At 45.0% G+C, this 131,316-nt stretch overlaps 11 protein-coding genes and 1 long non-coding RNA gene across 19 annotated transcripts; 5 read left to right on the plus strand and 7 right to left on the minus strand.

Annotated features, from left to right (window-relative positions):
- The first annotated feature begins 7,115 nt into the window (after positions 1-7,115).
- On the plus strand, positions 7,116-35,262 carry LOC111857548 (zinc finger MIZ domain-containing protein 2-like). Of its 2 annotated transcripts, none has more exons than XM_023838526.2 (19): positions 7,116-7,756; positions 20,376-20,481; positions 22,241-22,355; positions 23,167-23,321; positions 23,629-23,812; positions 24,346-24,567; positions 25,214-25,408; positions 25,502-25,597; positions 25,919-26,090; positions 28,407-28,551; positions 28,744-28,954; positions 29,201-29,306; positions 30,316-30,473; positions 31,180-31,247; positions 31,343-31,411; positions 31,550-31,794; positions 32,009-32,169; positions 33,187-33,390; positions 33,934-35,262. In XM_023838526.2, exons 2-19 carry the CDS (start codon positions 20,432-20,434, stop codon positions 34,039-34,041), a joined length of 2,664 nt encoding a protein of 887 aa, XP_023694294.2. In that variant the 5' UTR covers positions 7,116-7,756; positions 20,376-20,431; the 3' UTR covers positions 34,042-35,262. The 2 variants fall into 2 exon arrangements, with proteins under 2 accessions (XP_023694294.2, XP_023694295.2); XM_023838527.2 differs by having other exon boundaries at positions 7,117-7,756; positions 28,410-28,551.
- Positions 35,263-39,789: 4,527 nt separating this feature from the next.
- On the plus strand, positions 39,790-44,111 carry LOC111857563 (peptidyl-prolyl cis-trans isomerase). The gene is made up of 5 exons (XM_072703991.1): positions 39,790-39,966; positions 41,953-41,983; positions 43,086-43,174; positions 43,327-43,499; positions 43,792-44,111. Exons 1-5 carry the CDS (start codon positions 39,898-39,900, stop codon positions 43,922-43,924), a joined length of 495 nt encoding a protein of 164 aa, XP_072560092.1. The 5' UTR covers positions 39,790-39,897; the 3' UTR covers positions 43,925-44,111.
- An 808-nt stretch (positions 44,112-44,919) lies between these two features.
- Positions 44,920-50,345, minus strand: LOC111857562 (dickkopf-related protein 4). Its single transcript, XM_023838552.2, has 7 exons — positions 50,328-50,345; positions 50,037-50,111; positions 49,800-49,904; positions 47,310-47,453; positions 46,900-47,047; positions 46,194-46,283; positions 44,920-45,962 (listed from the first exon to the last, which is right to left on the minus strand). The coding sequence occupies exons 1-7, from the start codon at positions 50,343-50,345 to the stop codon at positions 45,718-45,720; spliced, it is 825 nt and encodes a 274-aa protein (XP_023694320.2). The 3' UTR covers positions 44,920-45,717.
- A 4,943-nt stretch (positions 50,346-55,288) lies between these two features.
- Positions 55,289-64,908, plus strand: LOC111857492 (chromaffin granule amine transporter). 2 transcript variants are annotated; one of them, XM_023838420.2, is made up of 16 exons: positions 55,289-56,355; positions 57,522-57,653; positions 58,266-58,590; positions 58,758-58,816; positions 59,210-59,293; positions 59,608-59,700; positions 60,541-60,630; positions 61,218-61,261; positions 61,488-61,548; positions 61,752-61,847; positions 62,026-62,104; positions 62,305-62,356; positions 62,449-62,512; positions 62,684-62,803; positions 63,081-63,214; positions 63,878-64,908. In XM_023838420.2, exons 2-16 carry the CDS (start codon positions 57,539-57,541, stop codon positions 63,983-63,985), a joined length of 1,524 nt encoding a protein of 507 aa, XP_023694188.2. In that variant the 5' UTR covers positions 55,289-56,355; positions 57,522-57,538; the 3' UTR covers positions 63,986-64,908. The 2 variants fall into 2 exon arrangements, with proteins under 2 accessions (XP_023694188.2, XP_023694189.2); XM_023838421.2 differs by lacking the exon at positions 55,289-56,355 and having other exon boundaries at positions 56,624-57,653.
- A 934-nt stretch (positions 64,909-65,842) lies between these two features.
- Positions 65,843-67,100, minus strand: LOC111857523 (uncharacterized). The gene is made up of 3 exons (XR_002841373.2): positions 66,760-67,100; positions 66,213-66,261; positions 65,843-66,081 (listed from the first exon to the last, which is right to left on the minus strand). It is a non-coding gene; the product is annotated as an uncharacterized lncRNA (long non-coding RNA).
- A 286-nt stretch (positions 67,101-67,386) lies between these two features.
- tti2 (TELO2 interacting protein 2) lies at positions 67,387-73,241 on the plus strand. Its single transcript, XM_023838465.2, has 8 exons — positions 67,387-67,871; positions 68,386-69,086; positions 69,462-69,648; positions 69,765-69,857; positions 70,044-70,228; positions 70,829-70,972; positions 71,070-71,232; positions 72,910-73,241. Exons 2-8 carry the CDS (start codon positions 68,398-68,400, stop codon positions 72,988-72,990), a joined length of 1,542 nt encoding a protein of 513 aa, XP_023694233.1. The 5' UTR covers positions 67,387-67,871; positions 68,386-68,397; the 3' UTR covers positions 72,991-73,241.
- Positions 73,242-73,472: 231 nt separating this feature from the next.
- On the minus strand, positions 73,473-77,097 carry mak16 (MAK16 homolog (S. cerevisiae)). Its single transcript, XM_023838467.2, has 10 exons — positions 76,893-77,097; positions 76,576-76,625; positions 76,199-76,308; positions 76,003-76,067; positions 75,730-75,881; positions 75,587-75,641; positions 75,055-75,129; positions 74,775-74,882; positions 74,574-74,639; positions 73,473-74,086 (listed from the first exon to the last, which is right to left on the minus strand). The coding sequence occupies exons 1-10, from the start codon at positions 76,905-76,907 to the stop codon at positions 73,859-73,861; spliced, it is 924 nt and encodes a 307-aa protein (XP_023694235.1). The 5' UTR covers positions 76,908-77,097; the 3' UTR covers positions 73,473-73,858.
- A 2,410-nt stretch (positions 77,098-79,507) lies between these two features.
- Positions 79,508-102,053, minus strand: LOC111857522 (RING finger protein 122). Of its 6 annotated transcripts, none has more exons than XM_023838470.2 (7): positions 101,399-102,053; positions 101,121-101,180; positions 93,656-93,812; positions 84,355-84,400; positions 83,766-83,807; positions 82,223-82,302; positions 79,508-81,190 (listed from the first exon to the last, which is right to left on the minus strand). In XM_023838470.2, the coding sequence occupies exons 1-7, from the start codon at positions 101,418-101,420 to the stop codon at positions 81,076-81,078; spliced, it is 522 nt and encodes a 173-aa protein (XP_023694238.1). In that variant the 5' UTR covers positions 101,421-102,053; the 3' UTR covers positions 79,508-81,075. The 6 variants fall into 6 exon arrangements, with proteins under 6 accessions (XP_023694238.1, XP_023694237.1, XP_023694239.1 ...); XM_023838469.2 differs by having other exon boundaries at positions 82,223-82,305; XM_023838471.2 differs by having other exon boundaries at positions 82,223-82,305; positions 101,263-102,053.
- Positions 102,054-102,204: 151 nt separating this feature from the next.
- Positions 102,205-108,819, minus strand: LOC111857520 (gamma-glutamyl hydrolase). The gene is made up of 9 exons (XM_023838466.2): positions 108,257-108,819; positions 108,033-108,147; positions 107,622-107,672; positions 107,146-107,230; positions 105,740-105,878; positions 104,992-105,098; positions 103,258-103,351; positions 102,959-103,096; positions 102,205-102,515 (listed from the first exon to the last, which is right to left on the minus strand). The coding sequence occupies exons 1-9, from the start codon at positions 108,351-108,353 to the stop codon at positions 102,397-102,399; spliced, it is 945 nt and encodes a 314-aa protein (XP_023694234.1). The 5' UTR covers positions 108,354-108,819; the 3' UTR covers positions 102,205-102,396.
- Positions 108,820-110,700: 1,881 nt separating this feature from the next.
- LOC111857477 (dual specificity protein phosphatase 26-like) lies at positions 110,701-115,010 on the minus strand. The gene is made up of 4 exons (XM_023838388.2): positions 114,674-115,010; positions 113,514-113,678; positions 112,326-112,537; positions 110,701-111,697 (listed from the first exon to the last, which is right to left on the minus strand). Exons 1-4 carry the CDS (start codon positions 114,685-114,687, stop codon positions 111,498-111,500), a joined length of 591 nt encoding a protein of 196 aa, XP_023694156.2. The 5' UTR covers positions 114,688-115,010; the 3' UTR covers positions 110,701-111,497.
- Positions 115,011-122,348: 7,338 nt separating this feature from the next.
- Positions 122,349-126,329, minus strand: bag4 (BCL2 associated athanogene 4). Its single transcript, XM_023838576.2, has 5 exons — positions 125,965-126,329; positions 125,200-125,325; positions 124,909-125,115; positions 124,293-124,556; positions 122,349-123,819 (listed from the first exon to the last, which is right to left on the minus strand). The coding sequence occupies exons 1-5, from the start codon at positions 126,115-126,117 to the stop codon at positions 123,388-123,390; spliced, it is 1,182 nt and encodes a 393-aa protein (XP_023694344.1). The 5' UTR covers positions 126,118-126,329; the 3' UTR covers positions 122,349-123,387.
- A 1,019-nt stretch (positions 126,330-127,348) lies between these two features.
- On the plus strand, positions 127,349-130,346 carry LOC111857573 (U6 snRNA-associated Sm-like protein LSm1). The gene is made up of 4 exons (XM_023838577.2): positions 127,349-127,522; positions 127,882-127,950; positions 128,187-128,302; positions 129,413-130,346. The coding sequence occupies exons 1-4, from the start codon at positions 127,477-127,479 to the stop codon at positions 129,581-129,583; spliced, it is 402 nt and encodes a 133-aa protein (XP_023694345.1). The 5' UTR covers positions 127,349-127,476; the 3' UTR covers positions 129,584-130,346.
- The last annotated feature ends 970 nt before the right edge of the window (positions 130,347-131,316 follow it).

Raw genomic sequence — 131,316 nt, forward strand, 5'->3', positions numbered from 1 at the left:
AGAATGAGGCAGCTTTGCTTTCATCAGAACTGCTTAGGCGGCGATTTCCAAAGCTTCAGTTATCCCGTTATATTTTAACGGGCTGAAATAATTTCCAGATAGTGCATTACGTATTATTTAGCTTGTCTCAAATATTTGGGACTGGAAATGTGGTCTTTCATGTTAAATATTCGCTAGTTTTTCTAATCTACTTTGGAAAGCTTTGTAGTAGGCTAATACCAATACATAGAAGTCGCGATATCGGAAACATTTGAAACTACTGACAAGAAATACTGGTTTAAGCTATACTGGTTTAATCTATTTCTTACCTTGTGGTGAAATAGTTTTGGCAGTCGACACTTATATGAAGTTTAAACACGTTAAAAAGGAGGAGACATCCAAGTTTGTTGAAAGGACACAGTTTACCTAATGTATGCTTTCGCCGCTAAGTGGCAGTCATGTGTCGAAATTGACAGTGAAATTCGCTATGACTCCTCCCGATGATATTTTTGTTTGCTTTGTTTTGCCGAAATGGTTATCAAATAATTTAATTTTAGCACGGTTATTATTTATTTTTTTTTACAGCTGAAGTATTCGCATGGTGTTCGTTTTCAGGCAGCACTTAATTACAACATTGTGCATAAATTAGGCGTTTCATGACGCTTAATTAACGAATCCAAAGCATAAACCGAGTTGACGGCAACATTTTAAAAATATATACAATATATTACATTTCTATGCACCCATATTAGTCATTCAAATTTAACTATATGTGTGAAAATCCTTAGCAGTTGTTTTATATTACTAATTTTGTTTTATTATTATTGGATGCCTTGCCATATGGAAGTGTGTCCTAATAACTTGTCCTGGTTACTCCTTTGCCTGGATCGTCGTGATTTTTTTTTTTGTCCTCGCTGCAATCTGCTGCAATTACGTCATCGGAATGTCGTGCATGCTCAAGCAAAGACCATGCACTCAGATACAGTCCGCGCAAATCCTCCAAAACAAAATTAAAGCGCGTACATTCCTCATTTTAAGGAATTATTATTGGCGTGAGCGTGTTTTATTTTATGCTATTTTTGCATGTTTTATCGAAATAACATCATTGCCAGTTTTACCGCTGTTTTCCCCCTGAAGTCTTTCAGGTACCTGGAGGACAGCTTTGCAGGATGCGTGAAACTGCAATCCCGAGTTACTGCATTATGTGTGGATAGTTTGTATCGATATACTGACATTCCGCGAATTAGTACTTTTCGGCATATGTAGAAATCGAATGCTTAGTTTTATATGTATACGATTTGTAAAAATTAAAACGTACTTATTCTAATAAATGCTTGTTAAAATCACACTGGTGAATTTATAACGATGTGGACGAATTTGACAAATCGAGAATGCATTTTAGGATGAAACGTCGTGTAACTTCTTTCTCTATAAAAGTTATTTGAGGGCTGTTTGTCGAAATATGCGAGCAGTTTTCACTCCTCTCTGTCATCGATCAAAGCTCCGCATGGGAAAAGCATTATGGCTGTATTCGAAGTGACTTCCTTAAGCAGTGGACACTCGCATAAGGCGGGTTGGAGGGGAGAAAGGGACACTGAACCATGAAATTACTTATTTAAAATTATATATATATAGTCGACGAGTGAGTAGCAGAGGTGCACGATGTGGCCAATATTATATTTGTTACAGGATGACACATTTGTTATAGCTGTTCTTATGGAATATTAATTCTTTAAAAATTCTACAAATGTGAGAGTCTGTAGGTCAGCTTCATCTGAAGCTGAGAGTGAGACATGTTTTGTCTGCAGAAGACATAATGAATTTCTTAATGGATATCGTTCATGTGCTTATTAGACGTGACGTTAATGACAGCCTTTTCCTGCCCGGCCTGGCTGCGTGTCTATTTAGTTCCTTACATTTGATGGCACATGACCCATCCCCATTGGCAGAGATCACTCCAGGCAAGAGAAACAACAGCTTGTTCTGAATTAGACAGGCCCAGTACGTGTGTGTGTCAGATGGCTCCCCCGAAGGGTTCTTTACTGGCCGATGTCCTCCGCTTCATGCTACATCACACGAGCCGCACTCCGGCCTCGCTTTCATTTCACTGGGCGTGCAGTGCAGGGCTGCAGCTGGTCCCTCACAGTGACACCCCTGTGCGCGCTGCCGCTGTTACCGTGGCACTCCTGCCAGCGCGGCCGGAGCTGGTTCACCTGCATCACATGATGCCACTGCAGATCCTGCCTCTCTGTTTACTATGGGACTGTTTCTGCTGTGGAATCATTTTCTTAACTCCTTGAAGCCCTTGATAATCTCTTTCACCTGAACTGACTTTATTCTGTAATTACACCCGTCACTATGTGAATACATCACGGTAAAGACAGTTGCATATGTTTATACAATGCTGCTCCATTAATGGACAAATTAACAAAGCTTCAAGGTAATCGGTAGTCAGAATGGATAAAACTGCTAATTTTGACCACCAATTACAGGTGTCCATTTTCATTCGGATTCTTGAACAATGTTTGGTTGTTTTCAGATTACGATTGTGTCTTCTGTTCATTTTTCATTATATTTATCTCTCTCTATTTTGGCATTTGCGGCATTGTCGTTCATGCCTGAATCCGGCTGACCTTCAAACAGCAGTGCACAGGAGCCTGTCCGCGGGCATCCCTGGAAGGGCGCATGCAGTCCGTCACGCGGAGGCATGTCCGTTAGGGCGGGGCCGCCTCGCTGCTCAGGTGAAGCCACGCCCACAGCTGGCGAGGTCCCAGCGGTGTGACAGGGAACGGCGGGTCAAAAGCAGGGCGACATTGTATGCATCTGTTGGGTGGGGGCACAGGCAGGAGGAAGCCACCCCCCCCCCCCCCGCCCCAAATCAGTTCCGCCCTGAGGTACTAATCTGTTACCACCGGTCAGCGACTTCCCAGGAATGTCTCTGTTCTGGCCAGAATTGAAGAAGTCAGTGAATCGGAATGTCAAGAGAGCTGGCTAACAATGAAAAAATGTATAAATTATTGACTTAAAAAGGCTCGAAAGGGGAGCAGCTCTGCCTGCCGTGCCTGCGCTGGTGCACGCCTGGATCCCTGCGGACGCTCCCACTGGCCGCGCTATCCGGGAGAAGGCCGGCGGGCAGGAGGCGCCGCCACCGAACCTTCGTTGTTCTTCGCATGAAAAGAAGATGCCGTGTCATGTGCGCGACACCCCGCGCCCCGCGGGTGCTTCTCTGTGGTTCTGTATACAACGTATTTAGCTCCCAGTCAGGTTGCACAATAGTTAACTGCCAGTTAGCTCTGCAGCGGTTAACAGACATGCCCAGATCGCTCAGTATCGGAGAGGCTTTTGACCCTGATACAGAAAGTGCTGTGTGTGCGTGCCTGTATGTCTTGGGGGTGGAGGGGGGAGGTTGGTCGTGCTAGTCTATGACAGTGTTTAATGATTGCAGCAGCTTGAAGTCGTGGCTGTGCGGCAGGTTAGGCTTGGCCGCCGGCGGAGAGGAGGTCGGGGGATGGGAGGCGCGGGAAGCGCTGCTCCTGTGTCAATGGACTGGGGAAAATGAGGGAAGGGCAAAGAATGCGAGCAGGGCATCTGTTTCCAGGGCAACAAGGAGCTGCAGATTACAAGGGTGACCGAGAAAACTCTGACTTGCATGGAGGCGCATTGCCAAGCACACACTTACCCGCCCCCCCCCCCCCCCCCCCCCCCTTCCCTCCTCCAGTGGAACGATGAAATGTACGCACTTTGGAATTACGCCTTTTTCTGCAAATATGACGCGTCACGTACAGTCGAACCGGCATACTTAGAATCCCAAGGGACATTTAATGGACTAAGTGCCTTTTTAATTTTTTTTACACCTAGGTGCCAATCTAGTTAGATGCTCTTCATGGCAATCCGTAGTCTTTTTTTAAGCAAAGCGGTCAGCTGACTGTTTTCTCAGTAGTATGCAAGGGGCAGAACAGGGCTGGAATAAAGCCCTCGAGAACCTGGAGTGAGAACCGCTGCCTTTGCCAGGACTCTGTGCTCATTGGAAATGCAGATCCATTGTTCATCTTGCTGCAGCTTCAGTCTAGCCGTACACCAGCATTCCGTCTCTCTGCTGGCGAATTCCCATGTTTGGCTACAGCGGTTGCAGGCAGATCTGACCACTTACAACAATGTAAAAAGGGGGGTTAAAACGGCATTCTATTTCTGTAAGTTTAACCGCAATGCTGGTATGTTTGTCCTGCTTCTCCCTAAATTGAATGAAGAAATCATATAACATTATTTCAACGTTGTATCTTTAGCTCTCATCATTCTAGTATGTCCTTTGCCACATTCCTTTTCGTACCCCCTTTTATCAAATGGTTCAGTCCGATCCGTTTTTTAAACTTTAGCTGGTCCCTTTATTGAGTCAATGTCTATGAAACTTGTTTTCTTGTTTCGTCATACATAACTATTTCAGACGCGAGCTCTTTAGATGGCTACCTCATAATCTAAGAATTGCAATTAGGTGTCACACGTGGTGCAAGAAGTGTTGAAAGTCTTATGTTGAGTTTAACATTTATTTTTTTTACATTCTCTTAGACACCTAAGATAGATCTCAACCGACTGCTGAGATGTGGTTGATGACTCACTCAGATGTGGCAGTCTGCAGGAAGAGAGCACAGCAAGGGATGAACTCTTGCTACTGTTTTTTAGCTTTTGGTCAATGGTTTTACTTAAGTGAAATGTAAAAAGAAGTTATGTAGCAGGAAATTCCTTGCAGCAACAATTTCATGAAAATTCAATTTAATTATAGCGTGTACTAAAGAACATATGACGTTTGTGTGTAAATATATTAGTTGTATTCATGTAATCATTATTTTTCAGCATTTCGTACAACAAAAACTTCCTTTAACAATGTTATGAGAAAAATCTAAAAACTGCATTCAACAGGATATTTTCCATTAGTGATTTCAGCATGTAACCAGTTTCTGACAATGTCCTGTAACTGTGTGGGGTCCTTTAACATCTATTTAAAACACTGTTTAGTGGCCTTGGGTCATGTGCAAACTGAAGGTTAAACATGCTGCTATTGTTTTGAATTTGAAATCAGTTTGGAAATTGTTATTTGTCACATGCATCATCATACATAGAACAACCTGCAGTGAAATGCTTATTGCAGCTGCTCCAATTAAATATTGCTAGGAAAAAAACTGTATAGAAAGAGATTAGATATAGTACTAGTATTTCACCTTTTTCCTTAGTGAAAATGCCAGTAGCCTTTAGCCTGACTCAGTAAATTTAATTGTATGGGGTGGCTGTTACAATGTGTGAATGTTGTGTGTCCCCTGCGATGGGTTAGGGCCCCATCCCGCGTTATTCCCTGCCGTGCTCTGGACAGGACAAGTGGGTATATCAATTACTTTTATTGACAGACTCAGGTCTGTTGATACACACACAAAAAAGGACAGATAAAAACGTGAAGAAGATCAACTGACATACAGACATCTCAGCCAATGCACGCTCAGATTGGATGCATAACGGGAACAACTCACGCCAGAATTTGATAGCGCTAAAATGATACTGTTAGTAGATTTATCCAAACGCTACATAAACGTGAACATCAAATTTCTCAATAGTGCCTTAAAGGTCCTGACTCCTGCAGTTACATACATCTGACTGGCACTTCCTCCTCTGAGACTCTTATGGAGCATTCTCATCGCATCATTATATGCAACTTGTAACTTCTGCATGCTAGATTTTTTGTAAGATGACCACAATTGGGCAGTATAGAGTGGTGTGCAGTGTGCTTTAAACAATGCCACTTTAACATTAGTAGAACAAAAGCCAGACTTACGTGCAAGGGTGTTTGCCTGTGCATATAACTTACAACATTGTCTGTATATGTCATCATCATCACTCATGTTGTCTGTAATGAAGTGACCAAGATATTTAATCTTTTTACAGACCTCAAGCCTATTATTAGATAATTTAAACTCAGGAAAATGGAGCCACTTGCCCTGCTTGGTTCTACATATTCAAACAGCACTCTTGCCAGCATTATATTTTATATCATATTGCACCATATTCCGTACAAACAGTAAGAAGCTGCTCTGCCCAGCATACTCGGACTAAAAAGGTCGTCTGCATGCATATAGAAAATTAATAGATATAATTCCTATTCCAAAACGGGTTCAACTGTCAAAAAATTGATAGGAAATATTTTAAAATGACACTGAAATATTTCATGAGTACAGGGCATTCTTTTTAAGGATGACCAATTGTGTTATAACAAAAATTCCAGTGTCCAGTGTGAATGTTTGATAAAGGACGGCGAAGTAAGAGGTTTACTGTCGTTTTAAGGGAGCTGTAATTAGTCTTGACCCTATATATTTTCTGCTGGAAAGATCAGATCATGAAAAACTGGAATAGTTTTTCAGGAATAGTTAGCAAAGACTGGAATAATATCTTGCGTTTAAATTTCATTTTTATTTATCCTAAAACGTTTGCACAGAATTACAATTTAATTGTCCCAATTTGTTTAACATTAGACATTATTAGCCTACTTAAACAACAATTAAACAAAGTCTGGTTTTCCTTTAATGTTCCCACGTTATTTTCACAGTTTTTCTGTAATAGTTTTTTTCCTGTGAAAATACGTAAACAGGAAAAATATTATAATTTTTACAGTAGACCTAATGCAACAAATATCACTTGTCACCGAATGCCTTTGGGCAGCAAGTAGGTCAGAAACTGAACTTGTGATTGACAGTCCGAACAGTCCCAAATGAGCGGCTCGCTGCAGTACTGTTATGGACCAAAACACTTCCGAAAGCCCACTGAATACACCGCTAGGGCGTCAGATTATCAACAATTTTCGGATAAAAGTGTCCTCTAAGCGCACTTGTAAAGCATGTATTGACGTTTATATTTTTGAAGACAAGCTTATCCTCGTTCGGTCTCACCAGTGATTCGTAAATAACAGGATTTTTAAAAATGTCCTGTATGGTTAGCCATTTTTATTGGAAACTGAAAATTCGTCTTTTGTTGCCGATTTTCAGAAACTTCCGGTAGTATTTAAATAATCTTAAAACAACCAATGAAGTCAAAGCGGGTGTTACTATTGCGGTGATGGGGCTTCTTGACGACAAAGAAAATACATATTTGTTAAATACGACGTCAAACTAATATAAACTATATGCAAGGTGTTTTATCCATTACTTTTGTCTGCGATGAGAAGAACTGGAGAAAATAAAAAAGTGAGAATGCAGAAAGCTCATCGTCTCCATGGTCTCATGAATAAATTATGGTTGGGCATTGTGCAACAGAAGGCGGTATCTTCAGAGGCTGGGCGAGCCGTGCAGGGAGTGCGGGGGAGTGCGCGGAGCCCGCGATCCGCTCCGGCAGCGCAGTGCTGACTGCGCCCTACACGTCCGGGGAGCTCCAGTGCGCACCAGCCGGACCAGTCCGGATTTGCCATCTCTTTTTTTTTTTAACGCTCAAAGCTAGACGTGGTCCCGTACGCTGCTCATCTTAAACCGTATTATCTGGTACCTTCACGATGGAAAGCAAAACTTTGCTGGTCTGGGTAAACGGCGGTGACAGATAGCTGATAGAAAGTGAGCGCACTAACTTGTAGGCGAGCGGCGGTAAATATATAAAGCTCCATCTGATATAGATGTGCAAGAAAAAGTTTTTGTCTTTATAAGACTGGTGCACCATTTTTCGAAATATTTGCACGTGACTGGTGTGTTTCGTCGCGGACTAAAGCGACAGTAGGATCGGCGGACCGACCTCGGGCAGTTCCGAGCCGAAGGTAAGATCGCCGCTGTCGCCCCGGAGCCCTCGCCCTCCCCTGCTGTCTCTCCCGTGGTCGCTTATGCCTTCACCCTTCCCGTGTCGTGGCGGCGATCGCTCACAGGAAAGGGGCCGCCATAACCCTCTCTACCCACGGCACCTGGCCGGGAGGTCGGCGGCCACGGGAGTCTCGCGTCGCTCGGCCGGTGGGGTGGGCACCGGTCCGGTGCAGCTCGGTTAGGAAGCACGCAGGCATTCCGTTTGCTGAGCACCATGTGTGTGACACAGTCTCCATCCGATTTCGTTTGGTTAAAAGGCAGAAACCCTATTCTTGTTAAAATGCGTCCGTGTTACCGCGAAAGGGAGACAAAATGTCTTCCTTTGTTATTTGGTTGCGGGGACGCGGTATGGAGCGGCGATGCTGCGTTCTGCAGCTCGGCATTACGGCCGTAGCTCGCACCTCGTCACCTCCCCGTCCGCAGCCCTTTATTCCCTTGTTTATGCGAGGCTCCCCCGGTTCAAGATCGATCTGGTTGTTCGGGGTGAGTCGTCGTGTTTCCTGGAAAGTGTCGTCGCTGTCTTGCGTTGCACTTGTGTTCTTTTCAAAGCCCTGATCACCACGGAGGTGTGCACGCAGCCGCGCGCGTCTGGCCATTGTGTGTCCAGGTACCGGTGCCCCTGTCTGCTGTGGCCGGTATGATCCGTGTGTTTTATTGTAATCTGTGATGTTATATCCCATAGAAAGCACAATGACGTGCATCCTTAAGTTTGCATGAAGTCCCCTGTGCTTTTATTATACTTCTAATCATTTCCATTGTTGTAAGTGTGTAACTATATAATAGGAAGTCGCCCCCGAGACAAATAAATACATACATATTTTGCTTGTTTTGATTTCATTGCATATGAATTGTCATTATGTTGCACTGCCAGCGTACAATCATAGATGCAATTTATAAGGCTACATGAGTAAAATGACATGTAGCAGACCCTGTGTTTAACTAACCCGGCCCTTAAGAGGAATTAGGTATGTCGACATCCTTGACTGCCCATTCTCCTGGCCCCTAGCTATGCTCCGACCCACGGTCCTCCTTCTGGCCTCAGCTACAGCCACACTTGCCTGCTGTGATGTTCGCTCATCTAACCCTGAACCGATGCGGAAAAGCACCGATCCCTGGTGCCCCCCAGTGCCCCCCATGTGCCTCAGGCTGCGTGAAGAGGCAGCTTGATAGGCAAACAGTACCTGACTTTTATTGAAAGCTTCTCTTCGGAAGGGGTTTCGGTGAATTATTAATGGTGAAATATTGCTCCCAGCGGGAGCTCATTTGGTGTGTAGGGTTAAATGGTCCTGTCTTAACCCACTCCATTCGTCTGCTGATCTCTTTGGATCAGATTAAGAATAAAGGATAAACCTTTATTGAATGTGTATCTTTGACCTTGACATTTTGATGAAGAGTTCTACGAATGTATATGTACAGCAGAGCGATCTCCCCGTGATTAATTGCGTGGATTGCCAGTGGAATGGCTGAAATCAGTTCCGTTCAGCCTGCCCGTCCGCAGTGGTTCATAGGAAGTAACTTCTCCTGCCGGTTACTTTGCATCTCTGTGTGCATTCTGGGGTCTTGGCTGTTGCGTTGCACTGCATTGTTTTTGCTTCCTTGGTCTCTCTCTTATGAAATTGCTGAGTGCATTTAAGGAAAGTAACCTTAAGCCCTTTGCTTTACAGCCTAAAATCTTTGATCGGCGCTTTTCCTGAATATGAAAATGAAAGTGTGTCTAAGGGAGCTGTTGAATTGTCCTCCAGCTCGCACTGTTGTGCAGCTGATGCAGATCTCTGATTTAATTTGCTTTTTATTCCCCCCACAAAAAAAATGCCAACTTCTGATCCCGGTAATGATTGGGGAAGAAGTTTAGTGACCCATGGTTATCAGAACATGTCAAGTCTGAACTTTAGATACCCACATATGGCCCCCCCCCAGAAGAATGCGCATGAACCTCAGATGATTATATTGGTTTTTGATGTGATTTTATTATGATGCCTGTTGTTTGTAAGCCTCAGCACAGGAGAGATGCTCACAATAAACCCTCCAGTACTGCAGGCCATATCAGTGGAAGGCTGCTCTTCAGAGCTGCTGCTGTTGGCACTAATGTAGCTAAATGAGCAGTCGGTGTAAACACTAGGGTTTCTATGGTGTCCGTGAGCAGTTTTTAATCTGTGTGCTTGGCTGTGGTGTGTTGTTTTTTTTTTTTGGTGGTATTTTCTCGTGCCATTTTCAAGTTTCGAATTTAAATTTGCCACACACCCAGTTATACTCGGTACAGTGTGCTGTGAAGTGCGTTACTGCGTAGCTCCAGACTGTCAATAGGGGACATACGTCTGAAGGATATAAGTGTGAAGAAACATAGATATTAACTATAATCATACATTTTTGTAGTGTGCAGTTGGCAGTAAAGTGGCAGGTTGTGCAAGAGTCTATGAATAAATAAGCATTTACGTATGTGCATGTGTAAATCTCGTATCCTGGAATGCTGGTTGTGCAGGTGCTAAACATTGTCCTCATTAAGGACCCGAATTGCCTGAGGAAAGAAGCTCTTCCTCAGCCTTTCTGTGCTGACCTTCAGGCTGCGGGAGCGTTTGCCCGACCTCAGCACAGAGATGGGGCCTGTGTTGGGGTGGCTGGGATCCCTAATGCTCTCCATGGTCCTGGGCATGGATCATGTGATGTAAATGTTCTAGAGGTTCAGGAGATATAGTGTTCCCTGTGTACTTTTATACAGCTGGTCTCAAGATACCAGACATTTCTCCATAGCATGTGCAGAAGGTTGCTTGAATTGTTTCTTGAAGGAGCTTAGAGCCCTGCTGTATGAGAGCCCCTCATTGAAGGGTAGAAGGAAGACCTGCAGGGACAGACATATAAGGGTCCAACCCAAAAAATGCTCTGGGCTCTTGTCACACAGACTTAACGCTCAGCAGTATAGCTCCTCGTCACTTCTGTGACTCAAAGTGCTTGTTCAGGGTTGTCGTTCTGGTTTAGTGTTTATGTATTTTTATGAATGAGTCTTCAAAGTTGTCTTTGGGTTCCCATGCGTTTGATGCATGGATAGATCTGCGATGTTTCTCGTGCTCTGGAACACCTGGCATGTTTCAGCAGTTAATATCTCCCTCTGAAGTGCGGCTGAAGTTATGGGTCAGGTCAGTGGATCGTGAGAATAATCCATGGATCCCTCATGGTCTTGCAAGAGCAGCTAAGGGTTGTTAGTTGTTAGAAGGCTGGCATGCTGTATGGATGGGGACTGCTAAGCTTGTCTCTTGCAGGCAGGGGCAGTGTGTCTCTGGCTCTGTTTACGCGGTGGGACGGTCTGGAAGCTGACGGTAGCACTGAGGACACTGTTCAGGAGTTGTCCTCATGGGCTGATTTGTCCCTCCCATGAAATGTCCCCCCTTAGACACTCGTCTGCCTAAATGCCCCCATTCTGCAGCGCGATGGCAGAATCCGCCTTTTCGGTTTCCAAACACAGCCCTGCAGTTGATGTAGTGCCCCGTCAAGCGAGCTGCCGCGTCTGCATTGTGCCCCCCCATCTCACTTAGGCTACCTCTGCTCCTGTCGCGCAGAAGTGAAAGGAAGATGGATTACGGGGGGGGGGGGCTCTCATTCACTACCTGCAGAAGTGAGGGATTTGTCTATTAGACAGGCTCGTTTAAACTTCCATTGCGTTTCCTAGACTAAACGTAGAGCGTAGCCCCTTCTGCTGAACCTCGGCCTGGACGTCACTGTCTGTGCAGTGTGGCAGCAATCCATCTCTCTTGTGCATTGGTGGCCCTGTGCTGTCAGCGCTGGCTGCTGCTGTGATGCCGTCAGGATACCAGGGAGCAGGCCTTGTCTGGGAGCAGGCCTTGTCTGGGAGCAGGCCTTGTCTGGGAGCAGGCCTTGTCTGGGAGCTGGCCTTGTCTGGGAGCTGGCCTTGTCTGGGAGCTGGCCTTGTCTGGGAGCTGGCCTTGTCTGGGAGCTGGCCTTGTCTGGGATCTGGCCTTGTCTGGGAGCTGGCCTTGCTACAGAGTCATATCTAACACCCTTCAGCAGCTGGGGCTGGCTTCCGCAGCGATACCCAGGCGAGTTACGACTTTCTCGCTCACCTGTGTCGTGACCCTGAGTCGTAACACAAGAGGATTCCTCTGCTCTAAAGCCAGTAGAGCATCACTATGTTGAGTGCGATAGGTCATTGCGGGCAAGAAGGCAGAATATTTATTCTTTTTCAGGTAACTGCCGAGTGCTCATTGAGATCTGAATTAAATTTCCAAGGTACTTGAGGTGTTCCACAAGAATCTACTTCTTGTAGTAATTAAACACTCCCTGGTCCTTTTATTTTAATTCCATAAGTGTCTTATACAAATATATGAGTAGCCTTATCTTGCAGTAACCAATGCAATATGTACCTTTTTTTAATCAGTGCTGTTGGGGGAACTGATCTATCCTGATATCATAAGCACTGTTAAAATTAACACATGCAGCAGTGAGCTTGATCCCTGTCGCATGATCAGTGTAACATGCTCTGGTTTTAATTAAAATCTGAATTTTAAAGAGCGTCTGAACGAATGTTTTGTATGTTGTCTTTGCCGGACACATAGATCCAGCAGTCATGTTCAGAAACATACCCGACCACGTAGGCTTACTGATCGTGGATTTATCTGGTTGTGTGTCTTGTGCAATTAGGTCTGGTATCTAATTCACTGATGTTTGATTGTACTTGGCAGAAATGATATGATTCAAATATATGAGCATGTGATGTGCCCTTCAAGCAGGATTGTTATTTGAACTGATTTAGCTGAAATTCTCATTTACAAGCAGGTGTACGAGAAGGCCTGCTCATGAGTACGAGAAGGCCTGCTCATGAGTACGAGAAGGCCTGCTCATGAGTACGAGAAGGCCTGCTCATGAGTACGAGAAGGCCTGCTCATGAGTACGAGAAGGCCTGCTCATGAGTACGAGAAGGCCTGCTCATGAGTACGAGAAGGCCTGCTCATGAGTACGAGAAGGCCTGCTCATGAGCGTGTATCACAAACGGACTGAGGGGCCCTGAGCAGTCAGGAGAGATCAGAAGGTTTTTCTTTTTTCTTTGGACTAGATGACTTTGACTTTAGCGCTCGCTTACAGAGAGCGTGCTGGACTGCGTGCTGGACTGCGTGCTGGACGCATGCACCGTAGGCCGGAGACAGGAATTGGGTGCTGGGTCTCACAGCAGGTCAATGCCAGTGTAATACAGATTTCCAGGTTAATACAAGTCATTTAAGGAAGCTTGGAGTGCTTCGTTGAAAAACAACTTTAAAAGCCTTTTCCGTTTGTTGATGTATATACCGATGCACAATGGGCTAATATAGTTGCCATTCCGTGCATTTCACCATCAACTCATGTCATTAATTGTTAATTAGTCAGTTAAGTTCATAAGATGCCAAACATGGAACGTTACTGGTTGAGTTTAATGAATACGTGAGTTTATTGTTGGTTGCTGCAAACACTGGGGTGACTTGAGGAGATGTTTTGGGAAGCCTAAGCTAACACACGTTGACAGCCATAAAATCTTAGTTTTACACCAATATAAACAGAATTTAAACGTGATTTTCCTTGGCGGCCTCTGACTTCTGGGGGCTGTACTTGCGTGGGGGTGTGTCTCTGAACTGAACCGGCGTATCCGCTCAGCACCGCGCTATGCCGATGCTCCGACCGTGAGCCCCGCCTCTTGAGCACGGCCGCCGGCCGTCACTGAAAGCCAGTGGGAGAGGATGACCTTTTAAGGTGATGGAGGCATTTCTCTGCATTCCTGGAGAGAGGCGTGCATGGCGGGGTGCGTGTGCTGGGGGCGCTGTGAGTATGCCAGGGCTGGCGTTGAAACCAATCCCTCCCCAGGGCTGCCAGCTGGGGCCTTAAGTGGGGGCACGATGATGGAAGGCCGGCTAGATGGATGGAAAGGGGGGGGAGAGATTAGGGAGCAGGTATGGGGACACTAAGGGCCTTTTTATTGACTTGCTGTTATGGGACTACGGGGGAAGGGGGCGGGTCCAGAGTGACCAAAATAACTGGTGTTCACTTTCCTGTGGTCTTGGCAGTGCTGTGCGTCCTCACACTTCCCATTTCGAGGCGACTGTCAGAGGCGCCGCCCTAGTGGGCGCCGTGTCAGGGGCTCTGAAGTACCGCTGCCCCTTAATCCTGACAGTAATGGGTCTGTATCAAACACGCTTCGTCTCGTCAGCGCTGCAGCAGCCCCGGAAACGCACCTGCCACTTCTTAAGCCCGTCATCGATTTCCGGGGGGTGTGATACATGCCCCGTCTGGTAGGAGGCAGGCTCGCGTCCCAGAGAGGCTGTCACACACCCTGGCTTTTGATCGCCTTTGATCTTCGCCACCCGCCCCCCCGTGCAGCCTCTGGATCAGCTTTCTGCCCCCTTGCAGGCCCCCCCTATATACTCCGCCAATTGCACGGATCCTGGTTTCCTATCTGTATCGCTGTGGGTTATTTAGCGCTTTCTAAGATGACGGCTGACGGCTGCACTTACACTGTCATTCACAGGCTTCCCTGCAGACTCTCACGCAGGTTCTGCTCACAGTGTAAGTCGTGCTGTTCTGTGGATTTTCTGGGTGTGTGCGTGTGTTTGTTGGCGCGCGTGCCTCACCGGACAGGTGTGTCTGTGTGTCTGTGTGTCTGTGTGTGTGTGTGTGTGTGTGTGTTTAAAGGTAAAGCATTTCCCTGAAGTGAGCTGGGGCGTCCTAAGTGTTCCATTTCCAGGCCGTCGGAGCCTTTTCCTGGGGTGTAATCCGCCCCCTGATGCCAGCACACTCCCCCCCCCACCACACGCACACACACACACACACACACACACACACACACACACACACACACACACACACACATTTTAACACCCTCTCTCTGACGCAACCCTGGGTCCGCCCCCCAACCACCAGAAATGCATGTGTACGGCTGCATTAAGACACTGGGGGGAGGAGTCCCTGAGTAGCGCCCCTCCCCCCATGGGCCAGAAGAGCAGCTCCGCCCAGTGGGGTGTCATGTGGCCATGTGGCTGCCTGTTACATGCATCCCCCGCAGTAACTGCAGCCGGCAGGCCAGTGGCTGTTGGGTGGTGGGGGTGTTGGGTGGTGGGGCTGTTGGGTGGTGAGCATTTCTCCCGAGTACTGTGAGGACTTCCAGGTGGGTGGCAGGACGAACCGGCTCCCCTCGCATGGGGTGTTTTAATTACGCACTGGGGGTGAGGGGAAGAGCCTCGGACACCTGACGACCCTCCCCCTGCTGAGTCTCATCTGCTAGTGGCTTGTCTTGTGCCCCCCCCCCGTTACCATACCACTGCCTGGCCTCTTATCACACTTCTCCCGCTGTAGCCCCTGATAATTACGCTAATGTGACCCAGTCTGAGTATTGCGGTATAATGGAGAGCATTGATACTCGTCCTCCGCTCATCCTGCCTCATTTGCGCAGGGCTGCTTTCACATCATGTCTGGCTCCCATTCTTAACTTTCCGGCAGGCGGGGGAAGGGCGTGTGCGTTTTAAATATAATTTGAAGACTTTAAAATTCCCAAGGCTGGCAGGGAGATCCAGAAAGGGCACTGGCCCGTTCCTCTGAGTCAGGCAGGCGGGGTAACCCAACTGCATGTGCGGAAAGCCCAACTTCTGGGATGGGCTCCCCTTAAGGTGGGAGTGTGCACTCAGGAAGCCGGTGACCCGCCCTTACGGGGAAGTCCGACGTGACGAAGCAGAGTGGGGGGTTGCAGAACACGCTGACCCCCCCCCCCCCCCCCCCCCCCCAGTGCTCACTCACACGCAGCTTTTAGCAGACGCTATGGGCCACCGCAGCCCCGGGATCGACTCCATTAGCCCATGGATGCTGGTGGTTTGCTGTGTCTCCTGAGTGTGGGGCCTACAGCGCCGCCCTTCAGGAGAGACATGCCCCATCTTTAAGCAGAAAGAGAGGGTGTATCCCTGATGCTTCTGTTAAGGCCCGGCTGCCGCGTAGCCGACGGTGGCAGTGCAGTAATGGGGGGGTGGAACCAAACATCTGGACCGGTGTGGTGGAACCAAACATCTGGACCGGTGTGGTCACAGCACCGAAAGCTGGCATTCTAATTAATAACAGATACAGGGCTGCTGTCTTTGAAAGGCACCCAGGGCATGAAACCCAAACTGATGGGACATGGGATCGTGAAGGAGGAGATCAAAGGCGAACCAGAATGCCACATCCAGCGGGGGTGGGGGGGGGGGGGCTGTTGTCCTCTGGGGTCTCCCACCCATCCCTTCGTTCGGCTGGCGAAAGCCGTCGCTAATCAGCTGTAAATCCAAACCAGCTGGGCCCCCCCGATTCGCTCGGCTCTGCTGCTCCGTTGTCACAGGGATGCGGGCCGGTGAATGTCAGACCCCCAGTCTCCCACGGCGCCCCCCGCTGGCTCGCTGCGCCATTCCAAGCGAAGACGGCAAAAATAAGGGATTTCTGCATGCAGAGGCCATTCGCGGATTTGGAAATGATGACCGACGGAGAGGCTTGGCTGCGCTCTGAGGTGTTCTTACGCCGAGTGAAGGGTGTCCAAGGTTTTTGGGCGGCTGAAATTCTGCCAGCGGGGGGGGGCCGTGTTTCGACACGTTTTCCGACGTGAGAGAACAGACTTTGGGTGTGGTCATGGTGGAGCTCATTCCGTAAAGGACTCTGTAGCTGTTTTGTGCTTTAAACAACCTCAACAAAACACACAGTCGTTTTTCACTTGACCTCACCCTCGTGGACCTGTGGCATCACGTCCTGGGAGCTGGACGTTCATTTGTGGATGCGTCCATGTGGAAATATTCATGGCCGCGTCCTTCGGGCTCCGCTGGCGTGTTTATCTGCGGTGAGACGTGCTTTGCCACACTGGAACGGAAGGATCCCTGCAGGAGAATAAGGAGCAGCTCTGCCGGTCCAGCAGGGGCAGCGGAGGGCAGCCTGAGTCCGGCCGACTCCAGCCATCACGCTGACCACATTTAGCTCCAGTTCGTCTGGCAGGGATGCCCCTGCCTGTTTTGCTCAGTGGCTTCACAAAAGGTTTTGGGGATTAGCAGCAGTTCAGGTCCAGAAAATAAAAATCCAAACCAAGATTTTGTTTCATCCAACCAGTTGAGTTACCCTGTGACTGACTCTTCATACTCAACTATGAAGAGTCAGTCACAGGGTAACTCAACTGGTTGGATGAAAGAAAATCTTGGTCTGGATTTTTATTTTCTGGACCTGAACTCCACCTCTTTTTTTGTTGTTTTTTTGCAGCAAAGCTCGGTACCGCTGGTCTCCACGGCGACCCTTACCCCAGTTGATTCCCAGAAGTTTCCGGCGAGGTACTCTGCTGAAAGCTGCTGGCCCTGTTGCGATGTTCCGGGTTCCGGCTCGGTGCCGCCGGTCCAGTCTGGGCCCGTAACGTATTGCTGAGCAGCAATGCTCCAGCAGGTTCGCTGGGGAACCTGTGCCCAGTTTAAATAAAGGAGCTTTGTCACATAGGATGATGTCACGCAGGGGTGATTCTTCTGCACCTTTGAATTATTCATTCCTGGCCCGTGACACATGTGACCAGCTGTGCTACTGGGTTCTCCTGTCAGTCGGGGAACAGTGCGGGGGGGGGAGGGGGGTTTGGGGGCAGTGCGGTTTTGGTCAAGGTTTATGGCCTGACATCTTGGGACATAACTCTATCTGCTTTTTGAGACCTTACCCAGGAAGTGTTTCTCAAACAACCCCCCCCTCCCCCACCAAATGACCTAAGTGGGATGTGAGGGGTGGGGGTTGCTGCGGGGGGGGGAGGGGTGTGATGCTGTTTCGTAAAGCTCCTATTTGGTGGCAGGTTGTCGGAAGCAGAGGCTCTCACTGCCTCTCTGGACCTTTGAGATCTCACTGCTTAAGGCTCCCAGCACCAGTAGGATGTTGGCTCCAAGGGTGAGTCCCCAGTCTGCTCCATGCCACTGCATTTACCTTTGAGTGCTCCAACTGCCTGTACCACCTGCCGGTTGGAATCACAGTGGTCGGGGGCTGTTTCTCATCGATATCGCCTATCGAGTAGTCAAGTGGGAGGGACTTTGAGGGGGGGGGGGAAACTGAAACATCTGGATGGATTCAAACAGCCAATAGGCTGCAGCCAAACCCAAAAGCTGGGAGCCTGGCATGGGCACCCCTCCCCCCCGACCCATAAATGAGTCGGCTTTGGCTTTCAGCTGAGGCTCTGTTCGCTGGACAGTTAGAGCTGCGAGGAACCAGGGGCTACGGAAATGTTTCACATCCCCCCCCCACTCACTATACACGCCCACCAAAGAGGCTCCTGCCTTCATTTAAGGCCCAAGGGGGGGAGGGGGATGTTCAATCAACATAAAAGCTGCACACTGCTCATAATGAAACGCATGTCCCAGTTTGAACTTTTATCTCAAGTTTGTCTGTGGTCCAAGAGGATGGGTGGGGTGGGGGCATGGCAAATGCTGGGGGGGGGGGGGGGGGGGCAGGGGAACGGAGGAAATGAGACGGAGCACTCTAGCAGGGGGGGAACGTGGACGGGGGTTGCGGAAGGGGTGTGCACGACATCAGAGCTGCAGCGCTCACTAATAAAAACCTCTCAGGGCTCTGTCGGGGGGGCGGTGCTCTGTTGGGGGGGCGGTGCTCTGTCGGGGGGGCGGTGCTCTGTCGGGGGGGGGGGTGGCCTATATGGCAGTCTGCGTGCTGACGCGTTGCCCGGCGCTGTGTGGGCGCATGCGGGCGCATGCGTACATGCATCTGCAATGTTCATCTGCCCTCCCCCACTGGCTGTATGTCGCCACCCCCCCCCCCCACCACCCTTCCATGGCGTCACTCCTGTGAAGTGCGTTACTGCCAGTGATGAGTGTAATGAGTGTAATTAGCAAAGGCGGCTGTAAGTGGGTGTCATGGTGACCACATCACTTTGTTAGTAACTGCTGCGCTCACTGTACTGTCTCATCACTGCCTCACATTTAATGATCTATCACTAAACAACCCCCCCACCCATCCTGAGGATTTTACCGTTTTATTTTTCGCTGGTTATGTAGCTGTGCTTTACTTTGCCGACGATATTCCAGGTACTTTCCCTGATGCTCAGGCACACTTACACTTGAGATTCAAACGTATAACCTACTGGGAGGAGAGGCTCACCCTGCATTTGAGCTCAGCTGCCCCGCGGTGGGTCACATCCTCTTTCCCTTGTCTGCTTCCTTTTGTTTTTAGGTGTGTTTGAGTGCGTAATGGGGCACTAACCCCCCCCCCCCACACACACACACACCTCACAGCCCACACTCTGCCTGCTGTAGTGCAGTCGCCCACCTCAGATTCATTACCCTTGTGAATGTCCTCCTTCACTGCCCCCCCCCCACCCCTTACAGCTGTAGGCTGTCTGACCTACATCTAGGGAGATGTTGATACAGGAGTCAGTGGGGGAGGGACACTGAGGGAGGGGGGAATGGCGATGATTTGAGGGACAAATTAGCCCATCAGTTAAAGGTTTCACCGCATGGTGCATAAGCTCCAGGCCATATCCACCAGAGACCGCACCCTGGCCCGGTCTCCGCCCCCTGGCCCGGTCTCCGCCCCCTGGCCCGGTCGCCGCCCCCACCTCCCAAGGTGAACCTGCCATCACTCTCTTCAGCTGGTCCCAGCTGCTGTCTCATCTCACCTGAACAGACGTTCTCTTCCGTTTTGGGGTGGGTGGGGTTAGCAGGCAAAATCAGGTGACCAAAGTGAGGAAGACCGATGCACATTTGACACTTGCAGCTGTGTAACGTCGATGCGTTCATCGGCATCCTCTTTGTTCCTGTCGTCTGTCCATAGGGGACATCCGGAGCTCTGAGCTGCCCCGGAAGGGCGGTACGATAAGGTCACCAAGATGGAAATTGTCGTTGGGTGTGATAGATTGGACGCCTCACATAAAGGAGGTGCCAGAATTGTTATTAAACACCCAGCAGTGTGAACGTAATGTGTCTGGACATTAAGAGGCAATAGACACCTTATATGAGTTTATTTTAAAATGGGAGGTTTTATTTACCTTTATAGCAGTGTTATGTTCGTTGTCTCTGCTCTGCAGTGTAGCCCAGTAGCGTTTCTCCATGACCTTGTATGTTCCAGCTCCCAGTTGTCAGGATGAGGTGTCATCACTGCAGACTGGATCAGTCCGGCTCACATGCCCTCTGCTTTCCTTGTCTCACATTCTCTCCCTTCTGCGGAGCCAGTGAAAATCATTCCAGAAAATCAGAGACGGTCTCGCAGATTCCTGCAGATTGCAGTTTATTCTGTTAGCCGTTCTTGCGAATGGAAACCTAGCTGGTGTGTTCGTTTCGAGGGTCCTTGTCACTCTGTTCTTGTGTAAGTGGTACTCAACTCAGGTGTGGCTGGGTGTCTGTGACGCCAGCAGCTTTGTGGATGTGGTCTCCTTGTCCAAGTGGGCCTCGCATCTGGCAGACGCAGTAGTCGCCATGTAGTGTCATGTGACATGTCGCTTTTCTGTATCGTCTATTTTAACTGCTAGCAACTGGGAGTCTTAAAGGTGGAGTCCTTCATAAGATTCGAGGACAGCCTTCTGCTCTTGGTCTCTCTACCCCTTCCCTTGGATAACAGGAGGCGGCTCTCTTTCAGGCTCCCAGCTGGCTTGAGGAGTTCCGGGGTTTTCCACTGACCCCCAGACCCCTCCAATGAACCCCGCCAACTCCATGAAACCTGGCCTGCCTCTGACGCCACACAGGTCAGTGTCCGTCCCTCTCTCTTCTCTGCCCCCTGCCCTGACACTGTTTCCATATCTGAATTTGGGGGGGGGGGAAGCCTCCAGATGCTCCTGGAACATTCCGCGGGGTTCCGAACGGCTCCCATCCCGGTCCAGTTCAGTTTAGCATCGGTCGAGAGTTTTGTACACCGAGGCTGGGCTGAGTCTCTCTGTTCTGTTCTTGTAGACCCCTTAAGAGAAATGGTCTGTATTGAGAAACAAATAAAGGAAACAAACGAAAGTTTTCCTTGCCGCTTAAAGTGAAGCCTGAGCAAGATGTGAATGATGAGGGGATTTTGTACGCTGAGCGGGGGAGTGTCGTGGGCATAACAGCAAGACGCTGAGAACGCGCCGGAAACAGACGTGGGGGAGCGAGATAAACACACATGATGCTCATCTTGGCAGCGTGTGGTCAGCGGTAGCCACACGCCGACTCCTATTGGTCCCCCATGCAGCCCTGCATCCCTGTGTCCTTTGTGATTGGGCGCCTGAAAGCTTGGCTCAGGAGCACCGGCTTCCTGTTTGCAGGAGGGGGTGCGGACATCCGGTGGTTTAGGGAGAGGAACCTGACAGAAACCTCAGCCTGAGAGTCTTGTGAGAGCCAGGGGGGTGTTAGGGGGGGGGCAGGGGTTCTGTCTGCAAGGTACCTTACTGCAGCAGCAATTCAGTTAGCAGTAAGACTGCGGTTTTGTTATGGACGGCAGCACGTGCTGTGTGGAGACTGCGTCCACCGCTGGGGCACAGAGGCATCGCGAACGGCTCGCCTCCGTCCGTGTCTGTCTGCCTGAGGGAGCGGGAGGGAGCGGGAGTGAGCGGGAGTGAGCCGCCCAGCCTCTTGCCTTACTGACCTCACCGTCTCCTTTGTTTCACTGTTCGTCACAAGTGCAGTGAATGAACACAGACAAATTTAGCATATAATAATGTCTGTAAGTCTTTATTATTATACTCATAGTGTCTGTGTGTGTATAATGTACCTATATCTATGTATGTGTATGTGTGGCTTACGCAGGAAAGCGAATTACAGTGCACCATTGTCCCCCCCCCCCCACCCAGCACAGGAAATGGTCTTTGGGCACACGATTCGGCGTCTTCCTGCGTCCCCTGGAGCTGCACGCGGCAGGCTAATTATGGAAAGTGAGGGGGGGGGGGGCGCGGGGGATAACTAGAGCAGTCCTGTTTAATCCAGTGTGAGTTACAAAGAAACACCCGCACACACACAGACACACAGGCAGAGTCACACGCCTGCGCACGCGCTGCTCTCAGCCGTAGCTAAGTGACGGCACTGTCTCCATGGAAACAGGGAGCGCAGAGTACTCCGTGAGCATGTGACCGAGACGCACGAGTCAAATTTAGACGCACAGACAGTCGCACACGAGTGCCCCTGTGCCGCGCTCTGCCGGCGTGTGCATGTATGTGGCGTGTGCATGTATGTGGCGTGTGTGATGTGTGTGCGTGTGTTTGAGCTGCCAGATGAAGGGAGACGCCTTGAGCACTGCTGGCCGCTGCGGGGCGCCTGAGGAGGGCCTGTGCCGGGTATGTGTGGTGAAGCACTTCCCCAAAGCCATCTGTCTGCTTCACCCCCAGCCATGAAATCCATAGAGTCTGTTTGCGCGTTTTCTTCCCCCAGAGAGCTGGAAAGCAGCCGACTTCACCAGTTTCTAATTCTGATATATCACTTGTCGATGACTGTGTTGCCTCTGCTCTGGCCCTCGATAACCACACACCCCCACCCCCCCCACAGTGACAGCTCCTACCCGTATGAACCCGTCTCTTGGCAGCAAGGCACCAATCAGCCCGCAGGCTCCCTCTCCGTGGTAACCACCGTGTGGGGGGTGACCAATCCATCGCCCAGCCAGGTAGGCGCCGCCTCTCAGCTGAGACGGGGAGTAAGGGAGCTGTGGAAGGGGGTGCTCCTCTCAACATAACTCCGGCACAGAGTGACACTGCTTTAATCACATAGTAGCTTAGTACCAGTTCCTCTGTCATCTGTTGCTCTGTGTCCGTGTATCATTTGTCTTGCCCGTGTGTTCTTAACTGCTTATACCCCTGTCTCCTGTCCCCTTGTCTCTGTCCCCTCATCCCTGTCTCCTGTCCCCTTGTCTCTGTCCCCTCATCCCTGTCTCCTGTCCCCTTGTCCCTGTCTCCTGTCCCCTCATTCCTGTCTCCTGTCCCCTTGTCTCTGTCCCCTCGTCCCTGTCTCCTGTCCCTTCGTCCCTGTCTCCTGTCCTTTCGTCCCTGTCTCCTGTCCTTTCGTCCCTGTCTCCTGTCCTTTCGTCCCTGTCTCCTGTCCCTTCGTCCCTGTCTCCTGTCCCCTCGTCCCTGTCTCTGTCCCTGTCCCCTCATCCCTGTCTCTGTCCCCTCATCCCTGTCCCCTCATCCCTGTCTCCTGTCCCCTCGTCCCTGTCTCCTGTCCCCTCGTCCCTGTCTCCTGTCCCCTCGTCTCTGTCCCCTCGTCCCTGTCTCCTGTCCCTTCGTCCCTGTCTCCTGTCCCCTCGTCCCTGTCTCCTGTCCCCTCGTCTTTGTCCCTTCGTCCCTCTCTCCTGTCCCCTCGCCCCTGTCTCCTGTCCCCTCGCCCCTGTCTCCTGTCCCTTCGTCCCTGTCTCCTTGTCCCTGTTTCCTGTCCCCCCCCCATCTCCTGTGCCCTGTCTCCTACCCCCCCTGTTGCAGGTCCTCGGGGGAAGCTCTGTGGGAGGCCCCATGATGCCCGGCGGCAGCCCCGGGATGAGCTCCCCGCAGTTCCTGGGCCAGCAGGGCTACATGCAGCAGGGGTTGTATGGCCGCCCCCCCGCGGGGTATCCAGTGGGCCCCAGCTATGGGGGCAGGTAAGACCCCACCCCGGGGAACACGGTTAACGAGGCTCAGCCTTGCGCCTCACAATGACATAGCTAAAAACCTGGACCCTATGACGACGCTCATGTGTCTCTCCTCCCTAAACTGTCAGCCTGTTTAAGTGAATATAGTTCGTTAATCATTAGCGCAGCACAAGCTGACGCCCATAATTATACAAAATGCGAACTTGCCAAGCATATATGTGTGGAATGTCGTTATGCATCTGTTGTCAGTCCAGTCACGTTCCATCATCTATTTTTAGCCACCAATAAAAGAGGTGCCTTATCGCTATGCCCCCAGCTACCCCCACGGTGGAGGGGCATCCCTCGGCATGCCCTCTCATGGTGCCCGGCCCTCCACCGACTTCACCCAGGCCGCCGCTGCCGCCGCAGTGGCTGCCGCCGCTGCCACGGCAACCGCCACCGCCACGGCAACAGTCGCTGCCATCCAGGAGAAGCAGAACCAGGAAATGGGTTATGGCCAGGTACACTGACTGGGGGGGGTTACCTGTGGGGGCCGGTGCTGGCTCTTCATGTGGCAGGCTTTGCATTATCTACCATGTATGTAATATCACTGTGGAGGGAGACAGCTGGCATTACAGGCAGAGTGGGGGGGGGGCGGCAGAGGCTGATCCTCTCTCCCTCTGACGAGCATTCAGGCTCACAAAAAGTCACAAGTGATTTTTGCACCCCCCCTTGACCAGAGGAGGGAATTATTCTTCTGCCAATCTCTTATGCAGTAACAAATTTATGGTGAGATTTATGACAGGAAATGGCTGATTATTTTGCACAGTGCATGGTCTGGCGTGTGTGTCGTGCTCAACCTCTGTGGAGATGGACACGTCCTGCTGCTCTCACCGCAAGCTCAGCTGTGTCTCCAGTCAGTCTCAGTCAGTCTCAGTCAGTCTCAGTCAGTCTCAGTCAGTCTCAGTCAGTCTCAGTCAGTCAGCTCTTCCAGAATTCCAGCTGTCATTCATGCTTTTATTTTTTGTTGTTATTATACTGCCCCCTCCCGCAGATGGGCGCTACGTCTCCTTACAACAGCCAGTTCCTTCCTCATGCTGGCCCCAGAGGCCCCCCCGGCATGGCTGCCTCGGGAATGGGCCCGGCCCGGCCCTCGTCTATGGGACCCATGTATGTGGCGCAGGGCCAGCGGCTGCCGCAGCACCCGGGCTACCATGGGGGACAGCAGGGCCCTCCCCGGCCACAGCAGGGGCTGAAGCGTCCCTACGGTTCCGAGGTAAGCTGCTGGGGGTGTGTGACACACTGCACAGAAGCACCACTCGGCTGAGTACTGAGGCTAAATGAGGTCAGACCTTCACTCATCAGATCCCATATAAATAAATCTGAGCCGTATAACCACTGCTCTGCTTCGCCGATCACCCAGAGCTCTGCTATCTCCTTATAAAGGTAGAGCCTTATAAGGTAGTGCCCGGGCTCTACCTGAATAAAGTACCCTACCTATAGGCATTCAGGGTGCGCTCACGCAGAGCGTGAATCGCCAGGTCAGAGTGCAAAAGCTCATTTAACTGCCAAACATAGCATAGTGTGCTTTTCCCACCGAGCTCTTCGTAAGGGTATAACTGCTTCTGGTTGAACACTTTCATTTACATTTTTGGCAGACATTTTTACACAAAGCAAATGTATAAGTGAGGCAAACGGCATTACAGGCGTACGTGCTGTCGAGGACTCGACCAGGCAGAAGTGCGGCCGGGCCGAGCTCCCGATGACTGCCTAGTAAGCGTAAGCTGTATAGGAGCAAGAGCTGCACAACAATTCTTGAGGAACGGCTTGAGATGCAGATGGAGAGGCAGGGCGACTCATATACCCCATGCTGTGGGATTAGCCCAGTCTGTGCTTCTGAAGCTGGCAATTCTGCCCCTCAGGGCTTTCCGGGACAGCAGTACAGCCCCGGACTGGCCAGCACCGGCCCGTACCCTGGGCATCCCATGCAGTACCACAGCCCCGGCCCCCAGCGCTCTGCCCCTTCTCCTTCCTATCCCAGCCACAGGATGTCCCTCCAGCAGGCGAACGTGGGCCAGTTACCGGCCGTGTCTGCCAGCCTGGGCCAGTACTACAAGGTCAGGCATTTACCGCCTCGCGTTATTCTAGAGTGTGCGCCTCCTGGTGGCGCTGTGCCGGGCTGCGCACTGATGCACATGTTCGTCCACCAGGGGGAGCAGTTCAATGGACAGACTATAGCTGCAATGCCAGCAGGGGGCCCTGGGGGACCGGGGTACAGCACCTTCAACCAGGCCTCCGTCAATGGGGTGAGAGGAGCCGTCCACTGTGTTTGCCCGTTTAAAATTCAAAAGATTTTGGAAGGTCTAAAAGTCCCAGCGAGACGGAAACCATGGAGACCTTCCCAGTACTTATCTTTGTAATTGGACCTTGAGGAGGGTCCATTCTGTCACACCCCTCTCAGGATGTTAACCTGAAACGCTCCTGTTTCCCGGATCGCCCAGCTGAGTGAGGGCCTCTTCGCTGACGTCCTGTCGCCCAGTCATACAGCGGCAGTCCCAGCTGACCTTTGACCTTTCTCTGTGGGCCTGCCTAACTGTGCTCTTGTTTTCTCTCGCCCTCTGGTCCAGCCGGGACGCACCATGCCGGGGTACCCTAGCTCTCCTCTCCCCGGGAACCCAACCCCCCCCATGACCCCAGGAAGCTCCGTGCCCCCCTATATGTCCCCAAGCCACGACGTCAAATCGCCCTTCCTGCCCGACGTCAAGCCCAACATGAATTCGCTTCCGCCGCCCCCTCCAGGTATGGGCCACCAGTCCTGGCCAAGGCTTCCAGTCGATTTTTTTATTTTTCTGTGGTCTTGCTCTTCAGCCTGATGTAAAGGGATTTGACTCCTGTCTGGTTTTCAGAAAGCAATTACCAGGAGTCGGAGTAAAGTAATAGCACCCGTTTTGTTATGTGGTAAAGACAGGCAGCTGAGCCATGTGAGGAGAAAAGCGATTCCCTGTCACACCTCTGTAGAAGAGCGTTTCATCTCATTGACCTTGTGACCCTGAACGGCTGCGACATCCTCACAGGCTGTAGGTGTGGGTATACTGGGGCCACGGCAGCTAGTTTCAGTCGTTTTGATGCAGACGCGTTAATGTGCATCAGAGCCTCGTCTCATCTAACGTTCTCCAGAGCGGAGTTCATACTTTCTTCTATGATGGAATATGGTTTTGTGCCCTCAAACCAAGACCCCCCCTCACTACCCGGCCTGTCCCCTGGGTTGAGGTCATGTGCTGTGTGTGTTTGCTTTTTACCTGACTATCTGCTCAGATAGGTAGCATTGGACTGGCCTATCCATAAAACATTTATCTAGAAGCAATAGGAAGCAACTTCAACCCCCACCACTGTGTAGCCCCCACCTGGATGATGCGACAGCAGCCATTCTGCACCAGTACGCTCACCACACAGTGGCTAAGGTGGTGAAGGGGCAGTAGGGAATTACAAACTTGATATAGAACAGTGGTTCCCAAACGTTCTCTGCAGGGCCCCCCTTTTCTAGATAGGAACATTATTGAGCCCCCCCCCATTCAAACGACACAGGTTCAGATTCAAACTTTATTTGAAATACAACTCCCTTTTCTAATTGAGTGAAACAAATGTAATTACAAAATACAAATGGTGCAATTTCACCACTGTGGGAGAGAAAAGAGCAATCAATTAAAAATAAAAGTCCAGCATAAGTTTGAAATTATGCAAATGCAGATTTTACGTTCCTGTTAATATTCATTGGCGTACTGAAATTAAAGTTTGTCTTACAATTACCGCATTTTGTTTTTAATGATAACTGCAGGTTTCAGCCTATACTATAGCACAAAACAACACTAAATCATACCCATTAATTGATAGTCTCCCTGCACTTCATGTAGAACATTTTAAACCTCGTTTTAGATTTTTTTGTCCGGCGCTGCAAAACGTCCTCACACGTCACCATGTCACATGGTACAAAAACCTTGCAAGAGCAAGACGACTTAAGACAGATCGTATAGCACATCTCAGCCGGCTGCACAAACTGGAACTGCCTCCGTGACGACACAACTTTGCCCTTATTGGCTGAAGAACGTGACGTTTATATCCCAGGCAGTTCCGATGCGTTATCTGCTATTTCTCCCGAATATCACGTAAAGCAGTGAGAACTGGTTTTCAGTTAATTTACCTGGTAAAATAAAGTTTAAATAAATTACAGAAATGCTGTAATAGTACACGTAAGTTAGTGGTTTATCTATTGTTAGTTACTGTAATGTTGCGCTGCTTTATTTGTTTAATCGTCCAGTCTGTGAAGAGATTATTTTAGGGTGGCACATGCCCCTGAGGCTATCCCATTGGTGCGCCCCCCCGCAATACTTCTGCGCCCCCCAGTTTGGGAACCACTGATATAGAGGATGATTAGGAGGTCAGATCTGATAGGGCCATAGTGGGCTATTTTAGCCAGGACATGGGGGCACCACCCCTACTCTTTTGAAAGATGCCCAGGGTTCTTGTATGACCTGTTGGCCTCATCAACACCTCTTGCAGATGGTTTTTGGTAAACACAAGACAAATTTTCAGGTGCTGTTTAGTAAGTGGTGGGTTTTGCATGTCTGCTCTGATCCGGACTCTGATCGCCTGGTGGATCCCTGGTGGATCCCTGGGTGCAAATTCCTGCTTTGCTCTGAGAAGAATCACTATGATAATTTTTCTTACTCAGACAATATGGCTCCGATAATGTGGGGCTTCAGATACTTTTGAGCATTTTTCCTGGATGCCTGGAGATCATGACAGGGTATAGTTCTCCTGGGCAGCGCTGCTCCAGATCAGGCCTGATTTGTTTAACCAATAAACCAGTCGGGCTTTTCCATTGCTCTTCATACTACTGCAGCCTATAGAAAGTACTGATTAATTTGTGATGAAGAAATTGGCAAATATGATCAGACTAATGGGGCAGGGCTGCTCATTGGGCTGTGGCCACAGATAGCCAGTCAGTGACGGAGAGCTCCACGCTGAGGGTCTACAGCACAGTTTGGTGAGTAGCTCAGTGCTGAAGCAGGTCGGCTGTGTTTGAGGTTAACTCCAGGCCCTCCTGGCTCCGTCCAGCAGGGAACCCCAGCGACGAGCTGCGGCTGACCTTCCCGGTGCGGGATGGGGTGGTGCTGGAGCCGTTCCGCCTGGAGCACAACCTGGCCGTCAGCAACCACGTCTTCCAGCTTCGGGACTCTGTGTACAAGACCCTCATGCTTAGGTGGGGGTCCCCCTTTGCCGTGATGACGCCAAGAAATCGGGCATCAGGAGTGGCCCTCGCTGATGACCGTGTGTGTGTGTGTGTGTGTGTGTGTGTGTGTGTGTGTGTGTGTGTGTGTTTGTGTGTGTGTGTGTGTGTGTGTGTGTGTGTGTGTGTGTGTGTGTGTGTGTGTGTGTGTGTGTGTACTCACAGGCCCGACCTGGAGCTGCAGTTCAAATGCTACCACCACGAAGACCGCCAGATGAACACCAACTGGCCAGCCTCGGTGCAGGTCAGCGTCAACGCCACGCCCCTCACCATCGAGCGCGGCGACAACAAGACGTCCCACAAGCCCCTGTACCTGAAGCACGTGTGCCAGCCGGGCCGGAACACCATCCAGATCACGGTCACCGCCTGCTGCTGCGTTAGTCTCCCCTTCCTTATTCTTTCATTGTGGCAGGAGGGAGTGAATGAACGTGTGTCTCTCTCCTCAGGAATATATGACATAGAAATTTGACCTTAACGTTACCATTTTAGTTAAACTGATATATCATTAAATGAGTACTGCGGGTTGGGGCATCACTGGCCCCCGTTTTGTAGCCTAACACATGACAGGTTTCCTTGGTGATCTTTGGATTATAACACCAACCCCCCCCCCGTCCTTCCCCAGTCTCACCTCTTCGTGCTGCAGCTGGTGCACAGACCCACTGTCCGCTCTGTGCTGCAGGGCCTCATGAAGAAGCGCCTACTGCCCGCAGAGCACTGCGTCACCAAGAGTGAGTCCCACCCCCCACCCCGGGCCATTTGGTCCCCACAATGTAATATATATATGAGCGCACACACACACGCGGTTCGGCCTCGCTGGGTATAGACACACCTAATGCACCTGAGGAGAGAGATCCTGCCTCAAATGCTGAGGAGCCTAACTAGGGATTATTATTAATATTAATATTTTTATTTGTTCTTTGTTCAGTTGTCTCAAACTTTTATTCCTTTGCTCAGGGGTTCATCAGCAGAGTTTCCTGGGTTTGAACATGTAACTTTTAAGTCAGGGCTACTCAAATCACGATCCTCAAGGTCCGAGCCCTGCTGGTTTTCCAGCCTTCCTTTACCTGTGAGCCAGGTGTAAAGCCTCTGACCAATCAGAATCAGTAATTATTAAACTAACTACCTGGGAGAACTGAAAACAAGGCCTGGATTTGGAATTGAGGTCCAGATTTGCAGAGCCCTGATTTAAGCTATGCTTGCTAACTTGACCAGCCTGAGAGAGGAAGCTACAGAGAGGTATAACGTAGTCATGTGACCCCGGGCTTCTGCTTGCGCCTTGGTGTCAGGTAGTCATGTGACCCCGGGCTTCCGCTTGCGCCTTGGTGTCAGGTAGTCATGTGACCCTGGGCTTCCGCTTGTGCCGGGTGAGGATTTGCTGAAGACCGGCTGCTGTCAAGTCATGTCTGTTTACGAGGCCCTTTCTGTGGGCAAGCAAAACGTCCCCCTCCTCCTGTGTAATGTGCTGCCACCTCACTGTCTTGACACTCTGTGAAAGGTTTTGGTTGGCCGCTAGTCAGTTCTAGCGATGGACAACTAGGCACATGCATACTGGGTTGTGACCTCGTACTTGTTTATAATCTTTCCCAGAGGTTGGATTGTTTAGGTAGTGTTGATGCTGACGGGCTCCTCGCCAATGCGTGGCGTCGGAGTGCTACCTTTGTACCCCTAAGGGCCAAGCCTCCCGGGCCGTCTGACACCCAAGCTCTCCTCTTACACACCCCCTTCCTGAACCTACAGTAAAGAAGAACTTCAGCAGCGGCACCACACCAGGGACCCCTGGGCTCAACGGGGAGGACGGAGTGGAGCAGACTGCCATCAGGGTGTCCCTCAAGTGTCCCATCACATTCCGCCGCATCCAGCTCCCGGCACGGGGTCACGACTGCCGCCACATACAGGTTAGGAGGGGGCACTCTGAGGCACTGTGTGAATACCCAGAGGACATGCAGTGAGACGTTATGGCACTGTGTGAATACCCAGAGGACATGCAGTGAGACGTTATGGCACTGTGTGAATACCCAGAGGACATGCAGTGAGACGTTATGGCACTGTGTGAATACCCAGAGGACATGCAGTGAGACGTTATGGCACTGTGTGAATACCCAGAGGACATGCAGTGAGACGTTATGGCACTGTGTGAATACCCAGAGGACATGCAGTGAGACGTTATGGCACTGTGTGAATACCCAGAGGACATGCAGTGAGACGTTATGGCACTGTGTGAATACCCAGAGGACATGCAGTGAGACGTTATGGCACTGTGTGAATACCCAGAGGACATGCAGTGAGACGTTATGGCACTGTGTGAATACCCAGAGGACATGCAGTGAGACGTTATGGCACTGTGTGAATACCCAGAGGACATGCAGTGAGACGTTATGGCACTGTGTGAATACCCAGAGGACATGCAGTGAGACGTTATGGCAATGTGTGAATACCCAGAGGACATGCAGTGAGACGTTATGGCAATGTGTGAATACCCAGAGGACATGCAGTGAGACGTTATGGCAATGTGTGAATACCCAGAGGACATGCAGTGAGACGTTATTCAGTTTAATCACATCAGTAAGAAGCCTGACAGGCTTGCCCCTTGTCCCCTTGCAGTGCTTCGACCTAGAGTCCTACCTGCAGCTCAACTGCGAGAGGGGGACCTGGCGCTGTCCCGTCTGCAAGTATGTCAGCCCTGTTTCCATTTCACACCCTGCTGCTCCATTTCATGTAGAATTCATTGAACTTGGGCTTGACTGCCTATTTCTGTATTTCACAGTAAAACAGCTCTTCTGGAGGGTCTGGAAGTGGACCAGTACATACTGGGAATCCTTGTCTACATTCAGAAGTAAGTGCTTTTTCATGTGTTCTCTTGATGCTGTTTTTCCCAGCATTAATGCATTGCTGTTCTGATTTCCGGTTAGCTCTCCCTCTCACTGCCCTATTCACCCATTTTGATTGGCCCTTCTCCTTTGCCCTGCTCCAGCTCTGAGTATGAGGAGATCTCCATCGACCCAGTATGCAGCTGGAAGCCGGTACCGATAAAACCCGACCTGCACCTCAAGGAGGAGCCGGATGGTCCGGCGCTGAAGCGCTGCCGCACGCTGAGCCCCAGTCACATGATCCTGCCCAGCGTTATGGAGATGATTGCGTCACTTGGGCCCGCCCCTTCCCCGTACCCATCTTTGCCACCAGGTGGCAGCAGCAGCACACCTGACTACACCAGCCAGGGTTTGCAGAATGTTTTGTAGACACTTCTTGGACAATGTTCTGCGTATTGTAGTCATTCTCAACCCTTTTATGTTAAGTAGGCGTGTTTTAACTGTATACAGTTCTGTATTTTTTAATCTTTTTCACAGCGGCTTTACAGGCTTTATGAGGCTTTTGAAAAAAGGAACAAAAGATGGAGTTAACTTTGAGCGTGTACCTTTTGTCCTCTCTTCAGGACCCAGTTATTCGAGCCAGCCTGAATTCACAGATTTCCCCAATGCCCCCAGCGCCCCCAGCATTGGCGAGTTCGCTTCCGGGCCGCCCCCCGCCCCATACCAGGCTGACCCGCCCAGCGGGCTTCTCACTCCCGACAAGGGGCACCCCATGCCCACACAGGTACTCCCGCTGTAGCTGAACGCTGTGCGTCACTGGTCTGTCGGCATGGCAGCAAATCAAAGGGAGCATGTGCGCCTTGCCTGTGTCAGGAGGATGTGTGCGCCTTGCCTGTGTCAGGAGGATGTGTGCGCCTTGCCTGTGTCAGGAGGATGTGTGCGCCTTGCCTGTCAGGAGGATGTGTGCGCCTTGCCTGTGTCAGGAGGATGTGTGCGCCCTGCCTGTCAGGAGGATGTGTGCGCCTTGCCTGTGTCAGGAGGATGTGTGCGCCCTGCCTATGTCAGGAGGATGTGTGCGCCCTGCCTGTGTCAGGAGGATGTGTGCGCCTTGCCTGTGTCAGGAGGATGTGTGCGCCTTGCCTGTGTCAGGAGGATGTGTGCGCCCTGCCTGTCAGGAGGATGTGTGCGCCTTGCCTGTGTCAGGAGGATGTGTGCGCCTTGCCTGTGTCAGGAGGATGTGTGCGCCCTGCCTGTGTCAGGAGGATGTGTGCGCCCTGCCTGTGTCAGGAGGATGTGTGCGCCTTGCCTGTGTCAGGAGGATGTGTGCGCCCTGCCTGTGTCAGGAGGATGTGTGCGCCCTGCCTGTGTCAGGAGGATGTGTGCGCCTTGCCTGTGTCAGGAGGATGTGTGCGCCTTGCCTGTGTCAGGAGGATGTGTGCGCCTTGCCTGTGTCAGGAGGATGTGTGCGCCTTGCCTGTGTCAGGAGGATGTGTGCGCCCTGCCTGTGTCAGGAGGATGTGTGCGCCTTGCCTGTGTCAGGAGGATGTGTGCGCCTTGCCTGTGTCAGGAGGATGTGTGCGCCTTGCCTGTGTCAGGAGGATGTCAGACGGCAAAATCTCGGAGATCTGAGTTAACATTTTAGCATATAAACAAAGTCTATGCTGACAATGTTTTTGAAAAAACCTTAAATGTATATTTTTCTTATTTTCACTTATGAATTATTATAATCTAAAATGTAAAGCAATCACTCTGTTCTGGATTCAACCATTGATGCCTCGTGTCCTGCCCCCCTGCGCCAAAGGTGTCCCATTCTGGTCGCATGGAGGCTTCCCACAATCCCCTTCCCCAGCAACAGCCACAGCACCACGGTCTCCATGGCAACTCGCACCTTGGAGGTTCAGGAGCCCCGGTGCCGCCTCGTGGTTCTTCCCAGAATTCCCGGCTGCACACAGAAGGCTCATTTGGCCTTGGGGGCCCTACTGACGTTCCTGAATCTTCTCTGGATGTGAGGAAATATATTTGGCTTGATTTTGTTGCTGTCTTGTGTTTTACATTTGCATATATAGATGTCATGTCGTAATTTGGATCCTCACAGATTAATATAGCATTTACATAACTAATTATCTGAGAGTTTGCATTGTCCTCAGACATATGAGGCCTTAGTTTAATGAGGGTGGGTTACCTGACTCATTGCTTGGCTGTCAGCTCCCTCCATGCTCTGCAGATGGCCTTGTCTGTTTATGGCTGGCTAGTGCTCGATTAGCGCTGTATGCTCCAATACTGTGTGCTGTACTTCTATCTACTAATGCATTGTACAGCCTTGGCATGTAATTCTGTATCGAGTTTTTTAACTGTGAAACACACTTTTATCCAAACTGATGTTGTCATGTCAGGGCAGAATCTTAGTATTAAATCCATATGTAGCCGACCCTATGGTACAGTAGCTTGACCCCAGCTAGAATAGGAACTGCCAACCTTCTCTTGTCACAGTATACTCCCATTTCTGACCTTCTGCCACTAACCCAAATGTTCTCGCTGTCTTCCCTAGTTGCTTCCAGAACTGACAAACCCAGATGAGCTCCTTTCTTACCTTGGCCCCCCCGACCTGCCCAGTAACAACAACGACGACTTGCTCTCTCTGTTTGAGAATAACTGAGCTCATCCCCAGCGTGTCCCCCTGAAGTACGGATCACGGCCTCTTTGTGTCCTGAGAGCTCCATGGCCCAATGGACGTGGGGGGGCTTCTTTTAAACCATCATAAACCCCCTCTCCCCATCGCCTTAAACTGGAAATGGCGGCAGGCCTTGGAGTCATTGAAGAATCCATTAAAGTGATGTTTGGCTTTGTTTGATGGCATTTGAACTATGTAACAGATTTTATGGTTTTATATTTCTAAGCTATAAACTCTGTTCCCTCCCTTGTGGCTGCTCACGTGTTTGTGAATTCAGGTTTGGTTCAGGATTACACAGCCCCATATGCAGGTTTGGTTCAGGATTACACAGCCCCATATGCAGTTGGGGGGGAAGAATACATAAACATTCAGAGGGAGTTTTTCTAACCTTTTTTGTTCCTTCAGTGTCAGACTTCTGTCAAGGGTAATTTACAAAGAGATAAAGACCGTTATAATATATGTAATTCAAATTTAATAATATATGGAGAGTTTTAATAAGACGAGAGTGTACTTTTATGTGTTAGCTGATATTTGTCTTCAGCATTCTCTCCAATTTAGTATCTATTTAACTGTGAGAGAGAAATATTTGCTTGGAGTGGGATGGTCTATGTTTGAATAATCTCCCTCCTCCGATCGCTCTCGCAATATGTTGGTGGTAAGATTACTGTAAATCATTCATAAAATCCTGTCACTGTGAATACCATAGATGTGTTGGTCTTACCCACTAGCTTACAACTGGTCCTCGTTTTATTTTAACGACAAAGGCGACAAACGTTTCCAGGGTGCTAGAGGCGGACTGTCCCGGAAGAATAGTATTACTGTGATTCCTCTCGTTTTGCAATAACATCTGAATAAAACGGTCGAATCTCTGCGGTTTCCATCCCACACCATGTAAGTAATACGAATGATGAGGCAGTCTTACTCAAATTCACTATAAAAAGTCACTGCACTTTAAATTGCCTTATTTATTGGCGTACTGCCCATGAATTTTGTAATGCTAAACATCACACTTGGAAGTGTATCATTGGTTGAATAGATAGTGGACATTGTGGGTGATGTGGAGAGGGGAAATGGCTGGAGAAATGGCTGCAGACACAAGTTCAGTTGATGCATGTGCATTACTTTTTTTTTTTTTTTTTATGTGGAACAGCTGCCGTGCTTCTGTAGCGACCCCCAGAATAAATAAAAATCCCTTGTGCTTCCAGAGTAATGTTATATACTAATCATCACTGTAAGTGCAATACATCAATAAGTACTGGCATTTCAAACTACTGTCTTATTACCTTGTATGACATTCATGACGTCATTCGACGTTTTTCCCGGGAGGGTTAAAAATAGTGTGCTGTTTGTTTTAAGGGAGGGGTATTAAGTATGTGAAGGGAAATTCAATCCTGTATTCGTGTATATTATTCGTTTCGCGCTGTTTTACACTTTTCCTTATTGTAACCGTTGAAACCAATGAAATGCGGGATTTCTGGATGCTGAAATTCACTTTTTAAATCCCTTCCTGTCTGTAAATACAGATTCAACGGCTTCAACTATGATTTTTTTGTGGTGGATCAATCTGATTAGTTTACATCTTTTTAATGCACGAACAGTTTCATTTAATCCGACTGACAAATTCCCTTTTATCTCCATCACAAGAATACTAAAGGCGTTTTGTTTAAAAATTAGGTGACGTACTGTGATGGTGAACTCCATTCCGAGAAAAACACGATATACCTTATTACAGACTATGCAGATGGCTGTACACAGAAGACGAAATTTCATTGAGATAACGTGAATCAAATGCTGCCTTTCATGTAAAAGTTCAGGAGGGATGTATTAACGTTCTACCGCGGGCTTTTAAGTGCAGAATGACGGCAACAGCTGAACTCTGCAGAAAGTCTGTTTTTCGGTACGTTTGCATTTCCTGGTATGCCGCAGAGCACGTGCAGCCTCCATTTCACATGTGCTCCTTTGTGTTTCTTTTTAGGGTCACGATTTCTAACGTGCAACATCAACTAGCATTCATATTTGAAATACCATTTTGTCCAGATAAGGATCGAAGGCAACACGTATACGTTAAACGTAAATCTGCAAACATATTCATACGTAAAAAAAGATATATATTTTTAAATCATTTGTCCTAATGTCAAATATTGTGAAGACACGGAAGGGTCGTGCACCTGTGCTATAAAGCTTTCAATGAAGAAACACCGAACGTGTGTAAATGCCGCCTTTGCGCAGACTTTTCTCACCGACTTCGGTGCGTCGGCATAAAAGTTCACGAAGCAACTGGCCCGATTAAAAAGTGCGCCGGATACGATTTGGGAGGAACTCGGGATGCGTCGTTTTTAACATATTTGCATCGGCAAAATCCGATTTATTAAGGTAGAATAACTAGCTAATTAATTTTGCTTCATTTATTTTGTATTATTTATTTAGAGAGCAACCGATGTTTATTAATGGTTTCAGGGTTCATTATGCTTCCACACCCCAAGAGGACGTGTCTTTCATTGCGTACCTGCTTGCATTTGTAAGCTATTGCGTGCAAAAGCAAGCTCTCTTGTGAAAGTAAGATACGGCTCCTGGCTCATCTTTTAGGAGAATACATTCGAGCCATCCGTTTGTTTAAATGCTGAAGCATGTTTGGTAATGAGCCTGATGGAAGTTCATTTGGTTCATTTAAAATATTTTGATAAACTGTAGTATGTTTTGCGGTCTTCCTTATACATATGGGTAAGTTACCTAAGCCAATAACTGGTTAAACATTACTTGTTATAATTTTGTTGTGTCTGCCCATATAATCTATATTGAAAAGTTTAAAGTGTAAACTCTTTTTTATTTATTTATTTTTGTTTTTTCTTTGAGTAAAAACACATTTTAGGAAATAGGCCTACAAGTGAGTCTTTAATTTTATTTTGTTGTTTAAGTCATATTCACCTCCAGACTGTATTCACCGTCACCCACCTTTCCTACCATATTGCACTCCCCACCGGGTCAGAGCACCAGAAATCAGAGTGTCACTGCAGACACTGCTGCTGAACTGCACCTGGGCAACACCTCCCTCACCACGCCACGTGACATCACCAGCTTACCAAAACGCCGTGCAGAGTGCTCGACGGGAGGGTCCCGGGCCTGGCCTGCCCTGTCCACTGGGGTTATCGAGCAGGAAGCAGCACCCGACCAGGGTTATATAAATACTTAAGTATTAGCAGAAGCCCTATGCCTTTATTATTTAGAAATATGACCTATACTTTTTTTACCAAAGATTTTTTATCTAGATTAATTCCCCCTGTCCAAGTTGTGCACTGCTGTTATTGGCCAATTCCCCGCAAAGTCTTTTGGCAAGTCTTGCGTGATTTGGAAGCTCGTCTCACGAGGTACGGCATCGTGTCGAATCGCACTGCATCACAATAGGAGTGAATCGTATAATAGCAATAGTACTTGCTTCAAATGCATCTTTAGTATACTGGATCTTTGGCAATGCATCGGGATCAGTATCGCAACGCCTCAGTAATGGACAGAGGCAATTGTAGGGACACTGGGGGCCCTAGGCAGAAAATTCCATGGGGCCCACCCCCTGAAACTCACACAAACTCCATGTGATTTATTCTGCGACTTGAGTGTCAGCGTCATGGAGTTTGTGTGAGTTTCAGGAGCTAATGTGCCAGATTATCACCATCATTTTTTTGTTAGCGATACAGATTCTATATATTATATCTATTATAAAGATACTCTGTGTATCTGGGTGCCATCCACTGATTTGACCAGAAGTAGTGTTGCAGAGTAACTGTGATCAAATGGCTTCCATATGACATTTGACCTCGTATGCTATTTACTGTAGGTGAGCGACTAATGCGACCTTGCAGACCATTTAGTGTCACACTCAGGATTTCAGCCCTCGTTTTACAGTTTCTCGCTCATATATGAAAAATTATTGACAAAACACTCATGGTTCACTTCCGTGCTTTATGTTACTTTGTGACTTGAATGGCTAGTACAGCCCAGGGCCCTGGGCTACAGCCTTGGGTAACGTTACAGCCTTACTATGCATGAGTCCGGCCTTGGGTAACGTTATCCAATTATGTGAGTTATCTATCAAAACTGCCAATACAGTACAGGGTTGTGGTGACCCTGAAGCCACAGGGTATGAGACAGCAGACACCTCACATGTTAGGGACAATTTAGAAACATTCACCCAACTTCATATATTTGGACAGTAGGAGGTAAGTCCCACACAAGACAGCTGCAGAAAGAAATCAAAGCCATAACCCCAGCGGTGTGAGGCATGAACCCCTATAATGCCCTGTTAGTTATCTATATGGACGGGAAACCTAGATCAATAGATTCCAGGCTGACATTAGTTACTGCCCAAATCAAGTGAGCAGAAATTCTACGTTCTTCAAATTAAGCCACATTTACCCAGTTAGTGCTCAGTCTGCCTTTCTAACGCTATTTCTGGCAATGAGTGAAACACTGTAATATATCCCTGCAACCAAAATGATTCGGTTTGAATTTTCTATGGGTCCCTACCCAAATTTCTGAAGACACACAAACATCCTTATAAGACCTTAGATCTCTACAATTGGTGCAATATCAATGGTAGCCTGTGTTCAACTGGTCTGCAATGCTAATGAACACATACTGCAACAGTCCAAAGTCTCACCCTGGCAATATGGCTAAAGTTGGCAAATGTGTGGCTTCCAAGTGTTTCCCTGTAAATGAGGTCCATTCATCTGACAGCTGTTTAGCCTGGACAGGATCGAACCTATCCCAGGCAGCCAAGCTCACAAGACAGGAGTACCACCTGGACCTGATGCCAGTCCATTGTAGGCCACATACATGCATGCATTCAGATACTACGGGCAATTTAGTGATAGCATTTAGCCTGACTGCTAGCCCTTAGGCTGTAAAAGGGAAACCAGAGGAATGCCGCACAACGCTAGAATATGCAGACTGCACATACAGAGTGAAGGTGAGATTCAAATTCTCAGCACTGAAGGTGTGAACTTACAATGCCACCCTTTAAATGGCATACCTACACAAATGAACAAGTTATGTATTAGATTTAGTAATCTGGGTCAATGTTTTTCAGCGCTCTTATTTACTGCTATGAAGGATCACACCTGCTAAAATATAAAATGTGAATGATTGCTTATTTAGTTGTATTTTTTCATTTCTAGATTGAAATCTTTATCAGTATAAATCATCTGTGTTCCGTTATTTAAGACATTAAAATACGACAGCATTAAAGTAAAATAAAACCTCCATTTTTGTAAGCAACCATGTATGTCACTCCAAAAACGATTCTGTATTTCAGACCGAGCACCGAACTTATAATTTTATAAAAGTTGTCTGGAAATCTGCTTTCAAATAAGCAGACCTTAGTCTGTGGCCTTAACAGAAAAATTCAGAATAGCATTGGCTGACACGTTTAGAAATTTAGTCGAGCCATGACGAACATTTCTTGGACGCAACAGCCCGCATTTACATCCTTAGCAGAATCATTACGTGAACCGACCCACCCTCTGGCTGCACGGACGTTACTCGGTTTACATTGGATGGAAAAGACGGCCCAGATTGAAATCGCCCTTATGATTGGTCAATATGAATGTCAATCTTTGTTTTGACTGCCGCACCATATTTCGGTGCCATATAACAGGCTGGTGTTTAATTTGATGAGCTGTTTGCCACTCAGAAATCTTTGCATTCTTATTGGACGAAGGCAGCCTGGAGGCTTCGGGCCTTGTACCATATATTAATCACGTCCTGAAAAACGTTTCTTTTTCTGCTTTAAGCAAAAAGGAAGTTGAAGTCCAAGCTCTCAAGTGCTACGCCAGTCCTTTAGCCTGAATCATGTCTAAGCCAAGAGTATTCTTTGACATCCAAGCGGGCGGCAAACCCGTTGGTAGGATTATCATGGAGGTAAGGTTTTGCAGCTGTTTTATTTGTGACAAAAAAGCAGAAAGCATTCGATGACTTAGAATTTGAACGCAAACCTGACCATTGCTGAAAATGTAATGCGGATATTTCCCCTGCATTAAAAACGATTCATATTTTTTTTCTTATGGAACCGTGGAGTGTAATATGTGTTTTGGATGTCTGATAAAATATTTGTGTAGGATGCGCAGTGGTGCGTAAAGTTAAATTCGGTGCCGCAGTAAATCGCAGTCTTTGCCTGCTAGTTAGCACTAGCCGCCTACCTATCTGTGCTGCCTTCCGCAGGAGTAACTGTATGGTGTCTTTTGCCGGTAACAGGCTACTTATAGGTGACAGATTTCGTAACGTACTGAGTTATACGATTGTTCTGTGGGTATTCATGCGTTCATTTTAGTCCAGTTTTCCCCGTAAACCCCGATTTGATTTAAGGCTATGCATTTGCACTCAAGCAGGCGCCATTTCCTTCGCACACTTCAACCGATCCACTGGGAGGGGAAGGAAGGGGTCGATCCGCAGTAATTTTCCGCATTCATCGAATTTACCCTATAGCTATTCTACAAGCTTAGAACGAGTGGGAAAAGAGGCGCTTCCGAAAAAAATCTGTTGGTGGCCATTAATGGAGGGAACTTCTGCCTCCTTAAATGCGTAATGTTCACAATGGAGGTTGGGCTGATGGAATCCACCTCTTCACCCAATTTGAATCCAGATAAATTCACCGGACCCCAATTTCTAATGCTTGGTCTGTTTTTTTTTGTTTTTTTTTAGTTAGAACTGACGATATGTGAGAGGTGTGTATGTGTGATTTCTGTCGTTTGTATGCTTCGTTTCAGTTCTGTCGGGTCGCGGCGGCGTTATCGGCCCGCCTTTGCAATAACTGCGGTATTCAGCTTAATCCGGGGCGGCAGCGGGGGCGCGCGCCCAAGTTCCTGCCTTTTGTTGCTCTGCGCTGTAGCTGCACGTGGACGCGCGCGGCGGTCCTGTCGCTATGCTAAGTCCTCATTTAACGTATTAACACATTTATCGAATGTATAATGCACATGATGTGCCGTTTAAATTCAATGCGAACTGTGTACTTCTGCATCAGGGTTGCCTCCCGTTGCCGCGTGTAGACGCCGAGCGGCGGTGCCGGGAAATGTTCTAGAAACTTCTGTGGAAAAAACGGATGCTTCTGAGGCGGAGGAACGGGGTCTCTTAGACGCCTTGGATTATTTTTACGCACTCCTCCGTCTAATGGCTTACAAGTTGGGCAATGCCGTCGAAGTTTATTGCTTTCCGAAATTAATACGTTATAGCAGCACGTGCTGCTGGGGAGGCGTTCTCCACGCCGGAGACTGGGGCTCCTTTCCCAGTCACCGGACATTTTGCTGCCCGGGTCACTGCAATATCTGAGGTTTCCTCCTTTTTGGATAGTGGCGGCAAATGCGTTAAATTGGCTCCTTTTACCCCTTTGGAGTTTGAATAAGAGCCACGCCTAAATCTGTACTCTTGTCGTTGGTATGGAGAGCAGTTGGTTACCCATGTATGACGTTGCGTTTCAGTCTTGCGGATCCACATTCTTGAAAGATACTCTTGACTTGCATAGTCTCCACATATGGTTAGGCCGTGCCTGGTCCCCGTGTGGCTACACGGTTTTGAGGCTGCACATAACGGGGACATATTTTTTTAGCCCGCAGCTGACTGGTTGTCCTTTGTGTTTGTTGGTGCGCTCGCGCAGCCAGCTGCTGCAGGAGCAGCGGGACTCTGCTGCTCTGCCCCGATGCCATTAGGTACCTTTCCTCCACGTGGGGCTTCTCCTTGGTCTGCCCTGCTTGACATGAAGGCCTGCTTGTTTGAGTGTATGGAAGCATCTGACGCATGTCATGTAATCTGATGTCGGAGCTGTGGTGTGGATTTCAGGATGACACGACTATCTTATTAAAAGGGATTTTTTTTTTCTCCTCTATCTCCCCCCCACCCCCCTCCCCCCTACAGCTTAGGGCTGACGTTGTCCCCAGAACTGCAGGTATGTATGTATGTAGCTTCACTGAATCGGTTGCCATGATGCTGGCCTCCCTGAAGCTGCAGTGCGCTTGCTTCTAGTTGCACTGTCTCATGCTCATTTCCTTAATTGACACTCTTCCAGATCAGGTATCCCAGAGTTTTGCAGTGTAACCCAGAGTTTTGCAGTGTAACCCAGAGTTTTGCAGTGTAACCCAGAGTTTTGCAGTGTAACCCAGAGTTTTGCAGTGTAACCCAGAGTTTTGCAGTGTAACCCAGAGTTTTGCAGTGTAACCCAGAGTTTTGCAGTGTAACCCAGAGTTTTGCAGTGTAACCCAGAGTTTTGCAGTGTAACCCAGAGTTTTGCAGTGTAACCCAGAGTTTTGCAGTGTAACCCAGAGTTTTGCAGTGTAACCCAGAGTTTTGCAGTGTAACCCAGAGTTTTGCAGTGTAACCCAGAGTTTTGCAGTGTAACCCAGAGTTTTGCAGTGTAACCCAGAGTTTTGCAGTGTAACCCAGAGTTTTGCAGTGTAACCCAGAGTTTTGCAGTGTAACCCAGAGTTTTGCAGTGTAACCCAGAGTTTTGCAGTGTAACCCAGAGTTTTGCAGTGTAACCCAGAGTTTTGCAGTGTAACCCAGAGTTTTGCAGTGTAACCCAGAGTTTTGCAGTGTAACCCAGAGTTTTGCAGTGTAACCCAGAGTTTTGCAGTGTAACCCAGAGTTTTGCAGTGTAACCCAGAGTTTTGCAGTGTAACCCAGAGTTTTGCAGTGTAACCCAGAGTTTTGCAGTGTAACCCAGAGTTTTGCAGTGTAACCCAGAGTTTTGCAGTGTAACCCAGAGTTTTGCAGTGTAACCCAGAGTTTTGCAGTGTAACCCAGAGTTTTGCAGTGTAACCCAGAGTTTTGCAGTGTAACCCAGAGTTTTGCAGTGTAACCCAGAGTTTTGCAGTGTAACCCAGAGTTTTGCAGTGTAACCCAGAGTTTTGCAGTGTAACCCAGAGTTTTGCAGTGTAACCCAGAGTTTTGCAGTGTAACCCAGAGTTTTGCAGTGTAACCCAGAGTTTTGCAGTGTAACCCAGAGTTTCACAGTTAACCCATATGAGCTTGTGGTGCTGTTTTGTTTATAGAGAACTTCCGTGCCCTGTGCACTGGAGAGAAGGGCTTTGGCTACAAGGGTTCCAGCTTCCACCGTGTCATTCCCGGATTCATGTGTCAGGTAGGTGGGGGGTGGGGAAACACTTTAGTCAGTGGAAGTAGGAATCCATTGGTAGATTTTTGGTACAGGCTATTGAGCTGAATAGGGTCCCCTTGCTGTCACTCAGTCCTGTGGTTGTCCCCTTTGGCACACATCACCTCTCATCTGCTCAGGGTGGCGACTTCACCAACCACAACGGAACTGGCGGCAAGTCGATCTATGGTGAGAAGTTCGCTGACGAGAACTTCACCCTGAAGCACACTGGGCCAGGCATTCTGTCTATGGCCAATGCTGGTCCAAACACTAATGGGTCGCAGTTCTTCATCTGCACAGAGAAGACCACTTGGTGAGCCACTGACTTCTCACTTGTAAAGGTCCATTAAATTACAGTGACTTGCAGGTACTCTGCCCTGTTAAAATGACTTGCAATGAGTGTCCTTTTGGTGAATCGTAGAGGTCCCTGTTCTGACCTTTCTCCTATTCCAGGTTAATGAGATATAATTGGAAACCTTTGTAGTGTACAATCTGTTCTGAATTCCAGAAATTGTCAAATCAGTTTGAATATATAACTGTCTGGTTTTATGACTAGATAATGGCCTTCACCAACCTATGTTTCTCTCTTCTCCCCCCCCCCCCAGGCTGGATGGAAAGCATGTTGTGTTTGGGCAGGTAGTTGAAGGGAGTGATGTGGTAAGGAAGGTTGAGGGTTATGGTTCCCAGAGTGGAAAAACCTCGGCCAAGATCATCATTGCTGATTGTGGGCAGCTCTGAAGTGTCCCAACAACATTCCTAAGCAGCAGAGATTCACTTCCCCGCTATCCCTTTCCTTAAGTTGGTGTCTTGTCTAAACTTGCCGCATTTGTGACTTGCCTTCATTCACATTTTTTCTGCAATTGGTCTGACGGGGCCTAATTTGTTTATGAAAATCTGAAATAAAGGGGAACAGCCTAAAGTGCCATTCCTGTGTGTTTAATTCCAGGCGTCAGCAATTTGAGCGATCTCCTAAAATGGTGTGGTATTATACTGCTGTGTCTGTAGGAGGTGACAGATGGCTGTCATCCTTTTACTTCTAAAGTTAGATGCATATTTAGTGGTGCATTACTCTTTGTGGTGGTATAGCTTAAATTCACTGGGCAGTTCTGGTCTCTTTCCTTTTTCTTTCAAATTATTCATTGAATGAGCACCACTGTGATTGGACTGTCTCTGCCTTATGAACCTCTTCTATGGACTTCTGTAAATTTGTGCAGCAATACAAACTTGGAGTATCTAAATCCTGCACTCCCACTTAGATACCCCTCAACACTAGATATTAGTGGAGGTGATGGACCCAAAGATGTCTGCACTCTGAGTGTTGTCTCCTGGCTGGTGAATGCAGAATTAACTAGAATCAAGTTGAATGATCCCCTTCATCTCCTACCCTTGGTTCTTGATGTCACCACAGGTTAACCATGGATTAAAACCTAGAAATTAAGACTTCAGACACAATGTATACACTCGCTATACTAAATGTAACATCCAGCAATACACTGGAGATTACATGAAACGGCATGAGTGGTGTTAAACCACATATTATCCACTGGAAAATTACCATATCTTACTTGCACTCCTGAGGTAATAGATGTGAATATTATTAGTACTATTATGGTTCTTGAATAAATGTTATTTAAAGATATGCCTTGTCAGGTGAAATGTGCCCTGAGACTGAATCTGGAACCTTGTGTATAAGTTGTGTCGCTTCTTCAAGCACCATTTTAATTGTGCACAAATTACAAGAATAAAACATTTTATTTTTCTTGCATGCAGCAACAGATAATTTCGTCAGTTTGCTACTCTACCGCTAGAACGAAGTTCATTGCTCTACGTTTAATGCTGTTGGAGTTCTCCACTGCGGTCAGCAGAGTGCGCTGTTTCCTTCTCTAACCGGCAGGGAAGATCTGTAACGACTGGCTATATCAATTTAAGTCTGAGTTAAAAAAGATCAAAACAACTATAAGGGCCAAATTCTGGAAATAAGGATGCCATTTCAAAGATTATGGTCTACAACTGATATCCAAATTCAAATACGGAAAAGCAATAATGTCATTTGCATCCAGTGCCAACGGCACAATTATTCTCAGCATATAAACCCAGCACCCACAAGTTTAATTTTACAGTCTGGCTGAAGACAAAAGAACATTTTGTCAATGACAAACAGTTAATAGTATTAGGCTTTAACTTCATAAATATATTAAATGGGAAGGAAAGCGAGCACCATGGAATTCACAACGTGGTCTGTTCCTGGAGAGTCCCAAATTTCAATCTCTAATAAACATATAAATTAGAGAAATAATTTCTACTACATTACAATAACATTTGCAAATGCTGTGACCATACACACACGCGCACACACACACACAAACGTTCTTACAGAAACACAATACAATCTGGATTGGCTTGAGGAATGAAAACACAAAAGTGAATTTTAAATGCGGGCACCAAAACAAAAGATGAAGCTGAAACAAGACATATGCATTCATTAATGACTAATATTTATGTTGTGGAAACTGCCGTTGGTCTTTCTGCATCTAAGTGAACGGGCTGGTGGGTCGGCAGATTCCATTGCCTTTCGTGCTTTGGTCCTGGGCATGGCAGGAGAGACCCTGGGCGCAGTGGCAGTACTCCACAGCCCGGAGGCGCTTGGAGTGCGAGTGTAGGGAGCAGGCCTCGCCCTCGGTACCAATGCGCTGACACTTATTGCCCTTCAGGTAGCGCCTGCAGCACAATCCTTCTCCACAGTCTTCGGAGCGAACGCATTTTGCCATCTCTTGGCCTGGGATTTGGCCAGTCGCCAAAACAGATAGTTATCAAACAGATCTTAGCTTATCTGTTATTGCATGCGGGTCAGTTTTTACCCTCTCACCCTTTCATTTTTCTAACCTGAAATCTTGTGTGATTATTATTAGCGTCGCTTTAATCTATCCGTAAAACCTAAACTCATCTTTTTGTTTCACGGCATTTCCCTCTACTGAACCATTTTATATTACGGATCTGTTTCTTTTACCTTTTTTCTTTTCCTTCCTTTTGTGTTTTGGACGTGATTTTCTTCTGTTTGGATTGTTTGGTTCTTCTTTTCTTGATTTTTTGCATTGTCCTGCATTAACACGGGAAAAGCATAGAATTTAAAAAGAGACTCTGTAAAACTTTTATCAATAATTTCTAGGGCTGTAATTTTTGCAAAATCCCTCGTGACTGTCAGCTGCGGTGTCACCGTTTCATGCGGCTGTGACGCTGATAATGCACAAATTACATACCTGTAGCCTTATAGTGTAAGAAATTCTACACAGCAATTTAAGCAGTTAGATGTTTAAACTTAATGCGTTTCTCCCGGTCAGTGCATATGTATACTTGGTGCATGTCTCAGCGCCCCAGAAGGAGTGCGCCAGTTATACCGATGGCCGGACACTGAACCCACCGCACAGAACATGAAAAACTGAAGAAAAAGGAGGAGATGGGATGCCGGGAGAAGCGCTAAAAAGCCCCCATATAATCTGTAAATACGTGTTTTATTTATGGAACGCGGTTTGGGTGGAGTTTAAAAAACCTTACGATATTTCACAGTGATCGATATCAGGATTCAATTTACAGATTTACGTTTAGCCTAGGTTGCTTAATTTCTCGTAATAATATTAACATCGGGCTTAATCAGTAGTCAGGCAGGTTAGTTTAACAGTAAATATTATTGAGTTCCGCCGGAGAAATATACAGACCGTTAATGCAGTGGAGTCCCTGACAGCACATGCCGATCCCCTGACAGCGGCGTCTCTCCGTCCGGCAGGCAGTGCACACGGGAGCCTTTTGCGACGCTTGTTCGCAATATTCCTGATTGCCACAGTCACGATCAACCTTACAGGTCGTCTGCATAATGCGACACAGGTGGAATTACTAACATTAATTTAATTTCGCGCACACATAGACTTAGAATCATCATATATGCGTACCCTTAAAATCTAATAATAAAGTAGCCCACGTTCGAGCTTGGTTTTTTACCCAAATCATACACACATGTAACGTAGGTTCATGTCTCTAATCCCTGTTTGCCCTTGGCTTCAAAGTTGTTGCAGATACTAAAATGACTACAAGTGAGAATGAAAAAGTAAGGATACAATCGTGTTCTCACCTGGTTTACTGGTCCCAGTGAAGTCGATGGTCGTATTATGTTGTTCCCAGACGCTCTGCTAACGAAAGCCGGCATTAGGCACGCCGACAGTAGCACACACGCCCACATACCTGACCTTAAGCGCGCTGTATCCCCCTTGCTTGTCTAAAGCGGCTATACACACCGATTTTATCAATCGTAATCGATGGGAAACCCTCTTTAAATGTTATTTAATATTTAGTCATTTGTAACATGTTACAATATTCTACCGTTATATTTTGGAAAGTATTGCTAGATCACTTTGGCCAGTACCCTTCCTTGTCCAGATTCAAGTCAGATGCCTTCTGAATAGGAGGATCTAATTTATATCTAATTTTATCAGCGCCCACCCTCCCCCAATAAATATCCTGTAGCTTTAATCGTCTTTACATCCCCCAAACACCCACCCATTCTGAAAACATAGACGGCCTTTTGAAATTTATTTAGAACAAATGCTGCAATAGCTTTGAAAGAATCGCCGCGGTAGATTCGGATACGGGCTGCTTCCTGGACCGGATTACTTGGATAATCTGTATCTCCTGGGGGAAGTGGTGAAAGGGCTTGTCGTTATTAATTACACCTTGAAGGTAAAGAATCACCAAGCCTTTGCTGGCTGGTATCAGTAACGGTAGTGGGTTGTACGCGGTCTGTAATTTGCGGGATAGTGATGACACACCATTACAGTTACATCTGTTCTTGTTCTCTGTCGTCCACTATGCATGAAGATTTAAGAAGTTCTTCCCAACCAAATAAATATAGGTTTTGACAGATATATAGGTGCTGTACAATTATACAAAATGTTTTAATGAACAATGGCGAATAGGGTTTTATCCTTTATAATTCGGGCCGAGCCATCACCAGAATTGACACATGTACTCGCTCACATCTTCGTATTTCCGCAGGCTTGCCTATAGGCTATACGCTTCTTACAATACTGAGACAACCAAACACTGGTGGGAAAGGCCATAGTCCTTAGAGGAATTATCAATGAATAACGACCTACAGAGCGCAAGTTGGGGAGTTGTAAAGAGAATTTTCCCACAGGAATCAATACAGTATGTATCCGCATATATATATATATATATATATATATATATATATATATATATATATATATCTTGTAGTAATGCATTTTGCAAAATTAGTAATTACTTTGATATTAGAACTTTTGAAAATATATGCAATACTTAAATTGGATATTTAATAGCTAATAAATCTTAAATAGCAATTTTTGAGATACAAGATTTGTTTAAACAGGTCTAAATATAAGCCCCAAGACTAACATTTTTCATATATTAAGAAGAGCTTCTTTGTCAATATTTGTTCTATATTGTTATTATTTTTTATTATTGAACTTATGTAGCAGCCAGTTGGCTGGTCACAGTGGTTACTGATCAAAAACACCTAATAAAAAAGATAAGGATATTAAATTGGGTGAAACATTAATTGAAACATCACAGATGTTAAAGGAAATCATACGGCTTTGTATGACATTCAGAATGAGAGGTTTAGGAAGGTGAAGGACAGCCGTCTAAATGGATGGTGTGTCTGTTTCTTATTTGCTTGTCTGCTTATTTATTTGAGAGAATTAATTTTCATGACTGACACAAATGAACTACATATGTACATATATCTATCTTTCAGCCACTTATCTTGGTCTGGGGGAGTAAGGTGATTCCAGGAAGGACAGAGGATGTACAGCCTTAATGGGCTCGACCCGAATTAAACCTTAATGGTCCATCACAAGGCACATTCACAGCAGATACACATTTGGGATCTGAAACCCAGTCTGTGTTTGAGCCCCTGCACCTTCTTGTGTATCTACAGAAGAATCAAAATAACTAGCAACGAACTAGCAATTTATCATGGAAAATATTTTGTCATGTTTTAGGAAATATCCTCTCTAACATTATGAAGAAAGCCTACTGTGCCCCCTGGCAGGAATTCACTGCATACCAGCAAGGGATGATGAGCACCGTGTGGGCCAGTGGCTGTGGTCTCATTACCATTGGCTTCAAGGTGTGCCAACGAGACACAGCTGGCAGGCAGTAACTACCTCGACCCGAGAGCTGGCCTGTCTACCATGCCAGGGATAAAACGAAAGGGCAAGCTAGAAATGTATGCGTGATCTGCGTGCAAACACTGGAGGGTGACTGCCCTGGAGGGTCTGCCACTTCCTAATGGACCACTCACACACACACTTGTTTGTTTAACTTTCCCTTCTCATTAAATATTTGTCTGTATCCTTGTTTTCCATGCCTCCTTACCTGCTACACTGGTGGAGGATGCGGGGAAGAGAACTGTCCTGCAGAACTTCACCCATAATGTGAAAGGTAACCAAATAGTCAATGTGCGGAAGCAACTACTGTGGAAGTCCCTAAGATGGGACCAACAGATCAGTGCCGGTGTGGCTGTGATCTCCCAGCATCTCCAGAACATGCTGGGCCTGAAACTCAGGAGAAATCAGGCGACCAGGCATATCGATCTGCAGCTCCTTACCAAGTTCATTGCTGAGGATGACACTGACGCATACCTCACTGTGTTTGAATGAACGGCTGAGAGGGAACGGCGACCATGCTAGGACTAGGTTTACACTAGGCTTACACCCCAGCCCACGGAGTGCCCACCCTCACCCAGCATTCAACATTCCTGGCATGAGTGGAGGATGGAATCCAAAAATCAGAAGATGATGGAAACCCCAATGCTGACCTGCTCCAGCAAGAGACACAGGTGGGGGTTTTTGTCAACAAGCAACGGGATGACCACCTCAAACACAGACAGGTCCTGATGGGTGAGGAATAGCAGGGCACACAAAGCTCTAGTAAAATCTAGTTACTGTATCACTCAGCCCACTGATGGGGAGATTGAGTACTTGTCCTCCTTGACTCCTACAAGTTTCTGGCATCCTAGCAGTGCAACTGCAAAACCAGAGGGGAAAAGACATTGGATCATGTTTATACAAACATAAAAGATGCTTACAAGATCATACCACACCCCCACCTTGGACAGTCTGATCATCTTACTCTGTTTCTTGTCCTTGTGCACAAAGCCTTTGTTAACAGTGCTAAACCAACTAGCAGGACTGTCAAAGTTTGGCCTGAGGCTGCTGTCTCCCAACTCCTGGACTGCTTCAAACACACAGATTGGAACATATTTTTCCATTAGACCAATTTAGATGCATATACTTCATCTGTACTACCATATATTAATTACTGCATGGACAACGTAACTGTCAACAAAAGAGTGTTCCCAAATGAGAAACCGTGGATGAATAGTGAAGTCAATCAGCTGCTCAGGGTGAAGGATACAGCATTTAAATCAGGAGATATCTCAGTCTATAGAGCCACCAAAGCTATTCTTAAGAGAGGCATCAGATCTGCAAAACTAAAGTACAAACAGCGGATTGAGGAGGACTTCCATCATAGCTTGAACTCACAGCAGATGTGGCTTAGGCGTCTGTTCAGTGATGGATTACAAAAAGAAGAGCGACATACAACGCACGCTAGCCAACAACAATGCCAACCTAGCAGAGGAACTTAACGGCTTCTTCGCAAGGTTCGACAAGGGCAATAACCAACCTCCAGCCAGCTTCAAAGTGACAGGTGGCCCAGAGCCTTTGGTCCTTCACACACACAGGGTGCGGCATGCACTCAGCAACATCAACATAAGGAAAGCAGCAGGTCCTGATACTGTGCAAGGACGTGTGCTCCAGACCTGTGCTCACCAACTAGCGGAGGTATTTACACACATATTCAATCTCTCGCTGTCCTTACGTAGAGTTCCCGCATGCCTGAAATCCACAGCCATAGTGTCTGTTCCAAAAACACCCATGATTACCTGTCTGGCAACCGACCAGTTGTTCTCATCCCTGTCATTGCAAACTGTTTCGAACTACTGTTACTCACCCACATTAAAGCCTCTGTCCCAGCTGGTCTAGATGAACACCAGTCTGCCCATTGGACAAACAGATCGACTGAGGATGCCATCTGTTTGGCTTTGCATGCCCTCTCAGACCTGGAAAAGTCCAACACCTACATTAGGATGCTCTTTGCTGACTACAGCTCAACGTTTAACACCATCGCACCAAGCCACTTGATCAACAAACTCAATGCATTAGGTTTGACTCCCTCCGTATGCAACTGGTTACTGCACTTTCTCATTAACCGCCCCCAGTCTGACAGGTTGAGCAAGTATACATCATCCTGAGCGTCGGTCTGCCACGGGGCTGTGTGCTAAGTCCCCTCCTCTATGCATTTTTCCACCATGACTGTCAACCCAACCATGAATCAAACATTATTGTTAAATTTGCGGGCGATACAACTGTCATTGGACTCATACCACACAATGATGAAGCTGCATATATGGAGGAGGTTTGGAATGTATCAGAGTGGTGTGGCACCAACAACTTGGCCTTAAACACCAAGAAGACCAAAGAAATCATTGTGGACTTTAGGACTATAAAGAGACCAGTCGCAGTCCAATAACCATTAAAGCACAGGCTGTGGAGAGAGTCTCCAGTTTCAAGTTCCTGGGAGTCACCATCACAGAGGATCTCTCCTGGGCTGACAACCCCTCAGTGGTAGTGGGCGAAGCACAACAGCACCTCTGTTTTCTGAGAAGGCTATGGAGAGCTAACTTCCCCCAGAAGCTGCTGGTTAACTTTTACAGATGCACTATAGAGAGCATTTTGATGATTGCATGACAGCGTGGTGGAGCAACTGCACCAAAGCTACTAAAAAAGCCCTGCAGCGAGTGATAAAAACAGCACAGGCCGTCGTCGGCACGGAACTGCTGCTGCTGGACCATCTACGCAAGGCTCGCTGTGTGAGAAGGGCTAAAAGCATCACGAAGGACATCACTCATCCGGGACATACTTTGTTTAAGTTCCTCCCTTCAGGAAGGTGCATTAGATAAATCTGTACACATATAACAGACTAAAAATAGCTTTTTCCCAACAGCCATAAATCTGCTGAACTCTGAATTCCCTCAGCCTGAGATAATCTCTCACTGAATATGAGCAATAAGTTATGCTGGTAATGTGTAATAAACTGCTAATATGTGCAACAGTAAGTGTTGCCGCTGTGCACTGGGCAGTAATAATAATAATTGCCCCTGCCCCACCCTAAGTACCAGACAGGGCCTTCGGCCTGGCTGAGTACTATCATTGATTTATCCTCCCACTTTCAGATCTCATCCGCAAAGGCCGGATCGACTCTGTCCAGTGGAACAAGAATGCCCAGCTCCACTTCTTGCGTGTGAAAGAGGCCCTCACCACTGAACTGGTCCACCACGCCCCCAAATTTGAGCTGCACTTCTGACTGTTCACCAGTGCCTGAAATGTCAGCTGCTGTCCTCTCCCAGGTCTTCAGGGCATGGTACACCCAGTGCTATATATCTTGCAGAAGCTCACTCCTGCTGAACAATGGTACGTTGCTGAAGAATGGAAGGCCTTGGACAAATGAGGCAACCATGAGCAAAGGTGTTACCTCCTCAGGCAGCCATGTACCCTCATCCCTACCCACGCTGCTCTGCGGATGGTGGCCTGGGCTAAGAACACCAATGGCCGAGTGGCTGCTGGTTCCATACCCTCCAAGAAAATTTTTTTTAGCACATCATCAAGGGACACCTCATATGAATGCAAATAGTCTCTTCCTCATGCACTGTCACTGGGCTGCTGTGGGGGATATACTTCCATCCATCCCCCTTGCATGTGAAGTAGCCTTGGGCCCCTATGATTCTGGGGGGGTTGGGGGTGAGGGGAAGGCCTGTTGGGAGTCCAACGAAAAGTAACTGGTGGTCAATAATTGGACAATCTTCCTTTGTATATTTTCCGCATTCCTATAACAAACCTCACCTCTAAATGGGGCGTTTATCTACCTCACGGTCCCCCCCCCCCCACCTCCTCTTCACCTGCCACAGAGCTCAACATCCATCCATCTTCTGATCTGGTTCAGGGTTGCAGGGCCTGGAGTCTATCCTAGTGTTTCCCAACCCGGTTCTTAGGAACCCGCTGACAGTCCACATTTTTGCTCCCTACTGGGAGCTGGAAGGGAACAAAAACGTGGACCGTCTGTAAGTTCTCGAGGACCGGATTGGGAAACAATGGTCTCTCCTCTAGTAGTGCAAGCTACAAGCCTGGAGTACACCCTTAACGGGGTGCTGGTCCCCATAAACATATAATAGGGAAAATTAAGAGACCTCAGTTATCCTAATTAGAAACCCACACAACACAAGCAGAACATGCAAACACCGCAGCGGGATTCAAACCTACCACACGGCGGTATGGAGCACTGAGCCACCATGTGGCACAGCAAGTTTGTGTGCATTCTAGCACAAACTCTCATTCCCCATGCAATCAATTTATAATGAACTGCACATCAGTCCCTCATCCAGAGAACATGGGAGTTATCTTCTTACAGCACCAGTCCCATAAAAAAATTGACTTTCCAAGCTAACTCACACATGAGCAAAGAGTAAATGGAAAATTAGCATACATGTATACAGATAGATGCTTTTCAAATATTAAATTATATTTGGTAACTCTTTACATTAATTGCACCTTCATAAGGCATTCATAGAACATTCATAAGCATCGTGTAAATAATCCTTAACATACCTTACCAGATGTAATGTACATTAATAAAACATTACAAATTTATACGCTTATAATGTTTTGTCAATATCATACAATGTTTGTTATTCATGTATATTAAAGCTGTTAATATATGTTAGGATGTTAAGGTATACTTACATACTTCTTATGAATGTTCTATGAATGCATTGTGAAGGTGCTCTGAATGTTCTATGAATGCATCATAAAGGCATCATAAATCTGCAGTTAATGTAAAGCATTACCCAATATTTCAACAACATAAACAATTACACTGTAACACACAGAGGACATTTGGTACCTGCAACTGGTAGAGACTTGTTTCTTAAAGAAGTCAGGATCCTCCAGTCCAAACACCCCCTATATTATCTCTTCCTCTCAGAAAACCTTGTGATTATATGTGTCTGGAAGCATTACCTGCTTTTGTATCTGTTACCTCTAATCTCCCACAGCCAGTGTGGAAGTGCCGGTAAGGGCCTTATTACAAAGAGAGAGGCTTATCTCTCTGGAAGCTTTGCAGTGAGGTGGGGTGATTGAGCCTGCCATGCACGGGTTTCATAGAGGGAAGCCGGCCTTTGTAGCACAGTGACTGGCTCGACAAAATTTCACAGATGCTGCCCTCGGAGATTTGCTCACCCCTCAACTTTGAGCACTTGGTGAGGTCAATCTACATGACCTTCTCTGTTGGTTGTCTTTCCTTCGCCCTTGAAGTTCACAACTATACGGTTCAAATAGTTTCATTCATTAATAATATCGTCACCTCTTTTAGATAAACATAGATAACCCACTTCATCAGAACTTTGGGTGACATTCATATAGGCAGTCTGTAAGTTATGAATGAGTTCCGTTCCCTAAGTCTGTTTTTAAGTCGAATTTGTAGGTCAGATGAAAAAATAATAATATAGTACAAATAATAATGATAATAATAAATGTATTATTATTATACAGTAATAATAAAAGTAACTACACACTATACTGTACGTCGAACCGAGTGTCACAAAGTACTGCATGAACCATTGTATTTAACCCAAATTTTAAAATATAATAGGCTTCATGACAGTCCGTCTGTTAGTATGAATCGAACTTTCTAAACCCAAGGACCGCCCTGTGTATAAAACGAGAATGGAGTCTGATAGACCTATGCAAAGCTTTACTCGCGAAGAAAGCCTTTGAGTAAAGCTTGTGGTAACACAGAAATGCACACAGGACCTCATAGGGGGGGGGGGGTTGGCAGCCCTGTCTCTGGGGGGGGGGGTGATTTCTGGCTCCATGGGAAATGTGAGCATGTGCAGCTCCCTTCCTTATTCCATTTAGACAGGCTTCCTGAAGGCAGCCTCAGGCTGTGGATGTGCCTTTGGGAAGCGGCACCTACTCTGAGCCCCATTCTGCAAGGACAGGATTCAATAAGGCCTGACTGACCTTCAGGCTTCAACCTTCTATTGCCTCCTACAGTCCGGCAATAATTATTAAGGTTGCCAGATAAAAATCATCAATTATATTATGACTGGTGATTCTAGGGTTCGTAAAAGAATTATCCATCCATGTTAATGGAGGAATCACAGGTTCTCAAAGAATCTTTTGCACATGAAATAATATAAATTTCAGGAAGATTCCAGATTTCTATGAGAAAATTTAATCAGTCAACATGACTACATTGCACTATGGAAAAAGCCTGTGCGTCAAAGAGTTATGGGAAATATGGTTGCTGCGAGCCTTTGACGACAATTCTCTGAGAACTGGGGGGGGGGGTGTGTGGACTGTTGACACAGAGCAGAGGTGCAGTGCAAATACGGCACGTGTTCCATCCGGCGTTCGCAAAGGGCGGCTCGTCACCGAGGCTGAAGGGGTTAATGTGCCTGAGATCACTGATAACCAGGCTTTGTGAATCAGACTCGCTTGCAGGGTTTGCCCCAACCTGATAAAACGCAGCAGATGCACTCAATTACCACCCTCTGTGACGCAGTAAATTTGTGTGCATGTGTTACTGGCTCGGTCTTCGGGGTAGAGGTGTACTTCATATTGAGGGGTGGGATTAGACGTGACTACCTTATTACAAAAGGCTGACCAAACCCCCCCAACCAGACGCCGGAGCTCTTAAATAGCTTGTCTGGTGGGAGACACACAGTGTCTGACTCGCCCCTGGCCTACACCCACAAGACGTGCCTTTGGCCAGGCCGTCCGGGACCTAACTGACCGATGCAAGCCTTGCAAGCTTGTTCTGAGGGACAAAATGAGCCGGATACTTTTCCACTAGGATTCTCTTTTAATGTGACGAGGTTCCTCTGCTTTACTCCATTCTTACTCCAGCTTTACTCCATGGTAAACTGCTTCAGTGGCTTGGACTTCACCTATTCATTGCCAACAAAAAACTGTAAAAAGTGTTGCTGCTGCTGTTGAAGTCCTCAGTCACATACGTTTGTAAGTAGCGCTCATGTATATATGTATATATGTGTGTGTGTGTGTGTTTTTGTGCATATGTGTTATATATGAATGTCCCCACAATGTGATAAAAATCTGCTATTTTGAAGTCTGATTTTTTTTTTTGGTCCCCACAAGGGGAAGCTCAGTTTTATAAAAATATGTGACTGTAGTCAAGAACTAAAAATGCCAGAAGTCTTGTATTTAGTTTGGTTACTTATGGGTTAGGGTTAGGGTTAGGGCTGGGTGGGGGTTAAAGTTGTCTTTGTTGGGGTTAGGGTCCTTCCAATAGAAATGAATGGAGGGTCCCCACAAAGATATGAATACAAAAGTGTGTGTGTGTGTGCAATTAAAAGAAAATGTTTAATCTAATGCCATAATTTATTGACATTTTGTAACTGTTAATAGCAAACCAGATTACAGCTGACTAACAGCTTAATATATCCGAGAATGATTAGAGTGCACTAAGTGTTATCGATGTGGCTATTTGCATGTGAAGCCGTCTTTCTATAGCATTCAGTATTTTGTGTTACTTTTCAAATTTAAATGGACCCTCAGATTGTCTTGATGTTCTGCAAAAAAAAAACCAAACAACACAAATGAGTCATTTGACTTAAATTGGCTTCTAATGACATTCAGTGCAGAGTTATACTGGAAACAGACCATGGGAGAAAGATCCATTGTAAGACCAGAAGCAAATTGTCTCTAAGATCATTTCCCTAATTTCTCTGGCTCCTTTGTAACTAATCTTGACAGCAGATTGATTGAGATCCACATCTGCCATCCACATATATTGGTGTTTACCCAGTAACCATGGGAGATAGGATCAATAATAAAGTATGGAAAAACAATATACTGGCACATCCATATTTTCAGTGTTGGGGCACTGATGACAATTTTTTTGCCATTTATAGATACCAGGTCACAGTGAGCCAGGCAAACTCAAATATTTGCATTCTGTTTGCCATAGAGAACATCTTCATACTGTTATCAAAAGCAGAAGAATTCGGCCAATACAAAATAATAATTGGAAGAATCTATGCTGTTTGCATGCATGCATCCATCCATCTAAACTTTTCAGCCAATCAAAGGTGTTGGTGAGGCTGGAGTCCAGGGCACGAAGCTTGGCCTCAGTACCTCAGAACTCTGTGCCTCGCTACCTGCAGAGCCTGCGTGGGGCCCCATGTTCAGCCGAAGGCCCCCGGAGTGGCTGCGGGAGAGCAGGGGCTCCCGGCGTCTGGTGCTGGTGGTGGTGTGTGTGGCCCTCTTACTGGACAACATGCTGCTAACTGTAGTGGGTGAGTCACACACACACACACACACACACATCGAAACACAACACACACATACTGCTCTCTAACCACTGCATATTATAACCACCATAATACCCCCAGGGGCCAGGTTACTAGGTACACTTGTCGCTGGATAGGACTTTGGCCCCCAGAATCACTTTTACAGTAGAAAAATCATGCATTCTGAGAAGCCTTTCTGCACATCACTGTTATTTTTGCGCGTGTGACCTCTCTGTGAGCTTTAATGAGTCTGACCTTTCTCATTAACAAAAGCATTTCTTTTTGATTCATCACACATTCTCTGTAAACTCTCGGCACTGTAATGTGCGAAAATACCAGGAGGGGGGCTGTGTCTGAGATGCTGGAGCCCCCATGTCTGGCACCGACCATGAGCTGTCTAACACACAGCCTCACAGTAGCTGAGCTTCCTGACTCCGTCACCATGCCGGATATTTCCAGTAGCAGGAGGGGCAGACTGTTTGTGTTAATCAGCAAATGTATCTAAGAAAGTTGCCCCTCACTGTACCTATAGGGTGTGTATTTACAGCAGACTGGCCCGTGAGGTTCCAGCCTTTATGTGTCTCTGAATGGGTCCCTGTCATCTCCTCTGTCTTCCAGTTCCCATCATCCCCACGTTCCTATACGCCACTGAGCACAAACTGCAGAACTCCTCACTGAGCTTCAATAACCAGAAGCCCCCAAAGGAGACACCTTTGTCTTCTGTTCTCTCGCTCTACGATAACACCACCTACGTCCTGGGGCCCCACACAGCCAAGCCGCTCGATCCCACCCCCCGCGGGGGCCATAACCGTTCTAGCCCTGCCAGCTGCCAGGAGGACAGCGACTTCTTGGTGGAGGAGAATGTGCGCGTGGGGTTGCTCTTCGCCTCCAAGGCTCTGGTGCAGCTCCTGGTCAATCCGTTCGTTGGGCCGCTCACCAACAGGTACGTCGACGAGATGGCAGGACACAAAGCAAGCAGAAATCCAAGAGAGACGCTCTCATTTTCACAGAAAGCAGCACATTAACAAGGGATAAACCAAATATGGACAACTAAAATAAAATATATTTGCTTTACCTTCAGTGTTATATAAGGCATGTTTCTGTTTCAAGGATTGGATACCACATTCCCATGTTTGCCGGCTTTGTCATCATGTTTGTTTCCACAATAAGTAAGTGTTTGCATGTGATGTCTTATTGTAAACTGAAGGAACCAGTATATTTAAATAACTTTAAATAACCTTATATGTAATGCTCAATACTACAGTAAGGTACAATATATCTGCAAGCCAGCATTTTGGTTTGTTGCATTTACTAGATACTATGATCTATGATTGTTGGAGCTGTTTGTTATGATGTTATGTGATTCTCTGTAGTGGAGACAGGAAGGGGTGTTAGAGGGATTTAACATAAGTAAATGTAATTAGAAAGTCCTGGGGGTAGAGAGCTCATTACCTGACCTCCCACACAGTGTTGGTAGACTACGCACATCCAAAATATGTATCCCAGTGCAAACATTGAGCATCCGCTAACCCAGCTTCTGTTCGTGCACGGCTGCCCCACAGTGTTCGCCTTCTCAGGCACCTACGCCCTGCTGTTTGTGGCCCGCGCTCTGCAGGGAATCGGCTCCTCCTTCTCCTCCGTCGCAGGTACGGCTCGCGGCGGCTAACTGGCCACTAGCCTTCGACCCGACGACGGGCTAATGGAGGCATATGGTGGAAAATGTGATTCGTTCATTGTCTTCTGTTGCGTAGGTGGTGTTTACCTGCCACTTCCCCATTTAGATTAATGCTCCACTGCCGCAGTTTGGATGGTACTACGGCATTCTGGATTACTGCCTTCTCACATTCTCAGCTTTTAGGAAGGTGACATGGTTTTGGCTGGACAAATTCTAGCTTGCGTGGCAATTATTTAGTGTATGCCACGCTAAATCCGTGCGGCTCGGCTCCCACCCTCACTACAGGTCTGGGCATGCTGGCCAGCGTATACACAGACGACAACGAGAGGGGGGTCGCCATGGGCATTGCGCTGGGGGGTCTGGCCATGGGCGTCCTGAGTAAGTCACTAATCTGCTGTTATATTTACTCCTTCGGTCTTGCCTTGCAGTACCCCGTGTCCCCCCCCCCCCCCCCCAGGCAGTCAGTGGTGTAGAGTTTACAGGCTGCTACGTGCTGCCCCAAGGCGGCCCTGAGGCCTGCTGTCGCAACAGCCTGCTCCCCCCATAACATCAACTTTCATTCAAATTACTGTCATTTTGCCACACAGAAGTGTAAAGTGAAACCAAAGGCTTTTATGTTGGGGGGGGGGGGGGTATGGTGCTGCTTTTAACAAAAGTAACAAAGAAATAACATCTACTCTACAACACAGTGCAAGACAGGTGTAGTGTTTAGTGCAACATAATACAAAATGGGGGGGGGGGGGGTGGGATCACATAAGGCACTATGATGTAATATAATATGTTTGGCAGTACATGCTAAGTGGAGTTTAGATGGTACCTACATCAGTACAGAGACATGAAGTTACCCTACCTAGTACTTAACCTTACTAGCACTACCTAGTACTTAACCTTACTAGCACTACCTAGTACTTAACCTTACTAGCAGTAGGCTCCAGGCCCCCATGACCCTGTCCAGAAGCTGGATGGATGGATGGATGATTGGATGGATGGATGGAGGGATGGATGGACGAAAGCACAGTAGTATATATTGTGGTGGTACAAGAATGTATTAAACAATATGGTACAACATGACAAAACAGTAGGACGGTATTTGTATAAGTTAGCTGGTGGGTTGGTGTAGGCATTCAAATACTAATGCAGGGTCAGACGTCACCTTGGTCATGCTCCTCTGTACCCGACTGTCCCCACCAATCTGAAATGGAAATGTCCTTTTCACAGTCGGGGCCCCGTTTGGCAGCGTCATGTACGAGTTTGTAGGCAAAAGCGCCCCCTTCCTCATTTTGGCCTTCCTTGCATTATTCGATGGAGGTACGTATACAACCCAAGGTAATTCGATATGTTTGTGTTGGGAAGCAGGCAGTCACTACATGCTACATGATATTCAACAATACCATGCACAACTGATATTTTTCATTTAATTACATACAATATTACACTATTTTATTAGATTTTCTGATTGTTTCAGTAAACAAATGAACACAATATGAAATTTTATGCATTATTATTATTATTATTTGAATATACTGCTTATTAGCTTTGCGTGCCTCTAGTCGAGAAGCAGATTATCGTATAAACCTTGCTTTTTAATGGTCTTGAATTACTATGGTAATCATAATAGAGAAATAGTCCATTCTAAAGTCACTGAGAAATGTTCTCCTCTGCAGAATGAGCCAGGCTAACGATGATGTGAATGACCACACACTAGTGCCCATCAGGGTCATCCATCAGCGTAATTGTCATTGTTGCAGCCCTAACCATAATTAGACAGTAAAGGTTACCTCTTGAACTGTGGTTGTGGAGGACTTTCATCACGTCAGGCCCAGACAGACATCGTGGTGTGTTTCTTCTGAGAGATATTACTCTGAAATGCCAGTTAACGCTTTTTTTAAATGCAGCTTTGCAACTCTGTATACTTCAGCCCTCGAAGATCTCTCCTGGGGTGAGTGAGCTGCTTTCAGTCTAACTTTGCAAACGCCCCTGTCCCTGTCGCTGCGTTAGGAGCCTGTGTGCGTATCGCACATAGCCAGCTCACGGGCTGCCCCATACTCCTATAGCTTAGCCACAGTTTGTCTATGGCCGGCTGGGATAGAGACCACAGGAATATGCGTGTCAGATGTCGAAGCCAGGCTGAGTCGGTGAAGCCGGTATTATGATTCTACCTCCAGAGCCTGGAGGGCACGCCTCTGCTGACCCTGCTGAAGGACCCCTACATCCTCATCAGCGCAGGTGAGCTGGGGGTCTCAGGACCCCCTCAAGGAGCTCGCCCTTGTTTTAGCCCATCCCCGGCTGCCAGATCCACCAACATCAATACACACTTGTGCCAAAACCCCGCTCCTTACAAATAGCATAACGAAGACCACAGGGCGAAGCCGCGCTGCAGGAGACGCTGTAAAGGGGGGAGGATTGACGGTGGTGTCGGTATACCTTAGGCTCCCTGTGCTTCGCCAACATGGGGGTGGCCATGTTGGAGCCCAGCCTCCCCATATGGATGATGCAGACCATGTGCTCTCCGAAGTGGCACCTTGGTAGGTTCCTCCTATGTCCAAGAGGCTCTTCTGCAGGCAAACTCAGTATTTCTATGCTTAAACATACAAAACATCTCAAAATGTGCCTCCGGATCGTTCCATCACATGAAGCTTCACTGCTGCTTGTTTCCTAAGTCACTTCAAGTTCACTTACATGATCTGCGTTGGTGCTCTTCAGGGATGGCTTTCCTGCCAGCCAGCATATCTTACCTCATTGGAACCAATCTGTTTGGCTCGCTGGCCAACAAAATGGGAAGGTACATATTTGATTTCTGATCTAGTTCATTTGAACAATTAATGGCATTCCGCTCGCTTCCACGCTCTGTCACATTTTAGTCAGCGTTTCCCCCAGAGTGTCTGAGCACGCTGACCTCTCAAGCTCGACTGGTTAGCGGTGTGTCTGTGGTGGTTCACAGTCCGGGTCTGGTCTGCGGTGACCTGTTGGCTCTTCCTTCAGGTGGCTGTGCTCCATGATCGGGATGCTTGTGGTTGGAATCAGCCTTCTTTGTGTGAGTACTGCTTCTGGTGTCTCGCTTGTTGGCTTACTGCCTTACTCTGCCGGTGCGGTGACAAATTTACTTGTCTTTTCATTGCATGGCAGGTTCCTTTAGCGAAAAACATCTACGGTCTCATTGGGCCAAATGCTGGTCTGGGTTTTGCAATTGGTAAGTGCCGACGACATAATAACTAAAGTAACAACTTATATTACCAATTAAACATGAATGCTTGACTTATTAGGACAAAAAGGTTACAATCCATTGAGTAAGATGACAAAGTATTATATATCAGAAAGGAACCTTAACTGCCTTGTTTACAATGTTTCCACTATGGTTCAGGGATGGTCGATTCCTCCATGATGCCCCTCATGGCCTATCTAGTCGACATTCGTCACATTTCTGTATACGGCAGCGTCTACGCTATTGCTGATGTGGCGTTCTGCATGGGATTCGCTATTGGTAAGGAGGGTTTCATCCTGTCTTCTAAAATATACTTGCTACCTTACAGCACAACACTGAAAGATGCTGAATGTTTGAATTATTTTATAAGCAGCACATACAACTCAATGTATGAGATTGTCACCAAAGATCGAGCAAAAGACAGCAGCCGTGTGTGATAGTGTTTGTATGTAAGGTGTGTTCCGTGTGTGATAGTGTTTGTATGTAAGGTGTGTTCCGTGCGAGGAGAGGAGGTCTTGGTTAACGCTCCGTATCGCCACCCGCTTCTCCGGCACAGGCCCGTCCACAGGGGGTGCCATCGTAAGAGCCATTGGGTTCCCCTACCTCATGGTGATCATCGGCATCGTTAACGTCCTCTACGCACCCCTGTGCTGCTTCCTGAGGAGCCCGGCAGCCAGGGAAGAGAAGATGGTGAGTCTCGGGCCTTGTCCGTCCACCACGGCCCCACGTAAATCCAGGATTCCCTCTGGCATCTGGCCCTTCACACTTCAGTATGCCTCAAGGATCGGCATTCACGCCACTGGGCGACTCGACCCAAGCCGTAGACCTTTAGAGACATTAGTATTACCACATCCCGGGGAAGGAAGTGTGCGGCCTATTGAACACTTTCCTTTGCATTCTTATGAAGCAACGCCCTCCTGGTTCAAAAGCCGAACGCTGTTCTCTGAACATAATGTGGGCAGGTAGTGGGTGGCTATTCTAGCAGAAAGAGACACTTGTCTCTCCCCAACAATAGGGGGATGGGAGGAGCGGACAGGAGCATAGAGCATGACAAAGCAAATGATACACTTACCCTGTTAACAATAATGCCCCTGCTAATGGCAGGCGCTGGGAAACACACAGGGACAAGGATTCAAAGGATATTAAAGGCGGGGCTCAGATCCAACAAGTGGTCCATTTGATACCTGCGACTTCATATGCGCTCAGAGGGATCGGCACACGGCCAGGATCCACAGGCGCTAAACCAACAGCCTGATGTCTCTTACTGCTCAAAACATTATTTAGGCACCTGTTTGAATGTGATGATGCATTCTTTCACATTTTCTGCTGTGCTTGCTTATAATCCCCTAACAGGCCATTATCAGCCAAGAGTGTCCCATGCCTGTGAAGAGGTACAACACTCAGAGACAGCAGCAAGAGTTTCCACTGAGCGACGAGAGTGAGGAGGAAGCTGGGGAGTGACCCTGACCCTCACACACACACACACACACACACACACACACAAACATAAACAATACAGGCTCATGTACCCATAGACACACACACAAAAACATGGAGACACACTGAGAGAAGCATTAAAGAAGGAACTATATTTATTTCAAATAAGAGGCAGCACATATTTACTGCCCTTTGATGTGTTGCTGCTGGTTCTCGTTCTCCGGATCCTTCAGGTGCGCTAAATGTCCTCTGCATCTTAGCCCTGTGTGCCTCGGACTTGTCGTTTAAGGTTATCACACATCCAGGCTGTAGTTTTCATTTTCTTGGCCTTATATAAGTTAACGTGAAAAGACCAGATTGCCAACATGCCTTTATAATGGCACCGAAGACAATAAGCATTAGTGTTTCCCCATCTCCTAATACCGTGTCATGTCTTACATAGTGTATGATGGTGTATTGTCCATTAGAGTACAAAATATTATTTTATGTAATATGTAACAGCCTGAATATTAGAATCAATTGGGTGAAGTTCCCTAATTTATCATTTTACATTAAGTGGTTTTGGTTGGTATAGAGTGACATATGATATCTTGTGAAAATGACAAGAAAGAAATGTAATGTTTCATTATAACCTCTCAATCATGAAGACGAACAACAACACAACGCGCTTCAAAATATGCCACCATATTCACAGACGTTGTCAATCTTGCATGAAATTATTGCTGCAGTTGTTCCTGCGGATCTCACCCTTCCTCCTAACACACAGTGAAAAAATGGATGTTTCTGAGCAAAATGGTTTGTCAGTTATAATATTCAAATTGTTTGTTTAGTTATATCTCTTTTGCCTCTATTTTGCAATACCCATTTTATTTCTTTGAAGAGGAAACCTGGTTTTGCGTGTAGTTGTGCTATCATGAGAAAATGTTTTAATAAAAAATGACACAAAACCATACAAAAGAGTGGTTTTAGTTCTATGGGGTATTTACAAGTGAAAAGAACTGTTATTTGGTTTAAAAGGAGCTAAACATTTTGAGTCTATAAAAAGACTGCTTATATATTTTTGTCCATATTGATCCTTCAAACATACACACAGCTTACTCTGTACAAGGATGTGGTCAGACTGAAGCGAACCTCTGGAAACACAAGGCTAGAGAGTTTTTATTGATTCTCTGTAACATAGGGACGTGCGTCTGTCTGTGCATCAGTGTTATCTGCAGAGGGCCCATCTTAGCGGGCTTTTAATATCCCCTCTGGCTGAAGCCAGGTACCGTATTATCTGTTATATCCGGGCTGTGCTTGTAGCGAAGGACAGAGCTGAAAGACAGGAAGTCAGGATGTGGGATGAGATCAGCATCAGCGAAACTTCCATGCTATCGATTCTCACATCTCATAAATAACAGATCTTTGCGACCAGTAAATATGAGGCTCTGCTATGGAGTTGCCCAAGGACAAGCTCTTCAAATCTCACATGGAGGGAGCTGCCCTCAGCCTTTCCCCTAACATTATCTCATGCAAATAAAAACCAAAATGTAAGCTACACGACAACTTACAAACCCAATTTAAATATTGTTTTAATTGTGTTTTATGACAAGCTTATTCAGCAATTACACCACAGAAGGAGCCAGTGGCTATTTTTGCCGAATTAAATACAGAAATTTGTTACATTTTCTAGCGATGGGTTTCCTTATACAAATACAAATATACAAAAATCAAGGGTTACTTTTTAAACATCTTTCTTTTTCCATTGCCGGAAAGGAAACATAAAACAATATGCTGGCCCCTTACAGGTTCAATATCCATGTTTAACAAATTATTGACATCACACTTCCCATTCTGTCCCCCAACTCCTTTGATTTGTGTAAGCTGAGTCAACAAAGTCAGACACCTGTTTGCTGTCACGGTGGACGTAATAGAAAGCCTGGCACTAATTAAACATTCAGGCCTGCCCCCGCTCTCAGATAACACTGCGCTGGGTCATGCAGGGGAGCAGTGTGTCATTTTCACAGCGGGTGTGGCGAGGTTTCATCAAATTTCCTGGGAACTTGGGCGTATTAGCACTCCACATACGGGGGAAATCCCGCGCTCAGGCTCACTGGGAGTCAGTCTCACCGTACAGGATGCTAGGGGTGTGAAAGTAGGAGAGGGGCTATTAAGTTGTTAATTTCAGTAAATACTGCAGCAATTATGATCAAAGCAAAGTACAGGAGATCAGTGACAAAAATGCAAAAGGGCAGAAACCCATTGATCCCACCAGTATGTGTAGCTTATGTTCACTTGTATGTCTTCTCTGGCGTTTTCCTCTGTTACAAGAACAAACACAATGGGACAGTTAATAGGGCCCATTGATGGCCCTGACAGTGCGCCCCTCCAGGGTTAAATAGCTACAATAATCCTCAATGCCGATGTTCATTTTAAAAGTAAAACAATGTCGCCTATGAGAACAATAGCTAGTAAATTCATGTGTGACATCTATTTTAAGTACAGCTCTTTTAAATATGCATATAACTGCATAAAAAAAAGAAATGCTAAAGTCAGTAAAGGAAGCAGGGTGTATTGAAGACAGGTTCCCACAGACAGGTGTGGCTCCTGAGATAATTAAGCAAACCACATCACATTGAAGGGGATGTGTAAAAACGTTGGGCAGGCCCTCCTGCTGGTTGTTTTGGCTTCCATGGCGATAATAATAGCTGTCAGAGAGGGGTGATTTTTGCTGGGTGCTTCAATGGCGAAGGTTTCCCAAACAGCATGTTCCAAGGAACAATGGCTCAAGCAATACTGGAATGGACGTCCACCCCTACCTGTGCTGCCTGTGCATTGGTTCAAGGCGAAATAAGCGAGACACTCCAAGCCGGTTCATTGTAAAGTTTCACTGGGTGGTTGTAAAGTTTGTTGTAAATGCCACAGATGTTTATTTTGATTCGGTTACAGTGCATAACCCCCTAATTACATCAAAAAAGGTAAGTAGGGGGCTGCAGAGATCACAGGCAGGAATATAGAGAACAGTGGAAAACTGCGGTAAAATATTTTCAACACTTTTTGAAGAGAAATAAAAACCGACATGGTTGAGTGTTTGTTTCCCGTAATGAAGGGTTCAGTCTGTTCTTTAATGGCGGGAGGTGCATTTTCCTGGCACGGTTTCCGGCCGCTTAACCCCTCAAAGGGAAAAGTGACTGCGAAGAAGTTGAAATCCATTCAGTGTTAATATTCATCTGGTGGTGAAGCACTTCTATCCTGGTGGGAATTGAATCTTCCGGGGTGGCGATGCTCCCAATTCATACAGAACCAGCATTTACTGCATGGTTCAATGAGCAGGAAAATAATTCAAGCCATATGCCAAGGATTTCCTCGTCAGCAGAACTCGGTATAGCGGAGCACTTGCGGGAGATTATGCAGCTGACCTGAGCGTTTTCCACCGCTAGCAAAACACCGAATAATGGAATTTCTTCTGGAAGAATGGTGTCGCATCATTACAGGAAAGATCTAAACGCTCATTGAATCGATGCAGGCGAAATATTCACGTTAAATGAGGTTCATGGGTCTCATGCTTTTTACAACTTGTTAAGTTACTCGTGTATGCTGTATAAGTATTACAGGGTTATTTTTAAATAATACTCCATTAAGCGATGTCCTAATGAAGCAATAAGCCTTGTGAAATAGGCGCCCTCTGGTGGCCGTTAGGAGAGTATGCGGGTGCAGTGTCTGTCTGTGCTACCATGAAATGTTTCCGTCGTGCGGGGCGGAGGCATTTTAATGTGACACCCTGAAGAAACGTGTTCTGCTGGAAGGATACTGCGAAACAAATGGAAGACGTTTTGAGGCCATTATGGATTACATCGTTCAGCTTGATGAGACTGATATAAAATAAACACCAGTCGTTTCACTTAATATATTGAATGAACATCCGAAAACCGTAAGACATCCGTGTCATTTGATCTCAAAATGTTACCGCCCCGCTAGCTGTCGGTTAAAAAGCAATATCTTATTATCTTTATATACATGCGTTGCCAAGGAAGTCTACAAAAATAAATAGAAAAATATAAGAAGAAGAAGAAAGTGCAGTAGTGCAATCATATGTTTAGAATTAGCGGCATTGTGAACAGTAGCCGGTATAATTAAAAATTAGCAGCGCTAGCCAAACTGTCGCTTCCTCTGAAACGTAGTAGCGTCACGCTTTCGCCCGCGATTCATATTGAAGATGTAGCCTATTGTTTTGATGATAATACACATTTTATTCCAGTCAGCTCGCGTTAAGAAAGTAATAGGATATAATGTTCTCAGTTTTTAATTTTATGTGTAAGACTGCTTTAATCCGGCATTCAGAAATGAATGGGACATTCAATGGAGATATCACTTCGATCCAGATATAAGCAAATCAGGAATTAAAAAATTGTCCTTACAATGTTTTCTTATTTTGTTTATTTAAGGCTGTTCTAGAAATGGACCTGCCCGAAACTCTGCACGGGCTCCAGATAAAGGAGGGACATGGAGATGGAGACTCCAGCCCCGGTCTTCAGTCTGGGCGGCCGGTCCCCGAGGTGCTCCGCCAAATCCGGGACTCTCTTGGCGACATGCGCTCTTCCTCGGAACGGCAGCCCGGAATTGTGGACACCATCAGGAAGCTCTTTCAGACTGGTAGTGCCCACTGGCTTTTCTCTGCCTGTTGCACCAATGCAGACTCTGATATGGTTAAAGTGTACGGTGATTTCCTGGGCTCGGTGACTGGGCTGGCTGCTCTGCCCCTCTGTGAGACGGAGAGCGGTGACCTTCCACATGGCGAATACGCTGACATCCCCAGACTCGCTGCTGCAGCGTGTACAGTTCTCCAAGCCCTTATTAGCCGGCTGGGTGATGGACCGGAAAATCAACACAGTGACAGGACTTCTACCTCCATGAGAGCTCTGTCTTGTGCACTTGCGCCTCCTGTCTGCGTGTTTGCTGTGACCCACCTGCAGGAGCAGCCGTGGACTGACGAGTCGTCCCGGACGGCGGCTCTCCAGCTCCTGGACACGCTTGTTCACACGTGTGGCGTAGGGTCGGTCACACAGTTTCTGTGTGAGTGGAACTCTCACGGCCACGCTGGCGTCCTGGGGACCGTGTTGAACATTCTGAAGCCTCAGATGCAAAAGTATATGCATTTTATTTATATATGTTTTTTTTTAAAACATATACAGTAAACATCAGTGTTGGGGGAGTTACTCACAAAAGTAACCCATTAAAGACAGAGGTGGAAAGTTCAGGTCCAGAATGTAAAAATTCAGACCAAGGTTTTGTTTCAACCATCCCGCTTAACATAAAAAGTCACAGGGTACTAAAGTGGTTGGTTGAAACAAAACCTTAGTCTGGATTTGTACTTTCTGGACCTGAACTTTCCACCTCTGTCTTAAACGGATTACTTTCGTGAGTAATATCCCCAGCACTCCTTATCATGCTCATCATCCTATCTGTAAATATAGACGCAGCGTGATCTCGACAGAAATCATTTTCCTCTCTTGTCATGCAGGGACTGTTGGAAACGAAACCAATCTACCAAGCATGTGTTCGCCTGGTTCCTGATCCAGGTCAGGCGGCCATGGCTGGCGGAGTACCTGGAGAGCGTCTTCCCGCCCTCTCTCCTCATCTCTGACGATTACCGCACTGAAAACAAGGTGCTGGGGGTGTACTGTCTGCATCACATCGTCCTGAATGTGGTGAGACTGACGTCGAGGCAGGTGGTGCCACAGGTGGTGCAGAAATAATTTAGCTGGTAAGAGATGTAGTGTGGAAATTTGGTGGTAGATGGTGTGTGTCCTCTTCTGCCTCCTAGCCTGCAGCTGATCTCCGGCAGTACAACCGAGCCCAGGTGCTCTACCATGCCTTGTTCAACCACCTCTACACGGCCGAGGCTCCGCTCATAGAGGTACTCCTGGTATACTGGCTGCTTTAAGTCTTGTTATGTCTCTCCTGACTCATTCAAGTTTCCCACAAGTTCCTGTAAAGGTCAGAGGTCGATGTGGATTAGCCTCTTCAATTGGCCAGTGCTGACATCATAGCCTAAAAATAGCTGCTACTTTTGAGTGAATTTAACACTATATGTTGGAAACAGGTGGTCCTTCCGTGCCTGCTGGACCTCCTCTCTGTGTTAGAGAAGCCCTGTGGGTGTCCCGATGCCCCCCGCCGACCCAACCGCTACGACGAAGTGTTCCAGCTCACGCTGACCCATATGGAGATGGAGCAGAAGCTGGCCATACGTAGGGTTTACGCCCACAACCTCGCCCTTCTCATCCGCAGGTTCGCTTTGCTTTCTGCCTTTTTCTGGCCTGTCTTTAAATGAAAAGATGTGTCAAGATGTGCCGGTTTATCCATGAGTCGTCATGAGTAAAGAAATTGAATGATGAAATGATCCCTTATGTGTTGCATTGTATGAATACAGGTACGTTGGAATGCTTCTTTACACATATTCCTTTTCCCTTATTTTGAGGCATTGTTAAAATGCATTATGTAATAATGAGATATTATATAATAACTAGACAAAATGTATCAAATTTTCATCACATAATGACATGTTATTACGTAATGCGTTGTTACACATAATGTAATATTCGATTATGTAATAACGTGACAAAATGTTACAAATTTATAACCTATGTTTTACATTGCAAAATTACCATACTATTATTATTATCAGCATTATCGTTATCATCATTAAATTACATTCTGTCACGTTATTACATAATGTGGCATTATTACATAATGCCTTGTTACAGGCATACACACATATATATAACTGAGTGTGATTAGAACCTAATGATAGCCCAATGATATGATCAATGGGCATATTTTTGATATGGATGAAAATTTTACAGCAATTTTCCTAACATATACCCCTAGGATGGGAGTTGTCATCATTCGCCACCTGAAAAGATTGGAGAGAGTGATTGTGGGATATCTGGAGGTCTCTGATGGCCCTGGAGAGCAGTCTAGACTTAGCATCTTGAATGTGCTTGAGGAGGTTCTACGGAATGCCTGGCCGAGGTAATCGGGGCGAGGCTGGGGGAGGGGGGATGGGGGGGGGGTTCTCAGTCACGTTCCTGAGGTGCTGAGCTCCCCCGCGGTCGCCGTGTTCTCCCAGGGTGGGCTGCAGGCTGGAGACGCTCTCGCGAGCCCTGCTGAGAATGATGTGTGACGTGTCCTCTGAGCCCGACATGTGTCCACCTGCTGTGAGGGACGAACTTCTGGACAGGACCACACAGTGCCTGCTCTTATTGGACCACTCCTGTGAAGGTAGAGTCAAGGTAGGAATGATGTCCTTCTTGATTGGCTGCTTAATTTGAAGGGTCTGGGGGTGAGTGCATGTTGTCCTTCTTGATTGGCTGTTTAATTTGAAGGGTCTGGTCTGGGGGTGAGTGTATCAGGTCAGTACTGCGAGGAACAGAGCAAAGAATACACTCTGATAGAGCTGAGTGGCTTAAGTTTTCTTCAGACTGTAGGCGCTGTTGTCATTTCAAGTGTCAAGGAACAATCCTATATCCCAAAAGCTAAATAAATAATTTGAGTATAATAAAAATATACTTCAGAGTAGTGCTGTCAAACAATTTAAATTTTTAATCAGATTAATAACAGGGTTGCTGTGGATTAATTTAGATTAATCGCGATTAAATATCATTCATTTTTAATCTATATTAATCACAATTCATTTTGCATGAGCAAATGGACTCAAGAAAAAAGGGAATATATATGCACTTAACATGTTTATTGAACATATTGAACACGAGTCGGACGCATTCCATCTGCCACAGAAGTGCAATACCATGGACCCATATCAAAAAGCAAGATTTTTTCTAAGCCGGACAAATTGTCGTATTTAAGGTACCTCAGTTTAAATGGTCTTTAGCTTCATTCACTTACAATTAGCCCGAACTACCGTAAATCCCACAAATAATACGACTAATCATGAAATCCAATTCTAGCTCGGTTAATTGCCATTGTTAGCAATATCAGTTGATATCACATTACGCGCGGTGCTTTATGTATAAAACTCGTCCAACTTTATGTATAGCAACACGTCCACAGATAAGTTGGACGGTATAGTGTGTGCGACCGATTTAATGAGCCACAAATGAGAAGTAGTGCTTAAACAGTATAGAACTACAACTTTCCCTTCTGTTGATAAAGGGCACAGCCATCTTGGATTCTGAACTCGGGATCCTCTGTGCTGCTCCGAGATATTTCTCAGATCTCCGAGAAACAGGAGCGCGTATGTTGTCACTTCCGGCTTCAAAACTCGGAATACGAGTTCCCAGGGCAAATGGAACGCACCAAAACTGCCCGAAATGGGTTGACAAAGACATTTCAGGGATTTTTAGTCATTCTGCACTGCAGATGTGTTAATTGCGTTAAAATTTTTTATCAGATTAATCATGATTATGGATTAATCTGCGTTAACCTGTTAATTTTGACAGCCCTACTTCAGAGCTATTCACTTTATCATCAGTAAGTTCAACATTTGCCTTTCATTCATCCCTAAGAATCTGTAATGTTATCTCCCAGAATAGTTTTTCCCAAATGTCATTCAAAAATGAGTCTCATTTTTGTTCTGAAAAACCATGTTGCATTTTTTCCCCCACAACTAACTCTGTGTAACTGGGTTTGTAACCTGTCAATTAAATATTTATTGAAAACTTGCTAACGTCCATGCATGTGTTACCCTAACAAGGTTAATGCAATGTGTGAAGAATGTTAAGCAGCGATGACACTTATACACCTGTCTGGATAGCTATATAGAGATTTGGGGAAGGAGCACTCAAGAACTTGTGACTCAGATCAAGTATTCTGTTTGTATTCTCTGTGGGCGCCTTGATCAGTCGTGATGATTTTTAGATAAAGAGTTCTTTGATCCACTTTATATGAGGTCTTCTGGCATCATCCCCACAGTAGCTTCCCTCCCCAGCTAAGAGTCCCTCCTCCCTTAGGGTGCCCTCCAGGACATAGATGGCAGCTCCTGTCACCCTGCCATGCTCAGATGCATCGAGAAAGTGAGAGACGCCACCTGAGAACCAACATGGCACGTCAAGGCGTTCCTGTGCAGCAAGAACCGAAGGCGTCGCACATCCCAGAGAGAGGATGCTAGTCCTCATAGCCGCAGATACTGTGGCCATCGTGCTCCGTCCTCCTCAGAAGGCTCTCAGCTCACTGCATTATCGATACTGAGGGCTGCAGGATGAGGTTTGTGTCTTTCTTCCTAATCACATGGTTTGTGTGCCAAGATTATTTTAAATAAACCCAGAACTATCTAAATACAGAATTATCTTGCCTTATTGTTTTACCTCTAAGTATATGAGAAGGTTAATCTCACACTGTAACTGCTGTAGCAAGTCATCACAACATTGAGGTGGTATTACAGTTGTGAGACGCTACAGTTCATAAGCTCCATCCTTTAGAAAACTTTGGGACATTTCAAAACCTTACGGATCAAAATTTACGTTCTTTTTTAAAGCAGACACAAGACATTTATATTTAATTTTAGAAGATGCTGTTACACAAAGCAATGTACATTTTTTATTTTTTTTTAAAGAAAGCAGAGCGAGACAGTACCTGGGGCAATCTGGGGATAAGGGTCTTGCTGAAGGACCCAACAGTGAGATCAGTCAATCAGCACAAATTGTGACTCCTAATAAAAAATATGGGCCAACTCCAGGATGCATAAATACGTCTGCAGAGATGAGCGAAAGCTGCCTGCATACACAGGCGAGAGAGTGAACCCAACAGTTCAGGCTCTACATGAGCGTCCCGTGGTGGCCTCAGTATGGCTCTTTGGGGAAAGTCCGCACTCCACAGACGTGTCCTTGGTGCGGCGTCAGCGCCCCACGCTCTGCCCGCTCCGGTGCCCACGCTCTGCCCGCTCCGGTGCCCACGTGATGGTTATGTGGCCTTGACCTTGGCGTGACACTCGGTCTCCTGCTCGTACTCGATCTCCACATGGGCCCGTTTCTTTCGCGCCGGGCCCTTCAGAGGCGTCTTCCCTTTGGACTTCCCCTTGGCTGAGGAAGACGCCTCCATCTCCAGCTCTTCCTCATCCTCAGATTCATCTTCTTCCTCACTCAACTCCTCTTCCTCCTCATCACTGCCACATTTCAGGTTATTCATGTCCTATCACAGACAAATGAACAGCACGATGTTTTCGTACCCATGGAGACCTGGACAGGCCTGGTTCTGCTCTACATTACAATTTTGTTTCACTCTCACTACCAATCAAAAGGTTTTTACAACTTTTCCATTTGAATTTTCTCTTCTGTTATAACTGCTACAGGTTACTTTGATGAATCAAAGGTATAACATTTTCTTCCTAATAACGGTACTGAAATGGTGAACATACTGTAAATTTATTTGTTAGCAAAAATATTGAGTGTATTTTTCAAAAATGTTAACATGCAGATGTAGAAAATCTCAATGTGTGTGCACTCAGGCACATGTGATATCACTCCTAGAATTTAGCTTTTTTGTAAAATGTGGAACTGTAAAATTAAATACTTTTCCTCAAATGTATCTTTTGAAATATATCTTACTGCTCTTTAAACATAACCATAACTTTCAGCAATAACCTACAATGTCCTACTGAGCCGAAGCCTTTACTTACCTCGAAATCACTGAGGTCGCTCTCCTCCACCTCATCTTCTGCGATAAACTCCTTCTTCCCAACATCCTAGAAACCAGAAAATACATATTTTTGGGATTTTGGCCTTTAACCAGGATAAATGCATTGTGACAACAGTGACATGTCCAGTGTGCCTGATCGTACAAAGGCTGTCGGCATGTGGGAATGGAAGCGGCCACTCACGGCATCATCCTCCTCTTCTTCTGACGAGTCTGTCTCGCTCTCTTCCTCCTCCTGCTTCTCGAGCGCTTTGTCAAATGCATGCACCGGGAAGTTGTAGATGTCGCCATACTACAGAAAAACACGCCAAAGTCACCGCAGTCTACATTTGACATGAACCTCTCATAACAGCATCAGTCATCTCCACAATCTGACGACACCCAGCATGACCTGCGAGTGAGGCACACGCTCAATGCTGCCCCCTGGCTGTGGGGAGTGAAAGACAGCCCAGCCACAAACTCACCATTCCTTGTTTCAGCCTCTCCAGTAGCTCCTTTTCTATGGCATTATCTAGCTGGGCAGCAATGAGCGCCTTTTCCTAAAGCCAAGGCAAACATTTTTATCCATTTAGACATGAACTCTCATCACACAGGCAGGCATTATAAAAATACAAAATGCATTACAGACCATTTCCCAAAAAATCAGTTGCCACACAATGTGATTTTTAGAAGACCATGTAAGCAGGATATCAGAGTAATAATACAAAATTATACACAGGTGGAGGTAACCAAGTGATGTCATTTCCTGCTGCGTAACACCTTAAACTGCACAAAACATGGTGCTTTACTGCATTGTATAATCTGCACATTGGTACCAGGTACTTGGCGGAATCTGTTGGTAGAATTATTTTAAAATGCATAATGATGTGAAAAATACATGAATACTGCAATACTGTCTTATCTGGTACTTTAAGGACTAATTTAGGCAGAACAAAGAAACTGCACTCATCGTGAATGCAGGAGGTCTGACAGTGGATTTTCAAAACACAGATGTACCTCTCTCCTCTTCTCCCTCCTTTCAACCTTTCTGCTGAGGGGGACCAGTTTCCTCCTAAAAACAAAAAAACACCAAAGGCCAAATTACAAGGTGCACCGGGGATGCCCTCGATGTTCCGGGGTGGCGGAAGACCGGGACTCACTGTCGCTTCAGAGTCAGCTTGCGGATGCGGATGAGGTACTGCGTGATCTTGGTGAAGCGCTGCTTGCACTTGTGCCGGATGAAGCGCGGCCAATAGATTAGGTTCTCGTCAATCTGCTCCAGGGCCTTCTCATAGTTTTTGCTCAGCTTCACCTGCGCAAAGTGGACGCATTTCATGCGGCGGGTGCAAGGAACATACGCTTTTCCTACGTAGTCTCACCACGATCCGTAAGGCAGATATAAACACGGCTGCTTCCGCAGCAGCTCTGCTTACCCTCTCCCACATCCGCGCTGGAAAAGCTGCTCTTTCTATCACCTTCATGTACAGAAAGCACTGACCTGCAGGACAGGCAGAGCAATAGCGCAGCGTAAATTTACAGGCGCTCACAAGTTCAGCCAATGGCACGTAAGCGAACTGTATGTAAAACATCTATCGCATAAGCTCTTATCCAAAGCAGGCTGTGACTTACCCTTCACCTCCCTTATTGTGGCGTACTGACTGTTTGCCAGTGGACATGATGACCGGTTACAAAGCCCAGTGATGTTATATTCATTCCGGCAAAAATTCTTATTCTTCGTTCTAAAAGGAAATCATCATCACCAATATACATTACGTTCGGAAGGTTGCCTAAATTATGAAAACAAAGAATCCAAAATAGGTAACTACACTTCAAAACACATTAATTGATCAGTCAAATATTGAACTTATCCAGCTATACCCGAGTAAAGTATCTTACAGAATGAAAAAACGAGCAAATTACTAAATAAAAAAATGCCTCAGTACTGTACTATACAGCGTGAAGAGCTCATGATTTCATAATTATCATAAACAGCACAATGTACTTACTTGACTTTGTAGGAGCAGAACTGTTTGTTTCCAATAACGTCCCAGATTACCTAAATAATGAAACATATTGACTACACGTCTGTACATTTGTATCTCATTATCAGAACTAACTAGGCACTGCCAAAATACTACGATTCCATTTGTGTTCCATTTTTTTAAGGATTCTTTTCTTAGTAATTAAAATGGAAGCGTGTCCACATATTATAATACATATATATGTAGAGAGAGAGAGAGATTTTGCACCCGACTAGATCTCGCTGGTTCTGTAACTCATTTCGGAGCACTTTAATGGCACCGAGCAGTCTCTTTTTACTTACGTCGTCGTGCTGCATTTTAATACTTCTTAGGACAACAGTTTATCCACGTTTAGAGTTATGGTTTCAAGTCGTTTAATATATTTTAATACGAAAATAACTAATTAGACATGGATAAATACTCCACACTAAAACTGCCACATGTGGCTACAGACCCTCAAACCACGCCAGAGCAGGGGGAACACGCCGCACTGAATCTCGCGATATTTCCGCTTCAAAAAAGGTTGGTTTAACTCATCAAGAAATGAATAGCGGCACCTACAGTACTGGAGTGAGAAGTACAAACGCCATTCCACATGTTGTCCCGAAACGTGAAGAGATGTACGAATTCCAGGACTTCGGTAAATATCTACCGATTTTACGATAACTCTATAGTGCCAAAAAGAATGAACAAAAAAATATTGTTTTCAAAAATGTAACATTTCAGAAAACAAACTAAATTGTTCTGCAGTGTAGTGTTGTAGTCAAGACCGCCTAAACCGAGACCAAGACATTGCCGAGACCGGAGGGTATCAAGACCAAGACACTGCCGAGACTTGAGGGTACCAAGACCAAGACCAAGTCCAAGACCAAGACCAAGACACATTAAGGCGAGACCAAGACCAAGTGTGGTCGAGACCAAGACCAAGACCAAGACCGAAAACATACTTGGGCTAGAATCGACATCACATTACCCAGATCAACTGTAGAGAAAAAACGCATTGCTGTAAAGTTTCATTACTCGTTAAATCAAATTCATGTTATCTTTTCAATTATATTGTCTGTATGTCCATATGTCTCTCATTTAAAATCTCCCAGATTTGTCATAGTTACGAGACCTGATGGAAAATAATATTCTCAGCAATCCTCTCCTATAACCATTTTATCAGACCTCGTCAAGGGAAAGAGATGGGATGTACCAGAAAGATGTTCATATTAAGTCTCTTATACCAGGGACAGAGGCCTCGGGTAAGCTATGAATACAGCTATGTAATGATCCTTTGCTTTGAATTGAAGAGAATGAGCCTCCAGATTGACTTGCACCTCCAAGACCGTGCTTTCTAATCAATGTAAAATACCTAATTTATTTGAATTATAACTATGCTATAGACTTCGCGGACATTTTCGGACATTTTTTTGCCGATGTATGATACGATGTGTATGGTGTTTGTGGACTGTGAAGCACTGGCAGTGTCCGTGGAGAAAATGTATAAAATGTAACGTTTTTGAAATGGATGCATCTGACTGGTTGCATTTGAATTGAGGCGCGTAATAAATAATGATACTGTTCTGTGAGGATGTGCAGTTTTCTCTTTTTTTCCCCATCCCATCGAGACCGCTATGTCCGAGACCAAGACAAGACCGAGACCAAATAGAGTCGAGACCAAGACAAGACCGAGACCAAATAGAGTCGAGACCAAGACAAGACCGAGACCACAAAAAATTGGTCTCGAGACCAAGACCGGTCTCGAGACCAAGACCGGTCTCGAGAACTACAACACTACTGCAGTGGGGTGGTCAAGTCAAGTCAAGTCAAGAGATTTATTTGTCACATACATACAACATGCAGTGAAATGTATCTCTGTGTCACCCTTATGTGACTGTGTAAAAATAGAAAAAAAAAAAAAAAAAATAGAAAAATGTAAGAAGTAAAGTCGGAGTAAAAAAGAGAAATTACAATATATAATAAATACTAAGTAAGGAACCAAGTATATAATCTAAAATATACAGTGCAGATGGGGGCTCTGTGGGTAGTATTGCTGCCCCTCCCCTCCAGGGTGGGGGCTCTCTGGGTAGTATTGCTGCCCCTCCCCTCCAGGGTAAAATTGTCTAAATTGTCTATGTGCCCCGGGATGGACTGGTATCCTGTTCAGATTGCCCCTGAGCCCTGTTGCCTGGGAAGAGGTTAGCAGATGGATTCTTGGGAGTGGGATAGTGGCTCACACCTTCAGGGTTGTGCAGTTCCCACCTCTGCTCTGGACTTGTTCGTTCTCCCATTTTGTTATCCACAGACTCGCATGTAGGTTGATTGGTGTCTCTAAACTACCTAAAGTCTGTAGTTGTGTGTGTCTTCTGATGGATCGGAACCCCATCCAGGATGCATCTCAGTTTTCTGCTCTGTGCTCCCTGGGATTGGCTCACTGGCCCATCAGCCTAGTCAGGAAGTGGTTACAGGATGGATGGATGGATGGATGGATGTTGGTAAAGAATTACTAAAGTGGGCGTGTGGAATAATGATGGACGTTCCTTGTTACACACAGTTAACATTTGGATTTTATATTACCTTCACCTATTTAGCAGATGCTTATATCCACAGTGATGTACGACTGAGAAAGCAGGGCCAACCAGTCCCTGCAGCAACTGAGGTTAAGGGCCCAGCTCAGGGGCCCAGTGGTGACATCATTCTGCCGACTATGGGATTTGAACTGGTGACCTTCTGGCCACAGGTACAGCACCATTTTCATAAACAAGTGCTTCAGGTCAATTGGATCCTGATATTTAATTTTAATCATTTGATTAAGATTGTCAAGTAAGTCAGTATTGTGTTTTACATTTATTTATTTAAACTTTGTTTTGTTGTGAAGTCAACTAATAACAAATCAAATCATACTTCTCTAGCAATATAAGAATCACCAAAATTTCAATCTTTATGATTTTTTTCATGTATTTATTCAAGGAAAAAAATGAATAACTTAGAACGCTCTTGTATAAAATGGTATTTATCATAAAGGATACATACTGAGTGACAAACCTACACAAGGTTTAAAACACTCTGCCATGTTTGCTGGCCTACATGGCCAATTAAGGTGAAAACAAACATCATGCATTATACTCAAGAGGCACCTTGCTGCTGCTATTTTTTTTTTTTTTTTACATATTTACATCTAATAGTATGTCACTTCCACGGCTGATCACATTCCCGGTGTCTTACATATATACATGTTTCCACTGAAAATGATAAATTACTTGTACTCAGAGCATAGTCAAATCTTCCAAGTAAGCCACAAGAGCAATAAAAGTGAAAATGGGGGAAAATAACACACTCCCTATCCATAGGAATGATTGGCTAACATTTGATTAAGTTCTTTGAATGTACACGAATGTCACTACATATTAGGGCCTGGATAATTATAGAACTATATTTTGGAAATTATCAATTTCCCCTAAAGATCTCTATTTTTATTTATCAAATAAGTTGTTTCTGGCAGTCACATATAAATTGAATGCATTTTGTCATGTTTTGTAGTATAACTTATTACAAATAAATGCATAAAACCACATAGAACCATGTTTAGTATGAATCCCTGAGGCTCAGCCTCTCCGCCTCGTGTCCCCACATCCTGACACTGTTGTTTTATTTAGAAATTATTCATTTCATGTGAGCTGCTTGTACTCATTTCACAGATCATCATCGCACTTAAAAAAATCTTAGCGTGTTCACTTTGTAACCCTTCAGTCCATATGATTAGGAACGAACAGGAAAACAAACATTAATTTGTAATAATATGCCGACTTTGAAGATTTTCACTGCCTAAAACTTTACTGTATGCACGTCATGTAAAACCAGTGTAGGACTGGAGTGCTGTCATTTACTGAAAGGCAGTGTCACAGACCACAATGACAGTGCCCCTGAAACACAGCCAGTTTCAAAATCTTCCCTAGCATGTTGCCTGAAATAACCTCCCCACACTGTGCAGATGCCTCGAGCCCGACAGTGCAGTGTGACAGAGTATCCAAATGGAAAATCTCATGGTACACGAGTCGGATAAAGGTTTCAGGTAAATAATAACACAAATGTCTAAACTTTGCACTGCTTTCCGTCCTGCAAGACCTCATCGGAGTGGCCGGCGTTCTCACAGACATTACGGCAAAGCCACACGGTACACTTAAAGTTCACTCTAATGTTACAAAAATCTCACGTTGGAATGTCTTGTAAGACTGTGTGCCCCTTTTTAGTGGCAGCTCCAGAAGACAAAGGAGACGGCCAGCTCGGGTCCATGTCGGAGCAGATCACACCTCAACCCTCAACCTACATCTTCTGCTTCACAGGTTTTCTTTCCTTTTAATGGTGCGATCACCCCTCCCTCTTCCTGCTTTGTATTAAACTTGTCTGACATGTAGGCACCGTTAAACCACATTGGACAGTGTGTATGTGTGACTGTCTTGGTGTATCTGTACAGTTTGTTCACCCCAAGGGGCTGTTAGATCACACAAGCTCATCCAGCAGTGTCCCGATGCTCTGGTGCTGCTCCGGGGGGGCAGCGATCGGCTTGTTGCACATGGGGCAGACACAACGTACCTCCAGCCACTTTACAAGACACCTATGGAAACAACCGGGGAGGTTAGTGACAAGCAAAGATACCTTACAGTCCCACACCCACCTAGTGCAGTCACAGTCCCACACCAACCTAGTGCAGTCACAGTCCCACACCAACCTAGTGCAGTTATAGTCCCACACAAACCTAGTGCAGTTATAGTCCCACACCAACCTAGTGCAGTCACAGTTCCACACCAACCTAGTGCAGTCATAGTCCCACACCAACCTAGTGCAGTCATAGTCCCACACCAACCTAGTGCAGTCACAGTCCCACACCAATCTAGTGTAGTCACAGTCCCACACCAACCTAGTGCAGTTATAGTCCCACACCAACCTAGTGCAGTCATAGTCCCACACCAACCTAGTGCAGTCATAGTCCCACACCAACCTAGTGCAGTCACAGTCCCACACCAACCTAGTGTAGTCACAGTCCCACACCAACGTAGTGCAGTCACAGTCCCACACCAACCTAGTGTAGTCACAGTCCAACCCCGAGGTCACCACATTCTGTTAAATTCTAATCCTTAACTTAATGCTACAATAAATTCTTGCAATTCAAGGCCTAAATGGAAAATGACCTAGAATAATAACCCCAGGGCAAGGCACCACAGCCTACGTATAATACAGCAACCACAAAAGGACACAACTTGGCATTTCACAAATGCATATCACTTTTTCCCAGCATGTTAGGATTTGTTTTGGGAATATCACGTTTGGAGGAACTTTCTTCTTTCCATTCCTCGATCACCAGCCATATATCGACAAATCCCAGGGGCAATGAAACCCAGCTGGTTTTCAGTAGAGTGATTACCTCATTTAGGATAGCAAGTCATCTGGGTAGTTTTAAGAGTTTCAACTCTGTTTTCAGGATGAGGATGTTTATGTGGCGTGTCCCTTTGAGATGAGGTATTATGATACAGTTTTATGCAGTATTATGCAGTGTTCATAAAATTTTTCGGCTATGATTAAACTTGTCTCACATGTCAATCCCACCCTCATGGCAGACATCCACCCCCCAACCTGACACGCTACTCACTTCCTGTGGAATGCATGTTGGCATGGTAACACCCCCAACTCGTCTCTGACTTTGAAATCCTCCAGGCAAACTGCACACGTCTGCTGTGAAAGAAAGACAAGATGTTCCAGGGCTATTTTAGATTAACCTGACACAGGAAGGGCAAAAAAGATACAGTGCTGACAGAAAGTTTGTAAATATTTCAGAATGATCTGTATTCCTGTAGTACTTTTACCTAAATGTACTATCTGGGAATAAGTTGCTATTTTGACCTAGAGTTGTACTTATGAACAGAACAATTTGAAATAGCACACAAAACTGGACCTTTTCCATGTATTTAACTAACATGTTGGTACAATATTCACTGTCATGGATGTGGAAAGTATTGGAATAATTATTAAAATTAGTAACTGATGGCATCTCCTTTAGAAGCAATAACTTCAAATGCTTCCTACAATCCTTTGAGCATTCTGACTTGCATTGTTTTTCCTTAAGAAACGCCTGAATCCTCTGATTGTTTTGACTTTCTTGAATAAACTATTCAGCCCATGCTTCTTCTTGGATGACATTAGCACTTGGCTGTTCCAAAATACACTTTTGCTTCAGTCATTCTCCCTCTATGTGCTTAGACCCTTCTGGCTTCAAAACACAAACCCAGTTTCCTGAAAAATGTGCTGGTACAGTATATAATCTATTTTTCAAAGTCCTGAGACTGTAACACTGCCCATAATATTCTCATCTCCACACTTCAAGGTTTGATGTTCTTTTGTTAAGATGCAGGATTTATTTTTTACCAAACATTCTGGTTCTCATTTATGTCCATGAGTTCCACTTTCTGTTCATCTGGATGAAGACAAGCTCTACTAAGAACTTTTTGGATCATCCAGGACTTTGATAAACTTGAGGCAGATAACAGTGGTCTTTCAAAGCATATACTGCACACCACGATTGTGAGGTGAATTCCATGGCAGACTCATACAGTACATGCTAACATTTGCCAAATCAAGAAATATCCTGGGGTTTTCTGTGACACATTCCCTGAGTGTCACATCCCATGATTTTGTTTTTTGAAAAACAGCTCTTGGGAATAACAACGGTGCTGGCCAAAGTCTTTAGAAATGTTTGCCTGATTTCATAAACAGAATATCTGACTTAAATTACTTCCTTGATACAGTCGATAATCCAAGGGGTTTCTATATTTTTCCCAACAAAGGCTGTGGATTTTGAAATTGCTCAATTCAGGGTATTTTTGTATGGTGTCCGATGTTATGCATTACATGAACTTTTAAGAATATCTGACTGCATTTCAGCATCAGGGAATGCAGGGAAACTGGCAAAAATAAAGGTTTCACAAATGTTATTCAGCACAACTAACGATTTAAGTACTCAGACAAAATTAATATTCCTCAACCATTAAAAACATTTGTATTACATCTCATAATAGAGAAATATATGCTTCAAACATCATAGTTGTTCTTTACTTTGGTGTCTGTGTTATGTAACCTGTTATGTTCACTTTCAACTCTAAGGAATTTTAAGTTTATAAACAAATATATATTCTTACCCCATGTAGACTTAATTTCTTTGCATCTCCTTTTAATACGACCTGCAAAGAAGAACGACAGAATTAAACAAAATATACAACTAAGGCATATGAACGTATTTATCATGCAATACCTGCCCTTTCATTACCAACGACCTTTCGTATATACTTTCTTAAACAAATTTAAGGCCCATCATTGATTCCTCACAATTTTAATTCTGTTATACTCTTGTGTTTTTCACATCACCTTTATGTGGCGGATGTGACAATGGGGACTGTGCACCAAACTGAAGCAACCTTAATTCAAGCAATTACCCAGCCATTTCTAGATGTTACATTGTTGCTGGACATTACTGTTAGAATACACATTAATAATACTCAGTTTGCTGATAATTTACTATATTGCCTTAAGTCTTAAAGTGATTTACTGGAATATCATCACATAATTTAGTGGCAGATGCCGGGGTTATGAGGCCAGATCACTGGCTTTTTTTCTTAATCACAGGGCTTGCACAGTGCAATCAATATTCAGGTATTTCTTCAAGCATGTCAACAAAACTAAAGTATGAAACCCCTCTGTGCTGTTTCTGTTCAAGGGACTCAGACTTACCTCCTTGTATCCAAATCTCTCACTCTGAGCTTGATGTCTCAGTTTGCTGTGAACAGAGTGAGTAAATGAGAGAGATTAAAGCCAAATTAACAACAGCGAGTGTGTAAACCCCAGACCTCTTATCTGTGCAGTAGCTCCCAGCCAGTAGGTGGCAGTAATACATCTTACATTGTGTTGTACTAAAACAAACAAGACTGGATGGGCATGATTTTTCCCCCCAAGACTAGTTTGTCAGTATTGCAATGTCAAAAGGGTTTCACAACGTCATAGTTTTTCTGACGACTTTTTTTAATCAAGTCCCTACACAAATTGAAAAACCAGGCCATAACCCAAGACATCTGGCACTGCTGCTGTGGTTCATTGTTTGCAGCAGTAAGTACATATGGTTAGTATGTTTTTCCCAACTTGACAGTCAATAAGTATTGGCAGGCTCACTAAAAATAGAATCATGAGATAGAAATATCGATATAATAATGTTTACAAAGATTCACAGAGACAGGTCGTTTTGTTTTGAAATGTGCTACAGACATGAAATGTCACTTATTTATATTGTTTAATTTAGGACCTTGCTGACTGTGATGTAATGCTTTAGTCCCCCAACCCCCATAAAGTTGCCATTTATTATATATTTATCTCACCCTCTATTATATCCTATGCTGCTTTTGACTCTTGGTAGTACATACTATATATGTACATACAATAAATTGTCTTGAAGTTATCTTGCATGATATATGTCAGGGTTCCACATGGAGGAGTGGGGTTTGAGTGCTGAGTGCTTTGGGGGTCAGATTTGACCCACGGGTTGCCTATTGGGGAACCCCGTTATATGGTATACTGGAGCATGGAGTAACCCACCAAGACAAATTCCTTGTATATGTTTAATATTATTTGCTAATCCTCTCCTGGAGCCGACACCTTATCGTGGTGGAGGGGTTTGCGTGTTCCAATGATCCCAGGAGCTAAGTTGCCCGGGGCTTTATGCCCCTGCTAGGGTCACCCAAGGCAAACAGGTTCGGGGTGAGGAACCAGACGAAGTGCGGCTCACAAGACCCCTAATGATGAAAAAAATAGTGGAATCACAGTTTCCCTTGCTCGGACGTGGGTCACCGGGGCCCCCCCCTGGAGTCGGTGCGATGTGAGCTGGGCAGTGGCCGAAGGCGGGGACCTTGGCGGTCCGATCCTCGGCTGCAGAAGCTAACTCTAGGGACATGGAATGTCACCTCTCTGATGGGGAAGGAGCCTGAGCTGGTGCGCGAGGTTGTGAAATTCCGGCTAGACATAGTCGGGCTCACCTCGACGCACGGCTTGGGCTCTGGAACCAGTCTCCTTGAGGGGGGTTGGACCCTCTTCCACTCTGGAGTTGCTCACGGGGAGAGGCGCCGAGCTGGGGTGGGCATACTTATTGCCCCCTGGCTGGGCGCCTGTACATTGGGGTTTACCGCAGTGGATGAGAGGGTAGCCTCCCTTTGCCTTCGGGTGGGGGGACGGGTCCTGACTGTTGTTTGTGCTTATGCACCAAGCGGCAGTCCAGATTACCCACCCTTTTTGGAGTCCTTGGAAGGGGTGTTGGAGAGCACTCCTCCTGGGGACTCTCTTGTTCTACTGGGGGACTTCAATGCCCACATGGGCAATGACAGTGAGACCTGGAGTGGCGTGATTGGGAGGAATGGCCCCCCCGATCTGAACCCGTGCGGTGTTTTGTTGTTGGACTTCTGTGCTCGTCATGGATTGTCCATAATGAACACCATATTCAGGCATAAGGGTGTTCATATGTGCACTTGGCACCAGGACACCCTAGGCCGCAGTTCGATGATCGACTTTGTAGTCGTGTCATCGGACTTGCGGCCACATGTCTTGGAAACTCGGACCATCCGGTGGCTCCGGGCGGGAAAGCGGTGCAACATCAACACTGTTTATGGTGGGGATGGGGTGCTGCTGACCTCAACTCGGGACGTTTTGGGTCGGTGGAAAGAATACTTCGAAGACCTCCTAAATCCCACCGACACGCCTTCCAATGTGGAAGCAGAGTATGGGGACTTGGGTGTGGACTCCCCTATCTCTGGGGCGGAGGTCGCTGAGGTGGTTAAAAAGCTCCTTAAGGCTCTGGATGCTGTGGGGCTGTCCTGGCTGACACGCATCTGCAGCATCTTGTGGACATCGGGGGCAGTGCCTCTGGACTGGCAGACTGGGGTGGTGGTCCCCCTCTTTAAGAAGGGGGACCAGAGGGTGTGCTCCAACTATAGGGGGATCACACTCCACAGCCTCCCTGGTAAGGTCTATTCGGGGGTTCTGGAGAGGAGAGTCCGCCGGATTGTCAAACCTCGGATTCAGGAGGAGCAGTGTGGTTTTCGCCCCGGCCGTGGAACAGTGGACCAGCTCTATACTCTCCGCAGGGTTCTGGAGGGTTCATGGGAGTTTGCCCAACCAGTCTACATGTGTTTTGTGGACTTGGAGAAGGCATTCGACCGTGTCCCTCGGGGAGTCCTGTGGGGGGTGCTCCGGGAGTATGGGGTGCCGGGCTTCCTTTTAAGGGCTGTTCGGTCCCTGTATGACCGGTGCCAGAGCTTGGTCCGCATGGGCGGCAATAAGTCGGACTTGTTTCCGGTGAGGGTTGGACTCCGTCAGGGCTGCCCTTTGTCACCAATTCTTTTCATAGTTTTTATGGACAGAATTTCTAGGAGCAGCCAGGGCGTTGAGGGTGTCCGGATTGGCGACCTCAGGATCAGGTCTCTGCTTTTTGCAGATGATGTGGTTCTGTTGGCCTCATTGAACCGTGACCTTCAGCTCTCACTGGGACAGTTCACAGCCGAGTGTGAAGCAGCTCCAAATCCGAGACCATGGTCCTCAGCCGGAAAAAGGTGAAATGCTCTCTCCGGGTCGGGGATGGGGTCCTCCCCCAAGTGGAGGAGTTTAAGTACCTCGGGGTCTTGCTCACGAGTGGGGGGATGATGGAGCGGGAGATCAACAGGCGGATCGGTGCGGCGTCCGCAGTGATGCGGGCGCTGCATCGGTCTGTCATGGTGAAGAAGGAGCTGAGCCAAAAGGCAAAGCTCTCGATTTACCAGTCGATCTACGTTCCTACCCTCACCCATGGTCATGAGCTGTGGGTAGTGACCGAAAGAACGAGATCACGAGTGCAAGCGGCCGAAATGAGTTTCTTCCGCAGGGTGGCTGGGCTCTCCCTTAGAGATAGGGAGGAGCTTAGAGATAGGGTGAGGAGCTCAGTCATTCGGGAGGGACTCAGAGTAGAGCCGCTGCTCCTCCGCATTGAGAGGAGCCAGATGAGGTGGCTCGGGCATCTGATTAGGATGCCTCTTGGACGCCTCCCTGGTGAGGTGTTCTGGGCATGTCCCATGAGGCCCCGGGGAAGACCCAGGAAACGCTGGAGGGACTATGTCTCTCGGCTGGCCTGGGAACACCTCGGGATTCCCCCAGAGGAGCTGGATGAAGTGGCCGGGGAGAGGGAAGTCTGGGTTTCCCTGCTGAGACTGCTGCCCCCGCGACCCGACCTCGGATAGGCGGGAGAAAATGGATGGATGGATGGATTATTTGCTAATAGAGATCTTTCTGATTCTGCTTCTGAAACCTTGGGCAAGACAGGGTGGAAATGTACAACCATTATTTTACTGACCTCGATGCTGTATTTAAGTGAAAACATGCCTCTTGATGCTTCAGAATTTAGAGATCAGTGGTCATTGTTAACACACCACAGCACACAGTGCGCAACAACAAAATGTGTCCTCTGCCTTTAACCCATATGTGACTTTTGTGACATAGTAGGGGGCAGCTAATTCAGTGCCCGGAGAGCAGTGCTTGGGGCGGTACCTTGCTCAGGGTACCTCAGTGGTGCCTTGCTGGTTAGGGATTCAAACCAGCAATCTTTCAATTACAAGTGCGCTTCCCTAACCATCAAGCCACCACTGCCCACATCAGAAATTTAGCATCAGAAATTCCCAGAGTGTTTCCCTTTTGTTCCATTAATGCATCATTACACATGACATTGTATTTACACTGTTATTCTTGTGCTGTAACAGCCAATCAGATTCTTGTGTTATACCAGCCAATCAGATTCAAGCCACTCACACAGTGGACAAAGCTCCCCTAGCATTTCTTAGTCAGACAACAGATGACTGAAACCAGACAAAACTAAATATTCAAAAATTGGTCAATGATCCTATTTTCCTCTTTCTACTGGTATGATCTTGAACGTGGAACATGCCACATAATGTTCATAAAGTCCCACTTCCCCAAAAACACAATCATTTAAGATAATCGCCTTCGCAGAGGGAGGGAACCCAAACAATGCTAGAAACATTTAAAAAATTGCTATTAATAGACATAACGTCATCGCACTTTTGTTTTTATACTTCATTGAATAAAATGTGGCTAACAATAACTAACCACATTTCCCTTGACTTTAAAGAAATAATAAATAAAGTCTAAGGGCACATGAAAGCAGATCCTCGCCAGAAACACTGGGATATCACTCACTTTACCTCTTCTCTAAAGCAAGCCCCAACAATTATTCTGAAGAATTGAATATTCACTTATTAATGCCAAACTGAGCCTGCAGAAGTGCCTCTGGAGTCATTAATTTACCGAGTATCTCAGTAAATTTACAGAGAAACCTGTTTTTCTCAATTTTTTGCGAGCAGTCCTTTTGGTGTTGATCATATATTGGTTTAAAATATCACTAATAGAATATTTCACTGTTCTATTCACTGTTGCCTGTATAATAAGAGCTGTGTGTCACTAATACATAAGAGGTCCCATGTGGGTGATTATTTGCAGTTAGAATAACCCTGAGACTGATGACTCTGCCTCTCCATCACTCCCAGCTGGAAATGCTTTCCTACGTCAGTGTGTGTGTGTGTGTGTGTGCTAGTGCAGGTACCCAAGAATGACATGTAGAAGCCGATACAAAGGCACTGTGCTATGAATCCCTTTGCCTAGATGAAGAGGCAGCTTACACAGTATGGTGCACAGACACGCCAGTCTCCACAAGCACGGTGCACAGACACGCCAGTCTCCACAAGCACGGTGCACAGACACGCCAGTCTCCACAAGCACGGTGCACAGACACGCCAGTCTCCACAAGCACGGTGCACAGACACGCCATTCTCCACAAGCACGGTGCACAGACACGCCAGTCTCCACAAGCACGGTGCACAGACACGCCAGTCTCCACAAGCACGGTGCACAGACACGCCAGTCTCCACAAGCACGGTGCACAGACACGCCAGTCTCCACAAGCACGGTGCACAGACACGCCATTCTCCACAAGCACGGTGCACAGACACGCCAGTCTCCACAAGCACGGTGCACAGACACGCCAGTCTCCACAAGCACGGTGCACAGACACGCCAATCTCCACAAGCACGGTGCACAGACACGCCAATCTCCACAAGCACGGTGCACAGACACGCCAGTCTCCACAAGCACGGTGCACAGACACGCCAATCTCCACAAGCACGGTGCACAGACACGCCAGTCTCCACAAGCACGGTGTACAGACACGCCAATCTCCACAAGCACGGTGCACAGACACGCCAATCTCCACAAGCACGGTGCACAGACACGCCAATCTCCACAAGCACGGTGCACAGACACGCCAATCTCCACAAGCACGGTGCACAGACACGCCAATCTCCACAAGCACGGTGCACAGACACGCCAGTCTCCACATCACATCCTGCACCATAAAGTTCTGGCTTTTGATGATTCTAAGCCGGAAATGACAGAGACTCTTGTACACAGCTACCCCGCATCACAAAGCAATATATATACAGCACAAGTCTTAGGCTGCCAAATAAAATAATATTTAAATGGTCTTTATGTGGGTGTAAGACTGATTTTATGAGTGTCAAAGTTTGTCATCTTAACCATTTCCAAACCTTGCCTATAACCCTGTTACTGCAGTAATCATTCAAAATACCAGCACACCTTGTTCGGCAAATCAATCTCATGAAATTAACTGGCTAATTAGGTTAATTAAGTGAGCTTTGGTGAAATGGCTGAGGTGCCCCTGGCAGCTGAACTAACATTCTTTTGGCCATCAAACAAGATAGCAGTAACTTTTTAAAGAAAAGAATACAAATTTTTTAAATGTTTTGCTGTTTATTAGTCTATTTTCTAATGATAAATTGTATTTCTTTCTTAATAAATATACACTTATTACCCTGATAAATAGCTTTAAACATTTTCTTTGCCTAAGACTTTTGCACAGTACTGTACAAACGTGAAAGTCAGTCGTCCTGAAGGTGTCTGTCATGTAAGGCATGACACGGACAGGTGGGTTCGGGTTTGAGGAATGACTATTCCATTAGGCACTTTTCAAAATACCCCTACGATGACGAATTGTTTTTCGCCAAAAATAACAGGACAAACGGTGGCCGCCACTGAAGGTCTTCAGCATTGTTTGAATCAGGAAGTACTTCAGCTCTGAGGAAGTGTAAAGTGTAAACAAAGGTCCTAAACCTTGGTGAGACTCTGCTAAGTGCCTAAGCGCTGAAGCAAGTCATCAAACTTCCTCGCCAACATACGAAAATACTTATGCTGCTTTACATCATCCATTTCTCACATGGGCAATACAAGCGACTAGAACTGTAACGGTACATATAATTGTTTACCGTTCGGTACGTCATTTTCGTTTTGGTGAACTGAATGGATGGCATGAATGGATACATTTATTGATTTATTGACACGGGTGGAACATAAATTTACAAGAAGATGTTGAACATGGAAAGTGGGCGTGTCCCAACTAGGCAACAGCCGTGGTGCTTAGTGACTCAGGGGTTAGGGTTAGGGCTGGAACAGCTGGTGCCACAAATAAGAAATTATCCATAGTCCAGAGTGTCCCATTTGACAACGCTTTCTGATCGCTGCAACTCCCTAATTAGATTACTAATTAGAGAACTGATTGGCTGAGGAGACCTCACACCTGGGTTTGAACAGCTGACCTAAAGGTTAATCCCAAAAACCTGCATACACACCAGCCCTTTGTGGATAAGACTGCCCACCCCTAAGCTACACCTAAGCCACGTCCTTCAAAGGATGCATTCGAAGACTGAATGCGTTACAGCAGTGCAACAAGGCTGTCCCATTTCGAAGGCTCATTCAAATGCAGTCTGGAAGTACATCCTTCTTTTGCAGAGTCTAATGGATCCTTTGTGACTCGGTGAAAGAAGGACGCATTTCTAAGCTATATGCGAAGGAGCCTTGAAATGGGGCAGCCATGTTGCAACACTGTAATGTGTAAGGTCTTTGCATTCAGCCTTAGAAGGATACAGCCCCTGAATTCAGACACAGCAATGCTCTCCATTGTCCAGGCAAGACACTACTGACCGCAAATACCATGTCCTTCGTTTTCATTATCGCTGTTTCCTGCCCCTTCAGAACAGCTGTTAAATATATACCTCTTTGATTGATGCCATCTTTCTTTTTTATTGCTTTATTGAATGAATAACTTTTTTGTTTTGCAGTCCACAGCTGAGGGAAAAGCAGAAGAGGAATCAGGATGGTTTCTCACACTATCCCCTGTTAGGCATAACTTCATACCCATTCATATTGACACACTATGCATGCGGGCATGTGCAGCAACACTGCTTGTGTAATAACAGTGTGCATGTGAATCGCAAATCTCAAGTATAAACCAACTTTTACGCTGACAATGTGCATGTTGCCCTTCTAAAGCGTGTGTGTTGGGGGTGGTGGATGGAGATGCCCAGCTTTGGGCTCCAGAGGTGCCAGCAGTTTCTGCACGTCCAAGGTTGCCAACTCTCACACAACCGGTGCGACACTCACTCATTCAGACTCTCACTTAAGGTAAATCTATATTATTCCTTTATAAGCCTAAAATTGGCTACATCAAAAGTGCTGGGGTAGTTCGCAAAACCTACAGACTATTTACAAGGTAATAAAAGTGTTATATAACGCAAATGCATGTGCATGTGTGTGCAGACGTGTCTCAAATTGAAAATCTCACTCCAGCCAGTTGACCAAAGTTGGCAACCTGGCACATCTGAGAACGTGGCAGGTGTTTGATGTGGGTAATGTAACAACAGTCGTATGACCAGTAATCCATGTAATGCTGAAACGCGAAGGACAGTGATACTGTGATCCTTTCCAGCTCCCATAAACAAACCCAAGGGCAGCATGACCCAATAACACGCAGGTCACAAGCTGGGCCTGACCTTTAGAAGACTGTCACCCTTGCTTGGCCCTTCAGCTAGAACTAACTGAATTACCACCAGGACCCCTGCCAGGAATGCAGCCACCATCACGGGTTAACATTATTAGCCTCAAACAGTCGCAAATCCATTCTATCCGCACTCGCACCCTAGCTAGCCCACTATGTAAGTGGCTTAGGGAGCTAAATCTCTGTGCCTGGGATCAGAAGTTTGCTGGATCGAGCCCCAGCCTTGGCAGAACATTCACACGTCTGTGGGCCCTTGAGCGAAGCCCTTAACCCCCCAGCTCCAGGGGCTCTGTGTATTGACTGACCCTGTGCTGTGACCCTCAACCTATAGAGAGCAAGATGGGGTAGATGAAAAGATGCACTATATACTGATATACTTGGGCAAATGGCAAATAAAGGATTTATCATTCTGGTGGGGGGACACTGGAAGCTAGATGACACACTGACTGGTGCATTATTATGTGCCCCCAATGAGTGGCATCAGTTGTCTGACTGGAGGAGGGACTGACAGACCTATGGATAGCTGGTATGGTTGCTGGCAGGGGGGCCAGCATGGAAAATGCTACACTCACTTCCTGTCTGCTTCTAACTTAGCCAAGTGGGCTTGTTGGTCAAGGGCTCATTTGCATTGAGTAGGCAAAACATCCTCAATAGATGCTTCTGGAAATATATTTATAAATCACACAGTTCTGACAAGCAGCTGGCAAGTCTCACACTGTCTTTATGATATATCCATGAGAGACGAAGATGACGGTTTGAGTGAGTGTCTGTTTATCCGTGTGGGAGTACTATCATAATACATTCAGTTCGACAAAGGTTTGCTGTTACATCCCTTTGAGATGTATTCTATTACCAAGGCTCTCTTTGACAAAACCACTGCATGGCAAAAACATAGACAAGAGTTCTTTGATGAGCTCTGAAAAAAGATGTTTTGGAGCTGTCAGGAGGAAGGGTAACAGAGATTGACTGAGATTACTTCTTTGGGGACAAACACATAAATATGAAATCCCTAAACAAAGTATTTGCTCCCTTTTCTCATAAGTAATGTGAGTTGGGTGTGGAGGGGGGGGGGTGTTTCACCTGACTTGCTCTCGATGCTCTCACCTTATGAAATAGCAGCAGAAGATCAGGCTCAGGATGAAGATGAAGATTCCCGTGCCAAAGATGACCATGTAGATGTTCAGCGGGAGGTCCTGGAAAGTGATGGGAGGCATGGTGCACGATCTATTGGCGGAAATCAGGCCCAGACTGCAGAAACACCCTGAGGTGAGGGAAGAGAACGGTGCCGTCAGTGAGAGCTTCCACAAAAGCTCCCTCACCAGCATGCTGAGGTCAGAGTTCAGGCTCTCCTCCACCACATCATGCTTCCCTTCATTTCCTGTAGGGCCAAATATAAGCTGGCCGCCAGCCGGCCTCCTGGAAAACTATTTACTTTCCACACAAATCATTTCTTTCTGAGATAAAAAGCACATCCCTTTTGTCCTCAGTCCTGGAAATGGCAGACTGCCTATCCGCCAAGTAACTCTGTGACAGATGATGACTGAATCAGACACATAGCAAAGGGCAGAGACACATAATAACCTTGCCTTGATAAAAAACACAGCAGCATCCATTGCAGCTAATAGTGGTCCCACTGATGGTGTTTGAGGACATGCAGTTGTTTCCACATTTGCTGCCTTTTATAGTCTCCAAGTAAGCATGAAGGTCCTGTCCCTTTCGCAACAAGTGACTGAGCAGAGATGAAAAATCCACAAGGTGGCTACACATTGTGCTGAAGCCCAGAAAAGCCCAGCTTCAGACAGAGAGAATATCAGACGGAATGAACGTGTCGACAGCAAGCAAGAAAAGCTGGATCCGTTCCTGATACATCATTTAACTTCATTAAGGGGAGCCGCATAACAGGTGCCTTTCAGGGGAAGTTTTCCGGCCCATATGTTACTGAGACCAGATTAAGCTGCAAGGATTCTGTTCATAGCAATTTAACTAGCTTACGATGCTGGTTATTAACAGAAGCGATTCAGGTTGCTGTTTGCTCAAAGGTAACCCAAAGGCCCTTACCAGGACTTACATGTCTGGACACATCACGCTACCAGATACTCCTTATAAATAAATAAATAAAACAATGTCAAATTTACACCTGACCTGCAATAAATAGCTGTTAACTGTATAACTATTTTATCTATTACAGTAGTTGTTTTGATCATAGTGCTAAGAGAGAGACCAGCAAACAGTTCCTTCTGTTGTGTTAAAACAGTAATTTAGAAAATAAAGACAACAAACCAAACTACTGTTCAACATATTCTCATAAATGGGACTCTTCATCCTCTGGAGTACCAATTTCATACTATTCGTACTCTGGAGTACCAATTTCATACTCTTTGTATTCTGGAGTACCAATTTCATACTCATCATACTCTGGATTACCATTTTCTTCCCCCTACGCTCTTACCATGGAGAACAGGTGGGTATGAGCGGATCATGCCGGGATTATCTATCTCCCCCAGAATATCCAATAATAGAACCCCCCTTCAATGAAGTTACCCAACACCTTCCCCTCCCCAACCTCCACTGGAAACTAACTAAAGGTCAGTCGGCCTTGCTAGAGTTGCTCTCGCCTTGACGATCCTCTTACGGACCTGCAAAAAAGCAGCATGATGCACACGCACATGCACACGCACACTCACACACGGGCAAGCTCGCACGCACGACGGTGCCTTGTGAGGAGAAAAGTTGAAGAATAGAGGAATGGCTCGTTGTGTAGACACTGTGTACTCACAAGCCAGTGTGAGGTCAGTTTCATCACTGCCAGGGTGACCTTGAAGTGGATCCAATAAGTGTTTATAACCTCAGTCTGCGATGTCAGCACTATCAGCACAGCCCCTTCTCCCACCCCTACAACACAGATGTTCCACTGGCTTCCTGGCCAACCATGTTCTCCAGAAAGCTTAAACATGCTGCCTTTTGGAATTATTTTCGTCTAACACTGACCAAAGTGCCTAATGAAACAAACAAATAAATGCACTTTAAAATTTAAGGTATATCATATGCGTCGTATAACATTCCATAAATCACTAGAATATATAAAGTGATATCAGGTGATACACTCAAACACACACATGGCGTGTTGTTGTGCCATAGGAGTCCAGGAGAGGTGTGTTTAAACCAAAAAGCCCAAAGCCAACCTGAAGGGTGTTGGTCACTATAATTTTGCATGAGATATACATGTCAGCACACATGAATCTCATCACCAGCTATTAATATCGTCAGCATACCATCTGTAAGACTGCTGCCGGCTTAATGATTGGCCGCAAATGAATTAAAAATTTTCTATTAGCAACCAAACCATACCAGTTTTACAGAGCTCCAAGTAGACTGTTATGTCTCTGTCAGGTCTTAGTCCCTAGGACCAAATACCAGATTTTGCTGTAAGAAATAATTCCAAACAACTCTTGTAGAGTCGTAAGCACACACTCTCCCATTAAGAACACTCAAAAATCAAAGATCAAAAAATACAGGGTAAAGAGAAATGAAATACATGAATAAGCTATAGGGGCAGCATGGTGGTGCAGTTGTTGGCACTGCCGCCTCACGCCTCTATGACCTGGGTTCGAGTCTCTGCCAGGGTTCCATGTGTGTGGAGTTTGCATGTTCTCCCCGTGTCATTGTGGGGCTTCCTCCAGGGTCCCCCCCCCCCTGTTCAAACACATGCTGAGGTTGCCCGTAGGTGTGCATGTGTGAGTGAATGGTGTGTGAGTGTGCCCTGTGATGGGTTGGCGCCCCATCCTGGGTTATTCCCTGCCCTGTGATGGGTTGGTGCCCCATCTTGGGTTGTTCCCTGCCTTATCCCCATAGGCTCCGGACCCCCTGCGACCCAGAATAGGACAAGTGGTTTCAGAAAATGGATGGATGGATGAGCAGTATTATATAAACACTTGCACTCACCAAACAGTGTAGGGGTTATGATGGTGCAGCCCAATGGCCTTAAATGTCACATGATTTATTGTCCACAGTAATTACAGTGTTTTGATAGCAGAGGTAATTTGGTCTGGCCAAGACCTGGAGTCTGCCCGTGTGGCTAATAACACGATACGCATGTAGCCTGGCAACCGCCACGATTTATAAAGTGTATCACCTATTTAAAGGCGCATATCGCACTGCTGCTCATACACTCATGAAAAGGGAGATTTAATTAAATAAATGCTCATTTGACTGATCATAAAAGCAGATACTTAGCAGTGCAACAGATGACAATAACTTGATATTTCTGAAATGTAAATGTATCTCTGTCATGTGGCTGGACAGTATAATAATATTTATGCTACAACAAGTCAATGAAAATATCTGTGCTATGATCCTGACATAGTTAACACACATACATGCACACACACACACACACACACACACACACACACACACACACGATCAGAGCTTGAAGGTGGTACTGAACTGGGAGACACATAATAAAAGCTCATCATGAATGGACTTTAAAACACGGCTTCTGAGTTCTCAGGTCAGAGATGAAAATTGCCAAGCTGATCTTCAAACACTTCAAAGGACCGTCATTACAAACCCAAAAAGGCAAGTAGGGGCTGGTCTCCCTTATCATAAAAGGATTTAAATAGCATCAGTCATTATGAGTTCATATTCCACGGTGAGCATCCCGTCACAATGAAAGCGTAACTCCCGGCCATTCACCGCGGAGACGTCCATCCATTGTGCGCTTGTTAACTGTCCTATTCTCAAGGTTCACCAACTGTGCTGCACAATGGCAGCCTGGGGAAGGGAACAACAGCATTCACAGACTCTGTGAGCTTAAACCTTTTAACCATTCATTCATTCTTCTTCTACACTGCTTTAATGGGCACAAGGCTGGGAATAACCCTTAACAGGACGCTCACCCATCGCAGGGCACACACCCCATTCACACACATATTCACACCTATCAGCAATTTGATAACTCCAATTCATACGGTGTGTTTCTGGATTGTTGGGCGGGGGGGGGAGAACCCAAAAGAAACTCCATGAAGGCATGAGGATAACATGCAAACGCCGCTCATGAAGAACCGGGAGCAGTGAATCGAAACCTATCAAAGACTATCTGGAAGGGATTTTCGATTGGCTGAGGAATACTACCTTAGCTCCATTAACCTGACCTCAAAAGGTTTAAAAACCTTAATGCCAACCATAGTACCTGCTATCCACACACAACAGAGTCAGCATTATAGTGAGTGATACCAAACTTGATCTGCAAACTATCCAGACTAGGATGTCTGAAAAGCCTGGCTGCTCAGGCATGTTCAAAACTGAGAAGTGATTAAAGCACAAGCAAGACCAAGGGGCCCTTTCTTAAAGCCCCCTCCCCACCCCCAAAGAATCACATTTCTATTTAAATCGCAAAGTTATGGGCACATGTGTCACACACTTCTGCAACATGTTTCATGGAAAATATCATTAGCTGATTATCCTTAGAGAGACACTGATATACTGTATGAGTTTTCACTAAATACATACTATTTTATTGCTGATTAGCTTAGGCAAATGCACACAGCTGAATACTTTACTTACACTCTGGTTTCCAAAGAATATAAATTCGGAAAAAGGGATATTAGAAATAGTCTGAGCCTCCAACAAATACCGTGTGGTTAAAATGTTAAATACAGGACATGATGATGGATGGATCATCAGCAGCATCACTGATAATGATCTATAGGCCTATATCACACCAGAAATATGACCAGCATCCATCCATCCACCCCCTATCTGAGTCAGGGAGTCTTTTCCAGGAAGCGCAGGACGCAAGACTGGGATACGCCTTGGACAGGATGCCAATAACTGACCAAATATCTTGGGGTTTTAGCATAGAGAGAAAAACCGCCGGTCTGCAATGTTCTCATGACACCCTCATTCAGAGTCTGCACCCCTTGGGATCTGCATCTTTCAGCTGAGCAGAGTGGGTAAGAGGTCATCACGCAGAGACCAGCCAGGAAGGTAGAAAATGTTCCTGTTCAAATATGATCTTATCCGAGCGACCATTGTTAAATAACTAAAACCCAATAATTCAACAGGATCTAAAAGCTGACATGACTTACAGTGCCTAGTCTTGGAGGACGGCAGGAAGCAGCATACTTGATAACTGATATCTCCTTTTACTTCCTTTTCATACTACATTATACTATTTGGTTTACAAGAGTATTAAACAAAACCTCAATACTACAGCTCCGTAAAGCTGAAGTTCCAAGGCAAAATTTGCACCCATTTGCAGAGTAATAAAACTGACATCTAAAACGCAACAAAATTGCAGGCCATTTAAAATTAAAAGGTGCAGGGTGGTGGCACAGTGGTGCAGAGGTTAGTGCCTCACACGTCTGGGACCAAGGTTCAAGTCTCCGCCATGGTTCCATGCGTGTGGAGTTTGCATGTTCTCACTGCATCATCATGGGGTTTCCTCTGGGTACTCCAGTTTTAAAATGGAGTTCCCAAATTGCCCGTAAGTGTGTCCCATGATGGGTTGGTGCCCCATCCTGGGTTGTTCCGTACATTGTGCCCATTGGCTCCAGACCCCCCCCCCGTGACTCTCTACAGTACAAGCAGTTACAGAAAATGGATGGAGGTACAGGGATTATTTAACCATTTTGTGTTGTGATTCAATTAAGATGAAAAAAATGAATGAGAGACACGATTAGAGAAAGCTTCCTGTGCACAAATACACACAGAACGAATGGGTGGGTAAGTGTCTTTTCAGCCTCCCCAGCAGATGAGCAAGAATCCTGCTGGTTGCAGAGGAATCAAAGCAGGGGACTTAAGTGACGCGGAGTGACATCATTAGCAGACGGCTTCAAGGTTTGTGGGGTGTTATGGTGCATCAGAAAGGCTCAGAAGGAAAGGAAGGAGACAGAATACTGAGCTAAAGACAACAGCAAAAAAAAAAAAAAAAACTTAGCTACGATGTCGGCAAGAAGCTTTTTCAAAAATCCCCTGCAGCAGCTGCCTTTGACTGTAGCCATGTTTAAACATTCTGTTAGCAGAACGGCACCACAACTCAATAATTAATGAAACAAGACGGAGTCTGAAGTGCTAATTTAAATTCAAGGTTAAAAAGTTTTAATAACAAGAGAAGCTCCAGAAGACTTCCTAGCCATTTCGCTAACAGCCCATGCATGCTAGGCTTGTTAGCCACACAGCTAACAGCCCAGGCAAGTCAGGGCATGTTGGCTCTTCAGCTAACAGCCTATGTCAGACCAGTTGTATGGGTCTTGTGCTTGGCTCTGTATCTCTGCTCTGTATCTCTGCCCTATACTGCTAGACCTTTAAAGGGTCTCCTCTTACAGCGAGGATCTATGGCTGAACAGCGCATGGTCCTACAGGCCCAGGAGCATAGAGCTTCATAACTGCCATCCACTTTTCCAACACATAAGACACCACAGGTTTTTTAAACACATCAGCTGACTTCCTTACAGGTTAATTTCCGGCCATATTTAAAGACACCAGAACTGAATTATGAGCTAAAATATCACAAACACAACCGAATACATGGTGCTTAGTGTTACCTAAAAACATAATAAAAGTTTTTGCATAATAAAGGTCATAAACGAGCCACAAACGGAATAGGTGCAGATTCACACTTATTTTGGATCTTTTCCGAATCCCCTTTTCGCTTGTTTTATTTGAATTATCGGAGAGGAGCACGAACAAGACGAAAAGCAGTACGCTTTAACATTAATTTCTAATTAAAATGGACAAAGTAAACAGCTGTTAAGCTGAAGGAAACATCAGAACTAAAGAAAATTGTGCACTGTGTGTGTAAATATACACATGCATACAACTCTATACATTGTAATGTTTTATTCATTTTAATTAAATGTTTGTCATTACCTTGCATGCTGAACTAGTGTTGGACAAAACAAGCCATTTGATAAAAATCTTTGATACCTACACGTCATGTCTGTTCGTTTAGCACTTAAAGTTGAATGATATGTGAATGATCTTATATGTGAGTTAGGATCTTCCACTATATTAGCCCAGTGTAGTAATGAGAGCCAATTATCAGCTAAAAGGGCTTAAAAAACAAACAAACAAAAAAACAAAATTGTTTGTCCTAACACTCCATTCCAACAAACCATTCTAAGTTAATGGCACAAACATACAAACTATCACCTCTCTAGTGAAACCCTCTTTTAATAATAACCTAAATGTGAAAATCTGGCCAGTGTCCATTGTATGGAGATCATATACGTACACTTTCTGGGGTTGGAATACATAACAAGAAAAATAGTGAAACTAGAAAACTGACAAAACATTTCAATGCATCATTGTGTAAATGTATTACAGCATGCATGTACAGCTGAGCGATACATACGATACGATACAGAAAAAATATATACATATGTGGATATACAGATGTTGGAGGACAAGAATCCAACAAATGAGACAGTTAAGATAAATCTTGGTTGTCTATTTAATTCATGTTAAATGAGTTAAAGCAGTAACGTCAGCTCTGATGAACTGCCCTAACACACATCTGTAAGTAAGACTAAACGAGGCCTAGTAATAATAACCGAAGAATGCTCACCGTTACACCACTGGGACGGGTGCATCAATAAGACGGGGGCGCTTCTTATGTGCAAAAGGTCTGTGTTTATCAACAAAGAAACAATGTAGACAGTCCGCCGTGTCCTTCATGTGAAGCTACAACATCAAAGTCAGCTACTCACGTCCGATCCATCGGTGTTTCGGAAGCTCCTCAACAAAAATGACCACAAAAATTCTCTAAACACCTTTCACTTGCCCTACGCATATCGACAGTCCACAAGATAAAGAAAAGTTATTAGTCCCGAAGTGATAACGAACCTTTAATAAGACCCTTCCGCATGTTTTGGAAAACAGCGCTCGTCAGACGTCCTTCAAAACGGTTTATTTTACTTCTCAAAAGTGAAAAATGTACATGATCATGCTGACCCGTCGCTCCACTACAACAATGCTCATTAAATAATTGTCCTAGCAACAGAAGAAAGGGCAGTGTTGGTGGGGGGAATCCCTATTGCCGTCTCATCTCGGCCCCGCCCCCGCCAGCATGATGGACACGGCCTCAAACCAATCACGTTACCTCACCTCCTTCCAAAGTTTGCCTGGATCAGATGACGCATAGATTCGGTCCGCCCCCAAATATTAACGGTTCGCTATTACTTAAATTGTACCGAGCTCCTACCATTACATGCTATTTAACAGTTAAAATTCTGTATTGTACCGGCTCTGAAAATGATGTAACAGCCTTAGAAATGTAAAGTGACCTAGAAGCTATATAAGTACTAATAATTCGCATTTAAAAAATGCTTTCCACATTTAAAATTTGTATCTTTTTTCGAAATTATTCCACAACATGTTAACGGTTAAAACTGCTAAAATAAAAACGAGTAAATAAGGTCAAGAACTGCAAACTACAGATAACTGTAAAACACATGAAGAAATTCATAACGAGGACACTGGACTGTTTGGGTCCCTTTCCAGAGAGAGTTGACCGATGTCCTCATGAATTCTGGGTGCTGGCCGCTGTCTGATTTGATGCTTTGCCATAAGCAAGAGTGATTGAAAAGATCAAAAATTGAAAACAACCTTCCTGAAGGCAGGAAAATTTGCAGCAAATAATCAAGGGAAAAGACTATTAACAATTTTATTGGTTGAGGTAATGACGTTCAGACTCCTTCACTATCTGTCCACTTAATGATTCCATTATCAATCAAGATGTAAATCTACTCATTCAAGCAGTACTAAGTGCTTAAGGCAAATTAGCTGCTGAACATTCAATCCAAAACAACAGCAGAACGTACAGCACATTCTCTGTCCCTGGCTCAGAAAAAGTAGCACTGTTCGTATGAGGTGACATTGGCCGTATACACAGGGGTGTAGCTGTAGATGAGAGCTGAGGCTTCATCCTCAGGGCTGGCGAAGTGGTGAGAGCTCTTCCTGGCTGCAAACGGCAAGACTCATCTTCAGTCACATTTGCGCCGATACAGCAGGTGAAAATGGAATCCCAGGTGTACAGCATTGTGTTAGTGATTCTAACTGCAATTGAAATTGTGACTGTGATTCTGCAGATTAGAAGCCTTTGCCTCTGGTCAGAAGGTCAGTGGTTCAAATACTGTTACCAGCAGAGTAATCATTTCACTCTCGGGACCTTAAACAAAAAAAACTGCACCGGGGTGCTGGAAAAAATGCCAGACCTTATGTTCTTACCCTAAGCTTTGCTCTCTTGTCTATATATGTGTGTGTCTTATAGGAGAGCAAGATGGCATATGCAAAAAGTGAAGAAATCCTGTGTACTTGTCCTTGTATAATGATGAATTAAGTACCATGTTAAAATTGGAAGACGACATCATGCATAAAAAGGGGAGGTGCTTTGTGTATATTTACCTTCATTCACAAAAAACTCAGCTAGCAAAGATGACACACGCACTGCATTGGAGGAATGGGGGAACTGCTTCTTCGGGTGCCACTGGAAGCGGTTTACCTCAGGGTGCCACTGCACTCCGTAGAATGGGTACTGCTTTCCTTGTAAAGCACAGGAAAACAATGGAGCACAGATTAATCACTGTGCGGTCCAGCACAGCTGACGTGCATCATTACCTCACCCTTCCCTGTGTCATTCCTGCAGCTGTTTAATGTTTGAAATCCCCAGGAAGGAGTATGAACATTGTTTGGCAAACAGTTACCTTCCATGGTGGAAACAAACACGGCACCATTCTCGGCTACATTTGTGGACAGGATGGAGAAGAATTGTGACAGTTTTTCATCACCTCTGAAGGCCTGTTTGGGTGAATGACACATTACAGCTGTCAAGGTTAAAGCAGTTACAATATTAAACTGACTTATTTTCAAAATGGCCAAATATCCTCACATTTTCCTTTTTAACATCCTACTGACCCCCGATAAATGGTTAGTGCATTTACATCACTTTAATATGCATAATATATGCAGGTTTGCCAACTGTCACGCATCTGCTGTGACACTCACGCTTTCAGACTCTCATGCAAGAAATCTTTCGGCAAATCTATACTATTCCATTATAAACCTAAAATTAGCTACATCAAAAGCAGTGGGGTAGTTTGAAAACTCTACAGACTGTTTACAAGGTAATACAACTAATTATTAAATTTGTGTGCAGACTTGTCTTGAATTGAGAATCTCACGCCAGCCAGCCAAGCAAAGTAGGTAACCCTGCATATGACATACAGTACAGTATCTATTTTATGTGACTGACAGTTCCTATCCCTCCGATTACATAATGAATTACGGCTGGGTGATTGCATATAACCATTAGCTACACACTACACTGATGTCAATTGTAGCACAGAAAGGAAGGAGAAGTGGACTTCTGGTGACGGACACAATGCTGTGCTGTACGACAGCGTGTTTATCTAAAGATCTATAGAGAGGCTAGCGGCTCAAATTCGCCCGAATACAGTCAGTGATGGGCCTCCCCAGGGCTGCATGGAAATGATTGGCTTGATCTCCAGCATTCATCTGACCAAGTCTGCATGAGTGTGATGTGTGAAGGGGAAGAGCTTTGATGGGATATGACTGGCTTTTTGAAAGAGGGGGGGAAAATTGTGGAAAAAAAGTCAAATAAATGAAAAGAATGAGGTCAGTGGGAGCAGCTGCGCAGTCGGCTTCCTTTGGGAGGTCTATAGAGAGCGAGCTGCACTGCATTATAATGCATGTAACACTGGACCAAACTACCTTTTAGTGTTCCAGTATGTGGAATACAAATTTAACATCCTAACAGCCCCCCCCCCCCCACCCAAGATTGTTATCTCAGAACAGACTCATTGTCTATTTGCCGGAACTTCCTCTCTGCTAGATATGAGCAAATGTGCTAAAAATAGGGTGACTGGCCACTCAAAAATCCAAAATGCCACCCCACTGTTTCTGTCATGATATGGTAGAAATGCAGCAGCCATAGTTACACACAGTCTGAAGCAAACAAATGCAGAAAACCGGCGCGCGGATCAGAGGGCTAAGCCCGTCATAGAAAGGTCGCCGGGTCGAGCCACGCGTCGGCAGAATAGTCACACGTCTATGGGCCCTTGAGCAAGGCCCTTAACCCCCCCGGCTGACCCTGTGCTGTGAGCCCCCCAAGCTTCTCTAAGCTGCATATGTGTTTGTGTGTCTCATGGAGAGCAAGATGGGATATGCAAAGAGAGAATGTCCTCCAGGGATTAATAAAGCATCACTACTTTATCAATATTTTTGCATACACCACCCATACCAGCCTCACTTACACTCTTCATTAGCAACTGGACAAACTTGTCATAGGAATACAAAGTAAAGTGCTATCGTGCAGATGTGAATGCGTTAAGGTGCAATTTTGTTTCAAAAAGTGCACAATTGTCAGACAATCTCTAGTCAAAGTCTGCCTTTCTTAGGGATTCGTGAGAGACACGCACCGTCTCAGTGACTCCATAGTGATGGAAGTTTCCAGTCAGAGGCTCATGGGATATGGCCTTCAGCAGATTGGCTGGGAAATCTTTAAACATGTGGCTGGAATGAGCTTCTGGAAGAACCAGAAAAATTTGGTTACATGGTTTGCTCACAGCTGCACTCAATAGCAAGGGCAGACATACGTCATGCAAAGATGTTAACGACATTAAGGTACGCGAAGGCTGCCATTCACCATGGTAACTCTTTATATTGTATAAGCTTCACAGGAATGGCTTCTTCTTGAACAGATCCCAGTATTACATCAGAAATTCTGCAGAATTTCTGCTTGTGCAGTGCAGTACAAAAACCTTTCTTATAAACTTACAAGCATCCAACATCATTATCATTAAAAAAATGAACTTACTATCCTCTGGTTGACTCTTGCGGACAGTATGCATTTTACAATATGTAAACTTTGAACTTAATTACCAACTCTTGCTACAGACATACTGCCATCTAGTGGCTAAAACTACATGCCACTTCTAATGTAAGAATTCCAAATAACATGGTGAAATACGTGTTTCAATTTCTGCACATATAAGCAAAAAGTTATTTTTTTGAAGCATCAACAACAAAATAATGAAGCATCTCTACCATCTGTTATCTTCATAACCTGAACATGCATCACTTTTGCACTCCCGTTGTCTGAGTACAAGTGCGATGACAATAAAGTGAAATGTATTCTACCGATGCACCACTAGACCAGAAACATACCCTCTGTGAGGTTCAGAGGTAGGGCCAAGTTCTCCGCAGTGGTGTTGCTCAGCAGGTTCTCCCCAGCGACCATGACAGTGAGCAGCTGGAATCCCATGCACGTCCCCCACAGAGGGAAATAGTTCCCCATCTTGTTTGCCTGTGGTGGGGAGAGATACATAATAAATCTGCATACGAAGAGGATGCGTTTGTAAACGCGACAGGCAGCTTGGGATTTGGGAGCATCCAGTGTCCCTGTAGCAGTTAGGGGCCTCACTCAGGGGCCCAGAAGAGATATGTTTACTCTGACAGTCACAGGATTTGAGCCCATAACCTTCTAGATACAAGCACAGTTCCAGAACTCACTGCGGTTCACACTGCGCCATAGTTCTGAATAACAACCTGTTTCCTTGCAAGGGCTCATTACTCCTCTCTGGGCTCCAGTCACACCTGCCTCAGCTGCAACTGAAAGCTCTTGCTTTGCGATTGTCAGATTTAACCTGGGAGTGCATGTGATGTGATCACCAGTGCTTGGCTAATTGTGAGCAATCTGTAAAAAACACAACCAAACCAGCTGCATCATTTCATTATTACATCAATCATTACAATGTCATTACAATCATTACAAGTATTAAGAGCTGAGTAACTTGGTAGAGCCACTTGGTGGTGAACAACTAACAAATGTCCTGTACGTATGAGCTTCTGGTTTCATAAGGAGGACAAGCAAGGAAGGAAGGGAGCAGATGCTGTTCTGTAGAAGCAAAAGTACATCTTACACCCACCAGTCTAATCAAACAGTTGACAGATGAGTTGTTATTGTCACACGCCATAGCACCATAGCAAAATGTGTCCTCTGCATTTAACCCATACATTACATCTTGACATAGCAGGGGGCAGCAAATCCAGCAGTACATTACTCTAAGTCAGCAGAGGGGAATTTTATCCACAACAGGCCAGTGTGTATGCAGGTTCTTCGGATAACTTTTCAATTATAAGTGCATGTCCCTAAGCAATGGGCCACCACTGCACACATACAGACCAGCAGGCAGAATTACAGACATAGAAATATCACCGTATTCTGCCATGGACCTTTTATGTGTGTCAGGAGGTGTATAACCTTTGAAAAACTTTATCATTGCTACCAAGTGGAAACAATATGTCACAGCCGACCCTCATCAAAATAATTTATTTGAACACCCACCAGGCATGTCAGTGTGGTTTGGATTCACGTTTTCCCATATTTTGACTGAGCTAGCAAAAATCTGACACAAGAATCCAATGTATGCGAGGTTCTGCCCTTAATTGTCCTTCAGGTGCGAATTCTCGTAAATGGACTGACAGGAAGTGCATCACTTCCCTGTAGCTGCCTAGGAACTAAAATGTGTCTGGAGTGACAGCATCCTCACGTACATTTAAAGTTCACCCACCTTGAGTGCAAGCTGGAAGAAGACGCGAGCCGCTTTGGCATAGTCAGACGTGACGAGGTTTGCAGCCCCGCCAATGTACAGCATCCTGCGGGAGGAGGGGGGAGTCACCGGGCTCAGTCAGGGCTTGGAGCCCACGCCCTCTGCCCCCGTCTCAGAAATCCTGAGTCAGAGATTAACCTCACTAACCCACGAAGCTGGATGACAAAAGGCGAGGGCTGAGAGACGCGTTTCAGTGACATTATGCTGAAGCACATCATGGTCAATCACCAGTATTTATCAGGAATATAATTCCTCCCAGACGACATCTGCCTTCATGCAAGCGATTATAGGCTGCGGCTTCCGAATTAACTGATAGACTTTTTTGAGGGCTTGGAGAAGTTCAGTTTCCAATTTTTTAAATACATGAAACTGCAGGTTATGTAGATGAGAAAAAGCAACTTGAAAATTAAAAATCGGTCCTTCTGATGGAGACCTACCCATTTATTGACTTGAAAATCTTCTCATATTCAGCTTCAGACTGATTCAGCCTTCAGTGAGAAAAGAATGTACAATTTTGAACAACAGGACACCAAGAAAAACATATCTCTATCTATCTATCTATCTATCTATCTATCTATCTATGAAATCAATAGCCAAAAAATTAAATTCAAATCTATTACATATTGTTTATATATATATATATATATATATATATATACACACACACACACACACACACACACAGAGTATCAAATAGATTAAAATTCATAGGCCTGTTTGAACACTGAATGTAACATTACATAATTATGTGGTCCATTTCGGACTTCCATTTAAACTCAAGACCATCCACGTCACGCGACAGTATTACATTTATGAATTAAATGCATATTTATTAATCGAGTTTTTACCTAATAGGCACAACTCTGCTTCCTCCTGATTCCAGATATTTCACATATGTAGCCGGAATGTAAGAATTTCCAAATGGTTGCATAACAGTTTCGTCTACTTCTTGCGTGAGAATTCCTATAATATAAAACAACAAACCGGATGCAGGGTCGTCAAATGATCAATCATATCTTTGGATTAAGTTAATTATTTAAGTTCAACAGGACCCACTCTGCCGATCACGTACCTATAATTGGTCTGTTGTTCACGGGCATCCTGAAGTTTCGAGTCGCTACAGTGTCGCATGTGACACCAAAACAAAGCAGCGCAAAGAGGCGAAACATCTTAAATAACCGTGAGGGCGCCACGGTTACGAAACAACCACTTACTGCAACCGTGGTTCAGATCTTGAGACATTTTATGTGACAGTAATTGGGGAGTGGCTTGTATTTTCAGGAACGAAAAGTACAACTTAGTTGTGTACATTCACAGAGAAGTCGGGAATTTCCCTGGCTTTTTTTGTGGGCGTTAGGCAGCAGTGCTGTAGTTCTCGGTAATGCTGTCCCCGTAGTCGTTTTTTTTTCAAGAGAAGGACGACCGAAGTGAGCAGTTTGTTCAAAAATGGAAATAATCTTGTCTTGTATAATGAGCAAACAAACAGAATGCAGGCAATCGCTGTGTTGACTGGATCTTACCTTAATAACAAACGTAATTCGCGACGTACTTATGAAATGCATGGACAGACACTGAGACACACATACACACACACAGGTTTGTAATTATATCTTTGTGGGGACTCTCCATTCATTTCTATTGGGAAAACTGGCTGGTAGATTAATCACAATCGACTGGTTGCAAAATGGTAAATTTATACACATATTCTGCAAATCATCTCGCAGACCCTCCCCCCCCTTGTGCTAGGAGAAGCTATACATAGAATTAAACTTTTACCCCAAAACTTACTACTTTAATCTCAAAAGTCTATTTGACTTTCAAAACCTTTGAGTTTAATCTCCCCGGTTCACGCATCACCGATGACCTAGCTGGGTCCTTCCAATCCAACACAGTAGCCAAATCTGCACTCCAGAGACACGACTTCATGTATAAACTGCAGAAGTGTGGCATACAGACCTGGCGTCAAGGGGGGGGGGGGGGCATGGACAGGCTTAGCCTGCCTCGAGATACCTCAAGCCCCCCCCCCCCACTGCACCTGGCCTGTCAGATGGGAAGACACATTTCAAACACTAAATAAATACATAAATATTGTATATACATTGGGGGCGGCACAGTGGCGCTGCTGCCTCACAGAAAGGTCCTGGGTTCGGTCCCGGGTCCTTTCCGTTTGGTGTTCGCTCGCTCTCTCCGTGTTCACGTGGGTTTCCGTCAGGGGCTCCGGTTTCCTCCCGCGGTCCAAAACCGTGCAGGGCAGGTAAATTAAATCGGCCCTGTGTGTGTGTGTGTGTGTGTGTGTGTGTGCGCGCCCTGTGGTGTGTTGGCGACTGCCCAGGGTTGGTTCCCGCCCGCGTCCCTTGTTCCCAGGATAAGCTCCAGTCCCTCCCACGGCCATAGTTGGGATTAAGCATTACAGTGATGGATGGATGGATACATTGCAAAAGTAAATAAATAAAAACCTGAAGTGAGATTATTCACTCCATGTTGATATTCACAGCAGTTTAATATGAAACAGGCAAAATGCTTTACTTGGAGGTGGGTGGAGACTGATTGGACAGATTACTGACTGACTAAAATCGACATTCAGCTCTTCTTACAGGTCAGTCAAGTTTGGTTTCTTAGCTTGCCTGAGATTAAAACATAGGCTTTATATGTTTGTGTTTTTGTTAGCAATCGCTAACTTTGTATTAGGCTAATACGTGTATGGTCTTATTTGTGCAAACTAAAATTATGATGTACAACATGAAAGTAGACTTTATGCTGCTTGTGCTGCCCATGGTTCTGACATGTCGTTTTGTCATTTGCTTCACCAGTGAGTGTCTGACAGTTGTTGTTTTTACATTGTCACACCAATATTATTAGTATTATTCTTGGTGAGTTAAATTACACCCCCACCCCATACTATGCATAACAGATCTGGGAAAATGGTTCTGGATGATGGTCTGCTCCCTCACGCCCTCACCGATTTCTACAGATGCATCATATATAACCATGAGGCTCAGTGGTTTAACCTATTGAAGGTTACATCAAATGGTTCTCAACTTGGAGCTGAACTGATGATCTTCAACTTAGAATGTCTTGTCCGTAAGCACAAGCAAGTCTGTTACTTCGAAATATCACCCATCTTCCATAACCATTTACGCAGCACAGGGTCACACTGATCCATCACAGGAAGCACTGGGCAGGGGTCACCCTTCAAGGGGCACCAGTCCATCACACAGCATGGTCAGCAATTCACCTAATTCAGTGCTACGCTGAATACGTGGTTCCTTTCAGCACAGTCACCTTCAACAGGTTTTATTGTCACACTTCCCTTGTATTATTCTGTATAGAAACAGAAGCACTAATAGACTGCAACAAAGAGACGCATTTGCAGGTAATGAATCCTTGTTGTCTTGATGGTTTTGATGTGATTTTCTAACTTCTGCTGTGGAACAGTTGAGATGTCCACAGAAATGCATTCAAGCGGGATTAGAAGTTCTTATTAATTCTCACACAAAGTACAAATTCAGACACAGCGATTTTCAAAAACATTTTAAAATGGCAATACGGTGTTCACAAAGAATTCATTCTGGCCAAACAGTTTACTTAAGTGAACTAGCTTATATAAAGTTTGTACTACTCATTATACAATCTCATAAATAAATGAAATATAATTTATTTATAAAAGGCAGGCCTATAGCTTTTAAAAATGATCTCAGGGGAAATAAATAGCCTACATATTACTCAAGAATTTAACACCCAGCATGTCACAAAAGTGCAACATATCAGACTAGCCAATATTAAAGCAGTAATACAATGATTTTTTTCCCCTTTACTTTTCGAATTCCCATGTACTTCTTACATAATGTGTGTTTAACCGGTAATAACTGCATCTGCAAAATTTGAAACGGGAACGGAAAACTGCACACAACTCTCACTCACGCTTTCTGACTCACGCTCACGCAAGAGATTTTACTGCAAATCTGTATTATTCCCTTATAAACCTAAAATTAGCTGCATCAAAAGCGCTGGGTAGTTTGCAAACAGTAGAGACTATTTGCAAGGTAATAAAACTGTTACATGCACGTAAATGATTGCGCAGACTCGTCTCGAAATGAAAATCTCACGACAGCCAGCTGACCAAAGTTGTCAACTCTGCATCAGTATGCAGGGCAAGTGCATTAGAAACTATAACCTCACGATTATAATATTACGTTTTCAGGCACAGATTAATATCCTATATTTTCCAAAGTCTGTATTTGCTGGATTTACGAAATGCACAAGGCGAGCTTTACATTCGCCGTCGTGCTGCATTTCTTTCGTCCAGTATGCCCTTAGATTCTACGGCCGTAGCGGAGGTTGGTGTCCAGCACGGTGAGCTGCCGCAGGAAGCCGCGGTTGGGGATGATGCCGCGCCGGTCCTTTACCGTCTTGATGGCGTCCACCAGAGTCATGTGCTCCCGGATCATCAGATAAGCCAGGACCAGCGTGGCCGAGCGACTAACTCCCACTGCACAATGTACCAAGATTCTCCCTGCATAGTCCCATGCGTGGTGGTCGGGCAAAAGGGAGAAGAGTCACATTTTAATAGACTTATTTAAAGTGAGTATTGAACTATCGATCTACAAATATACCTCTTAAGTATTTATGCAGTACATGATTTATTTGTAGCCTAGATTTACCCAACAAGCTCTGAATCACAACGAAAATACAACATGCAGCTATAGCCAAAAAGGCACTATAATATGTCACAACAGGGCAAAAAATATCCTATTTTAACATGGTTTTATTTCGAACATAGTAACAAATAGGAAATAGGAACAAAACCTCAGTTTAATGTTAATCATATTGCCTCAGCATAATTCAAATGAACATAACTTAGAGCAAAACTAAACACTTAAAGCGATTCAGTGTCTTTGAGGAAATATACACAGCTACTTAGCACGGTATGTTCTCTAATGGAAATTCCAGCCGGAACCAGAGTACCCTGTCAGCTCAGTGTTTACTGGTATGAAAAATGCTACTGAAGATTTTTTAACCAATAACTGAACTGGAAAACCCAAACCAACACACCAGTTTGGTCATGCAAATTCGTCTTTCATTTTTCCGCGTGCAAGATGATCATGCTTTGCACGCGTGTAGTCTGCAGACTCTGCACGCACCTCCTCCACTAAGGGCCTGGTGAATGAAGTCGGCCGCAGGGGTGAAGTTGACACTCATGTCGAAGGTGGGTGAGTCACGCGCTTCGATGCCAAGGTAGGTGATGCACATGCCTTTATAATAATCTGCACCACTGCGCCAGTTGCTGTGCGCACAGTTCAGGATATGGGTGATCCCAAGTCTCGACAACTCACTCCGACTTGAAGCTATGCCCCTATTTTGGAAAAAGTAAATTAAGTGCAAAAAATGCAATTCAAATACTCGCCAATAAAACTGAACAAAATAAATCTAATGAACGACTCGATAGTGCAATGTACCAGCAAAGCTCGTGCAGGCTTGCACTGGAGAAGCAGGTCACAACACAATAGAAAGAACTATTGTAGTTCTTTTATACCTCATCCCGTCCAGGGCCCTGCCTTGCGTCAAATTCGCATAACATCCCCTAAACAGGATACACCCGTGGAAAAAACTGAGACCACTCTATATTTTTAAATAAATCTGCATTTTTAAATCATGGTTTAATTGCGGTTCTGCTGGCAGAGGCTGCGCTGAGCAGCGAGATATGCTTTCTGGTTTCTAAAATTTCTAAGACAGCACTACACAGGAACTAGGTGAAGCAGGAGACACTGGGAACGACCAGAAACCAGCCAGGTAGCGACATTCGAATGCCAGAGATGGCCATTAACTTATCTGACAGTTTCTCATGATTCGCAGGATGACATCCAGTGACCTTCGAAAGTAATGGGAAACATTAAGTGCAGGTGTGAGTTGCACTGCTAGGACAGTTTGTATCAGGTTCCTAGAAGCAGGACTAAGATTCTATAAAGCAAGGAAGAAGGAAGAAGCCTTTCATTAATGAGAAACGTCGAAGAAACAGATTGAAGTTTGCAGAAATATATATATTATTCACAGACGCACACCCATAAATTGAAAAATGAGTGAAACAAAAAAATGTGCTGTGGTCTCTTAATTTTTTTCCGCGGCTGTATATAGTGACCAGGTGGATTCTATGCATAAGTTTTTCTTTTAAATGTGATTTTGGATATTCGATCTCTTCCACTAAAGCGATTAAATGAGCAGTAATTGTTTAAAAGAGGTGCTTAACACTCTGTACTTTCCGTGTTTAGATAACAAATCAACAGGGAAGTAATGCGAAGTGTCAGACGCAGCAATGCTGCCGTACTACTCACTGATCTCCCAGGTACAGGTTGGGCCAAACTTCGTCCGCGTGGTTGTGGATGCACTTCCCCGTATACAAAAGTTGCTCAAGTTCCAGAATTGTCATCACGGGTGAGCTGCCGGCCGACTCTCTCACGGGCAGAGACTTACTAAAACTCGACACGTAGGCCATTCGGCTATATTCAAGAGACGAGACTACGTTCAGTTAAAATCGTATTATCAAAGGAGTATTTTTCACAATTTTGTATTAAAGGAGCTAATCGTATACAGACATTATCTCTCAGATACATAGTAGTCTTTCGGTGTTGAATAATAATGGTGAAAAGGGTGAGTTCAGCACAAGTAGTACATCAGGCGAAATGGGACATTTAAGTTTCGGCCTATATGCTATACTTTAAAAAATCAACAACCAATGGAAACAAACAGTGCTAAAATCATGCTCCAATAGGGCTTGGCCTTCAGCAACTAATTCCATTGGTGTGACATTTTTATGATGGATGTGTTCAGAATTTCACGCTGTGTAGCGCAACCGCACAGCAAAAGGACCGACAAACGAAATAACTCTTTTTAAAGGTAAGGCTGCTAGAAGCATGCAATAATATGTATTGTTTAAAATGTTGTATTTCAGTAAAAGAGGACTGGAGATTGTTTTAAAAATAAAGCACAATTTTGAAGAAAAAAAAAATTATTTTTTTGTTTCCTTTTGTCTTTAATGCTGTCCCACTTTTGCTGAAGGTGCTATTAAGAATGGGACAGTACTTTTCAGGTAAAATCGGATACATTTTTACATGAAAATAATGTAGATCGGGGTTGCCCAACTCGCCGATCGAGATCGACCTGTGTTTCTAGGTAGATCACGATACGATAAAAGGAATAATACTTTGTTTCATTGGTGGCGAACCGGTCAATCCGATCGGCCGAAAATACGAAGGGAAACCCCCACCCCGCCCCGTCCAAATGTCAGCCAAATATACCAAGGAATGTTTCATGGAGATTTAAAGATACTCATGAAGTGAACAAGAACACAATTACTTATTAAGTAGTTGGATCTTGTAAACAAAGTGTTTACAATGACTTTATTTATGGTTTGTTTTCTTGGTCAATAAAATATTGCTTGTGCAATTAAAGCATATATTGCCTGTATACAAAAAAACCCATTGTCCTACTTTACCTGAACAAGCTCATCAAGAATTCAGAGGCGCCTTTCCGTGTGCTATCTATCCCATTTAACTCTTAAATATTACATAGAGGAGACATGCAGCTAATAGAAAAAAAGATTAGTTTGAGGATATGGGTTTCATGAGATTTACCAAAGTGGTCCACTTTCGCATAGATCACCGTGTATATTATATTTTACATGCACATACACGGACAAAAACATGTAATCAGCTAAAACCATGCATCAATGCTATCTTTATAGTGAACCAGTCCTCAAGTAGGCCATCTTTAACCGAATATAACAGATGACCGTGCTTTTTGCTTTCTTTCTGCGCTCGCCTTTGCACCCCACGACGCGCATTACCCCGTTAATGTCGCATTTTCTGCTGAAGTCCGCGAGCAGACGGAAGAAAGTTCCAGCAGGCTATGCCATCCCGGCTATTTTAGGCACTGTCCATGATAGGGGGTGCTTACATAAAAAAGCAGCAAGTCATGCCAACTGTGTAAGCTTAATGCGGTGATATCCTGTTTTGAGTTAGGTACGGCTAATTAAACCGGCTATTTGGCTAATAATGTCCATCCGTCAGTCCATCTTAAGGTCGTTTCTCCGACGCTAATGCACATTTGATTCTTCAGTTTTTTATGTAAAGTTTTCCTTAGATTCGATTAGACTCAATTTTATTGTGATTGCACAAAGTACAAACACAGAGTTACTAACTCTCACACACCTGGCGTGACACTTACGCTTTCAGACTTTCACGCAAGAACAAATCAATATTATTCCATTATAAACCTAAACTTAGCTACATCAAAAGCGTTGGGGTAGTTTGCAGACCCTACAGACTATTTACAAGGTAATCAAACTGTTACATACGTATAAATGCGCGCGCAGAATTGTCTCGAATTGAAAAATCTCATGGCAGCCACGTGACCAGAGTTGGCAACCCTGCGCTCAGACCACGAAATGCAGTTTTTCGTCTAATCCGAAAGATGTGAAGAATAAAGACAGAAGCGAGGAAAGAACAGAGATATATAAAAAGGAAGAGATATAAAAATTATCAATGAGTGGAGTAGATGAACATAACTTAAATAACTACAAATTAGCTAGAGAAATGCCTAAAGAGTGAACAGTCTATGGACTGGGGTGGAAGGAATCTCCAGTGATGCCGACCCTGGAGCGCTGCTGTTCATAAGGGGGATACTGGGGGGCACATGAGTACATGAGTGTGGATAATGGTGATTAGTCCAGTTACAGAGTGGTGTGCTGATTCTAAGGTCAGTGAGTCTGGAGACCAGTTTTCATGGGCTGACTGTTGAATGCTGACGTGAGATCCACAAACAGTAAGTATCTTTGGTGTCCAGGTGTGTCAGAGCGTAGTGTAATGCAATGGAGACAGTATCCTTCATTGACCTGTTAGTGTGGTAGGGAAACTGGTCTGGGGGTAGAGGACAGAATTGTAAACAAATTATTCATTTATTTTTGTGCAGTTCAAAAGCCTTTCTTCTAAACTTACAAACATCCTTCCCAAAATATCATTATCGTTTCAAGAAATAAACTTCAGGTTGACAGGAATCTATTTAACAATACATAACCTTTGAACATGATCATAAACTTTCACTACAAACATACTGCCATCTAGTGGCTAAAAAAAGCTACGGACTAGTTCTACTGTAAGTATTCTTATTGGCAAGGTGGAAAAGATGTTTCGATCGCAGCACATATAAGCAAAAATGTTTATTTTATACAATAAACAATAAAGCATCTCTATCGTCTTATCGTCATAATCTGAACATACATCACTTTTGCACTATTTTGCAATTTCAGATGCGATATTGCTTTTTGTAGTCTTGAGTAAAGGTGCAAAGATAATTAAGTGGAACATAAACTAATGATGCACTACTAGAGCAGGTGAGTAATTTCCCGACGTACCATCGGTGAGATTCAGAGGTTGGACCAAGTTCTCCTCAGTGATGTTGCTAAACGGAGCCACCATGCAGCCTCGCTGAATATGTGGTTCCTTTTAGCACAGTCACTTTCAACAGGTTTTATTGTCACCTTGGCTTGTATTATTCTGTACAGAAACTGCAACAGGTAATGAATCCTTGTTGTCTTGCTGGTTTCGATGTGATTTTCTAACTTCTGCTGTGGAACAGTTGAGATGTCCACAGAAATGCATTCAAGCGGGAATAGAAGGAGTTCTTATTAATTCTCATACAAAGTACAAATTCAGACACAGCCAATGATTTCAAAAACATTTTAAAATGTCGGCAATACGGTGCTCACAAAGAATTCATTCTGGGCAAACAATTTACTTAAGTGAACTAGCTCTTATATAAAGTCTGTACTACTCTTTATACAATCTCATAAATAAATGAAATACTAATAGCTTTTAGCAATGTACCACAGAGAAAATGATTTGTTTTAACCAAAATTTAAACAGCCAGAATATTTTAGTATTCCCATGCACTGTGTTCACTAGTGGTCAAAATTTTGGTAACACTTCCGATTTTTAGAGATTGCAGAATTTTATTATAGTTACTCCAGTTACTTATTTAATCGTAAAAAGTACGATATTGGTAAACATTCTTTGATTCTTTATAAACATGACTGCACAATATTCAACTAGTAATTTTATGTATTGTAATTTTTTAGTAAGTGTAATGCCAAAAATACTAGGTTTTCCCACAATTCCGACCACTAGTGTACATAAAGTGTTTAGCTGGCTACGATCGCATCTGTAAAATTAGAAAACAACAGCTTATATTTGCTGGATTTGCGAAATGCACAAGACTCGAGCTTAAATTCGCCACAGCTCCGTCGTGCTGGGCGTCTTTTTAAACAGGAACGGCACATGGTCTGTAGCGCACTGAAGAAGGCTTTATTCCGAAACATGCCTGTGTCTCTTTTTGTTATACTTGATTGCGTCAGAGTCCAGCACTCTGTCAGTTGTGTTATAGTACGAAGCCTGCAGTGCGACTGCGACAGTGCGTCCAGTCTGCCCTTAGATTCTACGGCCGTAGCGGAGGTTGGTGTCCAGCACGGTGAGCTGCCGCAGGAAGCCGCGGTTGGGGATGATGCCGCGCCGGTCTTTTACAGTCATGATGGCGTCCACCAGAGTCATGTGCTCCCGGATCATCAGATAAGCCAGGACCAGCGTGCCCGAGCAACTAACTCCCAATGCACAATGTATCAGGATTCTCCCTGCATAGCCCCATTCGTGGTGGTCGGGCAAAAGGGAGAAGAGTCACAGATTTATTCATTTAAGTACAGGGTAGATACATATTTGTTATCTGCTTTATTAAATTATCTATAAATACAGCTATGGAAGAAATTAAGAGACCACAGCACAGTTTTTTTGCTCATTTCTCAGTTTATGCGTCTCTGATATACACACACACTGCAACCTCTTTATTCTCGGTTTCTCATTGATGAAGGGCTTCTTCCTTGCTTTGTGGGACTTCGGTCCTGCATCTAGAAATATGATACAAACTGTCCTAGCAGTGCACCTTCCTTTTGAAGGTCACTTGATGTCATCTTATAATTTATGAGAAACTGTCGGATAAGTTGACGGTCACTTCCACCCTTTACCTGGCTGGTTTCTGGTCGTTCCCAGTGTCTCCTGCAAAAATTTTGAAATTTTGAACCTGGAAGAAACCTGCTGCCCAGAGAGGTCTTCTGCCATCAGAACCAGGATTAAACCAGGATTTAAAAATGCAGTTTTGTTTAAAAATAAAGAGTGGTCTCTTTATTTGTAGCTCAGATAAACCCTACAAGACACCGAATTGCAAAATCACAAATACAACCCAACAAGCATTCATGGCCAAAAAGGCACTATAATGTCGACAAGGAGGAGGCACTGACTACAGACCACCTCAGGGGTGAGAACCTGAGTGCAGCCATGTGGCAGGTGACACCTCAGCACCACACCAGTCCGAATGGACCAATGTGAGTTTTTTTTCCAATAGCTGGAGTGCCAATCCTGCCACCAACCCCCAAGTTTTTCCCTGTAGGTTGGAGGACCTCCTTATAGAGCTGGATGTAGATTAACATCATACTCAGGACAAAGCAATTGCAGGTTAAGGGCCTTTGCTCAAGGGCCTGACAGAGTAGAATTACTCCAGGTATTCACAGGATTTGAACCAGCAACCTTTGCAATTACTGGCATAGATCCCTAGCCTCAGAGCCACCACTCTGTCCTGGCAAAAAAATAAAAAATCCAGAACAGAGAAACCCAAACCAACAGACGGGGTTGTGCAAAACTCTTGTACTGCTTGTACTGTTTAGCGCTAATTCACATATTATTTTTCTATTGGAAGATGACTATAGTCTGCAGACTCTGCACGTACCTCCTCCACTAAGGGCCTGGTGGATGAAGTCGGCCGCAGGGATGAAGTAGACGCTCATGTCGAAGGTGGGTGAGTCTTGTGCTTCGATGCCGAGGTAGGTGATGCCTATCGTCTTATAATAATCCGCATTATTGTGGTGCTCGCTGTGCGCACAGTTCAGGATGTGGGAGATGCGCAGCCTCTCCAGCTTGCTCCGAAATGCTGGTATGTCCCTACCGTGGATAGAGTATGCCTCTTAAACGCAAAAAATAGACCATTCCAGGTATATGTCACTGAAACTAGACAGTACAAAACTAATAAACAACCACCAGTGAGGTAATAAGCTTAAATTGGAGACACACGTAACGTCACATGAGAAATTTTGTAGTTCCAATTTAATATGTCCTAAAGATTTGATAGCTGATTATTGGTCTGCCGAGGCCCCTGCCTTTGACTGTCACTTGATCTACATTGCACCCAAGCCCTACGGCTCCCCCTGCAGGTGGTGGGCCCACAGGACGACTCTCTCCATGGGTAGAGGCCCATGCCTTCGTGCTCCCTTCTGGCCTGGCTTCAGGGCGGGGCCCCAGTCTCCCCAATCTGAATGGGGTCACACTGTCCTTTTTGGCCGTTGTCACAGGGTAAATGAATAGTGCTTCATCTGGCTGCTCACCTAGGACCAGGTTGCCTTGGGAGACCCTATCTGGGGCAACTGGCCCTGACAACGTAGCTCATAGGATCACAGAGGTGAACTAATCCCTCCTGCAGGATAAGGTCCAAAAGGAACCAGTCAAGGTGGTTTAGGCATCTATCTAGGACGTCGAACCAGGATTATATCTCTTGTCTGGCCTGGGAACGCCTTTGGTATCCCCCAGAGAAGCTGGAGGAAGTAGGTGGGGAGAAGGAGGTCTGGGCATCCCAGCGTACACTGCTGCCCAATGACCCAATCCCAGAGAAGAGGCAGATAATGGATGGATGGAGACTATGCGTCATACCATTTTGGGTGTAACCTATCCTGTGCTGTCTGAGAGAGGCTCCAGCTTAATGGATAGAAGGTGAATTCTATACGTATGATTTCTATACTTATGATGGTCATTCTATCTTGACATTTTAAGCGAGTAAAGGAGTAAAGCAGTGGTGATTGTTTAAATAATAATAATAATAATAATAATAATGCATTTTATTTATATAGCACTTTTACATGAACTCAAAGACACTTACAGAGAAAGTACACAAAAAACAGATTAAAAAACACATTATGCATATGGAAGGTTAAATGCCTTAGCAAAAATAAAGGTTTTTAGCTTGGTTTTAAAATCTGAAACAGAGGTCGATAAACGGATGGCAGTAGGGAGTGAGTTCCAAAGGCGGGGAGCTAAACGGGAGAATGCACGGTCACCATAGCGATGTAATTTGGAAGGGGGGATGAGGAGAGAACCAGTGGAGGAAGATCTAAGACTGCGGGGAAGCTGGTAGGGTAGAAGCAGAGCAGTAAGATATGGTGGACCTTGATTATTAAGAGCTTTAAAAGTCAGAAGCAGCATTTTGAAATGAATGCGCTCTTTTACGGGGAGCCAGTGCAGGCTTTGCAGAACGGGTGTGATGTGTTGATAGGAGCGGGTGTGAGTAAGGAGGGGGGCAGCAGAGTTCTGAACTATCTGGAGTTTATGGAGAGATTTAGCAGAGACACCAGCGAGTAATGAGTTGCAGTAGTCAAGATGGCTAGAGATACAGGCATGAATGAGGGACTCGGCAGCAGAGTTTGAAAGATATGGCCTGATACGGGCGATGTTACGGAGGTGAAAATAAGCTGTTTTTACTGTGGCACGAAGGCGTGCGTCAAATGAGAGGGTTGGGGTCAAAGGTGACACTAACAGTTGCTTCACACTCTGTGTTTTCCATGTCTACACTGGTGGTCAAAATTGTGGAAGCACTTACATTTTTGGCATTACGCTTTAAAAAATACTACATAAATATTGGCGGTAATGTTTATAAACAATCAAAGAATGTTTACAAATATCATACACTGGACAATTAAATAAGTAACTGGAATAAAGTTCTGCAGTCTCTAAAAATGGGCAGTGTTCCCACAATTTTGGCCACTTCTGTAGATATATCAACATAAAGGTATAAAGGCAATGAGAACAGTCAGATGCAGCAATGCTGCCGTCCTACTCACTGATCTCCGATGTACAGGTTGGGCCAAACTTCATCCGCGTGGTTGAGGATGCTTCTTCCCGTAACCAGAAGCTGCTGAAGCTCCAAAACGCTAAGCGGAGGTGAGCTTCTGACTGACTCTCTCATGGTCAGAGATTCCGGATAACTTGACTCATAAGCCATTGGATTAAAGGGACAAGACTATGTTCGGTAAATAGGCTATATATTAGCAAGAACGTTTTTCCTTACAAATTTGTATTGAAAAAGCTAGTCATATAGACGCATTGTCGGTGATATTCACATTATTTTATCAATATTAGAACATTTTAGAAACATTATGACAACCTAACATATAAGCCTATGTATTGCATATTTTACACACATACGAAAGTTATTTTACCAGCTAAAAACATGCTGTTTTTAAGAATCAGTGCTACCTGCAAAGGAAACCAATTCTTAAATTGGCCTGTACGATGAATATAACAGATGACCGTGTTTTTCTCTTTCTTTCGGCATTCTCTTTTGCACACCGCAATGCACGTACCTGTTACCAGTCCCAGGTCAGATGGAAGAAAGTTCCGGCAGGCTACACTTTACCATCCCGGCTATTTTAGGCACTGTCCATGATCGGTGGTGCTTATATATATATAAAAAAGGAGCAAGTCATGCCAAGCTTAATGCGGTGATATCCTGTTTTGAGTCAGGTAGGGCTAATTAAATATTTATCTAATAACATCCATCAATCCTTCCATCTTCAGATTGCCTCTCTGGCACAGATAAGCTTTCATTGTTTAGTGTTTTTGTAAAACTTCGAAAGGTGACAGAATATCAACAAAATATTTATATATAAACACGCGTGAGTAAAAAATGTCAATTACACAGATTAAGCGTTTTGGTACTACCAAAATGGATTTATTCCTACCTGTTTTGGTATAACTGTCTCACAGTTAAGCTTCTACTATCGTTTCCTAAGGATGTTTCAAACAAACATCGCATTCACAGTTTACAGACAAAATACTATGCACAAGATGATTGAAGATTAAATACACAATTTACCAATTGCTATTTAAATATACAGATTTTACTCAAAACCCTTTAAAATGTGCGAAAAAGTATTGTTTGGCAGTGGTGCACTGTTACTGTAAATATATGTGTATTTTGGAAAAACATCTACATATATTGTATACATCAAAATACTTTACACATTTGTTTATTTTAAATATGTTTATTTTGAGGTATAAACTCCTCCTTTTATAAATGTAACAACCAAAACCTGCAAATTCATGGTGTATCCCTTACAGAGAGCGGGTACCTTCAGCAAGCCTTCAATAAATCCACAGTATTTCCAGCAAATGGTCCTCAGAGAGATCGGAAAAGTAATTCAATCTGGCTACATTCACACTCACACGTCACACTCCTCGCTTGGTACAGAATTCTGACGGGGTTTCTTGAACAAATACTGACACATACAACTGAACCGTAGAAAATGCCTTATAATATAGTTTGTCTTTTTCTGGTGGGGAAAAAAGCAAACAGGTGCAGTGGTTCCACTTCAATATATCCAGGTGTAAAATATAACTGTATCGAAACTTTGTGTTATCAAATTATCCGAAGACGAGTGTCATGGCCCTCGTCAGAGACGGATTACACAATACAAAGAACATCAAAGGTTTCCTTTCATGCAGAGCTACTGAGAGGACTTGTGATTATTTTCTAATAGGAAAAAGCACCTGCCAATATCATGGCACTAGTGTAAATAAACAAAAATATACGGGTGTTTTTTCTTAAATAAAATCTTATGTTACTATCAGAGCTATGACTTTGGTGCAAATAACAGAAAAAAGTACGATATTTTATGGACATTTGTTTTAGTCTCAAAAACGAAGCAGGGTTTTGCCCCACCGAAAAGGACGGTGCGTTTATGACGTCATTTAAAGGGATACTGGCAAAGCTACAGACAGCAGCCGCCCCTTCCAGTAAGGGACGGCTACACAGTGTCACTGTGTGAGTCACTGGCATAAATTCCATTTCTAATTGTTGCAGCATAGATGGGACCCGAACATTAAAAAAACATGAAATGAATGGACAGCAGCACACCTGCTACTGTGGTGTTTTGGGCTACATTGTCGCATCCAGTAACAGAGTCTGTACCACTCTCCTCTCACAATTTCAGTGGCAGTAAAGGTGAAGTAGGTGGTGCCCATCGATGACAGAGTACACTATGGTTTTATGGGGAGGGGGTCTTCAGAAGGCCTTCTTCTCCAGCCGATCGAGAATGCCCTGGATCTTCTGCACGGCCTCCTTCCGTGCCAGTCTGACAGACTCCTGTCCGTTGGTCTCCACAGAGTCCAGCTCCAGCAGTTCCTTAGTGAGCAGTTCTTCTAAACAGCGGTAACTTTTGTCTGTTTTGTGGCCCACAAATTCATCCACGTCCTCCTGCAGCAGAGACACCCGGGCCAGCACCTGCTGTACCCGCGCCAGACTGGGGTTCTGGCTCTGCGGGGGGCCAGTGGGTGGGGGCTCCCCCTGAGACTGCTTAGGCTCCTGTTCTTTCCCCATGTTGTACACTTGAGGAGGGGCACTGAACTCTCTTGGTTGACCAGGCCCAGGGTTGGCAGCCATTTGATTGGGTCCCATGGGTTGGTTTACAGGTACATAACCTGGATAGTGGCGATCCTGTCCAGAGCAACGAGATCATAAGGCAGATTAAAGTTCTGATGCAGATTAGCGCTATTATTTGATCAGTGCCCTTGTTTCAGAAAAATCTGCTAATTGGTTCCTAAAGGTGTAAAAGGCCAGACTATGCTTCCCTGTTTAATCCATCCATCAATTTTCCAAACCGCTTATCCTTCTGGGCTGCAGGGGGGCCAGAGCCTATCCTGGAAGCTACGGGCACGAGGCGGGGAACAACCCAGGACGGGGGGCCAGCCCATTGCGGGGCACCATGTTTAATCCTTGCTGGCAAAATTCTTTACATTTACTTAGCAGGGGCATTTATTTTAAACAACATACAAGTGAGAATCAGAGAGCAGGGACAAATCAGAGGGATTTGAACCGGCAACCTTCTGATCACAGGCAAGGTGTCCTACCCAGCGGATCACACCCCACTGCAGATCAATCAGGAGCAACACTGGCCTGTTAATACACACCTGAGGGTCATACTGTGACACAGAGGGAGCAGTCCAGGCAGCCGGGTGGGGTGGGATGAGGGGGTTCCCGTAATGGTTGTGCGCAGGTGGGGCATCGGGTTGCCACTGCTGCTGGGCCGTGGAGCCAAAGCCGGCTGTGTGAGGCCACGCATCTGGCTGCGGCCTTGCATGCAGTGGTTGCTGGGAAGGATATGGGGAGCTCTGAGGTACGGGGTGAACTCCATCGCCGTAATGTGCGTAGGGTGCTGGAGGATATTCGTGGGCCTGGAACACAGTCAAATCACAGCCACATGCAGGTGCCAGAGTTCCAGTGTTTTAACGAAAACAGCATGTAACTGAGAACAAGTGAAATTATCTTACAGTACCTAGTAAGAAAAAACAAAAATTCAAACTATTCTGTCAAAGACTAATTATTACAATATAATTCTACTTTTCATTTGAAATCTTACCCAATACATTTATCCAAAGTATATCCCACTTGTATCCATTTAAACTAAATATAGAAGCAGATAAGACAACTATACCTTGTAGGACTTCATCTGCTTAGTCACATCGCCCCCCTACAGTTTTACCTTCTATTTTCCCAAAATGAACCTGCAAAAAGTGAGTAACCTACCCTTTGACAGTGTGACACAGGGTAGTGGCAGTGCTGGGAGGCCAGTGGACCTGATGTACTGGTTCCCTGCTCAGTGCAGCCCTGGTTGGGATATGGAACCTGCCTGGTGGGTGGCTGGTCGGTACAGTAGAAGGGATTGGACGGGTGGATGAGTCCTGCCGGATACTGTCCTGGATTGTAAACAGCATCGGGGAAACCTGGCATTGTCTGAGGGCAAAAAAATATATATTTTTAGAATAAGAACATTATGTTGAAATACAGAAACACACAGAAACTCATTGTAAGCTTTACCTGTGGGTTGTATGGTCTTTGTCCATTGACCTCTGACCCTGAGGGATACGCACTGGAATAAGGCCCTGCTGTATGGGACTGTGGGTACCAGTAGTTTGAAGGGTAGCTGGGATACGGAACAGCTTCCTGCAAAGAAACACGTGAATATGCTTATCAAATGCCAGCTTAGGTGCTTAATATCAAACACTAAATTTACCGTTTTTATAAGACATGACTGTACGATGCTACCAATTTCTCTAATTCCTTGCCAACATGAATCTATTTTAACATCCTGGGTTTATAACTGCATAAAATGTTGTTAGATAATCGAATTCAACTTTTTATACAAGTAGTCACACTTTATTGTAAAAATTAAAGTAAGAGTATATCGCTATAATAATAGTGGTATACTGTACGTGATCAAGAGGTATGATGCTGACAGAGTACTACTTCCAGACACTTTTTCCCCTTTGACACGTTTTGAAGACCAGATTAGATGATCGAGCTGGCATTTGCGGAAGGGCGTTTAATATACTGATAACTGTCAAGGTGACACAGCAACGAGACCGATCGTGCACAACAATTTACTAATAAAGAGGCAGATATTAAGTACTTTGACCAAAATAAATTAAAAACTGGGGGGCTCTATTCATTAGTGTTCATTTGCGGTATTGTCGCAATATGCAAGTAATACATTAAAACAGGATGCGGATGTTACTTAACTGATAACTCAGAATGAACCTTAAACAAGCTAAAATGCATATACATAATTAATGGTTATCTTACCCGGTTGTCGGTTACCATTGAGCTATTCCAGTTGTTATTTTCTGAGTTGTTGTAATTTGTAGGCCAGACTCCCTTCGGATGTGACTGCATTTGATGCATAACCCAGGGAGAGTTTACTCCACTTCTGTCGTTCCGAACCGAGTCGTACGCCATTAAACCCTGATATCAACGTAAATGCACCTTATTTAGACTCCCAGCTATTTTTTGAGACCAAAATCAGCTACAGACGTTAGTAAACTAAGTCAACCTCGACAAAATATAGGAACCATTTTGCAATGACACTGCACCTTTAAATCTCTAAGGCTCGGTTTTTTTTCCGCTTGTCTACCGGACAGTTTACATAACGACACTCCCTATTTGCGTCAATGAACATTTTTCCCTCTAGCGAATCGGCGCGCCTATGTTAGAACAAGCCCCACCCATGTCTGAAAATAGACCAATCGTTAACAAGTAAATTAAGGATCACGCGACGATATTGCTAGGTGATATTTTGTTGCTGAGAGTTTTAAAGGGGAAGTTCACCAGGAACGAATCCTTTACCCTTAATCTGAAAGGTTTACAGAACATCTGCAGCTTTGCGCTGTGCTTAGGCGACCAATGTCTGAAATAATCACTATATTGAAACTATCTTGAGGGGAAAAAAATAATCAAACAATCGCTCCTTAATCCTGATCCTAAAAACCAATGCGTCGCAACTAAGTAACTAGGCTGGAGTGAACATTTTTTTATTTATTTTTTTCAGTCTTTGTATAAACATTTTTATTTACTCTAAACACTTACATGAACAAAACCTCATATAAACATGAAGAGTCTGATGCAGCCATAAGCTAAAACTGCCTCTGATATTTGATTCAAGGTGGCTATTTATTCTGCAGAACATACTCAAGGCAGCATATGAACGAAGTTTACGTCGGGTGAACTTACAAAAAATAAAGACTTGCATACAGCACAATGGACATCAATTTATTACTTAACTAAATACTCGTTTAGGATATTGGGTTAATTAAATAACCAGCATGTAATATTTTATTGTCTTCAATCTTTGTAAATAACACATTGTCAATTGTGCCTTAAAAATATTGAATTTTAGCACACAATGAAACTTAAGAACGGTTGAACAAAACCCATCACCCAGATCAGGTCATGAAGACTAAGATTAAAAGGCCCTTAAACACATTTAAAAATCTATCCAATTCCTAAGGAAAAAATACCAGTTCTAGAAAGACCTTTTTATTAATAATAATGAACAATATTATAGCATATCAACAAAGGAACTGTCATGCAATACATATAACAGTAAGAAAGCCAGGGATGGCCCTGAACAGACCTATTCAACAGGTCACCTTACCCAGTGACGTAACAAAGGGGTTAAACTCATAGCGGAAGTCAAGTTTGTACTTCCTGTGTAGGAAGGGGGTACACATTTGAATGATTCATGGCCTGAAAAAGTAGACATCGCACATATTTAACGATATATTGTTAAATAGCATCGTGCGAATATTGTTCTTCATAATGAATTACATGCCAGGGACAGCTAGCCTCATTGAGGATATTGACAGTAAGTGAATAGAATAATTCAGTAATACATACTTGCTTAAAATTTTTGTGAAGCACACTTCATCCTATGGTTATTCAGCTGGCTAGTTTGATTAAGTTGCATTTGCTTTTTCAGTTTGTGTTAAGTATACAAGGTTTGTCTTTGGGGCGTACGCCATTTAACTGTTTTATTTATTTACTTACACTGTTTGCTCGTCTTACATTTTCCGAATCTTATCTATCACGTCGAGAATAAAAACAACATGCAGACCTAAATTGTGCAATAACATTACCGCATCAACTAACAATTTAAATGAATAGTGAATGTTTTTAACCGTGATCGACCTGTACCTCATCGTTTTTTGTGGTCACTTTTCTCAGAGAAACATCTTGTTCTTCTTCGAGATGGAAGGACACTAATCGGATTTCTAAGAAGTATCGACCAGTTTGGTATGTAAGTATACATCAGAGAATGATATTCAAATAATGTGTTGGTGTATTATAATCAATCAATAATTTAGATTTTGTTGCTTATTTTTAAAACTGGTAATTCAGCCACCCTGGAATTAATTGAATGTACTTTTCGATTTCTTTACTTATCAGTATAGTTCACGTAGTTTAACATTTTATTAATTTACTTTATGCTGCTGAAATGTAAAGCCGTTTGTGTCTTTTTTTTCCCACAGCTAATTTAGTTTTACATCAAACTGTAGAGCGCATCCATGTTGGGAAAAAGTATGGAGACATTCCCAGAGGAATCTTCATTGTCAGAGGAGAAAATGTTGTTTTGCTTGGGGAAATTGTAAGTCGGTTCTTTAATGTTGCCTTTATTATTTAACAGTAGCTTCTGTGGTTTATAAACTACAGCATTGTAAATGTAAACATATAGGAGAATTTACATAAATAGTTCTATGATGATAACTCCTAAATATGTTCTTGAATGCTTTAAGTTCAAATTTTAAAATTAGAATTTAGACATCAGTGGTCATTGTTGGCACACCACAGCACACAACAACGAAATGTGTCCTCTGCCTTTAACCCATATGTGACTTTCATGACACAGCAGGGGGCAGCTAATTTAGAGCCCGTGGAGCAGTGCTTGGGGGCAGTACCTTGCTCAGGGTACCTCAGTGGTGCCTTGCTGGTCAGGGACTCAAACCTGCAATCTTTCAATTACAAGTGCGTTTCCCTAACCATCAAGCAACCACTGCCCACAAAAGCTGAGTTTCAGGCAGAACAGGGAACATGTGATTCACAAACATGATTCGGTGAAGCCAGCTCCATGAATATTGTGATGTACAGTACTGTGCAAAAGGCTTAGGCAGGCAAAGAAAATGATGTTTAGATTATCCTCGTGTTGGTGTAAAACTATGATATTATGCCTGTCAAAGTGTGTCAGCTTAGCCATTTCAGAACTTCTGCTAAAATCATCCCAGTATTTGCAGCGACCGTCCAGTGCAGCCAGTATTTATTGACTTGACCACTAGCACACCTCATACAGCGAGTCAATCTGTCACTGACTTTTTAAACCAATTCATTTAATTATTTAATTGAGCTGTTGGTGAAATTTAACAAAATCATGGAACGGCTGAGGTGCCCCTGAGGAGAGGTTTGGGAACTGAAGCCGTGTTCATCTAGCCATCCAACTAGATATCAGTAACTTTTTAGAAAACAGAAGACATTACTAGTTTTTATTGTGTTCCTCTAAATTTGCACATGTTCTAATGTTAAATTGTGTTTTTTGTTCTAAGCCAAAGTACACTTGTTACTCAGATAAACAGCTTTAAACATTTCTTTGGACTGCCTAAGACTTTTGCACAGTAGTGTATATAAAATCAGAAACTGTGTTGAAGTGAAATTCTGAGATAGGATCCCTCTACTTTGCAAAGGCTAAAGTGTTGTTCTTTTCTAGGACCTGGAGAAGGAGAATGACACTGTCCTGCAGCAGGTGTCCATTGAGGAAATTCTGGAGGAGCAGAGGTTACAACAGCAAGCTAAGCAGGAGATGGAGAAGGCCAAGACGCAGGCCCTAAAGCTGAGAGGACTGTCCATCCCTCGAGTTGACATGCTAGATGAATACTGAGAATCTCTGCTGTAGGGTTTTCGTTTTTAAAATTGGACTGAAGCTCAACCTGTAAATGAAAGTTCTGGGGGGAATGAGAAGACCAAATGAACGAATTGGACATTTCTTTTGATGGAAACAAAAGATCTTGCATTGATGTTTGGACAGTGGTTATACACATCTGTTTTTTATGCTACTTCAGGTGAGGACAACCTTTACAGACAGAAGGTTTTTTTGTTTTATTTTCCTTTCGAGAGGCAATCAAAATCAAGCCTTTAAAACCAGAAATTGAATTAAGTGTGGCTTGTGTAAATTGTTGCTCATGTTAAAAGTAATCCTGCAGATGAGAACACAATACTGTCAAAAGTAGGGTAGGGAGACACAGGTTGTATTAAAGATGTTATGCACCTCTCTGGGAAATGGTATACTTACGATATTTCTATGAATTTTACTTCTAACTGCAACAAATACATACTACAGTTATCTGAGTTTTTATTGCAAACTGGTGCTGTTCCTGCTTAATTTATCATGGACTGTGCAGATGCACATGTGCACATGTAACATCAAGCGCTTTAATTGAAAGGAACGGAATATATGGTTTGAGATCTAAGTCCTGGCCGTGACTTGATCTGCATATTACAGTTGGTTCAAAGGTATACTTGTATTGATGATGTAATTTTTTTTTTTTTTAATTTTTTTTTTTAAAAGTCAGGACTGCAAATGATTTTAGATGATGGTCTGATAAATGTATGGAGCTTGGTGCTCGTCTTAAGTGTGAAGCACAGTTACTGAGAACCTTCCGTATTTATGCTGAAACATGCGTCCACCCAGTCCAAATGCTGTACAAGAGCGTTCATCATCTTCCTTTTTGCTCGGTCACTGAGTGTCGATTATAGTTACTGCAGTGTTGTGGCAGTCAGGGTCCAGCCTGATTCTGGCTAAAAGTGCCACGAAGATGTTTGTTCGGTAACGCTTTACATTAACTGCACCTTCATAATGCTTTTATAATACAGTCATAAAACGTTCAGTACACCTTCATAATGTATTCATTAAGTATTCATAAAACATTCATAAATATCATGTATGTATACCTCAACATCTAACATCCCTTAGCTGTAATGTACATTAATAACAAACATTATAATTGTATAATCATGTAATGTTTATTAATGTATATTATAGGATGTTAATGTGTACTTGCATGATCGTTATGAATGCATTATGAAGGTGCACTGAATGTTCTATCAATGCATTATGAAGGTGCACTTAATGTAAAGTGTTACTATTTGTTTTTTATGCTGCCTTGACAATAATTCATTGGCTTTCCCCTACAACATGAGTCCTATTTCATTATTTGAACGTGTAGAACATGTGATGTTGAACATTATTCATTTCCAACAACCTTCTTGTTTTCCATAATGGCTTAAAATTGGGTGGGAAATGTAGAAGAATGTTGGTATGATTGAGTACCGATATATGAAATGTATTGAAAACTGTGTTACTTGTTTTCTGCCAGGAGGGGGCGCATAAATTCTCAGTTCAGTATTTTACATCATCATAAGTTCCAGGGTAAAGGGGTTCTGGTTAAATGACGTCACTGAAGCTCCTTACTATTACATTAATTTTTAAAATTTCATCTCCCTTTACTATGGTGCAATATAGTAGTGAACTTTATAAAATATACATCCGTGGTATATTTGTACATGCAGCTTTTTAAAAAGAAGCTCGCGATCCATAAAAAATCTTTGAAAAAA

This window comes from Paramormyrops kingsleyae, chromosome 2 (genome assembly GCF_048594095.1).
Source record: "Paramormyrops kingsleyae isolate MSU_618 chromosome 2, PKINGS_0.4, whole genome shotgun sequence".
Classification (NCBI taxonomy): Eukaryota; Metazoa; Chordata; class Actinopteri; order Osteoglossiformes; family Mormyridae; genus Paramormyrops; species Paramormyrops kingsleyae.

Coding starts and splice junctions, on each gene's coding strand:
- LOC111857520 (XM_023838466.2), bottom strand. CDS start 108,353: ATGTTTCGCCTCTTTGCGCTGCTTTGTTTTGGTGTCACATGCGACACT. Junction 107,231..107,621: donor ATTTTCAAGTCAATAAATGG/GTAGGTCTCCAT, acceptor CTCCTCCCGCAG/GATGCTGTACATTGGCGGGG. Junction 103,352..104,991: donor ACTATGGAGTCACTGAGACG/GTGCGTGTCTCT, acceptor TCACCCAAACAG/GCCTTCAGAGGTGATGAAAA.
- LOC111857522 (XM_023838469.2), bottom strand. CDS start 101,420: ATGCGGAAGGGTCTTATTAAAG. Junction 84,401..93,655: donor TTCTGCTGCTATTTCATAAG/GTGAGAGCATCG, acceptor CTCTGTTCACAG/CAAACTGAGACATCAAGCTC. Junction 81,191..82,222: donor CAACATGCATTCCACAGGAA/GTGAGTAGCGTG, acceptor TTGTTTCCATAG/GTGTCTTGTAAAGTGGCTGG.
- bag4 (XM_023838576.2), bottom strand. CDS start 126,117: ATGGCGTACGACTCGGTTCGGAACGACAGAAGTGGAGTAAACTCTCCC. Junction 125,326..125,964: donor CAATGGTAACCGACAACCGG/GTAAGATAACCA, acceptor GTTTCTTTGCAG/GAAGCTGTTCCGTATCCCAG. Junction 124,557..124,908: donor CTGTGTCACACTGTCAAAGG/GTAGGTTACTCA, acceptor ACTGTGTTCCAG/GCCCACGAATATCCTCCAGC.
- LOC111857477 (XM_023838388.2), bottom strand. Junction 112,538..113,513: donor AACCTGTACCTGGGAGATCA/GTGAGTAGTACG, acceptor TTTCCAAAATAG/GGGCATAGCTTCAAGTCGGA. Junction 111,698..112,325: donor CCAGGCCCTTAGTGGAGGAG/GTGCGTGCAGAG, acceptor GGGACTATGCAG/GGAGAATCTTGGTACATTGT.
- LOC111857562 (XM_023838552.2), bottom strand. Junction 49,905..50,036: donor TGTGTCTCTTGCTGGAGCAG/GTCAGCATTGGG, acceptor ACCTAGTCCTAG/CATGGTCGCCGTTCCCTCTC. Junction 46,284..46,899: donor GGGACTCCACTGCATTAACG/GTCTGTATATTT, acceptor GTGTTAATGCAG/GACAATGCAAAAAATCAAGA.
- LOC111857563 (XM_072703991.1), top strand. CDS start 39,898: ATGTCTAAGCCAAGAGTATTCTTTGACATCCAAGCGGGCGGCAAACCC. Junction 41,984..43,085: donor CGTTGTCCCCAGAACTGCAG/GTATGTATGTAT, acceptor TTTTGTTTATAG/AGAACTTCCGTGCCCTGTGC. Junction 43,500..43,791: donor TGCACAGAGAAGACCACTTG/GTGAGCCACTGA, acceptor CCCCCCCCCCAG/GCTGGATGGAAAGCATGTTG.
- LOC111857548 (XM_023838526.2), top strand. CDS start 20,432: ATGAACCCCGCCAACTCCATGAAACCTGGCCTGCCTCTGACGCCACAC. Junction 28,552..28,743: donor TACAAGACCCTCATGCTTAG/GTGGGGGTCCCC, acceptor GTGTACTCACAG/GCCCGACCTGGAGCTGCAGT. Junction 31,248..31,342: donor TGGCGCTGTCCCGTCTGCAA/GTATGTCAGCCC, acceptor TGTATTTCACAG/TAAAACAGCTCTTCTGGAGG.
- LOC111857492 (XM_023838420.2), top strand. CDS start 57,539: ATGTTCAGCCGAAGGCCCCCGGAGTGGCTGCGGGAGAGCAGGGGCTCC. Junction 62,804..63,080: donor CTGCATGGGATTCGCTATTG/GTAAGGAGGGTT, acceptor TCTCCGGCACAG/GCCCGTCCACAGGGGGTGCC. Junction 63,215..63,877: donor CAGCCAGGGAAGAGAAGATG/GTGAGTCTCGGG, acceptor ATCCCCTAACAG/GCCATTATCAGCCAAGAGTG.
- LOC111857573 (XM_023838577.2), top strand. CDS start 127,477: ATGAATTACATGCCAGGGACAGCTAGCCTCATTGAGGATATTGACA. Junction 127,523..127,881: donor CCTCATTGAGGATATTGACA/GTAAGTGAATAG, acceptor CACTTTTCTCAG/AGAAACATCTTGTTCTTCTT. Junction 127,951..128,186: donor AAGAAGTATCGACCAGTTTG/GTATGTAAGTAT, acceptor TTTTTCCCACAG/CTAATTTAGTTTTACATCAA.
- tti2 (XM_023838465.2), top strand. CDS start 68,398: ATGGACCTGCCCGAAACTCTGCACGGGCTCCAGATAAAGGAGGGACAT. Junction 69,087..69,461: donor CTGAAGCCTCAGATGCAAAA/GTATATGCATTT, acceptor CTTGTCATGCAG/GGACTGTTGGAAACGAAACC. Junction 70,973..71,069: donor CTACGGAATGCCTGGCCGAG/GTAATCGGGGCG, acceptor GTGTTCTCCCAG/GGTGGGCTGCAGGCTGGAGA.
- mak16 (XM_023838467.2), bottom strand. Junction 74,883..75,054: donor AGAGGCTGAAACAAGGAATG/GTGAGTTTGTGG, acceptor GTTTTTCTGTAG/TATGGCGACATCTACAACTT. Junction 74,640..74,774: donor AAGAAGAGGAGGATGATGCC/GTGAGTGGCCGC, acceptor TCTGGTTTCTAG/GATGTTGGGAAGAAGGAGTT.